The following is a 125,811-nucleotide window of genomic DNA, read 5'->3' as shown; positions in this document are numbered from 1 at the left end:
TGTTTTCATGAGATTGACTAGATATCATATGAAACGATAACGTTTCCAGTTCTGTTGTCAAAGCAAACGGGATCGACATAGCTAGCTAGCTAGCTGAGTAACGTTACAGCTTAACGCTAGCTGGTTGCTAGCTAGCGTTAAGCTGTAACGTTACTATCATGATATCTATCTATCATGATATCTATCATGATTCTACTCAGCTGCAGTTAGCTATCTTTCAGAAATACAATAAAACTTAACCTGACGAAGTGCACAAACATTCATCGGGAACTATAGATGTAGCTACATGACAACAAAGGTTATTTGAAAGGAAAATGAAACGTTAGCCCCTTTGCCAACACACATTCTACCTATGTTAGCTACAGGATACGTTAGCATTGCTAATGTTACTGTTAGTGACAAAATCCTACTTAGCTTGTGGTTGGGATGACCATACAGTCGGAACTGCCCCTTTTTTCAGCAACAGCAGCTTAGCAAATCCTGCTTTAAATTGTCCAAAGTTTTGAAAACTGTCTTTGGTGAAATGGTTCGAGCAAATTAATAATTGAGTGTCAAACTTCACAGGGATCTCCTTTTAGAGAAACATCAGCCATGCCCGTCGAGTGTTTGCTTCCTTGGGAAGACTATGAGAAGTGTCTCCATTCCCTGTACAGCCTGGAACACTGCATTTACGACCCTGGTTCATTGTCAATATCCTGGAAAATATTCCAAACTTTCTTCTTTGTAAATCCCATCAAAGTACACAATCAGCGTTCTCAGTTTTACATACACTTAACCTAGCTACATTCTGAGCTGGTCTCAGGTCAGTGGCCTGTATGTAAAAGTTGGGGCGTGACCATCCTCCTAATACATCATGGGCGTGACAAAGCCACAGGTTTTGAGACATTGACGTCATCTTTCAGCTTTGTTGGGATTCACCAATTTTCAGCGTTAGTTTCAGAATGTGAGATTTGCAGATGAAAGGCATGTCAACGGGATTTTGAGCTTTTATGTATGTCCTATTTACCCACTGAAATGACAAAGTAAAGCCGGTTTTGCATTCTATCACCCCTTTAAGCATCAAACGTCCCTGGGTGGACTTGAACCACCATCCTTTCAGTTAACAGCCGAGTGCGCTGACCTATTGCGCCACAGAGACTGTTCCTGTCTGTGATTTTATGAGCGGGAGCTCGATCTTTAAGCCACAAGCATTTGCTTTATGGCTTTTTGAGGTTGAGCTGCACATGTATGCTTATCAGGCTATTTTCCTGTTACTCAGAAATTGGGGAAGCTGACTCATGCGGAATTGTGGAAGCTTGAGGTGCATTGTATTGTTCTTACATGTCAATTGGATTCTGACTTTGAATTCAAATATTTGGCATCCAGGAAAACTTCAGAACTGATGATGTATCAGTCATTTTGCTATGATCATTGACATACTGTTGCACGCCACGTATCAAAAAACTGTTGGGTGGGGCCTTATGTATGTATTACATCAAGTGACCTGCATACCAACGACCGTCAGAGATGGCAAAAGTATTCACTGCCCGTACTCAAGTAGAAGTACAGATAATTGTGTTAAAAAATACTCTGGTTAAAGTAGAAGTGCTGATTTAACTTCTTTACTCAAGTAAAAGCAACAAAGTACAGGCTTAGCCATTTATTTCAAGCATAAAAGTAAAAGTAGCCTTATGAATGACAAAGCTACCTGGACCAGACAGAGCACGCTGAGAAACTACAGTGGACATGGAGAAAATACTCTTTATTCTTTATTCTTTATAAGCCATTGACTACATTTTAAATGTCTGTCTGCTAATAGGCCTAAAACATATAGCCTATTTATATTGACAGAGACTGGGACTCCGGGTTAATAAGATTCTGACCGAGTAGCAAGATATGAATTCAAGTGGGATTTTGTGAGAATTCTGTGAATATTCCCATCCAATTAGATTCAATTTGGTATTGATGATGCAAAAGTAATAACTAACACCAGTGAAATTATTTAAAATTTAGTGAGGACTAGATTAGGACTGGACTTAAAGCTGATTCAGGTCCCAGGTGTGTCTGTTAAAACACAGACGGAGACAACTTCTCTCTGTTGATGCTTTATTACAATCAAGCATCAGTATGAACATGGAGGGGGGGGGGCAGCTCTGCTATGGCTGTGTGTGTGGTAATAAAAGAAATAAATAACATTGTAAAGGCTACCATACACAATGCATAGGAATCATATATGCTAGTAAATAATAATAATAAACCAACTACTAATTACATTATCTTAATGAGCAAGGACGTTCAACAATCACCATTATATTGAATCAACAGCCAGTTGTAACCTAGCCAACAGTAGAAGAACGTAAACAAGCTAACTTTTAAATGTACCAGAACTACAGACCAATACAACAACAGGCTTACATGAACTGACAACATCAGTTATATGACTTACAGTTCTCAAAGACGCACACACGATCTCAACTGGTTATCCTTCAGACAGCTAGTCTCTTTTTCTTTTCTCTCACTTTTGTCTCCGTGTGGCGTGCGCGCCTGCTCGTGGTGTGAGGCGCGTGTCCGCGCTATTCTCCGACATGGACTCCAAATCACACCTGATAGACGACCTTTAGCACAAAACTAAAGTAACAACAACAACAAGTAGCCAATTTTGTAAAATGAAGGGAGTAGTAGTATCGATATTGTGGTAAAATGTAAGGAGTAAAAGTAAAAAGTCGCCAAAAAAATAAAGAGTAAAGTAAAAATATCCGAAAAATCTACTTGAGTAGAGTAATTAAGGGTTTATACTTCGTTATTTTGTTAACGAAGTATTTGTACTTCGTTACTTCCCATCTCTGATGACTGTAAAGATTAGGACATAAGGCCACTTGGGTTATCTTTGGGTTGCTCTATGGTCTTTTGCAGAAGGCTAAATCCCAGAGTTGGCTCACTCCAGGTTTTTTAAACAACAATCGTCCCTGGGTGTACTTGAACCACCATCCTTTCGGTTAACAGCCGAATGCGCTGACCTATTGCACCACAGAGACTGCATATGTCTAATGTTTTATGAGCGGGAGCTCGATCTTTAAGCCCCAAGCTTTTGCTTTATGGCTTTTAGAGGCTTTTCTGACCCTAACCCTAACCCTTTTTGACATACAGTTGCACGCCACTTATCACAAAACTGTTGGGTGGGGCCTTATGTATTTGCTTGTATTACATCAAGTGACCTGCATACCAATATTTGAAAGGCAGTTTGTTCCTTGTGAAGACAAGAGATTTTCTTCATGAAAATTGTGCCAAAGGCAGAGAATTGTGTGGAGTGTTTTGAAAAAAGTGTGTTTTAGAACTGCAGTCTGAGTGTAGAGCAGGAATTGTGCTTGTAGTTTGGCAGAATTGGTTCAGGGGGTTGGTGACTGAGTTACATGTTGTGGTCATTGTGTCTCAAGTACCAAAATTTGTGTGTAAACAATTGAGAAAAACTGTAAGATATTTACCTGAACACGTGCGGGTTCACCTGGAGATCTGTCTCCAAAAAAACTCACCTAGAAGCTCCGCAGCTAATAAAAGGCTCGTTCGAGATGAGCCAGTCCGACTTGATCCCGATTTGCTCTGACGTCATGCACATGGGGCAACAATAATCTCACGAGAGCAAGGCGGTCGCAGTTATGAGACGCAGGCGGCGCAGTTGCTTTTTACCGACTGCGAGAGCCAGGCGGACCCAGGTGGACCCAGGCGGACCCAGAGCATGCTGGGAAACGCCGGCCTCTACACTAAATCAAAAGAGCTGATTGGCTCTTATTTGACTAGGGTTTTAACAACAAACCACTCGTTGTAAAATTCTCTTTTTCTGTGTAATATATTAAACATTTTTTATTTTGTAGGCTATAAGTCTCATGTTGTGCATTAAGCGGTTATGTGGTTGAGCACTGATCTGTATGTATATAAATATGTATGTATAGACATATATATATATATATATAGGTATGTCTATACATACATATTTATATACATACAGATATACACATTAATGCAGTATATACACACATATATATATACATATGTATATATACATATACATACTGTATATACATATAAACTGTACATATATACAAATACTGTATATATACATGCATATGCATATATATACATACTGTACATTTATATACATATACACACACACACACACACACACACACACACACACACACACACACACATGTACAGTCAATTGTAAAGTTAAATATCGGATTATGTTGACCACTGTAAAAAGTAATTTAATGGCATTAAACCTAACCAGAATAATCAATTAACTCATACAAAGTTTGTTTTTCTGTTTCGGTTTGTGAGAATAACATACAAATGCAGGGGAGAGAAGGATGTTAAGCTGACATCCATCATGGACAACACCTCCCCCCCCTACAAGACACTGTGGGGTCCCTGAGGTGCTTCTTCAGCAGCAGACTGATCCCCCCCCCCCCCCTACATCATGACACTGTGGGGTCCCTGAGGTGCTCCTTCAGCAGCAGACTGATACACCCCCAGTGTAAGAAGGAGAGGTACCGCAGGTCATTCATCCCGGCCGCTGTCAGACTCTACGACACCTGCACTACCTGATAATGTTGTAGTTTCTGTTCCTGTGTTTCATTTAATCCACACACTCTGTATATCTTTATTTGTATTTATATTTTTCCATCACAAGTACTTACTTTTTCAATGTTATTCATGGTCACAGGTGAATATAATTTATATTATGGTTACCTACTTTTGCTTTATTACTTTAATTACATATTCAATCTAATTTTAATGTCACATAGTTACACTGCAATATATATCTTTTTTAATGTACTACGGCAACCGCACTTTCCAAACCTTTATTTGACGCCACTTTACTTCAGTCTACCTTCTGCTCATTGTTTACTGTTTGCCTGTTTTTCTTGTGTGTTTACTTGTTTTTTTGCTCTTATTGTTTAGAATGCTGCTGTAACAAAGGAATTTCCCCGCTGTGTGATGAAGTATTATCTAATCTAATCAAACGCAAACCACATCTTGTGTGTGTATTACAGTTTTTCTCAATTGTTTACACACAAATACTGGTACTTGAGACACAATGACCACAACATGTAACTCAGTCACCAACCCCCTGAACCAATTCTGCCAAACTACAAGCACAATTCCTGCTCTACACTCAGACTGCAGTTCTAAAACACACTTTTTTCAAAACACTCCACACAATTCTCTGCCTTTGGCACAATTTTCATGAAGAAAATCTCTTGTCTTCACAAGGAACACACTGCCTTTCAAATATGCACACTGACCCATCACAAGGGCAAACACCCGTCACACAGCTTTACAGTTAGCAATCAGAGCTTTAGCATAAAACGGCAAAAGGTGAGCTCTTCTGTTGTGGAGGATTGGAACATTGGAAACAGAGTCAGAACCAGAGGAGTGAGAGTAGTAGGAGGAGGTGGACGAGGAAGAGGAAGAGGAAGGCCAAGGACTGTAATCTCTGATGGGCAAAGAGTACAGCCGAAATGTGAGCAGGTACACTGTAGCATCCATCATCCCAAATTTCCGAAATGAGAATAGGTAAGAAATCTACTCTCACTAGAATATTGCAGTACTGCACAGTATTCCTACTTTGTATTCCTTCACAGTATTTACAGTATTTTACTATTTGTTTGGCAGAACAACACAAGGTGGTCGGGACCGTCTTCTGTCTCTTTGACAGGAAACTGAACTCATGAATATGGTCCTAGAAAATAATGCCACACACAACACTACGGTAAATACAAAGAAAAACAATGACATATTTCAACATATTGATAGGGTAAGCTTATCAACACTGGACCGTGTCTTGTGCAGAAATCATCTCAGGATGAAGCCGGTCTACAGGGGGCCATTAGAACGCAATTCAGAAAGAGTCAAAGAATTGCAATATTACTAACAAACAAATTTTATTTGGGACAACGGAAGTTTCCACCGGGCTGCTCTGGTTCATCACTGGTTCACTGCCCCCCCCCAGGCTTTTAGTTGTTTATCTCCCTCGATATTCTCCATTCCTCAATCCTATTGAGGATTTTTTTCTGCCTGGAGATAGAAAGTGTTTGACCGAAATCCACAAATGTGTATACCTCTTCTCCAAGCTATGGAGGACGCATGTGGACATAAAGCAGCTGATGCTCTTCATGGCTGGAATCGCCATGGTGATATTTCCCCCGCTGCTTGGCCCGGGAAAACACTGCTTGTGATGTGGATGAGGTGCTGAGGCCAGACCGCATCAGAAGACTGCAGCATAGTAGTTTTTTTTTGTTTTTTTGTACTGTAACTGTGTACAGTAAATTCTTCTGGTGTTTTGTATGTAGTGTATGTGCAACTTTGTATTGGTTGGGAATGGGATGTTCACTGTGTACATGGTTTTTGTGGGACAAATAAATTATATTTGTTACTGTGTATGTGTTTTCTGAGTATAAAAACAAATATTTTACAACACACTTATGTACTGTCTGTAGTGTAACACTGAACAAAAAAGGCCTAAGTCATTATAATGAATGGAGAAGAAGTGTTTTCCATTCATCAGAGTGTTTTACATTGAGCACATCAGTGTTCAACTGGTTCTTATGAATGTCTATTCATATGATGGTTTGTGTGTGTCATTTGAAAACAAAATACCAATTTGAGAAGAAATAACGTTGTTTTGAATGTAAAGTTTAGTTTTGCAGGAGAAATGAGGGGTTTTGAGCATTGTGTGTGTGTTTTTTGATTTGTGTGTGTTCTGAGAATATGAGGCATTCTTTCAGAAAATGTGTGTAAACAATTGAGAAAAACTGTAATGAATCAGTTAGAGGTGGACTAGGACTGAGGACATTTACTCAAGTACTGGACTTAACTCCAGGTACTTGTACTTCACTTGACTATTAAATAACAATCAGCATTTTAATAACTTAATTTTAAGAAATTTAAACTCTTAATTCTCTCTTAATTTACCCATTTACATGTGGAGATATGCTTCTCTATACACGCTAAAAGTAGTGATTATTTACATGGAGTCTGGTGGAGATATGCTGCTCTATACACGCTAAAAGTAGTGATTATTTACATGGAGTCTGGTGGAGATATGCTGCTCTATACACACTAAGACTTTCTATCTTGAAATATTAGGACTTTTTATCTTGAAATATTAAGACTACAAGGACTTTCTATTTTGAATTATTAAGAATATTAGGACTTTCTATTTTGAAATATTAAGACTCTCTATCTTGAAATATTAGGACTTTTTATCTTGAAGTATAAGGATGGATTTTTTATCTTGAAATATTAGGACTTTCTATCTTGAGGTGTAGTGGAGTGGAGTAGGAAGTAGCAGCAGGGGTGGGTCTAGGATCAGACCGGGGGGGGGGCTCAGCCCCTAATAAGAACAGCTCTAGGTCTAGTGTCCCCGTTTTAAGTTTTACAAAAATAAAAACATTACTTGTTTTGGAGGTAAATACGCTTCTGAGCTGAAAATGTCCCCGGATTTTGTCTGAGAAATCTGGTCACCTTAGGTTAAAGCCAAAAACCAGGGGGCCAATTAAAGTTCTCCTATCCCCAGACTGTGATAGGTTAATATTGACCTCCTCCCTCCCCCCCTCCCAGGGAAAGTTAGTCTCCATTTCAAATCATTACATCTGGTTGTTATGGAGATAGCAGCCACCTTGGGGGGAGGGAGAATTTGTTTTTTTAATCTTTTTGAAAATTCAGAGGCCAATTGACATGGAAGAACAATACAATGCACGTCCAGCTTCTATATTTCCGCATGAGTCAGCTTCCCCAATTTCTGAGTAACAGGAAAATAGCCTGATAAGCAGACATGTGCAGCTCAACCTCAAAAAGCCAATTATGTAAATGCTTGTGGCTTAAAGATCGAGCTCCCGCTCATAAATCAGCAGATAGATGCAGTCTCTGTGGCGCAATAGGTCAGCGCAGTCGGCTGTTAACCGAAAGGATGGTGGTTCAAGTCCACCCAGGGACGTTTGCCGCTTAAATAATCTGGTGTTAGCCTACTCTGATGTTTATCCTTCAGCAGAAGTATATAGAACAGCCCAAAGACAACCAAAGTGGCCTTATGTCTATCAGAAGGTACAGTTCTGCAAACCATGTACATTGGTATGCAGGTCACTTGATGTAATACAAGCAAATACATAAGGTCCCACCCAACAGCTTTGTGATATGTGAGAATATAGAGCAGCCCAAAGATAACACAAGGATGTTACCTCTATCAGAAGGTACAGTACTGAAAACTATGTACCTATCGCTCATTACGATTATGATCATTGTAATGCGGTTAATTGATAACATACAAGCAAATAGATAAGGACCCACCCAACAGGTTTGTAAAAAGTGGCGGACAACTGTATGTCAATGAACAAGCTAGTTTCTGTGATTGAGAAACCGCCAGTTAAATGGCTGATACATCCTAAATTGCGGAATTATCTTTAATACCAAATATTTGAATTCAAAGTCAGATTGAAGTGTAAGAAAAATATCTTCTGTGGCTTCAAGTGAGCTTATTGTTCATGCTTCTCTGTTTTACTGCTGGAGGGGCGCACGGAATTTGTGGGCTTTTATTAAGCTTTGAGGTTGGCGGTTCAAACATGTTGGGAGCATTAAAGAGTAATGTGATTGGATGGTTAGCTCTCAGTTGTTAATATTAATAACTACGAACATGTTTTTGTTTAGACATTAGAGCTAACTTCAAGTTAAATCGTCTACAAGTTATTTTATCAAAATGCATCCTAACTTGTAATATTTAATAATGCAATAACTAGTATGATTCATTATGTTATGTTTTATGTTGTGTTTAATTACAGGAGATTGGATAACTGGAGACGGGATGAGGGGGCCTGGCTAATTACTCAAACCAAAATCGGTCTAGGTGAAGAAAGAAATGTCATCCTAAAATGCTTGAGATACGAACAATAAAGGTTACACATATGCTGCTTGTGAACAAGCTCAATCTGGTCTGTGCATACTGTATATTATACAAATACTTTAAAGTAAAGGTTAGAAGATACAGTGGGGCTCGAAATTTTGGGCACCCCAGGTAAAAATTTGTATTAATGTGCATAAAGAAGCCAACAAAAGATGGAAAAAACTCCAAAAGGCATCAAATGACAGAGTAGACATTCGTATAATATGTCACAAAAAGTTAGATTTTATTTCCATCATTTACACTTTAAAAATAACAGAAAACAAAAATATGGCGTCTGCTAAACACCCTGCAGAGCTAATACCTCGTACTGCCCTGTTTGGCTAGTATTACAGCTTGGAAACGCTTCTTGTAGCCAGCCAAGAGTCTTTCAATTCTTGTTTGAGGTATCTTCGCCCATTCTTCCTTCCAAAAGTCTTCCAGTTCTTTGAGATTTCTGCTCTTTTAAGGTCTATCCATAGATTTTACATTATGTTAAGGTCAGGAGATTGTGAAGGCCATGGCAAAACCTTCAGTTTACACCTTGTGATGTAATCCACAGTGGAGTTTGAGGTGTGTTTAGGATCATTATCCATTTGTAGAAGCCATCCTCTCTTTAACTTCAGCTTTTTCACAGATGGCATCAAGTTAGCGTCCAAAATTTGCTGAAATTTTATTGAATTAATTTTTCCTTCTACTCATGAAATGTTCCCTGTGCCACTGGTTGCAATACAACCCCAAAGCATGATTGATCCCCCCCATGCTTAACCGTTGGAAAGAGGAACTTTTCAGTAAATTCTGTGCCCTTTCTTCTCCAAACGTACCTTTGCTCCTTGCGGCCAAAAAATTCTATTTTAACCTCATTGGTCCACAGAACTTGTTCCCACAATGCATCAGGCTTGTCTATATGTTCATTTGCAAACTTCAAACGCTGATTTTTGTGGTGAGGACGTAGAAGAGGTTTTCATCTGATGACTCTTCCATGAAGACCATATTTGTAGAAGTATCTCTTTATAGTGGAATGGTGTAGCACAACTCCAGCGTCTCCAGGTCTTTCTGGATGGATCGTGCAGTCTAACGTGGGTTTGGACTTGCTTTTCTCACAATCCTGCGAGCTGTTCTGTCTGATGTTTTTCTTGGTCTTCCAGATCTTGCTTTAACTTCCACTGTTCCTGATGACTGCCATTTCTTAATTGCATTCCCAACAGAGGATATTGGCATTTGAAAACTCTTCTTATAGCCTTCTCCTGGTTTGTGAGCATCAACTATTTTAAGTTTCAGTTTTCTAGACAACTGCTTAGAAGAACCCATGGTTTTTTGTTTTTTGAAAGTGTAAATGATGGAAATAAAATCTAACGTTTTGTGACATATTATACGAATGTCTACTCTGTCATTTGATGCCTTTTGGAGATTTTTCCATCTTTTCTTGGCTTCTTTATCCAAATTAATACAAATTTTTACCTGGGGTGCCCAAACATTTGAGCCCCACTGTACCTACAGACTCAGTCTTTGGATGGTATGGGTAGTTATTTGCTACCACGACGGCCGACATGCGCCCCGTCACGGTTACCAACAATTTTGGCAATGAATGAGTAATTCACATTGAACAATTGTGATTGGTTGGTCATTTAAAAACATTGCATTGCAAGTAGAGCTGTCAAAATCGCAGAGTAGTGATATATACACAGCTGTCAGCCTAATGACATTTGCAAGTTCAACATGCTACAACACCATGTTATCACATTGGTTGTTTTTGACTATGTAACATTTGCAAATGGCAGTGGTGGGATTTGAACCCACGCCTCCAGAGAGACTGGAGCCTAAATCCAGCGCCTTAGACCACTCGGCCACACTACCTGAACGTATTGATCCTCCACATCATGACACACACAGTGACCGTGACTAACGGTATGCTCGTTAATGTCAGTGGAACAATACTTTTGCAAGTCAAAAGCCAATACTTAATTGAAAAATGCCAGTACTTTATTAAAAATGTTATCACTCTATGAACAGCAGAGGAGAGTGGCGTAGCAGAAGCGTGCAGGGCCCAAAACCTAGAGGTCAATAGATCAAAACCATCCTCTGCAAATTCCTATGCTCTGTATCAGCATTTCCAGTCTGTTGATGTTTAACAAAGCATCTGTTGCTTGTCCAAAGTGAAATGTCTCCACCTGCTGAAGAGTAAACTCAACAGCATGTCAAATTTATTTCATCCATAAAAATGGAAACTACAGTGCTCATACCTGCCATAACACCCATAAAAACTGGAGCATAATACAATAAATATACTACACTATAGTACAAGTACATAAATACAGTAAAATAGAAACTGTAAAACATGTACATTTAAAGTGCTTGTTGTGCTGTCTGATAGTCTGAGGTATAAAAGAGAGAGCATACCGCTTAGTTTGTGTCCCAGGAGGTCTTAGTCTACCACTACGTTCTATAACCCTACCAGTCAGATTACCACAGGAGGTCTTAGTCTACCACTACGTTCTATAACCCTACCAGTCAGATTACCACAGGAGGTCTTAGTCTACCACTACGTTCTATAACCCTACCAGTCAGATTACCACAGGAGGTAATATCTTCTGCAGCTCTTTTAAAGACTCTACCATAATACCTGCTGGAGATGCCAGGTCCTCATACATATAAAGCATGCTTTTGGGATGACTCCCGCAAGGAAATTGAAATATCACTGAATAAAAGAAGAAATTTGGGTTAAACATGTAATGGTATAATATTGTATATGGCTTCAAAACCTGTAAATGCAACTGTGGTGGCTGGAAATCAAACCTGGGCAAAACGATTGAACTGCTATGGTATAAATCATAGTCGAAAAGTAACACACCTGTTGCGTTTCTGCTGGACAATACAACGCTCACTGCAAATCTTGTAACACAGACTGAAAGTAAATGCTGAGAGATACATTGATAGAGACGGGTGGCTTCCAGTACCTATGAGATAACACAATATTGTTAATGAAGGCATATCTGCGTTTTTTGTGTATGAGTCATTGAGTCATTGATGAGTCAATGAGCGTATTAGTTCGTTACCACCCTTCCAGCTTTGTGACATTTGCAAATGGCAGTGATGGGATGAAATTTTGTTTTAAAAACAAAAAAAACACAACTGATGCTGAAAATGCATTAACAGGTGGTTGAACACTGGCACAAGTACATGAATGGAAGTTGTGATTCTATGATTATTACTGACATTGAGACAACGAAAGTCATTCTTTAAGGCTTGGTGTTGTATCATATGTGCTGAACTTTTATGACATTGCTTGGTGAAGTAACCAAAATCATAAGAGTCAACTTGGTAGACTCCTTGCTGAGATTGTTACGCTTAAACTTGAGCTTCAATGATCAGCTAAACCCTCCTTTCTACCACCTTGGAGTAGACTGTGGAGTTCTTTAACTACCTCAGCGACTTCCACCAGCGAAATTGACGACAATCTCGCATCATCCTCAAGCTCTGCCTCTACCTTAGTGGATGTGTCAGCTGGATTTAGAAGTTCCTCAAAGGGCTCCTTCCACTGCCCTATTATCTCCTCAGTTGAGGTCAACAGCGTCCCAGCCTTACTGTACACAAGGCGATGGACAAGAAATCCATTGGGGTCTCCCCGCGCAGGTTTGAATCCTGCTAACAACAAAAGGTGTTGTTTAACAGACAACCAACATTTTTTATGATTTTATGACATTTTGTGAATATTTTGTTATACTAAACAATGATTTTTCTGAATTTTTTTAAATACTATTGTAACCAAGGTCAAAAATCCTCAAAAGAGGAGTTGGAGACGTGCTCTCAGCCAATCAGGAAGAAGCCCGGACTGTTGACCTGCACGGAGCAGAGTTCACTTCCTTTTTGAGCTGCTGGGAGAACGTAGCAAAACCCTCGTGTTAAACGATACCTACCTTGTGAATATATATTGACAAAAGTTGCTAAAAGTGATTAAAAACCGCTTGAGACAATCCAGTGGGGAGCCCTGGACCTGTGAGCGTGCAGTCGGAGAGACCTGACGCCTCCCTGATGAAGAAACGCATTGGTGAGCGATTGTTCTACCATGTTAAGCGTTAGCCGCTAATGCTAGCGCGCATGAAGCGCTAGCTGAGATGCTAACTAGCACAATGTCAGACACCATTCACAAGCGCTAGAACTATTAGCTTGATGTTTTAAATCTGCGAACTTGGTTCAGCGCTGTGCATTGTGTTGCATAGTTGTTATACATTTGACTGTGTTGATTTAGCACTTAAAGCATCTGTGAAATCTGTGCACTTTGAGCATATTAAGATATGTTTGAACTATCTTTGAGTGTTATATTTTATTTTTGATGTGTCTAAGCATGCCCTCATATGTCAGAGGGTACACAGACTGTGTCAGCATACTAGTATGTTTTGTGTTCTAATTATTTTGTGTAAGTGATACTTTGATATGATATGGAAAAGGTTTTTCAATAATTACCTCTGGAATATTTTGAGGATGGTTGTTACCAATATGGTAATTTTATGTCACAATGATTGTTCAGTTAACATGAATTATATTCTACAGTTCATGATTGAAAGCTAAACAAATGTTCTGACCTCACTCACTGTAGGTCAGGTTTTTTTGTTGGACCCTGTTGAACCTTTGATCTACCTGGAAGTTGGAGCCTGGATTGAGACTTTGATGGCGAGCCCCAGCCCAGTGGAGAACTAGAGATACGGCGCCTGCAGGATTTAGCACCTCATTTCACACACACACACACACACGCATACCAACTGCGCGGTAGGACACACCTTTCACATTCACAGTGGATTGAACTGAACCTGATTTGAAGTGATTGAAAACAGAAACTCTGAACTTTAAATCACAGCTGTGGGGATTTGGTTATATTTTATTTTTTTACTTACCCGGGTAAAATTTTGTGTAATCTGATAGTGTGTAATTGTTATGTTTTTTTTTTGGCTTATCCTTCTCGTCTATAAATTAAAAGAGAAGCGTCTTTGTTTTTTCAAAGCAAGTAAACTGTTGTTGAGTCATTCCTGGTGTATTGTTTGGTTAATTCCTGGGCTCCATAGACGAACATAGAACTTCTGATCTTACTGGCCATAGATATTTATCATATAGAGTAATCCCTTTCTGTTCACCCCCTCTAAAGGGTTACACTACCCCCCCATGCTTCACAGTAGGGATTGTGTTCTTGGGGATGGTCCTCATCATTCTTCTTCCTCCAAACACAAGTTAGTGGAATTATGACCAAAAAGTTGTATGTTGGTCTCATCTGACCACATGACTTTCTCCCATGACTCCTCTGGATCATCCACATGGTTGTTGGCAGACTTAAGACGGGCCTTGACATGTGCTGGTTTAAGCAGGGGAACCTTCCGTGCCATGCATGATTTCAAACCATGACGTCTTAGTGTGTTACCAACAGTAACCCTGGAAATGGTGGTCCCAGCTCTTTTCAGGTCCTGGACCAGCTCCCCCCGTGTAGTTCTGGGCGGATTTCTCACCTTTCTTGGGATCATTGAGACCCCACGAGGTGAGATCTTACATGGAGCCCCAGTCCGAGGGAGATGGACAGTCATGTTTAGCTTCTTCCATTTTCTAATGATTGCTCCAACAGTGGACCTTTTTTCACCAAGCTGCTTGGACATGTCCCCGTAGTCCTTTCCAGCCTTGTGGAGGTGTACAATTTTGTCTCTAGTGTCTTTGGACAGCTCTTTGGTCTTGGCCATGTTAGTAGTTGGATTCTTACTGATTGTATGGGGTGGACAGGTGTCTTTATGCAGCTAACAACCTCAAACAGGTGCATCTAATTTAGGATAATAAATGAAGTGGAGGTGGACATTTTGAAGGCAGACTAACAGGTCTTTGAGGGTCAGAATTGTAGCTGATAGACAGGTAATCAAATACTTATTTACAGCTGTATCATTCAAATGAATAGTTAAAAAATCAAATATTGTGATTTCTGTATTTTTTTTAGATAATGTCTCTCACAGTGGACATGCACCTACGATGACAATTTCAGACCCTCCATGATTTCTAAGTGGGATAACTTGCAAAAAAGTAGAGTGTTCAAATACTTATTTTCCTCACTGTATCTCCCGGGTCTTTCCATAGAGAGCAGGTCAAGGCCAGCAACAAAAAGGCCACACAGATATTCAATCCAAACTTTATTAACACACATACACAAAGCGTAACAATGGTAATGCAGCAGTCAAACTTGGACACAGACATCCTGTGAACGATGCTTCTGGTTTTACTTAGCTCGCTCCACCATGGCGCCTTACTAACTCCAAGTATTCTAATGTATTGAAACTGATCCATGATCCCTGGTATGTGATAAACAAGCCCAACACCACAGTATGAGAAACATCCCATAACCACCATGCTTTACTGTCTTCACAGTGGACTGGGGCTTGATTTCAGTGCAGGGGGGTCGGAGGACAAACTGTCTGCGGCTCCTAGACCCAAAAAGAACAGTTTACCTCTCATCAGTCCCTAGAATGTTGCTCCATTTCTCCTTTGGCCAGTCAATGTGTCCTTTGGTTGTTTTCCATGTCAGTCAGGCTTTGGATGTAATTTCAAGGCATTTGAAATCATTTTGGCAGAGCAGCTTATAATCTTCTGTACGCCTTTATGTGTTTTCCCCTCTCATATCAACTTTTTAATCAAAGTCCTCTGTTCCTCAGAGCAATGTCTGGAACGAGCCATTTTTTTTTCAGTGTGAAATGCACTATAACTTCTCCATGTTCAACATGTGCTTCCTTCCTTCCTTAAATATGTATGTATACAGTAGGGCTGGCCAAAATAAAAATCCAGATTATTTTGATCAAAATTTTGATCGCGATTATTCTCACGATTGTTTGTTGATTTTAACCAAAACAAATTTTATCGTCATGTAGGCTATTTATAACTGGGAGAGGGAGTGTGATGGACGCTACTCACAGAGAGACGGCTGACTCATTATGAACGGGTCGGGTTGAATGGCGGATACACGTCGTTTGTATGAAACGTCTGTATCTTCACTGCGCTGCATTTTTATGAACTATGATATTCTCGCAATGGGTAACATCTTTGGCCCAGGTCCAGGTACAGCAGCTTCGTCTCACACGCTGTTACTCTACCAACTGCAGTTAGTTGCTTTCAATAATTTCTTCTGTGTTCTTCGCCGTGGCGGCCGCGATAGCAGAGTTAAGCGCAAGAAACACTGGTACAAATACAGGTTGCCTCTCATACTTAACAATATACAGCTGTGTTAATAAAAAATTTAAACTGTAGACAAATGTCAGAAGTGTGGACCGGCGCTGTGTGGCCAGATGCGGACAGTAAGAGGAGAGCGAGTAGAGGAGAGATTCAACACAGACGAAATGGGTCATGTAACGCAATATTAAACCATATCCATATAAACAGCATTGCAGCGGATGCGAGGACATTAGCACCGGTGCGTCCTAGAGGAGCTAACTGCTAACAGACGCTACTAGCACCGACTAGCACTGGTCACCGCTGTTGTCTGAAAAACAGACAACAGACGGGACAAAATGTTGCGTTTACTGGTAAACTGGTAAACCTTGAGACCGACGTATAACCGACTAACCAACTGCTATCTGTTGAATTTTCCTCCCGTTACTCTGTCCTCTGTGACTGTCTCCATCTAGATACTAAGCTGCGCGGTGCAGGAACAACTGATTGACTCATGACCAGACGGTAGTAGCGGTAGATGGGCTATGCAAAAAACCTGGAGCGTTCTATGAAGTTCAAGTTTAAGTTCAAAAAACTTTTATTTGTCCCCAAGGGACGATTCATTTTGCTGCAGTAGCAAAAAAATGACACACAGTACATGACTACAAAGACGACAACATCAATTAAAATACAGTATCAAACCAAATGGCAAAAATAAATGCCACAACATTTAAAGCTTAAACCCCAGTGTACCTTATGTGCTGACGTTACCTAGTCTTTCCAGAGTTAAGCAGAGAGATAGCAGAGGGGACAAAGGAGAATTTTTACCTATTATTATTACCGTTGCTAATTTGTTTTTCATTTTTAAACTCAAAGAAGCATACCAGCAAATACATGAAAAGGTAAAGATAGACTGGATAAAAGATTTGTAAAACAATGTCATCAGGGATCTGTCCACTTTAAACTTAGCTAGCTTTCTCAGACAGAAGAGACGCTGCTGACTTTTCTTACTCATCATGTGTGTGTTTAGTTCAAAGGTCAACTTGTTATTAATGATGGCTCCCAAGTACTTGTATGATTCAACAATTTCAACCTCTATTCCATCTATAATTGTCTTTCCAGGAGTTGGAAGGTGACGTCTAAAATCAATGCACATGTCCTTAGTCTTTGTAACATTTAAGTCTAAAAAGGCTTCTTTGCACCAGTTTAAAAAATAGGGTAGTGCAGGGCCGTGAGATGTTTCAGTGGTGTCCATTAAACTTACTATGACTGTGTCATCAGCAAACTTTACAATGTAGTTATTGGTCAGTTCACTGCGGCAGTCATTAGTGTACATAATATATAAAAGAGGAGAGAGAACACAGCCTTGAGGGGAGCCGGTTGATGTCACAGATATTCCAGAAAGATGTCCATTAAAAAAAAAAAACGCTCAATCACGCAAATTTGATCGTGGGAAGTCAAAATCGTGATCACGATTAAAATTCAATTAATTGTGCAGCCCTAAGATACAGTATATAGATTAATTATGGGCCATAACTGACACCTGTTTCTTCATGGAATCAATCAGCTCACTAATTTTACACAACACTGCTATTATTTTGAACATGCTCCTTTCAAGTTTGATTTAGCAAAAACAACAACCTAAAACTAAAGGTCAAAGGCCAACTGGTGCTCCTCATTGCTAATGCCTATTAGGGACAATGTTTCCAATTTACTTTACTGGAGAAGAGCTGTTCCAGCAATGTGAACAAAACACGGTAACCCCTACATATACCAGTGAAATCTATATGTTATATTTACAACTCTCCCGGCACTAAAAATCCCAGATAATCCCCCATTTGTTACCGGCTGGCTAAAGGCTGGCAACAAAATGGAGGCCACACATAAATTGATCAAAAGTAGTTTATTTATCACAAACTAACCAACACTGAATGTTACATTTCCCATAATGCAACTCCATAATATTGAGGTTGGCAGATAATAAAGAAAAGTGATGCTTCAGTCAAACAATGTTCCATAGACATGCTCTAAATGTTGTTTCTAGTTTAAGATAGAGCTCTACAGCATGGCACCTCACTAACTCACTCTCTTGGTTTTTCTCTGTTGATAGAAACGGAGAGGAAGAGGAGTCAAACTTCACCACTGTCAACTGTGTGACAGATCCTTCACATCAGGATATTTAAAGATTCATAAGAGAGTTCACACTGGGGAAAAACCTTACAGCTGTGATCAATGTGGGGCAGCTTTCACAGTACAGAGTCACCTAAAAAAACATCAACGCATTCACACTGGAGAGAAGCCGTACTGGTGTGAACAATGTGGGAAAACGTTTTCTTATAGTAGTCACCTTAATAGACACCAGCGCATTCACACTGCCTCGTTGTGAACATGTTTCAGAGCCAAGCTGTTTCCTCCTCCTCATGCCCTGATAGCTGTGTTGTTATATTCTGATCTTCTCTCCACGTTGAAGGCTGACCAGCAGTAACTTTATCTTCTGAACAACATGTATGTTATTGTGGATCAGCTGGACTGTTATCTGCCTGTCCTCAGAACCCTTTGTCATTTAAGCTCTAAAATTGGTGCCTGAACCCATCCTTTTAAAATTAATTTTTTTAAATGTATATATTTAAATAAAAAAAGAAGCACAAAAAGACAGTCAGCAAAATTTAAGAACAGCTTGTTTATTACTATATGGTCCAAATTAAATGTAAAAAAAAATTTAATATTTCTCCTGTAAATTGCTGCTAAATGACAAAAACAACCACTAGATGGAAAAAGGCAGCCCTGGTATTTCAGTAGCACCGAAATGAGGCCCCGAAATCCCCGTTACTATTCGGTCCGATAGATACCGGGTGTTAAGGCACCGGTGCCGTACTAGCACCGGGTTCGTTACCCAACCCTAACCACAATGTACCCACCGTGGGAAGGAGAAGGCCCAAAGGAGAAACATTAAGACGTTTAAAGATGTTTTGGTTGGAAAACGTAGAGATGTTTGAAACTTTTTTTATTTAGTAAAAACTTTCTTCTCATCTCTAGAAACATACAACTTTTTTGGGGCTGACAGGAAGTCATTGTAATCATTTTAGGACTACATTTTTGTCACACTTATATATTTCTAAACTCCCAAAAGTTGGTAAAAACTCTAACCTTTGAGCATTGTGAGTTTAATAAGAGCAATTTCAATATTTGTGTAAATTGGTCCAAACAGTCCTCTCATCATTACCAACATACTAGAAGTCGGCCATTTTTAATTATACGCTCTCAAGTTATTGTTTTATAGTTTAAAATGTTTACCTACTTTGTGGAATTTCATTTAATAATCTTTGTCATTTCATTTTTTCTGTGACTGAATGTGGTTTTAAATCTGTTGAGCTCTGTTCAGACCAACTGCCATGCTTTGCTTGTTTGCAAGACATGATGTCTCTCTCTTTCTCATGCACGCAACAAACTCTCTGGGCAGGCAAAACAGAGAAAGGAGAGGTAACCTTGCTCCTCATGACATCATAAGGGGAGGATTCCAGATTGGTCCATCTGAGCTTTCATTTTCTCAAAGGCAGAGCAGGATACCCAGGGCTTGTTTTACATGTAACACCATTTCTAACCACTGGGGGACCAAAGGCAGGCTGGGGGAACTCATGTAAAAGACCTTTTGAAGTGACATTTTCATGCCATGGGACCTTTAACGTCTCCTTGAGAGAGAGTCTGCGTGTAGGTTTATGTTTGTATTGTACTGCTAAAATTGCCTAAATGTTTAATAAGGGCAATAAAGTGCAATTTGTTTACCTTGTTATGAGTGCAAGGCTTTTTTCTCAGCTAAAAGAAAACAAGGTGCTCTTCTGAAAATGCAAAATCTAAATCAGTTCAGCCATGACTCTAAGTGGTTGTGTATGCCAGATTTAAAGTGATTCCTTCTAGGAGTTCAGAGATATGGCATTCACAAGAATCGGATGGACAGACATGAGGATACAGTCACCTTAAACCTTTGACCTCCAAAATATCAATTGATAAATTTGAAGAAATTCCCTCCAGAAATTCCTTCCTCGCTCCTGTGTTATCACGTTCACAAGAATGGGAAGTGTGTACGTATGTGGAAATGGACGGACGACCCTAAAGCATAATACTTCTGGCCACGGCTGGCGGCAAGACAAAACTAACTAGAGACAAAAAAAGAGGTGGGGTTCAGCCCTGACAGAATTGAGAATGTTGTCAAAGTTTCTGTACAGCAGGAGAGGAGTTGTTTTGGAGAGTGAGACTTTGTTGAAACAAAATAAAGACAGCTGTGCAACTGAGTCAAGGTTTAGAACATGGTGAGATTTAATTATTCCCTGTAGACAATAACCAAGTGGGAAGACAGTTTTCACAGAGTTAACGCAGTAACAGTGTGACAACCTCTTGCAAAATTAAAACAGTAGCATCCCCGTCTTATATCCTGTTTCCCCTAGAGAAGAAAATGTTTGTAAAACACGTCATTTTCTACACTATTTGCCGCATCATGGACTCTAGACGTCACGGGCGGGGCTTCCAGTACCTCGTGGACTGGGAGGCTGACGGTCCTGAGGAGAGGTGCTGGATACCTCGGCGTCAAATCCTGGGCGCGGACCTACTCCGGGACTTCTATAGGCTCCATCCTGGTGCTCCTGGCAGTCCGCCCGGTTGCATTCGTCGGAGGGGAGGTACTATCATGACTCCAGCATCATGACTTGGTGTTGCCGTTGTTCTGGGTATCACAGCTGATTATCCACTACACACACCTGCTGTCACCTGCAGTCTGCACACCTGGTCCTGATCACCACCTCTGCTCCATTTAAACCATGACCTGACAACCATTCCCTGCCAGATCGTTAGCGTAATCATTTCATCCGTCAACTTCAACTACATTCCTGGACCTTCACTGTCCTCCTACCACCCATTCTATCCACTGCCCACCTTCCGGACTGACCCGTTGCTACACTGCTTTTTTTCAATAAATACTCACCTTATTATTCATAAACACCTTGTCCTGATCTGCTTCTGGGTTCCTGTTTTGACTTATCGTGAAAGCATCAATGATCTCTTTCCATTCCACATTCTTCCAACGGCCTAATGCAGGTTTTTAGGCTGCCAAATAGGACACAAGTTACTGCAAATTTGTTTGTAGTAGTAGTTTATTTGAACATGTAAAATATTAAAATAAAAAAATATATTTACATACATTCATGCATACATATATATAATTAAAATGACAGATAAATAAAGCCATGTACTTCTCAGCACAATCTTCCAAAATTAAAAGTCATTCAAACAAAACAACTCCCATGTTCAAAAAGAAGTAGGAAGAAGTTCATAAACAACTTATCAGGTCCGACCCCCTTTCTCTACTTTTATCCTTTAGTAAATACAAAATCTTATGCTTTACTTATTGACACATCATAGACACAGATGCATACATACATACCTTCACACATTTACACGGTTTGTGTTTCTTTTCTTCCCTTCGTCCTTCTTTCTATACCCTCTATCTATAGCAGATTAAATAATAACAATTTCAATCTCCACCTCTGAAAGGTGCAGCTTCTTAGCCTTATTACGTCTGGCCATGTCATTAATTGTAAGGGCTAGGCCTCAAAACCGAGAATATATTGGGGCGTGATATTTAAATTGCATTTATCAATGTACGATCATTCTTACGCTCTGATTGGTGTGATATAAAAGTTTCATGACTCTCACGTGAAGCCTGTTGTAAGAGGATTTCTGCGCTCATATCTGCGCTGGTTTCTACGTTAGGTTGATAAATGAGGGCCATTAGCTCTAAGGATGTGCTTCAATACATAACTGAAGTGAGCACAATAATGAGTAGCACAATGGTGCAATTAGTTTACCTTGTCATAAGCTAAAGCCTTTTCCAAGACAGAAGAAAACAAGGCGCTCTTCTACAAATGCTCTGCTGGGAGTGCTTGAGAGCACTTTTGAGGTGCAGCGTGATTTTTGGCTGAGATGCTTCGGGTGGTCAGAACACGTGCTGCAGCAATCTGGATCAGCTGAAGAGTCTTCATGGATTTTTTCGAGCAGCCTGACACTAAAGAATTGCAGTAATCCATCTTAAAGTAACAAATGCATGGACTAGTTTTTCTGCATCAATTTTAGACAGGATATTCCTGATCCGCTCATCGAGAGACGGCAGCGTCTAACTCGCACGTAGGCGCCCGTCGCGCTTGTCAAAGCCGTTGTCACAGCGAGGAGGTCCAGTCACAAGGGGCCTAGAGGAGGATGGGGATTCGGAACCGGACACACCAAGGGTGCAAAGCAAAAGTTACCGGTGTCAGCTCTGTCCAGAGAGAAAGGACCGCAAATCACACATTGTGTGCGGTGGCTGCAAGAGATACATCTGCAGGAGCTGCACGCGGGCCTACTACTGTGCCGACTGTGTTTGCCCGTAGCCTCTTGGCCCACGTGGACGAGGCCCCGAACAAACCTTGAATCAGTTTTGGATAAACACACACACACACACACACACACACACACACACACACACACACACACACACACACCTGGGTCCCAGGAACCCGAATGGCAAGGCTGAGGCATCAAGGGTAGGAGAAAGATGACATTGAAGGATGAGGGTGCCACGGCAGTGGTGGGACGTACATATAATGGCATGAAAAATAAAACAGGGGGTCTCTGAGACCCGAAGGTGCCACGATGGCATTTGACATGGAATGAAAGCGGTGTCTGGGGACCCAGAAGCAGAACGGCAGGCTATTACAAAAGGTCACATAAGCTAAACATGTCCCTTTGACTCAAAGGACAATACAAGGGTTAAATGATACATTAATGTCTGAAAGTGTTCAGGCTTGCCAAAGTGTACAACTCATCATGACAGCAAGCAGAATGTGTAACTCTACACCTGAACAGGGACTTGAACCCTGGACCCTCAGATTAAAAGTCTGATGCTCTACCAACTGAGCTACACAGGCTTCTAAAACAAAGGGCTGTGGAAAAAAATAATCTCCTGAACTACAAATTGAAGTTTAAGTAAATGAAGACCATTAAGCTGTTGCCATGATCACGTTCTTCTGGACAGCAGGAGGGTACACCACGATTTGCACAGTGCCTGAGAACACCAGATGTTATTGCACAAACTGGTTGAAAATTGGCTAAATTGGCCAAAACGGTTAAAAAGCTCAAAGTCAAAAAAAAGAAAAAAAACAATCTTCTGAACTACAAATTGAGGTTCAAGTAAATGAAAAAGATTAAGCTGTTGCCATGGAAGGAAAAATCCACCAGATGACTTGGTATCCAAGCATGGAGATCAGCACTTCATACATATCCCACAATAAAGCTGTCGCCCTACCAAGGACTTGAGCTGTGGTAATCTTTTTCGCTCAAAACATTGATAACCTAATTCAAACAACACGGCTCCAGACGAGTAAACTTTACTGCTGGTGGGTACAAAAAAAGAACTCTCCCTCTTGTTCCGCTTCTATACTCTTAGCCCTTGTGACAGGAAAAATGCACCAGATGACCTTCTATCCAAGCAGGGAGATGAGTACAGAGATTTGAGTGCTAGCAAGATGGATGTAGGTTGCCCATTGTTCATTTAGACTTACCACCAACATTGTTTTGATACAAACCTGCTTGAAAAACAGCCACAATTCTTTTTAAAGACTTATGCATGGAACACAAATGATATGACAGTGTCCGAAGTGTTCAGGCATGTCAAATCTATCAAATTTGATAGAAACTCATCTAGCAGAATGTGAAACTCTACGCCTGAACAGGGACTTGAACCCTGGACCTAAGAGTTCACAGTGACATAGCTTTGTCTGTAGATGCTGGGGATCCTACTGTGCTAGTGATGTTGGACTTGACCGCAGCTTTTGATACGGTGGACCATGTAGTCCTTCTTGCACGCCTTGAGCATTTTGTAGGCATTCAAGGAACTGCACTTAAATGGTTTAGCTCTTATTTGACAAGTAGGACTTTCTCTGTCACAATGGGTGATTTCTCCTCCTCATCTGCTCCTCTCTATTGTGGGGTGCCCCAGGGTTCAATTCTTGGCCCTATCTTGTTCTCTTTATATATGTTGCCATTAGGAGCTATAATCGAAAAGCACAACCTGTCATTTCATTGTTATGCAGATGACCTGCAAATTTATCTGCCTATACAACCCAATGACAGTGTTGCACTAAACTGCCTCCTAAATGGCATTAATGATATCAAGTTGTGGCTATCTCGCAATTTCCTGACCCTGAATGAGGACAAGACCGAATGTATTATCTTCAGTACTAAATACATGTCAAACAATCAAACTTTAAGTCTGGGAGCTCTGACTTCATGCGCCAAGCAAACTGTAAAAAATCTGGGTGTGACATTTGATTGTAGCATGAAATTTGACAAACAGATAAGCAATGTTGTCAAAACAAGCTTTTTCCAACTTCGTCTCCTGGCTAAAGTAAAGCCTTTTCTTAACAGGCACGATTTGGAAAAGGCTATTCATGCCTTTATTAGTTCACGTCTCGATTATTGCAACGCTCTTTATGGTGGCCTCAATCAAAAATCCATCGCACGTCTGCAGCTTGTGCAAAATGCCGCTGCTCGCTTTCTCACAAATACTTCTCGGAGTGCACACATCACTCCCGTTCTTTTTACTCTACACTGGCTTCCGGTGCGTTTTAGAATTGATTTTAAAATTGCATTGTTTGTTTTTAAAGCCCTAAATGGCCTTGCCCCAAAGTATTTGTCCGAGCTTTTAACTTTGGGTGGGCAAAATCGGTTGTTGCGGTCTTCCAATCTGCGGACTCTAGAAGTCCCGAGGTCGAGGTACAAGCAGTGGGGCGATCGGGCTTTCGCTGTTGCTGGCCCAAAACTCTGGAACAAGCTCCCGCCAGACATTCGCATTATAACGGATGTTGTTCATTTTAAATCAAAACTTAAAACTTATTTATTTAGAATGGCTTTTAATACACAGTAGTGGTGTAACAATTCTTCTTCTGATGATTATAGGTTACTTAATCTGTCTGTTTTTTATGCTTTGTCTGTTTGTTTGTTTGTTTGTTTTGTTTGTTTGTGTTTCACGTGGATGTTGTGTTTGTTTTCTTGATGATGTAAAGCACTTTGGACACCTGCTGGTGCTGTAAAGTGCTATATAAATAAATGTTGATTGATTGATTGATTGATTGATTGGACCCTCAGATTAAAAGTCTGATGCTCTACCGACTGAGCTACACAGGCTTCTAAAACTGAGGGCTGTGGAAAAAACAATCTCCTGAACTACAGATTGAAGCGCAATTAAATGAAAACCAAAAAGCTGTTGCCATGATCTCAGTCTTCTAGACCAGGGGTTCCCAAAACTTTCAGCCCGCGACCCCCAAAGTAACGGTGCAAGTGACTCGCGACCCCCCCCCCCCCCTATAAACATTGCGCGCAACCGCGCACGCATTACAGGCGTATCCAAACATGAGCATATTGACAACACAAAATAACACAACAGCCATGACATTATTCTACAGTAATTTACTCATTACTTTAATTTGAACTTAATCTCACCTAATGAGGTGGATGTGCAGTATGTTAGGAGCACAGCAAGTTAAAAACCTCTATATTTTAATTTAAAATAGTTTTTATATACATTACACTAGGCCAAAAAAAAGAAAAATCCCTTTTACCTATTTCGGCCATACAGTATTCGGTATTTCGTGGTGTTGGTTTTAATCGGTCTGGAGTAACAACTGTGGGCATCAGCGATGGGGCGAAGGTAAAGCCCGGGTTGGTAACGCTGCTACCACCATGAGTACGGCGTGGATGGACTCCGTTCTGGACCAGAAGGCAGCGCCGGGCGCTCGCTCTGTGGAAGGAGCGGTACACGGAGCTAGATGGCCGGTGGCTGCCTGCGTGTTTATACAACTTTATACATCCTCAAACTGGCTGGAATCATCACATCCTCTCCAAGGAGGGCACCAGCAGGGACATTGTCTGGAGGAAGTTCAGGCAGCAACTGGCAGAGGAGCTGAGACACGAGTTTAGAAGAGGAAAGGGAGCGGGTGCGCGGTCCGAACCCCGGGGTGGGGGGGACGCGGTCCGAGGAGCAATGCGCACCACAGCAGACACCAACACGGAGGCAGTGACAGGTTAGGTTAGGTTATAAATGTTCAAAGAAAATACTTTTAGGTGTTTGCATGTTTACATACCATATTTTTCAGATGTGAATGGAATAATTACGTTTTACTACTACGCCATGATATGAGTTATTGAAGCACCTGGGCAACTCAAGTGTATAATTAAACACGTTAAATTGTACATTTTGGTGTTATTTCGTTTTTCTAAAGATATCATAACACAATACCTGCATTAAAATTGCAATTAGGTATTTATCATGACAGATAATAGAGTTTAGAATCTCGCGGTTCCAGTACTTTTGGAATCCCGGCAGTTGTAGTGTTAATGTTGGAGACCGCTACTCGGAAAGAAAGAAAATCAAAACAGCTGTTCCCTTTTTATTTAGTTGCTTGGTTTTATTTTAAATTTAGCCACTAGTTTTATCTTGTGTTAAAATCATGGCTAACATGCTATTTCTAATCGTTTTTAAATTTTTATTTTATTTCTGGAAATCAACTCGCGACCCCCCCTCTCTGGCTCGCGACCCCCCTGGGGGTCCCGACCCCCACTTTGGGAATCACTGGCCTATAGTTACTCCACATTTTTACAAAGTTGTAGGCTACACTGTGTTTTAATTGCTTTAAATATGCTAGTTTCATGTTTCTGTTTTTATGTGATTAATGTTCTGGTTTTACTGTAAAGTGTCTTTGAGTAACCTACCATGTAAAGCAAAAATAAAATTGATTATTATTTAGCCTTTGCCTTAAAAGTGAGCAGAGGGAATTAATGTAGCTCGGGAAATGTACCCTAATGACTCTAGGCTTAATTTCAAACCCTTATTCACAACATGAGAACATGTTTTACAATCATATGCACAAATCTCTATAAGCTATGTCCAATACTAAATATCTTTGTTCAATTAATGTTCATACAGAACTATCAGAAAGGGACAACAACTAGAAAAGGAAGTAAGTGACTTCAATACATGCTGTGAGCATATATGTGAAACAATATGTATGTTTTTTTTTATTCTTCTGACAAGTCACAGCATTAAAATAAAAAGATTAAGAAGCATTGTGGTGTTCCCGGTGTCATTAATGTAAACTACACTATATACAGTATGTATACAGGCCACGTTATTGGTCCAGGGATGTGAGACTAATTGAGAAGGTTATGAAACCATAAGAAAGCTATAATAAAAAAAACATTAAGCCTACAAACTCTGGAGTAACACAAACTGTCTTTTATTAGAGAAGGACAAGCAACAAGAAAATGAAATCATGAATGTATTGGTCTCTGACCAGTCTGCCATTAATATCATCTGAGAATATCACTACATTAATATCGTCACACTTAATCTCCGGAGCGCGTCCTGTAGAAACCTGAAGCTGAGACCACGGACGCTGCGCTGCTCATCTCTACTTTTACAGAGAGAGTGGACACTGACGCGACTCGCAGGTCTGCCGGCAGGCACCGGCCACCGGGCAGCCTTGAAACTGCCGTCCCACCGGCAAAAGTCCCACTCCCCGTCAGGGTGCCAGTGCAACCATTTCTAACATTTAAACAGCTGTAGTAGGGTTTAAATCAAACTCGCGACAACAATAGTGATAAGTAGACTAATACATGTTAATAAAAATAAAGCAGAACACATGCAGAAGACAACGGAATAACTGCTAAACACGTTTATTTCGGATCAGACGGCAGCTGATTTGACACACGAGACTCCAGGATTAATCTTAGCCTGGCTGTTAGCCTGCTCTGGACCAGGCTAGCCACAAAGAATAAATCTCCATGGTTACTTGGCTGGGCTTAATTCAATCTAGTTTCGTGCAACCGAGTCCAAGCCAAATTCATTCAGGATAACTTGAATATCCCGGCTTAATCCCTTATCCTAGTTTTGTGCAACAGGCCCCAGTTGTTTCTGGCCACAACAGTGTTTGATGGTTAGTGTTCGGGTGTAGTTGTGGTGTGCATGTTGTCTCATTTATAACTGGTCTTATGGTTGATTGTAGTATTTGTTAAACTTAAGTAAAAGTTACCATCTTACACTTAAAGTAATGTTACCAGCAGTAGTTCAGTAAGTTGAACATGAATATTTATTGTTCTGACATTCATTATAAAATGTAAGTGTCCTTCTGTGTAACAGTCTGTTTACAATGTTGCATATGTAGATTGTGATTTTGGACAGTAAAAACTAAAACAGGGACGCTACATAAAGGTAGTTATTACTTGCATTTAATCTTCAAATATGCGTCACATCGCCTGAAATCTTTGACCCTCAGGATTCAGATAAGACCACATTCAAAAAATACTATGATATAAGCAGGTAAATAACTGCAATCAAGTAATAATACTGAAAAGGAAAGCAGCAATCAAAGTGTGCTAACTTCCCTGCACATTCTTACATTTACCCGGTTCGGCGACATTGTGCCATTGAGTTTTTTTTTTTTTTTTTTTTTTTTAATTCTGAAAGAAATTAAGTCTCTGGAAATATTATGACCTAAGCAATTAGACAAAATAGTGCAACGTAATTTTGAACCGTTCCTAGAAAGAAACCATAGGTAGCCATTGAATTTGAAACTTCTGAAGTTATTGTTGATCTCAGAAAGAATGATGAACGACACCATCCTATCACAACGCCCATGTTTGTGCCTTTGTTATGCAAATACTCTGGAAGTCTACTTATTAAGAGTATGCATTCCCATTTTTCCCAATTGATTGTAAAAAGCCTTCCTGAGATTGTTGATCTCAGAAATAACCATACAATCACAACTTCCATGTATGTGCTGTGTACCAGTGTTCAATCACCTGCCACTGTATTTTCAGCATCAGATGTGTTTTTTTATTTTAAAACACCTGCCCCGTGTGAGGGTCGAACTCACGACCTTTAGATTATGAGCCTGACGCGCTGCCTACTGCGCCAACGAGGCTACGAAAACAGTTGCAATGGTTGGGAAAGTTTCGTAAATACTAAGAATTTGGTCGTCAATCTTAATAAAAACAATGTATGTGGAGACCTACGTATTCACACAAAGGCTAAGATCATCCCTAGATGCTTTGTCATGACCCAGAACATATTTGTCCACTTTCTCATCTTCTTTTCTCACCAATCAAACTGGTTGATATGTATGTGTAAGCACAGTGTGAGCAATGCTCCAAAGACAAATTCCTCGTATGTGTCCTCATACCTGGCGAATAAAGCTGATTCTGATTCTGATAAAGCTGATTCTGATTCAAAGCTCCCTTCCATTTTTTGCCAATTCTGAGAGACTTCATATCCATTTCTTGACAATCAAAAAGGCGCCTCCTCTTGGCAACGCCCATCTCCATTTCCTACCAATCCAAACGCATTTTCTGCTTAAGAGAGACTTTGCATTTATAATTTGGAACTAACGAAGGCAAGGAGGTCTTCTCTGATATTATCTCTGGAAACAATAATAATTCATGTGCTTTGTTTGCCACTGTCGATAGGTTAACAAACCCTCCAGTACCAGTAGCATCTGAACTTTTATCTACCAAGGCCTGCAATGACTTTGCCTCCTTCTTCATAGACAAAATCCAGAAGATTAGACAAACAATCAGTGCCTCCATATCCAGTACAGGATATGTGTTGTCACAGTGTTCAAGCAAAACTAGTTCCAATATGAAAGAATTTCATACAAATACCATAAAAACCTGTGAAGCATGCACGCTACCACTGAGCTACATCCCCTAAAGATTGTCAGATCCAGGGGGGCCCCGTGTTATCACATTCACATTCACAGAATGAGAAGTGCGTATGGCTATGGTAGCTCCCTTTGATAGCTCAGTTGGTAGAGCGGAGGACTGTAGAGATATAGAACTGAAATCCTTAGGTTGGGGGTTCAAATCCGGCTTGAAGGAGCACTTTTTTTCCAGAGGCTACCTTCAAGGATCAATAAAGTGTTTTTGATTCTGATGTACAGATGGATGGTTGACCTAAAAGCACAATACTTCTTCCCGAGACATAACAAGAAACTAAAAAGAAATAGGTGTGGGAGACAGAGTTAAGCCCTGACAGAATAGAGAACTACAGACAAACCATGTGAAATAGTGCCAAGTGTGACCAGAAGAACTGAAAAAAAACTAGAACTATAAAGTACAAACCTTTCTTTAAGAAATCTTTATTGTGCTCACAAGGGCCCTTATTTATGAAATGTGCATACGACCTAAAACAGGCGTAGGACGGGGGTACGCCGATTCCTACGCAGAGTACGGCATTTATCAATTTGAACGTGAGCGTGGGCTGCGAAAAAAATCTCACGTCTGGTCCCACCTTCATGAGCTGTCTCTCTGCCTGCATATTTGAGTGGGATGCAGGAGACCTCTCTCTGTTACGAGCAACTGGGAGGGGCAAACGGAAGGGACCTCATGGTGGTGCCACTGCTGGACCAGGTGCGCATGGAGCACATCAAGAAGGGCACTATCAAGAAGGGGGGTGTTGTCCTGACCAAGTATGGCTGTGCCAGAGGGTCCACGTCTCTGGAATTCTTTCATTGCTACCTGACCAGGTTCATTCTGTCTAAGTAGTATGTGTTTCATGATTGTACTTTTGTTTTTGAATGGCAGATGAACAACTGTGCTGGAATTTGTAATCAAAAACATGACCTTTCCCATTTTGACAAACTGTTTCGAACACTTGAGGTATTTCATTGAAGTCTTTGGTCTTGGACAGTTACCTGTCAATCTAAAACTGTATATCCTATTGTCTCTGGAACAATAGTTGGCAGTTGGAGGAGTAATGGCTCTTTACAGTGAATATGTAAAAGAAGATGTTCATAAGTTCAGCCCAGGTAAATGCTCAGCCCATATTCACACAGACCTAAACCTACTCACTTAATGCTGGTTACAATATTCTAAACTCAACAATGCCAGAGAAAAATGACAAAGAGTGACAACATTTTCCAATAAAGTATTGGCTTTTTCCTTGCGAAAGTTTTATTCCAATGACATTGACGAATATACCGTTAGTTACGGTCCCTGTGTGTCTCACGATGAGGAGAACTTATACAAGCAGGTAGTGTGGCCGAGTGGTCTAAGGCGCTGGATTAAGGCTCCAGTCTCTCTGGAGTCGTGGGTTCAAATCCCACCACTGCCATTTGCTGATGTTACATAGGTGGAAGACAAACCATATGTTGACTTGAATTTGGATCAGTTACATTATACTCCTATGACACAGCTTGGTGAAGTGACTAAAGTCATTAGTGGCAACGTATTAGACTCCTTGCTGAATCTGTTGTTTTTATCTTTACTGGCAATTCCCTGTTTTTAAATGAACACCCAATCTTAAGTGTTCAATGTGAAATACTCATTCATCAACAAAATTGTCGGTAACTATGACGGGGCGCATACGCTACCAATACCATCCAAAGACTGAGAATGCAGGTATATGTTATATGCCCGTATATGTTTAACGTGTTCATATGTTCTGTTAATTTTCACAATGTTTAAAATCTTCAGTTAACCTAGTCATTCTCCATTTCCCCACAGTAATCCCTCAGCTTTCTTGTGCGCACATTTTAACATCTAAAACTACGGTGCCATTCCTCGCCTAAAACAATATGAGGCATTCCAGTAAGTGAAAAGGAAACTCACATCTACAAAGATAAATTTGACATATGTGACACCCTGATAGTCTAGTGGCTAGGATTCGGTGCTCTCACCGCCGCGGCCCGGGTTCAATTCCCGGTCAGGGAATGGTCAGGACTTGGCAGATACTGATGTAACATTTGAAAGAGAAACTTTTTGGTTAACTTAGATTTGTCAAATTCTTCCTCATTAGTTTAACGCTAGAACCCCAACACTTTTAAAGAGTACCATTTCCTTTAAATCAGACCCCCGACAACTGATGTATCCTTTTGTCGTCTTTGATGGCTCATAAATACTTCATCTGCAATTATATCATAATTCATCTAACAATTATTTTCCTTTTTCAAACAGTAACTAAACCCCTGACCAACATTTTTTGCCTGATAACCAATGTATATGAGTGTCAAGTAAAGTTATTGTTGGATTCAGGTCCAAATGTGGACATTTTAGTGCAATGCAAAGGTGCATAACAGATTGCTTTCTACTTACCTGGAGCGATGCAAAGCAGGGGGGGGGGGGCAACTAGTCAAGGAACAGCAAGAGACTTGGTATTTAAGACTTCAAACTGACTATGTGACAGATGTGTAATCTGTCATGTCCTGCCTTCTGAAGCTCTAGCCAGGCACCATTCCTCTTCACCATCTACACCACAGACTTCAACTACCACACAGAGTCTTGCCATCTTCAGAAGTTTTCTGATGACTCTGCTGTGGTTGGATGTATCAGCGCCCTCGCTGGACGAGGCTGAGTACAGAGCTGTGGGGGGGGGGGGACTTTGTCACATGGAGTGAGCAGAACCATCTACAGCTCAACGTGGCAAAGACCAGGGAGCTGGTGGTGGATCTAAGGAGAGCCAAGGCAGCAGTGAGCCCTGTTTCCATCCAGGGGGTCAGTGTGGACATTGTGGAGGACTACAAATACCTGGAAGTACACTTAGACAATAAACTGGACTGGGCCAAGAACACTCAAGCCCTCTACAGGAAGGGCCAAAGCCGTCTCTACTTTCTGAGGAGGCTGAGGTCCTTCAACATCTGCAGGACGATGCTGAGGATGTTTTATGAGTCTGTGGTGGCCAGTGCTATCCTCTTTGCTGTTGCATGCTGGGGCAGCAGGCTGAGGGTAGCGGACGCCAACAGACTCAACAAACTGATCCGCAAGGCCAGTGACGTCGTGGGGGTGGATCTGGACTCTCTGTTGGTGGTGTCTGAGAGGAGGACGCTGTCCAAACTACATGCCATCTTGGACAATGTCTCGCACCCACTCCATGGCTTGTTGATAAATCACAGGAGCACTTTCAGTAATAGACTCATTCTCCCAAAATGCACCACAGAGCGCCACAGGAAGTTGTTCCTGCCTGTGGCCATCAAACTTTATAACTCCTCGCTCTGAGTGTCTGACAGACAGACACTTAGAGAGGTTGAAACTGGACAATATTATCTGTTTTGTGCAATAACACTGGCTTGTAATATGTGCAATACTCAACTGCTACTATTGTTATTATTATTATTATTACTTTTCACCATTGCAACACCTTAGTTATGTTAATTATGTAAATACTGTATCATAATATTCCTTTAACTATGTAAATATCCACACTCCTTGTATTTCTTTATTTCTTTATTTGTATTTCTACTATTTGTGCAACTGTAACACAAAGTTTCCCTTCGGGGATCAATAAAGTATTTCTGATTATAATCAGTGAGAGAAAGGTTAAACATTAACACTCTTCATCACAGGCAGACGTGATGAACACATGAAGATGGTTGACAGAGACGTAGTATTCATCTTCAGCCCTTTAAGACAGAGACGTAGTATTCATCTTCAGCCCTTTAAGACAGAGACGTAGTATTCATCCTCAGCCCTTTAAGACAGAGACGTAGTATTCATCCTCAGCCCTTTAAGAGACGTAGTATTCATCCTCAGCCCTTTAAGAAAGAGACGTAGTATTCATCCTCAGCCCTTTAAGACAGAGACGTAGTATTCATCCTCAGCCCTTTACGACAGAAACGTAGTATTCATCCTCAGCCCTTTAAGAGACGTAGTATTCATCCTCAGCCCTTTAAGACAGAGACGTAGTATTCATTCTCAGCCCTTTAAGAGACGTAGTATTCATCCTCAGCCCTTTAAGACAGAGACGTAGTATTCATCCTCAGCCCTTTAAGACAGAGACCAACCCTGGTAGCAAGAACTCATAAATTTCAAATATTTTTTTTTAATTAAAGACAAATCTATACAAATACATACACATGTAATAATGTGGGATACATTATTCTCATTAACAACAGATGTCACACATGACCTTTAAGACTCTTAGAAAGGTTTAATGTGCAATTTTAGTTCAGACCGTCCCATAAAACGTCTTCAAACAGGAGTTTGAAAGTGAAAGTACCAAACATGGTTAGTTCTGAGGGCCGTCCTTCTTTTCTTCATAAACATAAACAGTTATAATGCAAATCACCCAGACTAGCAGCTAGCTTCTACACACCTAATGTACACAGCCCAGACTAGCAGCTAGCTTCTACACACCTAAGTAGCCCGTATGAGCAGATATATGAGAATTAATTTAGCCTGTCTCCTACATACATTGTCCTAGGGAATGGGGGGGGCAATTAATTTACCCAAGGGGCCACATGAGAAACAGGGGCTGTTGTGGAGGAAGTATCAAGTATTAAAAGCTAAATGAACAACGTATACGTTGATGTATATGTCACACGGAGGCCCCTTGGAGAGATACCTACTGCTGTACAAGTTGCTGATCTTTAGCTCATTAGATGGTCAGTTAGCTCCATCTAGTGGACAGATAGTAGAACTCCATCATCTGATGGGGGACTTCTCTCACACTGACAGGGTCCAAGAGTGTATGCTGCAGCCTGGAGCGTCCCATGTCATGCTGTCCCGCCTGGTGCCATCCCAGAGCTTCTACTTTTCAAAACAAAAGCTTGCATCTGGAATAAAATAAGCTTGCGTCGACTGTCATGGTATGAATAAAATACTTACAAAATATATTTCTGTCTATAAAATAAAAGCAGATTATAGGCAAACTAAAAAAATTCCTTCTGCCATCCCACCTGGTGCGTTCCCCGAGATCTAAATTTCTAAATAAAAGCTTGCATCTGGAATCAAATATTTAACAATTAGGCTCTCTTACTTTTCAAAGTAAAAGCTCACGTCAACTATCATGCTAATGAATAAAATACTTGAAATTTTTTTTTATTATTTAAAAATATATATCAGTCTCTAAAATAAATAGGCAAACTAAAGATTTCTGATGGGGGACTTCTCTCACACTGACTGGCTTTGGGAACAGGCTGGACTGGTTCTGACGTCTCTCTGACTCTGAAGTTATGAAGATGTTACAACGTCATTGGATCAAATACACATTGTATGCAGCTTCTTCTTCTCTGGTTGCAAGGCGCAATTAAAAAGAAGTAGAAGAAGTGTAACGTGTGGGAGCGGTCGGACCCATGGATGTGTTAAGAGAACGGTCTGACCCCTGTGGTGGCGAGCTGAGAACTGAATGGTGGACATTAACATGGACGGGAATCAGCTGTTATCCCTCAAAAACATCCCTTCCCTTCTTGTCCAATGAAAACCACGTATCTCCAGATGTGTGTTGATGTTGAATGCTTGTGATAAACTTAAGTATGATGTCATAAGAGTGTCATAAAAAAGAATAAATCTGTAAAATAAGAAGAAACTAAATGTCAAAGTTCAACTCAGTTCAGTTTATTTAAGAAGAATCAGACAGATAAAATTAATAAAACAAATTATTTTACATGGGTTAAAAATCCCAGAATTAGCCAAAAGCTTGCAAACTTCCCCCTGAGTAAATCAGCTGTTTTCATGGCACAGGGAACATTTCACGAGTAGAAGGAAAAATAGATTCAATACAATTTAAGCAGATTTTAGACACTAACTTGATGCCATCTGTGAAAAAGCTGAAGTTAAAGAGAGGATGGCTTCTACAAATGGATAATGATCCTAAACACACCTCAAACTCCACAGTGGATTACATCAAGAAGATTAAACTTAACGTTTTGCCATGGCCTTCACAATCTCCTGACCTTAACGTAATGTAAATCTATGGATAGACCTTAAAAGGAGCAGTGCATGACAGACAGAAATCTCAAAGAACTGGAAGACTTTTGGAAGGAAGAATGGGCGAAGATACCTCAAACAATTAAAGACTCTTGGCTGGCTACAAGAAGCGTTTCCAAGCTGTGATACTCGCCAAAGGGGGGGGAAGAGTTCACGGTATAAACTCTGCAGGGTGCCCAAACTTTTGCAGACGTCACTTTTTTGTTTTCAGTTATTTTGAAAGTGTAAATAATGGAAATAAAATCTTTAAAAAAAATTTTGACATATTATACGAATATCTAATCTGTCCGTCTCTGTTGTTTTTCAGACAACAGCAGTGACCAGTCTGTTAGCTCACAGGGCTCTAGGGTGCTAGTTGGTGTCTGTTAGCTCACAGGGCTCTAGGGTGCAGATGACATTTTCCCAGGTCGCACCGGTGCACCTAATTCAATTCAATTTTATTTATAGTATCAATTCCTAACAAAAGTTATCTCGAGACACTTTAGAGATAGAGTGGGTCTAGACCACACTCCCGAATTTACAAGGACCCAACAGTTCTAGTAGTTTCCTCCAGAGCAGCAACAGTGACGAGGAAAAACTTCCTTTTAGGCAGAAACCTGGGAAAGACCCAGGCTCTTGTAAGGCGGTGTCTGACGGGCCGGTTGGGGTTAGAATGAAGAGTGGCAATAATAGTCATAAAAAAATAGTAGTTTGTAGTAGTTCTTTGTAGTAGTTCATGGCATAGCAGGGCACTGTGGGCATTTCAAGGCACAGCAGGACGTGGCAGGACACAGCAGAGCGTAGTGTCGTAATGTCCTCGCATCCACTGCTTCTCCACAAACTAAGCAAATTGATATGGTTTAATTTTGCCTTACATGACCCATTTCATCTGTAAAGCCGTGCCTGTTTGGATCTCTCCACTTACTCTCCGCGCAGCCCCCCCCCCATTATTTTGGCTTCTCTCGAGTGTGAATGCGTTGATGTTTTTTAAGGTAACTACTCCGAGCAAACATTTTCCCACATTGTTCACACCAGTGCGGCTTCTCTCCGGTGTGAACACGCTGGTGATCTTTAAAGGCACTATTGTGAGTAAAGATTTTCCCACATTGATCACACCGGTACGGTTTCTCTCCAGTGTGAACACGCTGGTGAGATTTAAGGGCACTACTCACAGAAAACGTTTTCCCACATTGTTCACACAAGTACGGCTTCTCTTTGGTGTGAATACGTTGGTGACATTTAAGACTACTGCTTTCAGAAAATGTTTTACCACATAGATCGCAGCCGTAAGGCTTCTCTCCAGTGTGAATGCGTCGGTGAGATTTAAGGCTACTACTCACAGAAAACGTTTTCCCACAGTGTTCACACGAGTATGGCTTCTCTCCGTTGTGAACACGTTGGTGATATTTAATGCTCCAACTATTAGTATAGGTTTTCCCACATTGATCACACCGGTATGGTTTCTCTTCGGTGTGATTGCGTTGATGTATTATTAGGTTACTCTTCAGTGTGAAAGCTGCTCCACATTGATCACAGCTGTGTAGATTCTCTCCAGTGTGAACTCTCTGATGAATCTTTAAAGTATCAGATGTTGTGAAGGATTGTTTTCTATAGCAACAGACAAACAGAGAGAGAGAGAGAGAGAGAGAGAGAGAGAGAGAGAGAGAGAGAGAGAGAGAGAGAGAGAGAGAGAGAGAGAGAGAGATTCTTTGCACACTCTCTTCAGGTTAACCTTCAGTTAGAAAAGTTACTGGTGGGGGTGTGTGGGGGGGCGGTGCGTGATGGCTAGGTTTAGTAATAATGGGTACAGTTATAAACTAGTCGGACCAAGGTGAAAACAACGGCTCCACAACATTATCAGATCATTTACAATACGCTCTGAAGAGATATCGTCATCATCACAAAGGTCATTTGCAGTAATATGGCCCAAATATGTAATCTCACTGCACACCATAAGTGCAGTGCCAGACAGATAGATAGAAGTCAGGGAAGGTTGCTTGTCTGTCTTCTCTACTTCTGATAATCATGATTTTACTCTTTTTAGCATTGTATTTTATATCAAAATCAACACCATATTGTGTGGATACTCTCAGAAGCTGTTGGAGACCAGCACTATATGGGCTGAAGATGACCAAATCATCTGCATACATTAGGAGATTAATCAGTAAATCACCAACCCTACAGCCTGTACCACATGCATTTAAAATCAAAGACAACTCATTCATATACATATTAAAAAGAAAAGGAGACAGAATTCCTCCCTGGCGAACACCATTGGTCACTTGGAAGGGAACAGACATTACATCCCCCCATCTTACTCTCATCGTCTGATGCTGCTATAGGCCTAAACTGCTGGGGGACTTCCCATGATGCACCCATGATAGAGGTTAGAGCGCCAACACAGAGACAGACGACAGGGACGGAGGTTACAGTGCCAACACAGAGACAGGGGACAGGAACGGAAGTTAGAGCGCAGACACAGAGACAGAGGACGGAGGTTAGAGCGCCGATACAGAGACAGAGGACGGAGGTTGGAGCGCCAACACAGAGACAGAGGACGGAGGTTAGAGCGCCGACACAGAGACAGAGGACGGGGACGGAGGTTAGAGCGCCAACACAAAGACAGGGGACGGGGAAAGAGGATAGCGAGCCAACACAGAGACAGAGGACCGGGACGGAGGTTAGAGCGCCAACACAGAGACAGAGGACGGGGCAAGGGTCAGAGCGCCGACACAGAGACAGAGGACGGAGGTTAGAACACCAACACAGAGACAGAGAATGGGGGCGGAGGTTAGAGCGCCGACACAGAGACAGAGGACGGGGACGGAGGTTAGAGCGCCGACACAGAGACAGAGGACGGGGCAAGGGTTAGAGCGCCAAAACAGAGACGGAGGATGGAGGTTAGAAAACCAACACAGAGACAGAGGACGGGGACGGAGGTTAGAGCGCTATCACAGAGACAGAGGACGGGGACGGAGGTTAGAGCGACGACACATAGACAGAGGACGGGGACGGAGGTTAGAGCGCCATCACAGAGACAGAGGACGGGGACGGAGGTTAGAGAACCAACACAGAGACAGGGGACAGGGACGGAGGTTAGAGCGCCGACACAGACTATGTGTGTTGTATTAGACGGTTCGTCATATACCATTAAAACTGAAATCGGCACATAAACGCCCAAAAAAATTAAATCCATGTCTGTGTCCTCTAATTAACAGGAAATCATGTTTAAATGCACTGGTTAACCCTCTGAGCCCGAGACACTCGCCCACGAGTAAAAACGTACCTCTGATTCATAGTTTAATAACTTTTGAACCATACAAGCGATTTACTCACTTTCGGATTCGTTTAAATCCTGACGTTTTCGGCTTTACGGAGGTCTTTTCCGGGTCTTTCTAGCCTCTACAGGGGGTTTTCTATCCAGCCTGGAACTTCAGCCTCTTTGGGCTTTAAATCCATACTGTTATATCCAAGATTGATCCACTTTATGTCCATAATTCATCGCGTTTTGGCTCATTTTCTGCCGCTGGATCGCTACTCAGCGTCTGCCCTGTCTGTCCCGTCTATTGTTTCAGGAAGTACATGCCCATATATGGGAGATAAAAGCACCCCTCTTGTATGGAAGGCCAGAGGGGACAAAAATGCCTATAGACTCTATTGAAGGCCAAATAATGCAATATTTAGACACATATTTGCTTGTATAACATTGCTGTTATGTTATGTTATAGGACATTATTATGTTATTATTGGCTACTACTAAATGTCATGAGAGCAAAACGTCTTGACTTTTTGGGAAAAAATGCATGTATTTTGTCAACTTTATAAGTTATAATGATTATTTCTTCACAGTGTGACTCCCAAGACATATGAGATTCTCACTGGCGCTGCTCTGCTGGCGACAGGGGTGTGTAGTGCTGCTGCTGCTGCTTTGTGACTGTTCGTTTTTATTGTTTTGAAAGTATAGACGTTGACATTGCTTTTTGTACACAAGTATTTTTTGACGCTTCTCCTAAGGAGTGTTGCTGTTGGGCTTAACAGCTAAGTACTCTGAATTAGGAGCTGTGTCAATTAAGTTAAGTATTCAGTGATTAGCATTTATGCTAGTTAGCAACTAGCATAACACAGCGCTGGAAACTGGACCCGTGCTAGCCGCATAATGAAGCTACTTATATCACTGCTACTGCTTATGTTGGTGGTTGGCGAACTCCTTTGCAATTATCATTTATGCAATGAAACACATAACTAAACACATACTATATGAACCCTAAAAAAAAACAAATTGTCACTTTGAATGACAGCGTCAGAGCTGATGAATTAAATGCCTTCTTTTTAACCCTTGGGGCCCTAAGGCCATTTTTACAGTTTATTTTCCGTCTGGATTTATTTTATAAAAAAGCTTGTAAAACATCAACCCTGTTGTCTACAGTCAAGATATGAACATCATTTTTTTTTAGGACAAACTGGGTTATTAGAATATTTGGGTTGCAGTGAGGTCACTTGCATGTTAAAAATGGTTGTAGGGCCTTAAAGATAAATACATAAATAAATAAATAAATGAATCTTCCAGATATGTGTCTCGGGCTCAGAGGGTTAAGATATGATGCACAGAATGACTGTTCTCTTGGGAAGGGGGAGCTTTTAGACTCCTTTAATGCCACTTCATCTCAAATGATAATTGACACTTTGCAGGTACAGTTAATATTTAGCAAAGTTGGCAATAAGAAATCTATAGGTTCAGATGGGTTGCCGGCCTTCTTGCTCAAAAAGTGTTCAACAGAACTATCTGAAGCATGGTGCCCTATCTTTCAGCTGTCATTTGACAGTCATACTGTTCCAGATCTCTGGAAGAAGTCTTTAATAATCCCTGTACCAAAAATTTCCTGTCCTAAAGCGAATAAGGATTTTAGACCTGTTGCACTTACATGCGAGGTAATGAAGTGTTTTGAGAGAGTAATGTTGAACTTACTTAGACAGGAAGTAACTCTTTGTGTCGATCCCTTCCAGTACGCTTATAGTAAAGGGTGTAGTACTGTGGATGCCGTCATTACAGTGTCTCATTTAATAAGAAAGCACTTAGAAGATTCCGACGCCTATGCACGTGTTTTATTTGGTGATTTTAGTTCTGCTTTTGATACGGTCCGCCCTCATTTGCTAGTTCAGAGGCTTGTGGACATGAAAGTTAATCCTTTTATTATCAAATGGTTTTATTCTCTTTTAACAAATAGGTCACAACAAGTGAGGGTAAATGCTACACTCTCTAAGATAAAACGTAGTACAGGGGTACCTCAAGGAGCTGTTAGCTCACCCTTCTTGTTCACACTTTATACCAACGAGTGCAGACGTAGTGAGTCCAACAACTATGTCATAAAATGTTCTGATGACACAATTATTTTAAGTTTATTGCATGCTGGTGACTGCCCTTCTACTTATTACAGGGAGATTGACCTCTTTAAGAACTGGTGTGCGAGGAATCATCTCATCCTTAATAATACAAAAACAAAAGAGATGATATTTGATCCCAGAGCAGTGCGTGTCCATGACAATGTAATCATCGGGGATAGAGAAATCGAGCAAGTAACTTCTTATAAGTACTTGGGTATACAATTAGATAACCTACTAAAAGGAAATATTCATGTTGACTATCTGTGTGCCAAATTGGCGCAAAGACTGCATTTTCTCCGAAGACTGAGACTGGTAGGGGTGAGTACCAAGATCATGACTTTATTTTATAATTCTGTACTGGAAAGTCTGATCAGATATGGTATGGCATCCTGGTTTGGCACCCTTACCATCCAGTGCAAATCAAAAATAGAGAAACTAATAAAAATAGCAATGAAGGTTATGGGAAAGAAAGAGTATACTTCACTTCAGTCCATCTTTGAAAAAACAGTTGTCACCCAGGCTCAGAAAATCCTTAAGGACCCCTCACATATTTTGCACTCAGAATATAATGTTTTACCTTCTGGGAAACGTCTTAGAGCTAGCAGATGGAAAAGTAATCGCTATGGGCTGTCTTTCGTTCCAACTTCCATAGCGCTCCTAAATAAACAATCTGCACGGAACAAAATAGCTTGAAGCACTTACGGCACTTTATTTAGTTATTTTTAATCATGGTCTAACTAGCTTAGTTCAATTTTTACTATTTGATCTTATGTGATTCTGTTATATAGTATTGTGGCGGTTGTATTTTGTTTGTCATATTGTTTTTATTAGATGTGCTCTAGTGTAATTTATACAGAATTATCTGTTTTATCATTCTGGTTTTATTGACTTGGTAATCAATTGACAGGGGAAGGTCATGATTCTTATGCATTGTCTGCGATGTAGGGTGGATTGTATGTTGTATGTGTGTGTAAAGTTTCTGTGTTTAATTATGTTTACAGCAGCATAATGTAGTACTGATGCCCAAGACAAATTTCCCTCAGGGGACAATAAAGTTATCTTGATCTTGAGAAGCGTTTTAGAATGGAAAATGGCTTAGGTTTTACTTATATGTATGTGATATCAATACATATCTGGAAGATTCATTTATTTATTTATTTATCTTTAAGGCCCTACAACCATTTTTAACATGCAAGTGACCTCACTGCAACCCAAATCTTCCAATAACCCAGTTTGTCCTAAAAAAAATGATGTTCATATCTTGACTGTAGACAACAGGGTTGATGTTTTACAAGCTTTTATATAAAATAAATCCCGACGGAAAATAAACTGTAAAAATGGCCTCAGGGCCCAGAGCGTTAATTCATTTGTGAGACACACACACACACACACACACACACACACACACACACACACACACACACACACACACACACACACACACACACACACACACACACACACACACACACACACACACACACACACACACACACACACACACACACACACACACACACACCTGCAAATTCCAGGACAGTTTTTATGGGAAGTGTTGCTCCTTAAAGGAGAATTCCGGTCAATTTCAACACGTAGCTGTGTTTTATTTTTTATTTTTAAAGGTGTAGTTCTGTCGGTAGCGAGACAAATGAAACCACCGAGTTATCCTCTTGCTATCCTCCTCAAAGAAACCACAGACTATGGAGACCTTTAAAAAAGGACTAAAACATTTATTTTTAGCAGAACTTATGAGTTTTAACCTTGCATAATAATATTGTTGCACTATCCACATATATTTAGCAATAATCTCTCTTTCTCTCTCTCTTTGTGAAAGCGTCTGTGTGCATTCATTAATATTGAGATTAGATTCCTGGTCTCTTCAGTCTAGATTAACTTCTTTCCTTCACTCACCTCCTCCTCCTTTCTTTTGCTCCCTTGCTCCTCTGAGTCTCCCAATGCCTCCCTGACACCTTTCCTCTTGCCCTCCTTCTTCTTCTCCTCCGTCTCCTCGTGTCTCTGCAGGTACTCGGTGATAAGGTCCAGGTCCAGGTTGTCTTGCAGCTCCCATGTGTTATCCTCACTGGAAAGGTGAGTGCAGACAGAAGAACATCTCCTCACACTTGGTTTTTTGGGAAATACATTCTCACTCTAGCTGCTAATTTGGATTATTCCTTTTATCTGTTGCCATGGTGTAAGGTTATTTATATACGTATGAGTGTGTGTGTATATATATACACACACACAATAATTATTAATATTCTAGACACATACTTACTCTGAGAACCCCTTCCATTTCAGCAGAAACTCTACTCTTCCCTCCACCACTCTGCGGTCCAAAACCTTCTCCACCACATGCTCCTCCTCTTCCTCCTTCACTGCTACAGGCTCCTCCTCCTCTTCCTCCTTCAATGCCCAAGGCTCCTCCTCCTCTTCCTCCTTCACTGCTGCAGGCTCCTCCTCCTCATCTTCCTCCTTCACTGCTACAGACTCCTCCTCCTCTTCCTCCTTCACTGCTGCAGGCTCCTCCTCCTCCTCCTCTTCCTCCTTCACTGCTGCAGGCTCCTCCTCCTCTTCATCCTCCTTTCCTGCTCCGGTCGCCAGCTTGACGTCTGCCCCAAGGGGGGGTTTCAAATTGAGTAACCGTGGTAACCAATGATTTTTCTTGATTGGGGTTCACTATTTAACTCTCATAGGAGAAACCCTGGAAAGCAGAATCACGGAGTCAGTGAGTGAGAGAACGAACCGCCGTCCTCGTCTCCAAATCTCTGTTTATTACAAATTCTCCCAAAACACAAAAGCATAAAACAGTCCTCAACAACAACATTCCCCTCGTGGAAACATGTTTCACTTCAATTTAAGAACCGGAACACCCTTTTCTTTACTTTCAATTTTATATATCTCTTCTTTCTACCTCCGAAACTCCTCCATTATACTAATGTCATCATGGAAATCATAAACCCTCTTTGGCTGGAAATAAATATTCAAACGACTTCAGAGTCAAAACATGAACCATCATACACCTGGGGACAATAGTTCAACTCATAATACATTCCTTCTCTAATACTCTGTACATCTTTTGGGAGGAACTCCCCTTTAAGAGTTAAACAACATTTTAACATTAACAATCCTGTCAGGATACGTTAAAAACCACAAAATAACTCATTACCAGGGAATGGAAGCAGCAGCACCCAGAATCACACACAACCCTATGTTAACTAGCATGTTAGTTAGCAGTAATTAGCCTGTGCCTATGTTTATGTTACCTAGCATGTAAGTTAGCAGTAATTAGCCTGTGCCTATGTTCATGTTAACTAGCATGTTAGTTAGCAGTAATTAGCCTGTACCTATGTTATCTCCTAACATATACCTACCTCTCCGTCTCTGCTGATTGGGAATGATTGAGATTTCTCTTGCACAGCTACCAGAAGACTTACAGCTTTCAGACAGGTTGCTCACGTCACATCTACGTCATCAAGCTCAGTTGGAGTCTGCGCAGTAACGCTCAGCATCACCGGGAAAGATCTTCTAATAGACTTCACTGGTCCCCGTCCGGAGCAACGTGACCTGTTGGTCCATTTCTTTAACTGTCTATGATCCCACCCCGATACACACCTGTTAACTAGCCGCGAGCTCTATTGTTTACGAAACCCGTTTCCCGCGGTTACAAACGCGGCTCTTTAGCTCGCCTTTACACATCATAAACTCCATAACTAACCCACCACAGCTTCAGTACACCATACACACGGCAGAAGGAAACCGTCTGTTGTCATTTTTACCGAGTACCAACCTGGAAAGCAGAATTACGGCATCAGAGAGTGAGAAAACAAACCGCCATCCTCGTTTCCAAAGAGGAGGAAAGTGTCCCGTCACTTTGGCACCGTGGTGTACCGATATCCGCACATTGGTTCCGCTGTCTTTGTTTCCCCCCTACGTTAATTTTGCTTACCAATAAAATTTGAAATTCGTACTAAACGCTACGCTGGTTATTATGTTATCCCTTAAGGGTGTATCACACATTCAAGCTGAAATAAATGTGGCGATATGCTGCTCTATACACACTAAAAGTAGTGATTATTTACATGGAGTCTGGTGGAGATATGCTGCTCTATTCACGCTAAAATAGTGATTATTTACATGAAGTCTGGTGGAGACATGCTGCTCTATTCACGCTAAAATAGTGAATATTTACATGGAGTCTGGTGGAGATATGCTACTCTATACAAGCTAAAAGTAGTGATTATTTACATGTAGTCTGGTGGAGATATGCTACTCTATACAAGCTAAAAGTAGTGATTATTTACATGTAGTCTGGTGGAGATATGCTTCTGTATACACGCTAAAAGTAGTGATTATTTACATGGAATCTGTTGGAGATATGCTGCTCTAAACACGCTAAAAGTAGTGATTATTTACATGGAGTCTGGTGGAGATATGCTGCTCTATACGCGCTAAAAGTAGTGATTATTTACATGTAGTCTGGTGAAGATATGCTGCTCTATACACGCTAAAAGTAGTCACTATTTACATGGAGTCTGGTGGAGATATGCTGCTCTATACACACTAAAATTAGTGATTATTTACATGGAGTCTGGTGGAGATATGATGCTCTATACATGCTAAAAGTAGTGATTATTTACATGGAGTCTGGTGGTTTTGGTGACGGTGATTTCGGGGCTGTTTCATGTTAAACTAAAAGGATCTTACTCTTTAACTAAAGGTCTATCTCTGTAGGGATCCATCCCATAATGTTGTCAGACTCTTAGAATAATAATCTGAGTCTGTCAGAGACAACAACACAACCTTTAGTGGACGGAAACTTTACCTTTTTTTAGGAGTTGAAACACAGACACAACAGGAAGAATACATCCATCAAATAATCAGCATGTGGCCTTGTTTTATTGAACTCATTTTGCATTAAGTTGTTCCACATTCCCCGACATTTAAAACAAGTCAATCATTGACGTTATTCTACAAGTCAGATGAATAAATCAGCCGACCCAACTCCCTACGGACTGAGCTACTGCCCCCCCCTAGTAGTTATACCTTTTACTTTATGACTTTAATTATGACTTTTTGAGGCAAAATAACATAAGGAGACAGCTTTGATCAGATCTGCTTCACAGTGCAGAGTGTGTGTGATGGTGAACACACTGAACTTTGATTTCAGCAGCTGGTCTTCAGTCAGTGTTTCTGTCCACAGGAGAGACTCTCAGTCCTGCAGAGGTCACAGAGACACTGAGGCACCAGACCAGAACCCAAACCCAGGATAGAGAGGCTGAGTGAATGTGGTGTTGAAGGTGTGGAGGTGGATCAGTGAGTCAGAGGAGACTGTGTAGAAGGACAGAGAGCCAGCAGGAACGTCCACATACACTGCTACTCTGTTAGAGACAGAGCAGGAAGTGAGGACTGTTCTTCTGTTATTGTGCAAGACAGAGTAACCATCTTCATCAGAGCAGAACAGACTCCAGGAATAATCATTATATCCAAACAAACAGTCTCTACTGTATCCTTTCCTTCTCATTCCTCTGTAACTCACTGATATATCAACCTCTCCTCTCCTCTCAACCTCCCAGTAACAGCGACCAGTCAGACCATCTCTACACAGCAGCTGAGGCCAGATGTCAAATCTGTCTGGATGATCAGGATATGACTGATCCTCGTTCACATTTGTCACCTTCCTGTTGTTGTCAGACAGTTTGAGGTCTCTGTGTACTGAGTTTCATCAGATGATGGAGTTCTACTATCTGTCCACTAGATGGAGCTAACTGACCATCTAATGAGCTGAAGATCAGCAACTTGTACAGCAGCAGGTATCTCTCCAAGGGGCCTCCGTGTCACATATTACTTTGATAAGAATATCTCCAAATTAAAACAATAAAAGCATCTTTCTCCTGACTGCAGCAGAAATTAATTTAATATCTACTCACATTTGTCGACGGGTCTCTGGAGCACAGGCGGCGTCCCACCTGTGTGACCTCATGTTGCAGTGGATTGTGGGATACGCTTGATGCTGGAAGCTGCACTTTATATTCTAGCTGAAATAAATAAAGGGGATGCATGGGATTACCCATAGACTGTATAGATATTGATTATATTATTAATATTATCGGTCTATGGGATTACCCCCTTTCTGGTCTACATGTCCCTGACTCTGCTGAATTATTTTAGGCCCGGTGGGGACAAAATGTCCCCCCCCCCCCCCCCTCAAAGTGATCAATGAAGCTTCACCAATAGACCATATATTATAATCCTCCAATAGAAGTAACTCTGCTGGCCGGCTCCATTGCACGCGTAACGTAAGAGGAGCTGATGTTCGTAATGAGACGTAGTATTCATCCTCAGCCCTTTGAGACAGAGACGTAGTATTCTTCCTCAGCCCTTTAAGACAGAGAAGTAGTATTCATCCTCAGCCCTTTGAGACAGAGACCAACCCTGGCAGCAAGAACTCAGGGTCCACCTGCCCTGCAGTTCAGCTCCAGATCAGACTCGGACTCGGACTCACTCCTCTTATTTATAACAGCCCGACATTAAAGAGTTCTTCAGGTTCTGCAGAATGACAAACTATGTTTCTGGAAAAAAAGACACAAAAGAAAAACTACTACTTAAGTATTGTACTCAAGTAAAAGTACCAATACTTTGATAAAATAATGATTAAGTACAAGTAAAAATACTTATTTGAAAAGTTACTTAAGTAATAAGCAGTTCATTTAAAATGTACTTTAAGTAAAAGTTACTAACCTACATTAAAAAAACTGTAAAGGGGGGGAGGGGTCTCTCCCATGTAGTGAAAATAGGACAAGGGATCATACATTTCAACTGTTTCGTTTTCAATTAAAGAAAAATCTATAGAAATGCATACACATGTAATAATGTGGGATAAATTATTATCATTAACAACAGATGTCACACATGACCTTTAAGACTTTAAGAAAGGTTTAATGTGCAATTTTAGTTCAGACCATCCCATAAAACGTCTTCTGTCGTTTGAAAGGGAAAGTACCAAACATAGTTAGTTCTGAGGGCCATCCTTCTTTTCTTCACAAACATAAACAGTTATAATGCAAATCACCCAGACTAGCAGCTAGCTTCTACACACCTAAGTAGCCCGTTTGAGCAGATGTATGAGAATTAATTTAGCCTGTCTCCTACATACATTGTCCTAGGGAAAGGGGGGGGCAATTCATTTACCCAAGGGGCCACATGAGAAACAGGGGCTGTTGTGGAGGAAGTATCAAGGTAGTATTAAAAGCTAAATGTATAAATGTATATGTCGATGTATATGTCACACGGAGGCCCCTTGGAGAGATACCTGCTGCTGTACAAGTTGCTGATCTTTAGCTCATTAGATGGTCAGTTAGCTCCATCTAGTGGACAGATAGTAGAACTCCGTCATCTGATGGGGGACTTCTCTCACACTGACTGGCTCTGGGACCAGGTTGGACTGGTTCTGACAACTCTATGACTCTGAAGTTATGAAGATGTCACGGCGTCATCGGATCAAATGCACATTGACACCAGAAATTCATACGTTGTAGAATTATTCTATTAATGTCAACAAGTAACACAGTTGTAGAAGAAAGACATCCCTTTATACGTATATTTGGTGAGGGGAAATTCACATTGTTCACTCAGTTTGGTTCATCTAATACATACTGGACAGTGAGGTATTGGCAGAGGTGGAAAATAATGAAATACATTACTTACGTTACTGTATTGAGCAGTTTTGTTGTGTATTTTGTATTTTTGAAGTTAAAATGTACTTGACTTTAAGGTAAAGGATTGTATTTTGCTACATTACAAATCCTATTGTTACTGAGTAAAAAGAAGTTTGACTAATGAAAACTGAAAGGTAGAAAAATAAATAAATCCCACCGGCTATAACCACTACACCATACCTGGGCTTTCTTTATTGTGCCAACGTATGCAGCTTCTTCTTCTCTGGTTGCAAGGCGCAATTAAAAAGAAGTAGAATTGTAAGGTGTGGGAGCGGTCGGACCCATGGATGTGTTAAGAGAACGGTCTGACCCCTGTGGGGGCGAGCTGAGACCTGAATGGGAGACATTAACATGGACGGGAATCAGCTGTTATCCCTCAAAAACATCAGCTCATGGGAAAGCAAGAGAGGTCGATACAGAGCGCCGAGGTTTTAACCAAACATGGACGCACAACATCAACACAACACTACGCCATCTTCTGAAGGGGAGTTTCTAGTTACTTTTCAGGTTTTTTACCTTCTTGTCCAATGAAAACCACGTATCTCCAGATGTGTGTTGATGTTGAATGTTTGTGATAAACTGAAGTATGATGTCATAAAAAAGAATAAATCTGTAAAATAAGAAGAAACTAAATGTCAAAGTTCAACTTAGTATTTAAGAAGACAGATCAAATGAATTAAACAAATGATTACACATGGGTTAGAAATCCCATAATTAGCCAAAAGCTCGCAAACCTCCCCCTGAGTAAATCAGCTGTTTTCATGGCACAGGGAACATTTCACGAGTAGAAGGAAAAATGGATTCAATACAATTTAGCAAATTTTGGAAGCTAACTTGATGCTATTTGTGAAAAAGTTGAAGTTAAAGAGAGGATGGCTTCTACAAATGTATAATGATCATAAACACAACTCAAAATCACGGTATTAACTCTGCAGGGAGCCCAAAAAGCCCAAACTTTAGCAGACATCATTCTTTTATTTTCTGTTATTTTGTAAGTGTAAATGATAGAAATAAAATCTAACTTTTTGTGACATTTTATAGAAATGTCTAATCTGTCATTTGATGCCTTTTAGAGATTTTTCCATCTTTTCTTGGCTTCTTTATACAAATTAATATAAATTTTTACCTGGGCTGCCCAAACTTTCAAACCCCACTGTAGTTATTGTTTTTCTTGAAGCTGCACATTCATGTGTCTCTTTGTAGTTTTGCTTATTTAAAGCTAATGCACTTGTTCAGACCACGTCGGCTTCTCTCCAGTGTGAGTGCGCTGGTGTCGTTTAAGGTGACTTCTCTGAGAAAATGTTTTCCCACACTCCTCACACGAGTACGGCTTTTCTCTGCTGTGAACACGTTGGTGAGATTTTAAGCTACCGCTGACAGAAAATGCTCTACCACATATATCACAGCTGTATGGCTTCTCTCCAGTGTGTCTGCGCTGGTGTAGTTTAAGGTTAAAACTCTGAGAAAACATTTTCCCACATTGGTCACACGAGTATGGCTTCTCTCCAGTGTGATTGCGTTGATGATTTTTAAGGCTACCACTCTGAAAAAACGTTTTCCCACAAAGTTCACACAAGTACGGCTTTTCTCCAGTGTGAACACGTTGATGATATTTAAAGCTACCGCTGTCAGAAAATGCTCTACCACATATATCACAGCTGTATGGCTTCTCTCCAGTGTATCCGCGGAGGTGTCGTTTAAGGTTACAACTCTGAGAAAAAAATTTCCCACAATGTTCACATGAGAACAGCTTTTCTCTGCTGTGAACACGTTGGTGAGATTTAAGGTGAGTACTCCGAGAAAACCTTTCCCCACATTGTTCACACGAGTACGGCTTCTCTCCAGTGTGAATACGCTGGTGAGATTTAAGGCTACCAATCACAGAAAACATTTTACCACATTGTTCACACGTGTACGGCTTCTCTCCAGTGTGAACACGTCGGTGTATTTTAAGACTACCGCTCTCAGAAAATGTTTTACCACATAGATCACAGCTGTACGGCTTCTCTCCAGTGTGAACGCGATGATGTGATTTAAGGGCACTACTTGTAGAACACATTGTCCCACAGTGTTCACACCAGTGCGGCTTCTCTCCAGTGTGAATGAGATTATGTTTTTTAAGGGCTTTACTCGTAGAAAACTTTTTCCCACAGTGTTCACACCAGTACGGCTTCTCTCCGGTGTGAACAGGCTGGTGAGATTTAAGGCCACTAAGCTGAGAAAATGTTTTCCCACAGCGTTCACAGCTGTACGGCTTCTCTCCAGTGTGTCTGCGCTGGTGAATTTTAAAGGTACTACCATTAGTAAAGGTTTTTCCACATTGTTCACACCGGTACGGTTTCTCTCCGGTATGAACACGCTGATGAGCTTTAAGGTGACTAATCTGAGAAAATGTTTTACCACATAGATCACAGCTGTATGGCTTCTCTCCAGTGTGAACTCTCTGATGAAGCTTTAAAGTTCCAGATGTTGTGAAAGATTTGTCACAGTGTTGACAGTGATGACGTTTGGGTACCTCTCCTCTTCTCTGTGTCTACAGCAACAGACAAACACACAGAGAGAGAGAGAGAAAGAGAGAGAGTTAATGAACAACCTTCTTAAACCCTGGACTTGCTCTCACTCTTCATATAATAATTCATGACAAAATGAAGGAAAATATGTGCCGGTTGCAGACATGTTTTTATGGAAGCAAACGTACCTTTTATGAGTTAAGAAATATTCAAAAAAATGTATTTCACTAAATCCTTTGCACACTCTCTTCAGTTTAACCTTCAATTAGAAATGTTACTGATGGGGGTGTGTTGGGGGGCGGTGCGTGATGGCTAGGTTTAGTAATAATGGGTCCAGTTATAAACTAGTTGAACCAAGGTAAAACAACGGCTCCACAACATTATCAGATCATTTAGAAAAGAAAAAACTATTTACATATTAAACAAGTTAGACTAAAAGATGACATAAATACTGATGAAAATATTGTGACACTATGCTATGACACTATGATAATATCAATGAGCAACACAGAAGAGTGGACTGGGCAAAACTCACAGAACATGAACTATGGAAGTATAATGCACTGAGTGATGATAGTCTCAGTAGTATTGATATACCTCTTGAAGCTATTCTGTGTGGCAACTTAAATTGTATGAATCAAAAACATCACAGTGATATGGGTATTATGTATGACAACATTGTGAGCAGTTTAATTAATGCTAGTAAATTTTTAATCCATGACGAAAGAAAGTATAACATTAGACCAGGATGGAACGAATATGTGTCTGAACTCCATGTGGAGGCTAAGGAAGCTTTTTTAAACTGGGTATCATCTGGTAAAGTTAGGTATGGACCAGAATTTGAGCATAAGAAAAAGGCAAATGCAAGGTTTAAATATGCTGTACGTTTTATCAAAAGTAATGAACAGATGGTGAGGGCAAATTCTATGGCCAGAAAGTTGCAACAGAATGATTTGTATGAGTTCTGGAAGGAAGTGAAGGTTATCAATAACAGGAAGATGCCCTTGCCATCCAGCATTGATGGAATCGCAGGGGATGAAAATATTGCTGAGCTGTGGGGGAAACATTTTAGAAAGATTTTTAACTGTGTTGAGAGTGCTCATTATCATGTTGGTGATATCATTACTGATGAGGGTGTGGTTATTAGACCTGTTGAAGTGACCAATGCCATTGGGGGTTTAGCTGTGGGAAAAGCGTGTGGTCTAGACCTAGTAGCAGCTGAACACCTCAAGTATGCAAGCCATAGAGTCTCAGTGTTACTTGCGATGTGCTTTTCTGGATTAATAGCACATGGTATATTGCCTGACTCTATGTTATCTGTACTCTTGGTTCCAGTTGTTAAGGACAAAACCTGTAAGGTATCTAGCATAGAAAACTACAGGCCAATTGCTCTAGCGAATATACTTTCTAAAGTGTTAGAGAAAATTCTATTTGATAGGTTACAAGAATATATAATAACCACGGATAATCAATTTGGTTTTAAGAAGAAACATGGCACGGATATGTGTATATATGTATTGAAAGAACTTGTTACCAAGTATAAAAGACAGGGTTCAACAATGTTTTTATGTTTTCTTGATGCCTCCAATGCGTTTGACCGTGTTAATCATGGTAAATTATTTAGTAAATTACAAGAGCGGGGGGTACCCCGATACCTGATACGTATCCTGCATTATTGGTATTCCCACCAAACTATGCAAGCTAGATGGGGGAGAACAACGTCGGCTTCTTTCCCAGTGACCAATGGGGTTAGACAAGGGGGAATATTGTCACCTGTTCTTTTTAATTTATATATGGATGACCTCTCTAGGACATTGGAAGTGTGTAAAACTGGATGTATGGTGGGGGATAGCTGTATTAATCATCTGATGTATGCAGATGATGTAATTGTTATGTCTCCATATTGTGCTGGCCTACAGCAACTGCTTAGAGTCTGCTCAGAATATGGGCTACAGCATGACATCAAATTTAATGCTAAAAAGAGTGTTGTAATGTTTGTCAAAACTATGGAGGACAGGAAGCTATGTTTTCCTTCTTTCTATTTGTCAGGGCAAGACCTTAATGTGGTTACTAAAGTGAAATACTTGGGCCACATTATCAGGGACGATCTTTGTGATGATGATGACATACAGCGGCAGTGCCGTAAACTATATGGACAAGCTAATGTTCTGGCACGCAAATTTCATATGTGTTCTGAAGAAGTCAAAATATCTCTTTTCAGAGCATACTGTACTCCACTGTATACAGCTCATCTATGGTGCAGCTACAGTAAAGCAAAGATAAACAAGATAAAGGTGGCTGTCAGGTTCATAACACTTTAACTTACTAAATAAACACGATCAAGCAAGAAACGAGACGCAGACGGCAAAGTGTAGTTAAAAGACAATTGCAAGAGGGGAGAAACAGAATAGCCACCTATCTGCAGCATGACCTTTCGAGAACTCCGGGGATTTCTCTGCAGTTTTCTTGCTTTATTGAAAGTCAGACACATAGAGATAACAAAGAGAGGACATCTGTTATTTTGGTTTATGGCTACCTAAAAGAACCAGGGCAAAGTGCAGGCCTGCACTCTTTCTCCTCTTACTGACCTCGAATCTAAGACACTGGTTATCTCTGAAACATACCACAGCGAGACATTTACTGCCTCTTGGTCATGCAGCAGCGACTTAAAGAAAACACAGACACAGTTTGAAAGAAAAGCAATATTGTTAAATGTGCATTTAAGATTATAAAATATAGTAAAATCAAGGTATGAATATAATAATCATGAAAGCTATAAATGAAAGTCATAATATTTTAAAACACTACTACAAGAAATATGAAATAAAAGACTTATAAAAATGAATTTCTCTGTCATTTCCCTCCTGTTGTACATTTAACAAACATCAGCAATTATCTCTCCAGTTTATGGTTTTCAATGATCACATCATCACATGTACTTACAGGAAGGTTGTACTCTCATCAAGGAGAAGGCGAAAACCTTTCTTTTGAAAGGAAAAATTCCTCCTCGACCCTCCCTTAGGAGCGGCCGCCCTTTTGGCCAAGACAAGTTCAAAAGTATTGTTTACAGGGGGTTTAATACATCACCATTTTGCTTTGAGCCACAGTTATACTGGTCAGGATTGGCATAGAGTTGTTGGTATTGAACATGTGCATAGTTGGTCAATGCTTGAGACATAACATGTTGTATCAGAGTATGAACACAGGGCATTACACATCCTAGCACTATGAAGATTATTACCAGTACGGTTACAAGAGGAGTAACAATTTTAAGCAATAATCCATACCATGGTCCTGAAGTCAACCAGGAGAGGAAATCTCCTTTATTCACATTATCTGCCTCAGCAGCATCTCTAAGGGCAGTCAAATTGAGGATGGCTTGATGAATGATTCCTGCATCTTTATCATTCTCTGGGATAAAAGTGCAGCACGTAGTACCAATAATTGCACACACACCGCCTTGTGAGGCCGTCAGCTGGTCCAACACTAGCCTATTTTGTAGGGTCATTAATCGTATAGCCGTGAGCTCTTCGCGTATTTTTGACAGGGCTGTTACGGTGGAATTCATGAACAGGCCTACTCGGTAACTGATTGTTTCCATTCTCAGCTCAACTTTACCCACCCCTACCCACGGGAAAAGCGCATGCACAACCTTTTGGCCATCAGACCACAGTTTATGGTCATCGGGGACATCCGATCCCCATACACTATCATGTGGTGGAAGGACACTGCGTTTGGCGCGTGGAAGGTGGTGGAGCGTTACCATGTACGAGTGTTCTGCCGGTTCTACTAGAGCGCAACGACCTTCCCATCCCATCGGTAAATCTAGAAACATATAGGAGCCACACAGCCAATTGAGACCTAGCTGTCCGTATACCCCCATTGCATCAGGAGCCTGAAAATAGGGTACACAAGTCGTACCAGGCGTCGCCTGGGTTGTGTTCAATGTGCCATTGGGCAGTGGTGTACACGGCGTGTGGACCACAGCGCAATGCACTCGGGAGACCTCTCCCACTTGTACCGGTTCCAGAGTTTTTATGTAAACATGATTCTCATAGCATGTATATCTAGCATCTGGGGGTATATGGACAGGGCCATACAGAGGACAATCTGATGTCTCGTTGAGCGGGTTTGCTACAAACTTGGAGAAGTCCAATTTGGATATGTCTAATGGTGGGGGCAATTTCCAATTCATGGTCAAGTTCATCAGGTAAGGGGATAAGGCGGAGGGTAGCGCGTGAGGGAAGATAGTGCTGGCGTTGACGGGTTTCAGAACTACGTAAGGGTTATTGGCGGCTATTGGCATACGTGTGCAAACATAACAATTTGTGTTGTTCTCTGATCTAGCTACATACTTAGCATAACGATACCATAGGTTCAAATCAAAAGAGGAATTGTAAGTCACTTTGTAGTCTCTCATAGCCTCGTTGACGAGCATACTATGAGATAGTTGATACTGGTTTCCGTCCCTTTGTTGTGGCCTCCGGGTCGCAGTCAGCGACACGCAGAGGGCCAGTAGGACAGAACAAACCCATCCCTTGGAAACACCCATAGCTGGAGTATAGAGTCACAGTCACAGTTGGTTTCTTCAGCGGACAAAGGTTTTGATACCGTCCGACCTCCAGCCTATTCGGGGTGTGGGAATGGAATGATCTTTTTACAGTGACTTTGGTGTATCCACGTGGATCGTTCAGCAATTTTTACTGCTGTGGGCGTGGTGATGAGCACAGTGTACGGCCCCTCCCACTTTGGCGATGACCAGCACTTCCTCTTTATCACTTTTATCAGCACTTGGTCACCTGGCTGGAGTCTCCGCACCTGGGGAGACAGAGGGGGAGAGATAGGCAGATTACATGCACTTTGAACACTCCTATCTCTGAACACTTTGCACATCCACTCCGCTAGGAGGGCCCCTGGGTCATCACTTTTCTCTGCCCAGGGGACCCCTTCCCACAAAGGTAAAATAAATGGTCTCCCATGTACCATTTCAAAAGGCGTCAGCCCTGTAGAGTTTGGCGTTATTCTCATGTACAACTCAACCAGGGGAAGACACTCTGGCCATGGTTTTCCTGTCTGCTCCATGGCCTTCTTTAGCCTGTTTTTTACTGTGCCGTTAGTCCTCTCGACCAACCCGGCACTTTGGGGATGGTATGAACAATGTCGTCTCAGTTCTATGCCTAGGTGTTGTCCTAGCAATGTCACTGTCTCATTTACAAAATGTGGGCCATTATCACTCCAAATGACCCTTGGGATGCCATACTGTGGTATTACTGTTTTAGCGAGTGTTTTGGCTACAGTGATGGCATCTGCTTTTCGTGAGGGTGCTACTATTACCCATTTAGAGAAGGAATCTACCAGGACTAAACAGTACTTGTAAGTACCACTTCGGTTTAGCTCTATGAAATCCATGTGCAGGATTTCGAACGGATGTGACCCCTGTGGGCATTTCCCTCTCTTTGGTCTTACATTTCCCTGCGGATTATGTCTGCAACAGATAATGCACCCTCTACAAAAAATTTTTAAGTAAGAATTTAATCCTTTGAAGGTGTGAAACACCTTCTGTACCATGGACATCATTCCCACTGTAGAGACATGGCCACGGCCATGGCTCAAACTAGCTACCATATGATACAAATTTTTAGGTAAGCAGGGCTTGTTATCTTTCAGATATAGGCCGTCAACACATGTTGCACCGTCCGACAGCCATACATCTTTCTCGGTCTTGGGGGAGTTGTCTTGCATGTTTTTCAGTACTTCTGTAGGGATCGGATTCTGTGGTTCCTCTTGAACCGCTAAGTGCTCTGATCTTACAGCTGCCCTCTTAGCTTCCTCATCTGCTTTTGCATTTCCTGAGCTGACTGGATCTTTTTGCTTAGTATGCGCTGCACATTTGCAAATGGCTAGTTTGTGTGGTAACTGGATAGCCTGAAGTAGCTTCACTAGCAAGTCTGCATGTTCTACTGTCTTTCCTGTAGAAGTCATCATTCCTCGCCTACTCCACTGCGCTGCAAAACAATGCACTGTTGAAAAAGCATATTGGCTATCTGTGTAGATAGTGACTGATTTGTCCTTTGCCCATTTGCAGGCTTCTGTGAGGGCAATTATCTCTGCTGCTTGGGCGGAGTATTTTGAAGGCAACGGTCCGCTGAGCAGTGTTTCTTCTTGTGTCACCACTGCATATCCCACTTGGTTTCCTCCTGTTGATGATCTTGAGGCGGATCCGTCAACAAACACATGAATGCTGTCTGGAATCGGATCATCTTTCAAGTCTTTTCGTGGTTTACAGTTTTCATTTGTTCGGTCTACACATGTATGGGGGTCTCCATCATCTTCTGTGGGGACTAGTGTGGCAGGGTTTAGTGTGTTACATCTCTTTATCTCTACATGCGGTTGGGAGAGTAGAGTGGTCATGATTGACAAGTGTCTCGCTGGTGACAGAAAAGTCATTCGGGTTTCGGTTATTAGCATGTCCACAGCATGCGGGACCAGCAATGTGGTTGGATGGAACAACACTACTTCTGCTGAGCTCTGCACTGCGAGAGCTGCTGCACACACTGCACGCACACAAGGGGGAAGGGCACAGGCCACCGGGTCCAGCCTTTTGGAATAGAACGCCACTGGCTGGAGCTTTGAGCCGTGCTTCTGAGATAGCACTGAGGTCATGAACTTAGTTTTGCAGTCCACTGTTTGGACGAAAGGCTTGGTGTAGTCTGGAAGACATAACACTCCTGAATTGGCGATTTGGTCTTTGAGAGCATCGAATGCGTCATCTCCTTCCGGAGTCCATGTGAGGTCATCCTTCAGGGCTAGGTTTAGCTGGTACATCATGTCCAGGAGAGGTTGAGTCATTTGAGCATAATGGGGAATCCAACTACGGCAGTAGTTGCAGAGTCCAAGAAATGCCATCATTTGTCTCTTTGTGCGGGGCTTTGGGCTTTGTAACACAGCTTGTTTTCTGTCTGTCGTGAGGGCTTTTCCTGTTTGGGAGATTTTGTGGCCCAGGAAGACCACTTCTTCCTGACAGAATTGGAGTTTGTGTTTTGAAGCTTTGTTCCCACTGTCGGCCAGGTGTTGGAATATGCTTATGGCATCCTTTTCGTTGGCTTCCTTTGTTCTGGAGGCAATCAGGATGTCATCCACATAGACTAGGACTTGTGTGTCCTCACTGTACTTGGCTCCTTCCATGCACGTCATTATCTCCTGAGAGAAGATGGTGGGACTGCATGCGAACCCTTGTGGCAGTCTGGTGTAAGTGTACCTTTTTCCCTCAAAGGTGAAACCGAACCAGTGCCGTGAGTTCTTGTGTAGTGGTATGGAGAAGAAGGCGTTGCTCAGATCCACTACAGTGAACCATTTGTGTTCAGCTTTCAGATTGTTCAGTAAGGTGTGGGGGTCGGGTACACATGGGGCTCTAGTCTGGACTGCCTTATTTATCTGTCTAAGGTCATGTACTAAACGCCATGACTCGTCTGGTTTCTTAACTGGAAAAATGGGCGTGTTACATTCACAAGCGGGGTCCTCAACTAGAATGCCTGCTGCCTTCATGTTCTGCACGACAGGGGCAATTCCTTTAATTGCATCGGGCTTTAGGGGGTACTGTCTTACTCTTGGCCTGTAGGATGTCTTAGCATGTACTTCTACTGGTTTAGCAGTCTTTAGTAAACCTACATCTGTTTTGCCTGTAGACCAAAATGTTTGGGGGACTGCTGAAAGTAGGTCAACATTCGTTTCAGCAGTGAAAAGCTGTTGTGGTCATGCGTTGAGGTGAATGGTTGGTTTAGCAACTGTCACCCAGTGAACTCCTGTCCGTGTCACTTTCCCTACGCCCTCTAGTGTGCACTCGTCTCCATGGGGTCCGGGACTCCACTTTTCTCCTCTGAGTCCTGCCAGTCTGGTCACTAGGCATCCAAGCTGATGCCATCCTTTGGTATCTGATGACCTGGCCAGTGAGACGTGTGGTTTTCCATATGCTTTGTGGAGGGTTTTGATTGGCTCTGGTAACATCACTGTGGCTACTACATCTCCTTTTTGGGTAACATAGACATAATCTACTGTGACTGTCTGTGGGCCTAGCTTCTTGAACTGTTCTTCATAGCTAACCACACTATTGATCTTATTCTCAAAGGAGTTATCAAAGAAAGGGTCTACATACCTAGGGAGGCGTGACTGTTCAGGCCTCTCATAGTTCATGGTCACATGCAATGGCCATTCCTTTTGAGGAATGATGCCTGTTTTCTCTGGAATATACTTCAATAGGTGATCTACAACGGACCTAGGGCCCGTGGTGGCAAGGTCCAGGGCGAAGAATCGCTTTGGCGTTCCTCGTCCTTCATGGACATAGGCTGAAGTCATTTTTTCTGGCCTCATTCCTCTTTTAGTGGGAACTAATGCTATTTTCAGTTGTTTCATTAGGTCCCTCCCTAGCAGATTTACTGGGCAATCTGGACTGATAACAAATTCTGCTGTATGGGCTTCGCCATCTTCATCTAGTACAGAGACTGGTTTAGAGATTTTTAACAATTGTGATTTACCATTAGCTGATACTACGGCTATCCATTTGTGGCCTGGCCTTACTGCGGGGTTTCTATCTTTTAGCACTGTCCTATCTGCCCCTGAATCACATAAAAACTTTACTCTTTCTCCTCCGATGGTGAGAGTGTAATAAGGTTTTTCGTCTTCTTTCAGGGATAGGGAAAATATTTGAGTCAAGTCCAATATTTCTACGGGTTTTCCTTGGTTTGGGTCGTCGTCTTCTGTAGAAGATTGGCTTGAATTTTCAGCTTGGCGTCAATCCTCATATTCATCCCTATCTTGGTGGTAATCTGGATTATGAGGTGGGGGTCGAGAGAAGCGTCGCTTCTCTCTTCTGTCCTTTGCGGACTCTGGGCATTCTCGAGCTATATGGCCTGGTTTGTCGCAGTTGTAGCAGCGGTTGTGTTTTGGCTTTTGACCTTTCCCTTGGCCTTTTCTTTTTGGCCCTTGGTAATAAGCCATGCTGCTAACCCTAGCTTGGGCCACTGCATGCAGTTGGGTGTCAGAGTCTTTAATCTTTTTATTATGCAGGACCTCCTGAGCGTGTGCTGCCCATTCCATTAGCTGGGTGAGGGTGGCTGTCCTCCAACCAACCTGGTGTTTTCTGACAAAGTCGGCTATGGCAGGTCTCATGTTGTTCAAGAGTTGTTGTTTTAGCTGACTTTGGTATGTTCCTTCCGCACTCCCGTCATCTACCAGCCCGCTGTTTGCTTTGAAAACGTCTTCCAGTCTTCCTCGGAACTGATAGATGTCTTCCCCGTCAGTTTGTCTTGTGGCTTCGATTTTTGAGTGGTCAGGTCGTCTCTTCCACACTGTAGTAACTTTTTCACCTACTTCGGCAACCTGTACGTTCAGGCGGTCACTTCCTGCTGGCAGCCATGCCTCATCTGCATCCTTTCCGGTGTAATTCCCTCTCACTCTGGCCCAGTTATGTCCAAAGCAGATTTGCAGAGCTTTGGTTGTTTCGTAACCGTTCAATTGGTACGAGGCCATTAACTGTTTGAAGTTGGTCACCCATTCTTTGGCATCTTTTGTAGGGTCTCCTAACCCTTTACATGCTTCAGTCATTTCTGTGTTGGTCCATGGGCGATACACTCTAATAGTGCGGGCTTCATCTCCGTCTTCTCCGTAGTGGGGGTTCGCCACTTCCATCATGGGGAAAGTATGACTAGGTTTTTCTTCTAGATACTCTTCCATATGTGGTGGTGGATTTTTAGCCGCTGGGGGGCGTTGGAGGGGGGTGAGATCAGGGTAGTGTCTCTTCTTCTTTTGTTGATACAGACAGACCTGTGAAGTCTCAGCTGGCTTGGGTACTTTTTTCTTTTCCTTTTTTTCTTTCTCACCCTGCCTCGTTCTTTGCTTCAGAGGTGTTACAGGCTTCTTCTGCCCTCCCACAGCACTGCCCACTAGTTCCTCCTCCTCATCATGCCCTCCCACAGCACCGCCTTCTTGTTCCTCCTCCTCATCATCGCTCTCCTCCCATTCTTCATCCGAGGGGAGGGGGACTAAGTGTGCTTGGGCCAGCACCTCAGGCTGGGGTGGAGGAGGGAGGGGCTGTTGCGGGGGCTTTTTTCGTCTTTTCAATCCAGTCTCATCATCTGGATGAATTTTTAAAGCCGCTATAGTACATTCTGTATCTGGACCCTTTTTTAACTCTTTTTTTTCGTTGTAGTACTTTCTGTAGCTAGACTTTTGTCTTTTGTAGTACATTCTGCAACAGGTCCCTTTTTTAATTCTCCCTCCTTTTTACTTTCAATCTCCATCTCCCTTTTGCCTGCCTGGTCTCTCCACATTCTTACAGCCCACAACTCTCGCTGTATCTTCCGTCGCTTTTTCTCCTTAACTGCAACCCTCTCTTCCACACACAATCGCTCTAATAAGCTATTTACAGCTGTCAACCTAAGTTTTCCATCAAAACCATATTTATCTGTCCATTCCTTTACAAATTCTACGCTTCCCGGGAAGGATTTTTTCATGTATATCACATCTGAAGGAACGGCGACACTCTGTTTCTGACCCATATTTCTTCCCTAATTTTACTTCACAACTCACAAATCCCACAATTAAAAAAGCTGCGCTGCACCAACCTGTTGCCTTGGTCTAGGCAAAGTCCCACAACGAACCACAAGTTTATTACAATAAACCGCTGTGCAGCACCAACCTTATAATTATTTCTTTCAAACAACACAAACAACACAACAACTCGCTATGAATCAACACACATAGCGTATAACAGCAAAAACACAAAGCAGTAAAAACACAAAACAAATTCACAGAACAACAAACTCACAAGATAGCGCTATCAATAAAGCATGTGATCACCCTGCCGAACTTCTGAAATTAATCAGAATGGCCTCTTGACATTCCCGTTTCCCCGCCCGGGGAAAAATGTCGCATTGAAAATATCAACTGATATTTCCCTGTTATCGCCTCAGCTGTGTCCCAGACCGAAAATAAACACCAACTTTACACTTACTTCAAGCTTTATATCTGGCCCCAGGCAACAGAATATATTACTCAATATGGTCCCAGACCGTAAGAATAAACATCAATGATACTTTCACTTAGCTTTGCAATAACGGGACCCCAGGCCCCCTGTGCACCTTTCCTGCAGTAGAACGTGTGTCCACTCAGAAGCATAAAAACTGCATCACTCACCCGTGTCTGTTCGCTGCTTGACCGTGGAAGTCGTCACCGAGATGAGCAGGGCAGCACCGGACCAACCTAAGGCCCCGTCCTGCGAAGGGTGGACGGCTGTCGACAGATTTTTCCGGCCTTGATCGAGCGCGGTCCTGGTCTTCTCAGCTGTTGACTTCCCGGGTTTCGGCACCAGAAAATGTCAGGTTCATAACACTTTAACTTACTAAATAAACACGATCAAGCAAGAAACGAGACGCAGACGGCAAAGTGTAGTTAAAAGACAATTGCAAGAGGGGAGAAACAGAATAGCCACCTATCTGCAGCATGACCTTTCGAGAACTCCGGGGATTTCTCTGCAGTTTTCTTGCTTTATTGAAAGTCAGACACATAGAGATAACAAAGAGAGGACATCTGTTATTTTGGTTTATGGCTACCTAAAAGAACCAGGGCAAAGTGCAGGCCTGCACTCTTTCTCCTCTTACTGACCTCGAATCTAAGACACTGGTTATCTCTGAAACATACCACAGCGAGACATTTACTGCCTCTTGGTCATGCAGCAGCGACTTAAAGAAAACACAGACACAGTTTGAAAGAAAAGCAATATTGTTAAATGTGCATTTAAGATTATAAAATATAGTAAAATCAAGGTATGAATATAATAATCATGAAAGCTATAAATGAAAGTCATAATATTTTAAAACACTACTACAAGAAATATGAAATAAAAGACTTATAAAAATGAATTTCTCTGTCAGTGGCATACAATGATGCATTTAGAATTGTGATGAAGCGTCCAAGATGGACCAGTGCTAGCCATCTGTGTGTGACCTTTAATGTTCCCACCTTCCATGCTGTGCCGAGGAAGTTTATGTACAGATTTATATGTCGATTAACTGAGTCAAATAATATGACTTTAAATGCTATAATTAATCCTGCACTTAGTGATACCAGATATTTGTCAAAACTATGGAATCATTGGAACATACACTTGTATTCGTTTTAATTATTGAGCATTGCAATTGGTAAATTTGCATGTATGTGTGTTTATCTTGTGATGTTGTTGGGGATCAGTTTGTCTATATATATTTATGTCTGTGTCTGGTCTGAACCCCTTTTGTATTGTATTGTTTTTAAGTCATCTGGACCTTGAGTCTGTAAATAAAGAAATATATATATATATATATATATATGCAGCATCTGAATATTTCAGGGTAGTTATTAATGCTGCACGATATCAGGAAAATATGAGATATGCCTTAACGTTAAATATCACGATAACGTTATTTAGGGGTGCACAGTTAATCGAATTTTAATCGCGATCACGATTTTGACTTCCCACGATCAAATTTGCGTGATCGAGCGATTATTTTTTGAATGTGTCATTTCATTGAACGCTCCGGGTTTTTTGCAAAGCTAATCTTCCGCTACTACCGTCTGATCATGTGCCAGCCAGAGTAGTTCACTGCACCCTGTGCAGGTTAGTTTCTAGATGTAGACAGTCACAGAGGACAGAGTAACGTGGGGAAAACTCAACAGATAGCAGTTGGTTATACGTCGGTCTTAAGGTTTACCAGTTTACCAGTAAACGCAACATGTAGTCACGTGTGTTGTTTTTCAGACAACAGCGGTGAGCAGTGCTAGTTAGCGTCTGTAAACTGTTAGCTAGTAGTGTCTGTTAACTGTTTGCTCCTCTAGGACGCACCGGTGCTAATGTCTTCGCATCCGCTGCAATGCTGTTTATATGGATATGGTTTAATTTTGCGTTACATGACCCATTTTGTCTGTAAAGCCGTGCCTGTGTTGAATCTCTCCTCTGCTCTCTCTCTCACACAGCAGCGGCGGTCCACACTTCTGACATTTGTCCACAGTTTTATTTATTTTTTATCAACACAGCTGTATATTGTTAAGTATGAGGGGCAAACCTGCATTTGTACCAGTGTTTCCGCGGGTAACTCTGCTATCGCGGCCGCCACGGTGAAGAACACAGAAGAAGTTATTGAATGCAACTAACTTTAGTTGGTAGAGTAACAGCGTGTGAGACGGAGCTGCTGGATCTGGACCAGGACCTGGACCTGGACCAGAGATGTGACCCATGGCCAGAATATCATAGTTCATAAAAATGCAGCGCAGTGAAGATACAGACGTTTCATACACACGACGTGTGTCTGCCGTTCGACCCGTGCTGGACCCGTTCATAATGATCAGCCGTCTCTCTGTGAGTAGCGTACATCAAACTTCCTCTCGCAGTTATAAATAGCCTATGTGACAATAAAATTTGTTTTGGTTAAAATCAACAAATAATCGTGAGAATAATCGCGATCAAAATATTGACCAAAATAATCGTGATTATCATTTTGGCCATAATCGTGCAGCCCTAACGTTATTACTTGTAATAAATACACATATTGAAATGTAGCCTTCTGCTGCTTTCAGTCGTTTTCTAAAAAATCTGTTGCACTCATTGAGTTCTCATCTGAGCAGATTTCTGTCATTCAAACTCTGAGATGTAGTTAAAACCAGTTTGTATTAATTAGTTAGGTCTGGCTCAGAAGAGTCCTGAACCATCCCTTAGTTATGCTGCTATAGGCCTAGACTGCTGGGGGACTTCCCATGATGCACCGAGCACCTCCCTCCTCCTCTCCATCTGTATGCAACCTCATCCCATTAATACATGTTACTAACTCAACTTCTTCCCCTTCCCGGAGTCTTGTCTCTCTTCCCCTCTCCTCCTGTCGCTTCCTGCAGGTGGTTCTGATGCTGTGGAGTCTGGATCTGTGATTGAAGTCTGCCTCCGTGTTCCTGCTCAACACCCTCTGCTACAATTCTCTCTCTTTGTCTCTCTCTCTCTCAAATGGTGGATGCAGTTGCCCCCCCACCCTGAGCCATGTTTCTGCCTCTTAAAAGGAGGTTTTTCCTTGCCTCCGTCTCCTAGTGCTTGCTCTTGGTGAATTGTTGCAGCGCAGTGAGATAACTGTTGTTATTGAAATAAAATTGAATTGAATAAACATCCGACTTACTATGAACATTATTTACCAAAACTAAATGTTATCGCCACCGGCGTAGAACAAGGAACAACACTAAGAATTATATCCATTTCTCTGTAATAATGAACATGACAGTGTTTCCTTCAGGGTTTTTTAGCAGTGGGGGGGGGTCAAGAGTCCAGTCGTGAGATGATAACAGTTAGCTAGCTAGCGTCTTTATGTTTATGTATGGGTGAAGCAGCTTTCAGTTTCTATGCTCCTCATATCTGGAATAAACTCCCAGAAACCTGTAGATCCGCTGCTACTCTCAGTTCTTTTAAATCAAGGCTGAAGACCTTCCTTTTTGATGCTGCCTTTCTTTAAATGAATGCTCATTTCTTTAAATTTCTTATGCTGCACTGTAACTTTTATTCTTGTGTTTTATGTGTCCTAATGTTTCTATTTTGTTTTTAACTGTCTATTCATGTGTTTTATTGGTTTTTAATGCTTATGACTTTTAACTGTTTGTACTTGTGTTTTATCTGTTTAACTGATTTTGTGTAAAGCACTTTGAATTGCCCTGTTGCTGAAATGTGCTATACAAATAACGCTGCCTTGCCTTGCCTTGCCTTATGTAACGTTAGCTTTAGCTGTACATTTCTTAGCATGAATTTGGTATCTGTGTTTCAAAGCCGTCTCCCACGGTGACGGTGTTGATGGAGCTGTTCCTTTCATCATCCACCAACACAACAGCATGATGAGTTCAACTGGACGGCCTCTCAATCACTGGTGTACCACTGAAGACTTGTTGGTAAATTGTAACGTGAGCGGCAGCCAACGTGCATCGGCCCTATTTCTGATAGTGTGGCAGAAAAACTGTTACCATGACGATGCACCACAATAAAACCAACAGAGGAAACACTGGAAGATGTTGCTCAGTAACACAAACTGAGAATAAGCCTCATCTATTACAACACACACGTATAAACGGAGCAAACAGTGTAATACACCTTTAACAGTAAAGCATGGGGCTCCACAGGCTGGACTGTTTACTGGTGATTACACGTTGCTAGGCAACAACCTGAACATCAACAACCTGAATATGGAGGCTGCACAAGTCATATTAAACAATCTGCAAATCTATCAGCTACGCAATAAAAAACACAGCAACAGTAATATTATCAAGACAATCTCTCTCTCTCTCTCTCTCTCTCTCTCTTTATGTGTGTGTGTGTGTGTGTGTGTGTGTGTCTCTGTCTCTCTCTCTCTATGTGTGTAAAGTGTGTTTCTCTCTCTTGGTCAAAGCGTTTGTGTGCATTCATTAATATTGAGATTAGATTCCTGGGTCTCTTCAGTCTGGAGTAACCTCTTTCCTTCACTCACCCCCTCCTTCTTCCTCTTGCTGCCTCGCTCCTCTGCGTCTCCCGAGGCCTCCCTGACACCTTTCCTCTTGCCCTCCTTCTTCTCCTCCTCCTCCTCCTTGTGTTTCTGCATGTACTCTGTGATAAGGTCCAGGTCCAGGTTGTCTTGCGGCTCCCATGTGTTCTCCTCACTGGAAAGGTGAGTGCAGACAGAAGAACATCTCCTCACACTTTGTTTTTTAGGAAATACATTCTCACTCTAGCTGCTAATTTGGATTATTCCTTTTATCTGTTGCCATGTTGTAAGGTTATTTGTGGGTCTGCACATTAGTGTCAAAATACCAAACCTTCAACTTTGAGAATGCTGAAATTTATGCTGCTGGACCCATTATGAATGGGTCCAGCAGCTCCGTCTCACACGCTGTTACTCTACCAACTGAAGTTAGTTGCATTCAATAACTTGTTCTGTGTTTGTTGTTATCGTGGCAACTGCGATAGCAGAGTTACCACGGAAACACTGGTACAAATACAGGTTTGCCTCTCATGCTTATCAATATACAACTGCTTTAACCCATTTGTGCCGGATGCTTCACGCCCACACATCTAGCGCCGGTTACTACGTTGCACAACTCTGAACCTCCTGCCGGCTGCGTGGCCGTTGGAGAGTAAGAGGAGAGATCAATATCTATCTAGATAGATATGTGTGCATATGTTAATTTAATCAAGTATTCTATTATCCTGCATAGAGAGTAAGAGGAGAGATCCAAACACAGGCACGGCTTTAAAAAAATGGGTCATGTAACACAAGATTAAACCATATTGATTTGATTTTGCTGGGAAAATGTTAGCCGCACCCTAGAGCCCTGTGAGTTAACAGACACTAACTAGCACCCTAGAGCCCTGTGAGTTAACAGACACTAACTAGCACCCTAGAGCCCTGTGAGTTAACAGACACTATCTAGCACCCTAGAGCCCTGTGAGTTAACAGACACTAAGTAGCACCCTAGAGCCCTGTGAGTTAACAGACACTAACTAGTACCCTAGAGCCCTGTGAGTTAACAGACACTAACTAGCACCCTAGAGCCCTGTGAGTTAACAGACACTAACTAGCACCCTAGAGCCCTGTGAGTTAACAGACACTATCTAGCACCCTAGAGCCCTGTGAGTTAACAGACACTAACTAGCACCCTAGAGCCCTGTGAGCGAACAGACACTAACTAGCACCAATTAGCACTGGTCACTGCTGTTGTCTGAAAAACAACAGACGGGACAAAATGTTGCGTTTACTGGTAAACTGGTAAACCTTGAGACCGATGTATAACCGACTGCTATCTGTGGAGTCTTCCTACCGTTACTCTGTCCTCTGGGACTGTCTCCATCTAGAAACTAAGCTGCACGGTGCAGGGAACGACTGACTGGCTCACGATCAGACAGTGGTTTACGGAGCGGTAGGTTAGCTTTGCAAAAAAACGCAGAGTTCTATGATATGCAAATAATAGCTTGATCACGCAAATTTGATCGTGATAGTGATTGAAATTTGATTAATTGTGCAGCCCTAATATATATTCTAGACTCATACTTACTCTGAGAACCCCTTCCATTTCAGCAGAAACTCTATTCTCCCCTTCACCACTCTGCGGTCCAAAACCTTCTCCACCACATACTCCTCATCTTCCTCTTTTACTGCTGTAGGCTGCTCCTCCTCTTTCACTGCTGCAGGCTCCTCTTCCTCCTTCACTGCTGCTGGCTGCTCCCCCTCTTCCTCCTTCACTGCTGCAGGCTGCTCCTCCTCCTCTTCCTCCTCCTTTCCTGCTCCGGTCGCCAGCTTGACGTCTGCCCCAAGGGGGTGGTTTCAAATTGAGTAACCGGGGTAACAAATGATTTTTCTTGATTGGGGTTCACTACTTAACTCTCAGAGGAGAAACCCTGGAAAGCAGAATCACGGAGTCAGTGAGTGAGAGAACCAACCACCGTCCTCGTCTCCAAACCTCTGTTTATTACAAATTCTCCCAAACACAAAAGCATAAAACAGTCCTCAACAACAACATTCCCCTCGTGGAAACATGTTTCACTTCAATTTAAGAACCGGAACACCATTTTCTTTACTCCCCATTTTTCAGTGGGCAAAATCTTCCACACTCAAATTCCCAGAAATAGTCTCGTCCTTACCAAAATAAATTTGAACCTTAATGTACTGTTCCAATAATAATATATAGATATAGTATATAGTTTTGGAGGTAGACAGAAGAGATCTTCTTTCTACCTCCAAAACTCCTCCATTATACTAATGTCATCATGGAAATCATAAACCCTCTTTGGCTGGAAATAAATATTCAAATGACTTCAGAGTCAAAACATGAACCATCATACACCTGGGGACAATAGTTCAACTTATAATATATTCCTTTTCTAATACTATGTAACTATTTAAGAGTTAAACAACATTTTAACATTAATAATCCTGTCAGGATACGTTAAAAACCACAAAATAACTCATTACCAGGGAATGGAAGCACCAGCACCCAGAATCACACACACAACCCTATGTTAACCAGCATGTTAGTTAGCAGTAATTAGCCTGTGCCTATGTTAATGTTAATTAGCAGTAATTAGCCTGTGTCTATGTTAATGTTAACTAGCCTGTTAGTTAGCAGTAATTAGCCTGTGTCTATGTTAATGTTAACTAGCCTGTTAGTTAGCAGTAATTAGCCTGTGTCTATGTTAATGTTAACTAGCATGTTAGTTAGCAGTAATTAGCCTGTGTCTGTGTTACTGTTAACTAGCATGTTAGTTAGCAGTAATTAGCCTGAGCCTATGTTAATGTTAACTAGCCTGTTAGTTAGCAGTAATTAGCCTGTGTCTATGTTTATGTTACCTAGCATGTTAGTTAGCAGTAATTAGCCTGTGCCTATGTTAATGTTAACTAGCATGTTGGTTAGCAGTAATTAGCCTGTGTCTATGTTATCTCCTAACATAGACCTACCTCTCCGTCTCTGCTGATTGGGAATGATTGAGATTTCTCTTGCACAGCTACCAGAAGACTTACAGCTTTCAGACAGGTTGCTCACATCACATCTACGTCTTCAAGCTCAGTTGGAGGCTGCGCAGTAACGCTCAGCATCACCGGGAAAGAGCTTCTAATAGGGCGTTTCTCAATCTGTGTTCTTCTATGGACTTGTGTTCTTGTGAAACGTCATGTTTGGTGGCCAAAGTACTGACCCAATACACAAGTTAGCATTTTGCCAAGAACAGTTAAAATCCCCGGATCTCGACACGCCCATTTTACCGAGGATACATCGGATGGTAACTTGTGTTAACTTGGCCGGGCAGGTATCCCAGCATTCAATTCGGGTGTAAAGCGCGTCTGGCTTCCGGTACACATATTTTCACAATTTACGTCTATTATTAAATGAATAAATTCATTTTTAAGATGTTTTAAGGCGAGAAATCAGCTGTGTAGATTTTGAATATAGGCAGTTCAACGAAAATTGATGGTGAATTAAAAAAATCTTCGGAGTTTGAAAGCTCCGCAAACGCCGGCGGGCGAGCTTGCTACGCCAGCCGGGGATGACTCTCGCGAGCCGGTCAGTCAGTCAGCTCACAGACCCCTCTGGCCCCACATTTAGACAGACCCTCTGGCCCCACATTTAGACAGACCCTCTGGCCCCACATTTAGACAGACCCCTCTGGCCCCACATTTAGACAGACCCTCTGGCCCCACATTTAGACAGACCCTCTGACCCCACATTTAGACAGACCCTCTGGCCCCACATTTAGACAGACCCTCTGGCCCCACATTTAGACAGACCCTCTGGCCCCACATTTAGACAGACCCTCTGGCCCCACATTTAGACAGACCCTCTGGCCCCACATTTAGACAGACCCTCTGGCCCCACATTTAGACAGACCACTCTGGCCCCACATTTAGACAGACCACTCTGGCCCCACATTTAGACAGACCCTCTGGCCCCACATTTAGACAGACCCTCTGGCCCCACGTCTAGACAGACCCTCTGGCCCCACGTCTAGACAGACCCTCTGGCCCCACATTTAGACAGACCCTCTGGGTGGCGCTGTAATGGCGACAGGTAGCAGCTGAGTGCAAGAGTGCAGAGTGAGAGTGTTGTTTTTTAACCTGGTTTTAGCGTCGTTCTTGGGTAGATCTGTGTGTGACGGTGACGACAATGGCTCACCTCAGTTTGACGGGTCGTTTTATCCTTTTTACGCTGTTATACAAACTCTTGGGGGTAATCTGTGTACACCAGGAGTCCCTCCATTACACCCGTGAGTTTCTCCTGTTCCTGCGTGATTCTGATGCGGGCATTGTGGAATCCCCGGCGGCTCTTCCACCAGAGATCATCCGGTCGGTAGCCACCCCTCCCGCAGAGAATCAGAGTTGGACATTCAGGACAGGAGTGAGGAAAAGGGGGAGACGCGGCGGCGTACGGCAAAGACTGAAGCGACAAGGCCATCGTAGGATACCTCTTCCTTCAATCATCCTCGCCAACGTCCAGTCCCTTCGGAACAAAGTGGACGAGCTCCAGGCGAAAGTAAAGTTCCTTTCGGAGTATAAAAATGCCTGTCTCCTCGCCTTGACAGAGACATGGCTCAAAGAACAGGATCCACTCTCTGATCTGGAGTTGGACGGGTTTGGAGAACCTGTCCGTCTTGACAGAGACTCCACAGTGACGGGAAAATCACTCGGTGGAGGCTTGTGTCTTTATATAAATAAGAAATGGTGCAATACGGTGATCGTCAGAGAAACACTGTGTACTTCTGATATCGAACTTCTGTCTGTGTCCTTACGCCCTTTTTATCTGCCCAGGGAATTCCCACAGATATTCGTCACACTTGTTTACATTCACCCGAAGGCTAATGCAGATTTAGCAACTCGGGCTATGGTGAAGTGTGTGCAGCGGCTCCAGGGGATTTCACCTGAAGCGCCAAACTTCATTATGGGCGATTTTAATCACTGTAAACCAGGAAAGTCCCTGTGTAACTTTTACCAATATGTCACCTGCCCAACACGACGGTCCAACAGCCTGGACCTCTGTTATGGATCCGTCAAAGGTGCTTATAAGTCTTACAGCAGAGCTCCACTCGGCATGTCTGACCACAACTCTGTTTATTTGGTTCCGTCTTACAAACCGGCACTGAAGAGAAACAAGCCGAAACGAAAGTTAGTTCCGGTTTGGTCAGAGGACTCGATCCAGTGTCTACAGGAATGCTACTGCTGCACTGACTGGGATCTATTCAAAAACGAATGTAAAGACATTGATGAGCTCACAGAGACTGTTTCTGCATACATCGCCTTCTGTGAGGACTTAGTCATCCCACGTAAATCCATTTCCATATATCCAAATAATAAACCATGGGTCTCTAAATCTGTCAAAAGCATAATTAATCAACGAAATATTAGTTTCAACCAAGGTGACATGACTCAATATAGAGTGCTTCAAAAACAAGCTAAAAAGGAACTTAAGCTTGCAAAACTTCAGTATAAGGACAAAGTTGAGAACATGCTGAGCACAGGCAACTCACATCCTGCATGGGAGGGTGTGAAAGCAATGATGGGGATGCAAACTAAGAAGTGTTTGATCTCCCTCAATGGCATGTCAGACCTGGTCCTCTCAAATGAGCTGAACACTTTTTACAATCGTTTTAATATTCATGATTTTAGTGAGGAGTTGTCAGTTTTTAATAACGTTGCCCCTGGGCAGGGTATAGTCCAGGTTGACAGAAACAAGGTCCTGTCACTCTTCAGAGGCATAAACGAAAGGAAAAGTCCTGGTCCCGATGGCATTGGAGGCCGCATATTAAAGAACTGTGCTGAACAGCTGGCAGACATTTTTTGTTTTATTTATAAAATGTCTTTACATCTCCAAACTGTTCCTCGCATTTGGAAAGACTCAATTATTGTTCCAGTGCCTAAAAAAAAGGCTCCAGAGTCTCTCAATGACTTTAGGCCTGTGGCACTCACGTCCCTCGCTATGAAGACGCTAGAGAAGATCGTGAAGGATGAACTTTTGAGCTCTGTCCAGGATCTACTGGATCCGTTTCAATTTGCTTACAGACCAAACCGGGGTGTGGAAGATGCAGCATGTACTCTTTTTAACTTGATCCATACCCATCTGGAGAGTGCTAAGAGCTTTGTGCGGCTGCTTTTTATTGATTTTTCTTCAGCTTTTAATTGCATCCAACCACATATTTTAGCGGGGATTCTAAAGAGTACTTTTAATATTGACCCTTGTCTTATCTCTTGGTTGATGAACTTTTTAACTAACAGGTCTCAACGCGTGAGAGTGAATAGCATTGTATCTGATGTCCTCTTTTCCTCCACTGGTTCCCCCCAGGGCTGCGTCCTCTCTGCGATTTTATTTATTTTATATACTAATGCATGCCAAAGCCAGCACACCAGGCGTCATATCATTAAGTTTGCTGACGACTCGGTAATAGTGTCGCTGCTGACACACAACGCCCCAGAGCATGGCGCTATTTTAAATGATTTTACAGAGTGGTGCAAGTCGACTTTTATTAACATTAATGTGGCAAAAACTAAAGAAATGCTAATCGATTTTAGAAAGAACCCCCCCACCCTCTCTCCTACTCTCATTAACGATCAAGCCATCGAAGTGGTGAAGCAATACAAATACCTCGGTATTATAATCGATGACAAACTCACCTTCGAGCCACAGGTTGACGCTGTCTGTAAGAAGTCACATCAACGCATGTTTTTTTATCGCAAGCTTCGCAATTTTAATGTTGATAAGACTTTTATGAGGATGTTTTATTGTTGTTTTATTGAATCTATTCTTTCTTTTGCTATTGTGAGTTGGTTTGGGTCCCTCACACTTAAAAACAAGAACAGGCTTCAATATATAGTTAAAGTGTGTGGCAAGATTTCCCTCAACCCTCTGACTGATTTAAACTCTGTCTATGAGACCAGGTCCCTCAAGAAGGCCCAGTCAGTCCTAGCCGACCCGAGTCACCCCCTGAACAGCTGTTTCATCTTGTTGCCGTCTGGCCGGAGATTCAGTCTGCCTAAATGTAGGACAAACAGACATAAAAACTCTTTTGTCCCAGCTGCTATAGGCTTTTTCAACAAGTCAATGTGAGGTGTGGTCTTTGTTTTTGTTGTCTTTGTATTTTATTTTTAGATGTATGGCTGTTGTTTTGTATAACCTGTGTGTTACATGCTGCTGCACAACAAATTGCCCCTTGGGGATAATAAAGACTCTTGAACCTTGAACCTTGAACCTTGAACCACGTCTAGACAGACCCTCTGGCCCCACATTTAGACAGACCCTCTGGCCCCACATTTAGACAGACCACTGCAGCAACAACAATGGAAGAGGAAAGCCAGGTCCACAATTGTAAGATATTTAAAACATTTTTTTACCGCTGTTGTTATAGAGGATGTAGCATATATATATATATATATATATATATATATATATATATATATATATCTCCTGTCCTCCTCATCCTGGCTCTCCTCACTCGCTGGCTCCACATCTGCCTCTCGGTAAAGTATACCGACGGCAGTGGCTAAATTTACCCAGTCCATCTATAATTTTAATACCTATTTAACGTTTTATTTGTGCTTTCAATTAAAAGTGAATCCCGAACAATATTACGAGTTTTTTCCCCCGCCGTTGTGTTGTTATTTATAAAGTTATTGGCCCGTGACACTTAATGGCACAATACAGCTGTTGTGTTGCCCATGTTAAATATTAGGTATTTGTAAGTGTAAATGAATCGATATGAGCCTATGACCGATGGTAGTACTTGTTGTGACACAAGTTAATCGGAGCGCACTTTTGCTTATTTCAGCGGTCTTTATTTGTGTTCCATCTGCAGAGTCAGCAAACACTTCAGAAGGTTTAAATAAACGTCATTACCAACACTTTAAACACAATTATGACACAAATAATTACAGCATGAACATTTTGACGATTTATTGACGTTTGCAGTATTTCAAACAGGCATCACTGCAGCTACCTACGTTGTGGTCTTTGTTCTTGCAACGGCATCACAAGTTAATTCAATAACAGTAGGCCTACTACAACATGGATTACGTGTATTGATATCTGTTACATTTCAATACAGTCTGTAAGTAAAACATAAGCTACATATGAGGTTTTACACCCAGCTGAATGCAGATGTGGCAACACGTGCATCCGCTCAGATTAAGTTGTGATACATAGGCATTTAATATATAGGCTAGATGTAATTACATTTATGTAGGCTACGATGGGTTATGTTACGTTGCAACCTTACAATCACGTTCCTTAATGTGCAATATACCTACTCATGCATCCAGATACAAATGATACCTCTCGCTTATTGAAACGCATATTGCATATAGCACAGTGGGTCAGAGAGAAACGTATTTTTTATTGCTCTGGGTGTCTGGCACATATTGTAGAATTGACTTGAAGTGCCGGAGTTCGAGCAAGTGTTGGTTGTAGAAAGTCAATCTTATGAATGTCTGAATAGCTGCAACATTATAGTTAGGAAACAATGCAATTTCAGATATGTACAATCCAATTGTTAATAGTTATTTTAAGTTTAGATATCCATAATTACAAAAAACATTCCAGATAGTGTAATTTAAAATATCCAAAACTTCACTATGCCTTAAATGTTACATACATCATGCTATGAATGATATCTGAAGTTGAGTTTACTGAGTCAGTATTTGAAAAAATCCCATTTCGAAACATAGAAGTGATATGGTCAAATAAATAACAGATAACATGAAACGTCCCCCGCTAACATACATTGACACATTTATTATTCCAACAGTAGGCCTATATAATACACCAGTTTGCTTACATTTCAGATACAGTGCTTTAACGGTGAAGTGTTACAGTCACAAGTCGATCTGGGTGTTTCCGTGGCGTGCAGTAAGAGACACAGTCGCCAGACAACGGATGATATTTCGTAACGACAACGGCAAGTGTTTGCATAAATGTCTGTCGGGGCGGGAATTAATGCTCAGCAACTCGTTTTTATCGTAAAGTTTTACAAGACACCGACAAATAAATGTGAAATAGAAGGAAAGCGATAATAATGTTTATTTCCTGGTTAGTCGGGAATGGGTCCTGAGAGACCACGCCTACACCACATCTGCCTCTATCACCAGTTAACTTAAAAACCAGTTAAACCGAAACACCGGCCATGTTTTATTATGAATGCACACATTAAAGCTAACTATAAAGTGGCAAGCGCCCTCTGTGCTGGGGGTGTTGCGCAATAAGAACGCCTCGTCCCAAAACTGTCAACAGCGTTTTGTTTGCTTCTGAACTTGTGAGTTCAGTCTTCCAGGTACAGCTAGCAAGTACGGTCTCCCCAAGAACACAAGTCTGTTCTTTGCTTACTTGGTATTGAGAAACGGCCTAGGAAACAACGGGACCTGTTGGTCCATTCCTTTAACTGTCTATGGTCCCACCCCGATACACACCTGTTAGCTAGCCGCGAGCTCTATTGTTTACGAAACCCGTTTCCCGCGGTTACTAACGCGGCTCTTTAGCTCACCTTTACACATCATAAACTCCATAACTAACCCACCACAGCTTCAGTCCACCAGACACACGGCAGAAGGAAACCGTCTGTTGTCATTTTTACCGAGTACCAACCTGGAAAGCAGAATTACGGCATCAGAGAGTGAGAAAACAAACCGCCATCCTCGTCTCCTAAGAGGAGGAAAGTGTCCGTCACCTGGGCCCCGTGGTGTACCGATACCCGCACATTGGTTCCGCTTTCTTTGTTTCCCCGCTACGTTAATATTGCTCACCAACAAAATTTGAAATTCGTACTAAACGCTACGCTGGTTATTATGTTATCCCTAAAGGGTGTATCACACATTAAAACTGAAATAAATGTGGTGATATGCTGCTCTGTACACACTAAAAGTAGTGATTAGTTACATGGAGTCTGGTGAAGATAAGCTGCTCTATACACGCTAAAAGTAGTGATTATTTACATGGAGTCTGGTGGAGATATGCTGCTCTATACAGGCTAAAAGTAGTGATTATTTACATGGAGTCTGGTGGAGATATGCTGCTCTATACACACTAAAAGTAGTGATTATTTACATGGAGTCTGGTGAAGATAAGCTGCTCTATACACGCTAAAAGTAGTGATTATTTACATGGAGTCTGGTGGAGATATGCTGCTCTATACACACTAAAAGTAGTGATTATTTACATGGAGTCTGGTGGAGATATGCTGCTCTATACACGCTAAAAGTAGTGATTATTTACATGGAGTCTGGTGGAGAAATGCTGCTCTAAACACGCTAAAAGTAGTGATTATTTACATGGAGTCTGGTGGGTTTGGTGATTGTGATTTCGGGACTGTTTCATGTTAAACTAAAAGGATCTTACTCTTTAACTAAAGGTCTATCTCTGTAGGGATCCATCCCATAATATTATTAGAATAATAATCTGAGTCTGTCAGAGACAACAACTGAACCTTTAGTGGACGAAAACTTTACCTTTTAATTAGGAGTTGAAACACAGACACAACCTTGGGTTCAACATGTGTGTGTGTGTGTGTGTGTGTGTGTGGGGGGGGGGGGGGACACTTCCTTTTTTGCAACAATTTGTGTCTTTTCTGCAGTAATTTATGGTGCAAATGTCTCCATGAATGCAAAGGAAATATAATAGGTATTTGGAGTAGGCTGCACTGAGGTACATAGTTTTTTATTATGGGGGGTGTATCAATCTCAGTAAAGAGACACAACTGATGAATGAAATCATGATATGATCAAATGAAAAAATGATGAAACGTATAGATTTTATTAAAAGCATTTAGAAACATTAGACTATATGATGATTGTTTATAGAAACATTTGTTTTCCACATTTTAAATATATATCAATATGATTGAAAGTATAAAGGACATAATAGTGACCAATACCAGTTGATTATTTTTTAGATGTGACATGTCATGAAGTGTTTTAGTCAAACAGTTCAAACGTTGATAACCAGAGATGAAACCAGATGAATGTTTTTGTGTTTGAGTCTCGGATCTGCTTCACAGTGCAGAGTGTGTGTGATGGTGAACAGACTGAACTTTGATTTCAGCAGCTGGTCTTCAGTCAGTGTTTCTGTCCACAGGAGACTCTCAGTCCTGCAGAGGACACAGAGATACTGAAGAACCAGACCAGAACCCAGACAGAGTAACCACCATCAGAGCAGTTCAGACTCCAGGAATGATCATTATATCCAAACACACAGTCTCTACTGTCTCCTTTCCTTCTGATTCCTCTGTAACTCACTGATATCTCAACCTCTCCTCTCCTCTCGACCTCCCAGTAACAGCGACCAGTCAGACCATCTCTACACAGCAGCTGAGGCCAGATGTCAAATCTGTCTGGATGATCAGGATATGACTGATCCTCCTTCACATTTGTCACCTTCCTGTTGTTGTCAGACAGTTTGAGGTCTCTGTGTACTGAGTTTCAACAGATGATGGAGTTCTACTATCTGTCCACTAGATGGAGCTAACTGACCATCTAATGAGCTGAAGATCAGCAGCTTGTACAGCAGCAGGTATCTCTCCAAGGGGCCTCCGTGTCACATATTACTTTGATACTTTAAGTACATTTAGCTGTTAATATTTACTACCTTAGTACTTTTCTTTTCCACTGCTTGACATTTACCTTTACATAAACCGCTCCCTCCCTCTTGGGTGAGAAGAATATCTCCAAATTAAAACAATAAAAGCATATTTCTCCTGACTGCAGCAGAAATTAATTTAATATCTACTCACATTTGTCGACGGGTCTCTGGAGCACAGGCGGCGTCCCACCTGTGTGACCTCATGTTGCAGTGGATTGTGGGATACGCTTCATGCTGGAAGCTTTATATTCTAGCTGAAAGAAATAAAGGGGATGCGTGGGATTACCCATAGACTGTATAGATATTGATTATATTATTAATATTAACGGTCTATGGGATTACCCCCTTTCTGGTTTACATGTCCCTGACTCTGCTGAATTATTTTAGGCCCGGTGGGGACAAAATGTCCCCCCCCCCCCCCCTTAAAGTGATTAATGAAGCTTCACCAATAGACCATATATTATAATCCTCCAATAGAAGTGTTTTAACTCTGCTGGCCGGCTCCATTGCACGCGTAACGTAAGAGGAGCTGATGTTCAACACTACGCTTCACCAGAATCACCAAACTGGCGACAGCGGCCAGAGAGCAGCGGGGGGGGGGTGCATATTAGAGGGTTGTCGCTCCTATCCCATCCCGGGCTTCGGTGCTGCAGGGCAGACCTGACCGGACTCCAGACCAACCAAAGATAGAGATCTACTGCTGCGTTTGCAGCTGAGTTAACCACACAGGCCTATTACAGCCGGAACTTAACTATCTGCTCTACAAGCGGACAAACACGATAGTCTGTGTTTTTCACAAGGTGTGTGCGGCCCTTTCACACAGAAATGGATCCTAAAGTGTCTGTATTTCTTTTACATTAAATGACCGATATACAGAAAACAACTTCATGACTGTCAGTGATGACTGGTTCACTTATTTTGGTCTTGCCAGTACACCAAGAAACTTTGGAGCAGGTTATCACATTTTATTGCTGATCGTATTTACCCTTATTTTACATCACACTGGGAAAATGTATTGTTTGGATTCACTCAACATAATGGAAAGCTTTATTCTGAGTATTACACAATAAATCTAATTATTATTTTAACCAAATTGTATCTGCATAAATCGAAGGTTTTGAAAAAGAAGCCAAGCTTTTTTGAGCTGGCTCTTAATCTTAAACAATACATTGCCTCCATTTCCACCTGTACGAACAAGAAAGCTGTCAGATCATATGACCTCTGTAAGCTTTACACAATATTTGTATGAAGTGTTTTCTTTTTTTTTTTTTTAGTAACCCCCTGGCTCTTTTAGAACATAGACTTCTGAGATGTACAGGAGATGGTTCTTTCTACTGTATGTCCATATTGTTCAATAAAATTTGAAAAAAAAAAAAAAAGAGGGTTTTATACACTATCAGGTTTCATGTAGTCCCACCATGTTTTGATCAGAACATGCAGGTCCTCACAAAGCAGTTCAGTCTTGTAAGTTTGAATTGATATGTACTATAGGGACTCATTTTGACATAAGATACAGTTTTAACAATAAAACAACACGTAGCCTATAAAAAAACAAAAAAACACTGCTGAACAGATTTGTTTTCATAAATCACATGTGTGAGCCTGCTGGCTCTGGGAGGCGGGGCTTAGCTCTGTTATTCATGAGGACTGGCTCCCATTGGATGTTCCTATCACGCTTTGAAAAGGGAACGTGATTGGCTACAACTGGCATGATTGGCGTGTTGATAGCCAATGAGAGCTGTTTCTAAGATGGCCGCTCAGAGAGATGACGCAGCGTATTGGCGCTCCACGGTGGGAGCGCTTGCTGGACGTCGGGGGCTGTCCCGGGGTGAAAACTAAACAGAAAAAGGCGGGGATAGTTTGATTGTGTAGGCAGCAACATGAGGAATACAAACATACCCAGCAACACGGTGCAGGGCGAGGAGACGGAACGAGGTCGGCACGTGAAGTTAGCAGCTAGTTAGCACGGACTCTACAGGACAATACTCCCAACCTGGATGAATTCTTTACACCTGGGGACACTTCCGGACTACAGGATTATTAACAAGCCAGGAAAGGACGGGCGGTGAAGCTTTAGGAGCGCCTACAGGTAGGGAAGCGGAATCATTTTCTCCTTCTTTTCTTCAGTATTATGAGCACTAAGATAATGAATAATGTTCCAGTAAAATGAATGGTTGAACTGCAGAGAATGGACCAATCAGACTGGAGAGGCTGTTCCGTTTCATAATGATAGACACTGGCCCAGCAGCACGAGGCTTTGAACGCACCTTTGTTCCTTTGATGTTGATCCGGTGTTATGTGCCTTCTGTTTTTTCCCCCTCCAGGGGCCTGTTGCACGAAACCAGGATAAGGGATTAATCCGGGATATTCAAGATATCCTGGATGAATTGAGCTTTGACTTGGTTGCACAAAACCAAGTCAAATTAAACCCAGCCAAGTAACCATGGAGATTAATTCTTTGCGGCTAGCCTGGTCCAGAGCGAGGCTAGACGCTAGCTTCTCCTCCTCGTTACTTTCCGTATTATATGTAGGGCTGCACGATTATGGCCAAAATGATTATCATGATTATTTTGATCAATATTTTGATCACGATTATTATCCGGATTATTTGTTGATTTTAACTTAAACAAAGTTAATTGTTATATAGGCTATTTATAACTGCTTTCACATCCATATTATGCCACATTCTTCTTATGTTTAAGTTATATGTTGTACATGTACATACATATGTACATATACAGCTGCAACACATGTTAATGAAAATTATCTGAAATAGCCTAGGATATATTCGTACTCACAGAGAGACGGCTGACTCATCATGAACGGGTCCACCAGGTTTTGTCTCAGACGCGGTTCCTCTACAAAGACAGGTTTGCCTCTCATGCTTAACAACATACAGCTGTGTTCATATCTCTGTTGCTGGGGAGCCTGTGTTAGTGAATGGGGGGGTGTGTGAGCCATGTAAGCTAACAGACGCTAACTAGCACCCTAGAGCCCTGTGAGCTAACACACACTAACTGTCACCCTAGAGCCCTGTGAGCTAACAGACAATAACTAGCACCGACTAGCACCGACTAGCACTGGTCACTACTGTTCTCTGAATAACACAGACGGGACTAAACGTTGTGATAACAGTTAAACCTTGAGACCGAAAGTATAATCGACTGCTATATGTGGAGTTTTCCTCCTGTTCCTCTGTCCTCTGTGACTGTCTCCATCTAGAAACTAAGCTGTGCCGTGCTGGGAACAACTTTGACTGGCTCATGATCAGACAGTGGTTTACGGAGGGGTAGATGGGCTTTTGCCAAAAAAACCTGGAGCGTTTTATGTAAATGCCTTGTTGCACCATCAAAACGTCTTTCTGAACTTTCCATTTTCACACAGGAACATCTGGAGATGTTCTGCTAAATGAAGTGTGGTTGGTCCAGGCTACTGTGCATGTAGCTTGTAGCTCCAGTTAATGACTTTTGGGCCTTACATTTTAGTAGTTCTTTCAGTCTGAATGCAGGAGATACTTGACACTTTGGAGTCTTACGGATTGGTTTCCTCATCAGCCCTTGTATTTTCTCCATTCAAACAGAAGATTTTAATCTAGTAAAACACGGTCAACTAGAATTCACTTACACCTTCCATTAGTTCTTCTAACCCTTGTATCATTATCTCTGCATGTCATCGTCCTCCAACCTCCACCTCCATAGGTCTACTAAGGGCACCTTCAGCAGACGGCAAGCTGGCGACCAGAGCAGGAAAGAAGGGCAAGAAGGAGGAGGAGGTGGAAGAGGAAGAAGAGGAGTATGTGGTGGAAAAGGTTTTGGACCGCAGAGTGGTGAAGGGAAGAGTAGAGTTTCTGCTGAAATGGAAGGGGTTCTCAGAGTAAGTATGAGTCTAGAATATTAATGCTTGGTGTTCTTGATCCTGAGATTGTGACAGGGCGCGTGGCGACCGTCACCGTAGCGCGGCGCTACTTAAACCTTCGGACTGGAACATTGACTTTTTAAGACTCTTATTGTGATATGCTAGTGTATGTGACGTGTTTTTGTTACCTTTTGTCGTAGTTAAATGCACCCATTAATCCATCCATTTCCATCGCCTTACAATAGTCACGTAGTTTACAAGTGCGCACATTTTAACATCTGAAAGCTACGATGATATACATGTTTAGGCCAAATACATTACTCTGTCTTTCTGTGTAAAACCTTATATTTCATTAACATTCCTTAGTTACAATAACCACACAACAATCCGTTCTTTGTCAATTTAACATCTGTTTATTTAACTTAAAGGTAATTACAGTCATGAACTAGCGTTCTGTGTCTTCTTACCGGCGTCTTCGGATGCGAGTGTTAAAGGGTGTTTGTTGTGTACACTGGGGATTTTAAAGGCGGGCGGACTTCCGGGGTTAACGGAAGCGACCCAGAATTAATTAATATATTATAAATGTTGTAAACCGTGGTAAAACTGTAGTGAGGTTAAGCGGGTTTTGTGACATTTATATTTCTGTATGTTCAATTACGTAGACTAAGGTCTTGGCTGATTTTAAAAGCCTTTTGGATGATTCCCGCCGGAGCCCCCCTGTAGAATGTGAGTAAATGGTTTGATCCAGTTCAGGGGTAACGCTATTTAAGGGGGTAATTCCAGTTGCTCGAGAGACCGGCATGATGTCAGACGTAAGTCTGTAGGGATCCTTTGACGTTGTCAATAACAGTCAATTTATATACAGCTGTACCTTTTCTGTTTGAAAGTTTTTGATTTTCATTAGTTTTTTTTCTTGATATTTTTGTATTTTGTATTTTGCCGTGCGGCCTTATTTTGGGATAAATAAAAATTATCCCATCTTCACCTTAACTGCATTCCTGACTCCTCATTTCCTGGTACTCATCCTTGCTGCAACCAACTGGCAACATCTACCCACAACATTTGGTGGCAGTGGTGGGATCTCCAGTGTCCGGGCAGCATGGTGTGAGACCAGATGGATGATCAGGATGGAGCTGCAGCAACCAGTGAAGGTTCGGTTTCGGGTGCCAGGCCAAAGTCGACAACGGCATCCCGTCTACCCACCCCTGGCGAGGATGAGAGGACCGACCGACTGGAGAAAGTGGTGCGAACAATGGTGGAGTCACAGCGCCGTCAGCAGGACCGGATGGAAGCGGAGGCACTTCGTCAGGAGCAGAGATGGAAAGGAGTGGGGCACCAGTTTAAGCAACTACAGCAGCTGGTGAGAAACGAGTCGACCGCAACGTCAGTTATGGGCTTGCCGCAGAGGGACTCGCTCGATTACCACCCTTCAGCAGCCTCCGATCCACTCCACAACCTGCCCTTTTTAGATGTGCCTACTCCTCAGCCACAGCCGGGACCACACTCAGCTCCCGGCCTGCAGAACTCACTCAACTCCACAACTCTAGGAATGTCTGTTCCTCAACATCTCCAGCAGGGTTGGAAACCCCCAAGGATGTCCCCCTATGAAGAGGATGAAGATATAGAGAACTATTTGACCACTTTTGAAAGACTCGCAGCAGCAAGTCAGTGTCCCCCTGAGACGTGGGCACTGTACCTCGTGCCTTTGTTACGAGGTAAAGCCAGAACTGCCTACGTAGCCAGGAGTTTTACAGACAGTCAAGATTACATGAAAGTGAAGCAAGCCATTCTTGACAAGTTCAACATCAGTACAGAGACCTACCGCCAACGTTTCCGGTCCAAGACCATCATGGAGGGAGAGACGGCAAAAGAATTACAAGCCCGGTTGAAGGACTTGATGGGGAGGTGGCTAGATCCAGAGTTGCTGACCAAGGAGGAGGTGTGTGACCGCATCGTGTTGGAACAGTTCCTGGGCATGCTGCACCCCGAACTTCAGGTGTGGGTGAAAGAGCGCACCCCTGCCACGTCGGCGCAAGCTGCAAACCTGGTGGAGACCTTCATGGCCGCCAGGCAAACCGGCAGAGGCTATCGTCTTGGCCTTCAACAGCAGGACGTGAGAAAGACTGACTCAGCAATCCAGCGATATCCGGAGAAGACATCCACTGGTAAGTCTGCGGGTGGTAGTGGTCGCGTGTTTAAGCCCTCCTATGTCCCCAGAACACCCAGTGTTCACCCTTCCTCAGAATTAGTACCCAGGGTAATAATATGTCATGGTTGCGGCCAGCCAGGTCACATTAGGCCCAATTGCCCAGTGAAGCAAATGTCAAATGCTAGAATATGTTATATTCCTGGCCATAGTAAGTACCTATCAGTAACCTCTGATGTTACCGTCCCTGTAAAGATACAAGGAAAGACAGTACAGGCTTTAGTAGACTCAGGCAGTAGTCAGTCTTTTGTTCGTAAGTCTTGTTTGAAGTCTTATCAGCCTGTGGGGAAAGTGATAGTCCGCTGTATACATGGTGATGAGTCTGAACACCAGACCAGCGAGGTTCTAGTGGAGATTAAGGGCCAGAAGTACTTGTTAACTGTAGGGATTTTAGATAAATGCCCGTATCCGGTTATTTTAGGCCAAGATGTCCCCATACTTGCAGAGCTTTTACAAAGTGTTAACACAGTTGACGCTTTTGTAACTACTAGAGCACAGGCTAAAAATGCTGCAGACTCTGATATTTGGCCTGAGTTGCCGTTTGAGAGTTGCCCTGGCGGTAAACCCAGAAAAACTAGAGCGGAAAAGCGTAGAGCTAAGGTGACGGGTACTGTGATAGAGGAAGATCTATCCTCCCCACATTTGGAGGACACTGAAATTCTTTGTGTTGACTTCCTGAAACTTCAGCAGACAGACCCCACTCTTGGCACTTGCTTTTCCTCTGCCAAGACTCCTGATGAGGCTAGTGAAGTCCTGAGGGAGGGAGATACATGTTTTATTGTCAACAATGAGAAACTGTACAGAGTGAGCACAGATACCGAGCAGTTAGTTGTTCCTGAGGCTCTCAGGGCCAAGGTGTTGCACTTAGGTCATAGTATTCCATGGTCAGGTCACCTAGGAAGGGAGAAGACAGAGCAGAGAATCCTGCGAAGATTCTATTGGCCAGGTTTCAGCAAAGACATAGCAGAGTACTGTAGGTCTTGCCCAGAGTGTCAATTATCTGCTCGCTCCAAGAGAGGCTTGAAAGCTCCCCTCATTAGTCTCCCTATTATGGATACACCTTTTAGTCGCATCGCGATGGATGTAGTTGGGCCCTTAGAGAGGAGCAGGACCGGGCACCGCTACATTTTAGTAATTTGTGATTATGCAACACGTTACCCAGAGGTTTTCCCCCTCAGAAACACTAAGGCTAGACAGGTAGCTAATAGCTTGCTACAGCTGTTTTCTCGTGTAGGGGTCCCCAAAGAAGTTTTAACCGATCAGGGAACTAACTTCATCGGTAAAACGATGAAGCAGGTGTACTCCTTGTTAGGGATTCGGGGCATTAAAACCACACCCTACCATCCGCAGACCGACGGCATGGTTGAAAGATTCAATCAGACCCTGAAGTCAATGCTGTGGAAATTTGTGTCAGAGTCAGGTGCTGACTGGGACCAGTGGCTTCCTTACCTGATGTTTGCATATCGAGAAGTCCCGCAGGCATCCACCGGGTTCTCTCCTTTCGAACTCTTGTTTGGACGAGAGGTGAGAGGCCCGCTTGACATCCTTCGCGAGAGTTGGGAGGGGGACGCTCCTCATCAACCAACTAACATTGTGAGTTATGTCCTGAAGATGCGAGAGAAGCTGGACCAGTTGAGCTCCAAGGCTCGCCAACACCTGACCCAGTCACAGGAGAGACAAAAGACGTGGTATGATCGGACAGCACGCAGGCGTACCCTTGTGTCCGGACAGGACGTGCTGCTGTTGTTGCCGTCATCTGAGAGCAGTCTGCTGGCGAAGTGGCAAGGCCCCTTTAAGGTTCTTCGCAAGGTCGGAGAGGTCACCTATGAGATTGCAACGCCGGGTCGACGCCGCTCCAAGCAGATCTTCCATGTGAACCTCCTAAAACAATGGCATGAAAGACATTCTTCTATCAAAGACCAGATGTGGGCACAGATTGTGGAGGAGGAAGAGGAACCGTCGGAGCAGTACTTCCCTACTGCGGGCGGCAAATCAACCTACCCCTCTGTTGACCACTTGACGAGTGAACAGCAGAAGGATCTGCTGTGTATCATCCCCAGAGGCCTGTTCAGGGATCAGCCAGGGCGTACGGACATCATCACCCACGACATTCGGCTGACTTCTCCAGGTCCTGTCCGGCAGACCTCCACCAGAGTACCGGCGCGACTGATCCCCGCGCTGAAACAAGAGGTGGCGGCGATGCTGAAGATGGGGGTGATTGTGAGTTCGCGCAGCGAGTGGTGCAGTCCAGTGGTCTTGGTGCCGAAGAAGGACGGTGGGCTCCGCTTCTGTGTTGACTTCTCAAAGCTGAATTCCATATCGGCTTTTGATCCTTATCCCATGCCACGAGTGGATGAACTGGTGGAGCGCCTAGGGAAGGCAAAGTTCCTCAGCACCTTGGATTTGTGTAAGGGGTACTGGCAGGTACCGCTTTCGCCCCAAGCCCAGGAGCTGACTGCCTTCAAAGCACCCTCCGGTTTGTACCAGTTCAGGGTTATGCCCTTCGGTCTGCATGGTGCAGCAGCAACTTTCCAGCGTCTCATGGACGAAGTGTTGAGAGGCGCTGAGGACTACGCCGCGGCATATATTGATGATGTCATCATCTACAGTTCATCGTGGGACGAACATCTTCGTCACCTGAGTGATATCTTCCGCCGGATTCATCGGGCCGGGTTGGTGGTGAACTCCAGCAAATGCCAGCTTGCCCGGTCTGAAGTGTGCTACCTGGGATATGTCCTAGGAGGTGGCACCATTCGTCCTCAGGTCGGCAAGGTGGACGCCATCCGCTGTTCCCAGCCTCCCTCAACCAAGAAGGGGGTGAGATCATTCCTGGGGTTGGTCGGCTGGTATCGACGCTTTATCCCAGACTTTTCCAGCCGTGCAGTTCCCCTGTCCAACCTCACCCGCAAAACCAGTCCCAACAAGGTGGTCTGGACTGCAGCCTGTGAGGAAGCCTTTCATGACCTCAAGGAGAGCTTGTGTCATGATCCTGTGTTGCAGAGCCCTGAATTCGCCTTGCCTTTCGTTGTGCAAACTGACGCTTCCGGCATTGGCCTGGGAGCAGTGTTGTTGCAGGGAGAGGGTGAGGACAGAAAGCCCATACAGTTTGTGAGTCGCAAACTGTTTCCCCGCGAGACGCGGTACTCCACCATTGAGAAGGAGTGCCTTGCCATCAAGTGGGCGTTGGACACTCTGAAGTATTACCTTATCGGCAAAGAGTTTGTCTTGGAGACAGACCACAGGCCATTGCAGTGGCTACATCGGATGCGTGATACCAATTCCAGAATCACGCGCTGGCACCTCTCCTTACAGCCGTATCGTTTTACGGTGAGGTACAGGGCTGGCAAGGACAATGTTGTTGCTGACTTTCTCTCGCGTCCTGTGATGGACCGGGACGCTCTCTCTTAAGGAGGGGGGTGTGTGACAGGGCGCGTGGCGACCGTCACCGTAGCGCGGCGCTACTTAAACCTTCGGACTGGAACATTGACTTTTTAAGACTCTTATTGTGATATGCTAGTGTATGTGACGTGTTTTTGTTACCTTTTGTCGTAGTTAAATGCACCCATTAATCCATCCATTTCCATCGCCTTACAATAGTCACGTAGTTTACAAGTGCGCACATTTTAACATCTGAAAGCTACGATGATATACATGTTTAGGCCAAATACATTACTCTGTCTTTCTGTGTAAAACCTTATATTTCATTAACATTCCTTAGTTACAATAACCACACAACAATCCGTTCTTTGTCAATTTAACATCTGTTTATTTAACTTAAAGGTAATTACAGTCATGAACTAGCGTTCTGTGTCTTCTTACCGGCGTCTTCGGATGCGAGTGTTAAAGGGTGTTTGTTGTGTACACCGGGGATTTTAAAGGCGGGCGGACTTCCGGGGTTAACGGAAGCGACCCAGAATTAATTAATATATTATAAATGTTGTAAACCGTGGTAAAACTGTAGTGAGGTTAAGCGGGTTTTGTGACATTTATATTTCTGTATGTTCAATTACGTAGACTAAGGTCTTGGCTGATTTAAAAGCCTTTTGGATGATTCCCGCCGGAGCCCCCCTGTAGAATGTGAGTAAATGGTTTAATCCAGTTCAGGGGTAACGCTATTTAAGGGGGTAATTCCAGTTGCTCGAGAGACCGGCATGATGTCAGACGTAAGTCTGTAGGGATCCTTTGACGTTGTCAATAACAGTCAATTTATATACAGCTGTATTTTTGTATTCAGTTTGTTATTTTACCTTTTTGACTCTTAAGTCTATTTCTTTTCTGTTTGAAAGTTTTTGATTTTCATTAGTTTTTTTTTCTTGATATTTTTGTATTTTGTATTTTGCCGTGCGGCCTTATTTTGGGATAAATAAAAATTATCCCATCTTCACCTTAACTGCATCCCTGACTCCTCATTTCCTGGTACTCATCCTTGCTGCAACCAACTGGCAACATCTACCCACAACAGAGATATATAATATATTTACATATTGCAAATAAGTGTCAGCATGGTATCATGCCCTCAAAGTTGAAGGTTTGGTATTTTGAAACTACGTTGCAGACCCACAAATTAAGGTTATTTCAAGATGGCAATAGAAAAAAGGAATAATAGGAATGATAATTAGCGTGAGAATGGATTGTCTAAAAACAAAGTGTGAGGAGATGTTCTTCTGTCTGCACTCACCTTTCCAGTGAGGAGAACACATGGGAGCCACAAGACAACCTGGACCTGGACCTTATCACCGAGTACTTGCAGAAAACCAAGGAGACAGAGGAGAAGAAGAAGAAGGATGGCAAGAGGAAAGGTGTCAGGGATGAGGAGGTGAGTGAAGGAAAGAGGGTACTCCAGACTGAAGAGTACCAGAAATCTAATCTCAATGTTAATGAATGCACACAGAGGGCTTCACAAATGTCTTTTAGGATTTATGTATTATACCATAATTCCTCAAAGAAAAAACGGTAGTCAATTAAACTGCGGCCCTCTGATAGTGGTCGGGGGGGGGGCACGGATAAATAAAGGCCGGGGGAAATCAGATTGGATAATCTCCTCGGTGCCTTTCACATAATGAGCAGTCAAGTTTATCGTAATGTACATTTCTACCAATTTAATTTAACAGATTCAATATATTGATGCTTTTCTTCTCATTGTATTTTTCTGGATCATGGTCTTCATGTAAAGTATTATTTTTTGTGATCACATTTTTTTTTTTATAATTAAGAAACAGAGTGAGAACCAATCCCCTGAGATGGAGAGGCTGATAACCCTTCAGATACTAGATCCAGCACTACCAAGTAGTATGTATAGTGCAGTATAAGAAATTACACATTAAAGAAATGAACAACCATTTAAAGAAAGGCAACATCAAAAAGAAAGGTCTTCAGCACTGATTTAAAAGAACTGAGAGTAGCAGCAGATCTGCAGGTTTCTGGGAGTTTGTCCAGTTATGAGGAGCATAGAAACTGAACGCAGACCTGTCCCAGATGACCTGAGAGGTCTGGGGGGTCATAGTGTAGTGGCAGATCAGAAATGTATTTTGGTCCTAAAACCGTTTAGTGATTTATAAACTAGAAAAAGTACTTTTAAATCAATTCTTTGAGACACAGGAAGCCAGTGTAAAGACTTCAGAACTGGAGACCTGTAAAGACCCCGTTACAGTGGTCAAGTCTACTGAAGAGGAAAGCATGGACCAGTTTTTCCAAATCCTGTTGACACATAAGTCCTTTAACCTTTGATATATTCTTGAGGTGATAGTAGGCTGACTTTGTAATTGTCTTAGTGTGGCTGTTAAAATTCAGGTCAGAGTCATGACTAAACCAAGATTTCTGGCTTTGTCTGTTGTTTTTAACATTGTTGTTTGAAGCTGAGCGCAGACATTTAATCGTTCATCTTTTGCTCCAAAAACAACCACCTCAGGTTTTCCTTCATTTAATTTCAGAAAGTTCAGGCACATCCATCCGTTAATTTGTTCAATGCACTTAGTCAGTTTTTGTATTGGACTATAGTCCCCTGGCGATAAGGTTATGTAAATTTGTGTGTCGTACGCATAACTATGGTAACTTATTTTGTTGTTTTCCATAATCTGAGCCAGTGGAAGCATGTAGATGTTAAACAGAAGAGGCCCCAGAACGGAGCCTTGGGGGTACTCCTCACGTCATATTTTTATAATCAGATGTACACTCACCGGCCACTTTATTAGGTACCCCATGCTAGTAACGGGTTGGACCCCCTTTTGCCTTCAGAACTGCCTCAATTCTTCGTGGCATAGATTCAACAAGGTGCTGGAAGCATTCCTCAGGGAGTTTGGTCCATATTGACATGATGGCATCACACAGTTGCCGCAGATTTGTCGGCTGCACATCCATGATGCGAATCTCCCGTTCCACCACATCCCAAAGATGCTCTATTGGATTGAGATCTGGTGACTGTGGAGGCCATTTGAGTACAGCGAACTCATTGTCATGTTCAAGAAACCAGTCTGTGATGATTCCAGCTTTATGACATGGCGCATCATCCTGCTGAAAGTAGCCATCAGAAGTTGGGTACATTATGGTCATAAAGGGATGGACATGGTCAGCAACAATACTCAGGTAGGCTGTGGCGTTGCAAAGATGCTCAATTGGTACCAAGGGGCCCAAAGAGTGCCAAGAAAATATTCCCCACACCATGACACCACCACCACCAGCCTGAACCGTTGATACAAGGCAGGATGGATCCATGCTTTCATGTTGTAGACGCCAAATTCTGACCCTACCATCCGACTGTCGCAGCAGAAATCGAGACTCATCAGACCAGGCAACGTTTTTCCAATCTTCTATTGTCCAATTTCGATGAGCTTGTGCAAATTGTAGTCTCAGTTTCCTGTTCTTAGCTGAAAGGAGTGGCACCCGATGTGGTCTTCTGCTGCTGTAGCCCATCTGCCTCAAAGTTCGACGTACTGTGCGTTCAGAGATGCTCTTCTGCCCACCTTGGTTGTAACGAGTGGTTATTTGAGTCACTGTTGCCCTTCTATCAGCTCGAACCAGTCTGGCCATTCTCCTCTGACCTCTGGCATCAACAAGGCATTTCCGCCCACAGAACTGCCGCTCACTGGGTGTTTTTTCTTTTTCGGACCATTCTCTGTAAACCCTAGAGATGGTTGTGCGTGAAAATCCCAGTAGATTAGCAGTTTCTGAAATACTCAGACCAGCCCTTCTGGCACCAACAATCATTCCACGTTCAATGTCACTCAAATCACCTTTCTTCCCCATACTGATGCTCGGTTTGAACTGCAGGAGATTCTCTTGACCATGTCTACATGCCTAAATGCACTGAGTTGCCGCCATGTGATTGGCTGCTTAGAAATTAAGTGTTAACGAGCAGTTGGACAGGTGTACCTAATAAAGTGGCCGGTGAGTGTATAATTACCTATTGACACAAAGTAATCCCTATTCTGTAAGTAGGATTCAAACCAGTTTAGTACTGAGCCAGAAAGTCCAACCCAGTTTTCCAATCAGTCTAGTAATATGTCATGGTCGACCGTGTCAAATGCAGAACTGAGATTAAGTAATACTGAGACTGAAATTTAGATACTATCTGTGATAAGGTGGATGTCATTAAATACTTTGACAAGAGCCGTCTCAGTGCTGTGGTGTGGTCGGAAACCAGACTGAAAGGTATCAAAACTGTTGTTCAGTGACAAGAAATGGTTGACTTGTTGATAAACCACTTTTCAATGATTATGTATCAAGTAATGCATCAGCCCAACGTAAACACAGACATGCTGTGAATGATGTTTCTGGTTTTACTTTGCTCGCTTCACCATAGAGCCTTACTAACTCACTCACTCTGTCTGTCTGTTGCTAGAGAAACGGAGATCAATGGACACGTACAGTATGTATTTTTCAGATCACATGAGCCATTCATTAATTAAATATGTAGCGTCCCCTAATGGCCGATATTCAACAGATTTGTTTCAGGCAGATTGGTCACAAAACCCCGGACAAAAAAGTATGTTTTGCACATTTCACGATTTTTGTAAAAGAAATCCCAACCCCAAGTAGATCCAGACAAACCTTTTGCGTATCTCGTCAATATTAAATCCTATCAACAGAAACGAGTGACGCTACTGAGAAGTAGTTAAACTAGTATTGTTACTGCCCAATAATCTTCAGCATAAGGCAACGTGACCTCTTCGAGCATTCTGATGTATTGAAACTGATTTACGATCCCTGGTTTGTGATAAACAGGCCCAACACCACAGTATGAGAAACATCCCATAACCACCATGCTTTACTGTCTTCACAGTGGACTGGGGCTTGATTTCAGTGCAGGGGGGTCGGAGGACAAACTGTCTGCGTCTCCTAGACCCAAAAAGAACAGTTTCCCTCTCATCAGTCCCCAGAATGTAGCTCCATTTCTCTGTTGACCAGTCAATGTTTCCTTTGGTTGTTTCCCACGTCGTTCAGGCGTTGGATGCCATTTCAAGGCATTTGAAATAATTTTGGCAGAGCAGCTTATAATCTTCTGCACTTCTTTATATGTTTTCCCCCTCTCATATCAACTTTTTATCAAAGTCCTCTGTTCCTCAGAGCAATGTCTGGAACGAGCCATTTTGCTGAGTATTTCAGCGTGAAATGCACTATAACCAGCATGCACAACATGTTCTTCCTTCCTTCCTTAAATATGTATATATACAGTATATAGATTAAATATGGGCCATAACTGACACCTGTTTCTTCACAGAACAATTAGCTCACTAATTGAACACAACACTGCTATTATTATGAACATGCTCCTTTCAATTACAGATTAAATTCCACAGAATGAGCAGCATGCATGTCATGACTGTTGGTTTGGCTTGTGTTTGTCAGAGGCGTCAGTGATGCTCAGCAGTTTTATTCCAGAGCACAGCAGAAAGCTCTGCTGAGCTTCAGAAATGCTTGAGGAAATATAGCTTGTGTGGACAATACCACATTACACTACCATATTACTTACTTACAAAATAATGCTGGCTATACATGTTTGATTTAGCAAAAACAACAACCTAAAACAAAAGTTCAAAGGTAAACTGGTGCCCCTCATTGCTAATGCCTATCAGGAACAATGGTTCCAATTTACTTTACTGGAGTAGAGCTGTTCCAGCAACATGGAGACAACACGGTAACCCCTACAGATACCAGTGAGAGCTAAAAATCTGTGGGATAATGTTACAGCTAATGGCTGGCAACAAAATGGAGGCCCCACATACATTTATAAAAACTAGTTTATTTATCACAAACTAACCAACACTGGATGTTACATTTCCCATAATGCAACTCCATAATAGTGCTTCAATTTCAATTCAATTTTATTTATAGTATCAATTTAAAAAAAAAACTCATAAAAAACATAAGGACTCTGGGGAGTGACTAGTGATGTTGGCAGATAATTAAGAAAAGTAATGCGTCAGTCAAACAATGTTCCATAGACATGCTCTAAATGTTGTTTCTAGTTTAAGATAGAGCTCTACAGCATGGCACCTCACTAACTCACTCTCTTGGTTTTTCTCTGTTGATAGAAACGGAGAGGAAGAGGAGTCAAACGTCACCGCTGTCAGCAGTGTGACAAATCCTTCACATCATCAGGATATTTAAAGATTCATCAGAGAGTTCACACTGGAGAGAAGCCGTACAGCTGTGATCAATGTGGGGCATTTTTCACACAACAGAGTGCCCTGAAAAGACATCGACGCATTCACACTGGAGAAAAGCCGGACAGCTGTGATCAATGTGGGGAAACATTTTCTCAGAGTAGTAACCTTAAAACTCACCAGCGCATTCACACTGGAGAGAAGCCGTACAGCTGTGAACAATGTGGAAATACCTTTTCCCATAGTAGTCACCTTAAAACTCACCAGCGCATTCACACTGGAGAGAAGCCGTACTGGTGTGAACAATGTGGGGAAACGTTTTCTAATAGTGGTAACCTTAAAACTCACCAGCGTATTCACACTGGAGAGAAGCCGTACTGGTGTGAACAATGTGGGGAAACTTTTTCTCAGAGTAGTAGCCTTAAAACTCACCAGCGTATTCACACCGGAGAGAAGCCGTACTGGTGTGAACAATGTGGGGAAACGTTTTCTAATAGTGGTAACCTTAAAAAACACCAGCGCATTCACACTGGAGAGAAGCCGTACAGCTGTGAACAATGTGGGGAAACGTTTTCTCATAGTGGTAACCTTAAAACTCACCAGCGTATTCACACCGGAGAGAAGCCGTACTGGTGTGAACAATGTGGGGAAACGTTTTCTAATAGTGGTAACCTTAAAAAACACCAGCGCATTCACACTGGAGAGAAGCCGTACAGCTGTGAACGATGTGGGGAAACCTTTTCTAATAGTAGTTCCCTTAAAACTCACCAGCGCATTCACACTGGAGAGAAGCCGTACTGGTGTGAACAATGTGGGGAAACCTTTTCTCAGCATGGTAACCTTAAAAGACACCAGCGCATTCACACTGGAGAGAAGCCGTGCTGGTGTGAACAATGTGGGAAAACCTTTTCCAACAGTAGTCACCTTAAAACTCACCAGCGCATTCACACTGGAGAGAAGCCGTACTGGTGTGAACAATGTGGGAAAACCTTTTCTCAGAGTAGTAGCCTTAAAAGACACCAGCGCATTCACACTGCCTCGTTGTGAACATGTTTCAGAGCCAAGCTTTTTCCTCCTCCTCATGCCCTGATAGCTGTGTTGTTATATTCTGATCTTCTCTCCACATTGAAGGCTGACCAGCAGTAACTTTATCTTTTGATCAACGTGTATGTTATTGTGGATCAGCTGGACTGTTTTCTGCCTGTCCTCAGAACCCTTTACCATTTAGGGACCAGAATCGGTGCCTGAACCCATCCTTTTAAAAATATTTTTTAAATGTATATATCTTTTTTTTTAAACGAGCACAAAAAGACAGCAACATTTAAGAACGTCTTCTTTATTACTATATGGCCTAAATTAAATGAAAAAAAAGAGAATATTTCTCCAGTAAATTGCTGCTAAATGACAAAAACAACCACTAGATGGAAAAGGCAGCCCTGGTGTTTCAGTAGCACCAAAATGAGGCCCCGAAAACCCCGTTACTATTCGGTCTGATAGATACCGGGTGTTAAGGCACCGGTGCCGTACTAGAACCAAGTTTCGGTACCCAACCCTAACCACAATGTACCCCCAGTAGGAAGGAGAAGGCCCAAAGGAGAAACATTAAGACGTTTACAGATGTTTTGGTTGGAAAACATAGACATGTTTGAAACTTTTTTTTATTTAGTAAAAACTTTCTTCTCATCTCAAGAAACATACATTTTTTTTCGGGCTGACAGGAAGTCATTGTAATCATTTTAGGAATACATTTTTGTCACCCTTATATATTTCTAAACTCCAAAAAGTTGGTAAAAACTCTAACCTTTGAGCATTGTGAGTTTAATTAGAGCAAATTCAATATTTGTTTAAATTGGTCCTCTCATCATTACCAACATACTAGAAGTCGGCTATTTTTAATTGTACGCTCTCAAGTTATTGTTTTGTAGTTTAACATGTTTTCCTACTTTGTGGAATTTCATTTAATAATCTTTGTCTGACATTTCATATTTTCTGTGACTAAATGTGGTTTTAAATCTGCTGAGGTTTGTTCAGACTGAAAGTAAAGACACTGATGATGTCATACAAAATCAGAAAATAGAAAGCAAACAGCTGATTTATCCATCTGACTTGTAAAATAACGTCAATGAATAAGATGTTTTAAATGTTTAGCAATGTGGAACAATTAAATACAAAATAAAAGAAATTAAACGAGGCCTCATGCTGATTATTTGTGACTTGATTTGGTGGATTTATCCTTCCTGCCGTTTTTGTGTTTAAACTCCTTGATAAGAGAACGTTTCCATCCACTAAAAGTGTGTGAAAGACTCAGATTATTATTAAGTGTGTGACAACATTATGGGATGGATCCCTACAGAGAAAGACCTTTTAGATAGAAAAATGAAGGTGATTTTCTTACTAAACCAAGTGATATAGCAAATTGTGTCAATGATTATTTCATAAATAAAATAAATAATCTTAAAAATACTACACAGCTACACAACACGGATTTGTCAAAAACATTGATAAATAAGATCATGGAAAGTAAAACGTAGCTTCTGATGAATTGTAAAACATACCACCTGGTGTGGACTATCTTGAATATAAGTGTATTAAGCCAATAGTTTCAATCATTGTTCCTACTATTGCTCATATAATTAATATGTGTTTTATGGAAAATATATGTCTGCAAGCATGGAAGATATGTAAAGTTGTGCCAATACCAAAGAATAAGAAAATGCCTTTCTCTGGATCAAACAGTAGACCAATAAGCTTATTATCAATTCTCTGTAAAATAATGGAAAGAATTGTTTATGAACAGATTCATTTTTATTTTTTAAATAATTTAATTACAGTTTTTCAGCTTGCATACATACAGAGAAAAATAATAGGTGTTGTGATGCTTGATTTTACTGCAGCGTTTGATATAATTGACCACAACTTACTGTTAAAAAAACTAGAATATTATGGTTTTTCACAAACCGCATTATTATGGATGGAAAGTTATTTGACTGATAGGAGACAATTGGTTTACTTTAATGGAAGTTTTTCAGGCTTGTGGAACATGGAGTGCCTCAAGGAAGTTGTCTCGGGCCACTCCTCTACACAATCTTTACTAACGATTTACCATCTGTTTACTAAACTACAGAGAGAGTTACAGTTAGTGGTGGACTGGATCAGAAGTAACAAACTGATCTCAATGGATCTAAAACTACCATTTTAGTGGTTGGAACTCATGTTTTTAATGTTCCAAACCGAAACTTGAACTCAGTATAGAGAAAACTTCTGTAGAGCAAAAAGAAGAGGCTAAACTCCTGGGTGTGATAATTGAATATAGATTGTGTTGGGACAAACATGTTCAAAAACTGTTAACTAAAATGGGCAACACCTGTTCCGTTATTAAAAGGTGTGCAAACATCTTCACACCACAGATACGTTAAGAAGTTTTTCAGGTTTTGTTTTTTTCACATGTGGATTACTGTTCAGTGGTGTGGTCCAGCACTTCAGCAATTAATATGAAAAAATGACAAGTGATTCAGAATAAAGCTGCACATGTGGCTCTCTTGTGTGGGTTTAGATAAAATGTTGATAACATGCATGAACAACTCTCATGGCTTAAAGTTAAAAATAGATTTGTGTATTTGTTAATGTTTTTTTCATAATGTTATAACAAACAAAACACCTTTTATTTCAAACAGAAAACTATCCTTTAGTACTGCTACACATCATTATCCAACGAGGCGTGCAGTAGAAGGGAGTTTTATTTTACCTAAAGTGAAAACTAAATCAATTTAGCGTTCTGTCGGGTACAGAGCGATGTGTGAATGGAACTCTCTCCCAACGACTATCAAACACAACTCTCAGTATGGCTTTAAAAAATCACTTAAGACATATATATTTCAAAGGAATTAAATATGTAATTTAAAATTAGTTTGTTATAGGGCTTTTGTTATCTTATTTCTTAAATTGATTTATCTATTCGGAGTAGTGTCTTTTATTTTATTTCTTGTATAAATTGCGTTAACTTTAAGATTTAATCATGGTTAGTATTTTCTAATTTATGTCTGAGTGTGTGTGTAATGAAATGTCATAAAGAGTATTGTCAAAGAAAGGATTGTAGGACCCCAGGAAGAAAAGCTTTTAGTTCATGCTGAAGCTAATGGGGATCCAAATAAAACAAACAAGTTTACTTCAACATTTTTCCCGGGTAGGGGTTTCTGTAGAAATATTCAGGGGATGTAGCTCAGTGGTAGAGCGCATGCTTTGCATGTATGAGGCCCTGGTTCAATCCCCGGCATCTCCAACAAGAGTTCTGTTACAACAGTCTGTAAAAGAGCTGTAAAACCTCTTATTCTGAAAGACAAAAGTATTAAAAGGCAATCTCCTTGTGTTCATGGTAATTAATGCAAAAATCAGTCTCAATGACCAGATGTGTTGCAAGATTTGCAGTGAACAGTGCATTGTCCTAATGGGATCAAATAAAACAAACAAACAAAATGCATTAGCAATTTTGCATCAAGGAAATGTGATCAGTCAGTGACTAGAAGGGCAATGTTCAAGTAGTTTGTTTGGCATGTGGTGTTTTTATGGCAACACTGCCAGATTGAGCTGTCTGATTATATTGAACAACAGACTACTTTTGACGCAAAACATTTTACAAAAATTGGAAATTGAATTTTGGTAAAAAGGAAATGCAGCTTAGATTTGTCACTGACTTGAAAGGCTATGGTCAGGTAGATTGTCATGGGGTCTTTTCATGGCTCCACTGACCGATTCAGTTTTCCGATAGCGTTCTTCTCTTATTCAGTGATCTTAGAAAAAGTAAAAGAATTTTGGAAACATTCAGGGGATGTAGCTCAGTGGTAGAGCGCATGCTTTGCATGTATGAGGACCTGGGTTCAATCCCCAGCATCTCCAGCAGGTATTCCTTGTCCAGTCTGTCAAAGAGCTGCAGAAGCTCTTATTCTGAAAGAGAAAATGAAACAATGCAGCGAGTATTAAAAGGCCATAAAGTGGATGATTAACTTATCAAGTGTCTAAAAACTTGGTGCACTTTACCCATGTCCTGCTTTACTCAACTATTGAAAAGGATTAGTGCATATTTGAATAGCACAGTGTTGTGGGTTGTAGTGATCTCCTTGCATTTATGGTAATTAATGCAAAATCAGTCTCAATGCCCAGATGTGTATCAAGATTTGCAGTGAACATGGCATTGCCCATTGATGGTGGTGAGCATAGCTGCCTTCCAAGCGGTTGACCTGGGTTTGATTCCCAGCCATTGCATTAGTTTTCATTGTGTGGTTACTTGCTTTATTTGTGAAGATTAGCCAGAAAGGTTACTCGCCCAACCCAATTTGATAAAATATTAGATCTCTGTTATGGTACAAATAAGGGAGCATATCAATCAATCAAGCTGCCTCCACGAGGATCCACAGACACAGGAAGTGAACTACGATTTGCACTCTGACCATGTCTGGTAACTACTAATAACCAATCAAAAAGTTTATGTTGTTTATGTTAAGTTCCGTTGTGGCAGAGCGGTTAAGACAATGGACTAGAAATCCATTGAGGTCTCCCCGTGCAGGTTTGAATCCTGCCGACAACAAGAGGTGTTATTATATTTATTATATTATGCAATGAGCATTGCAGAGATTTCACTTCAGACACTTGCAGCAACAGATGCATTGTTAAACATCAACAAACAGTACATAGACTTAATTTGAAACAAAGCACAGTAACTAGCAGAGGATGGTTTCAATCCATCGACCTCTGGGTTATGGGCCCAGCACGCTTCCGCTGCGCCACTCTGCTCCATTTTTTCAGGCCTTCAGGTTTGGGAACCTGTGGCAACCAAGGTTCCAACAGCTTACGGGTAGTAAAGTTAAACATTTGGTAGACTTTACAACTATCTTTTTAGTGAGCTTCCTGATTACTCACACATTGATTATTCACATGTAACACTTGTGATTGGCTGGTATTTTAAAACAGGGCATTGTGAGTACAGCTATAAACATCAGTAAGGAGTCTACCAAGTTGCCTCTTATCATTTTAGTTTTGACACCCAGTGAGGCTTACCGCGATGGTTTGGACTGGGTCCACTAGGGTTTTCGGCTGCTCTTGTAATTGTCAGCCCAAATATATGGGCGTTCATGGAGACATGGAAGAAAGTCACTAGGGTGGCAATGTGCTTGACATAGGCCATACATTGCGCGGGATGTTAATGGCATCTTATTGACCTTGACCAATGTTTCTGTCCACAATGTCCATGAATCCAGAAATGTCCCTGCCATGAATCCAGAAATGCCCTGCCAGATGGGAAATAAAGATAACTGTCTTCATGGTCATTACTGTGTCCACATTGAGTCCATTGTCGGCATCCATATAGTCTTCAATTGAAAGCTGTAAAGGGGGGTTCTAATAGAATTGACAGCTGTGATACTACTGGATTCAGAATGCAGTATACTCACTGCAGAAACACAAGTTCAAATTTCAGTGATACCTAATTTTTATGGTGATTACGAGACTGAATGCAAAGTGACCTGTTTAATGGGTAGCAGGGGGATTGGGTGGACATGATGAGGGGATGCAAACAGAGGTAATCTCTGCAACAACAAGGTGCTGCTGGGATTTGAACCCAGGATCTCCTGTTTACTAGACAGGCACTTTAACCAACTAAGCCACAGCACCTCCATTATTGGGTGTAATGTTAAGACTTAATTTCTCTTTTACCTTGAATAAGCTAAACATACAGTATACTGACTGGCAGTATTGGGAGTAACGTGTTACAAAAGTAACGCAAATAAAGTAATGTATTCCTTTTTGCTTTAACAAAGTAATATAACTCATTACCAATTACATTTCAGTAATATTATACTTGTTAAAACAACAAGAAACACAAACATTAAAGTAGAGCCAGTGAAGCTCGGTCCACCAGGTGGACCAGTTACCATTTGAACCAGACTGGAGTGGACGCTTCAGGGCCCAGCACGAATCGTGGAGCAACAGCTACGGCCACAACAGTGCCTTCTGACGTCCACTGTTCCCTCCAACATGGAGCTCTTCCAAAACTTTGAGAAGCTCTAGCAGCTGGATGTGCTGCAATACAAAAATGAGCTGGTGACCAGGTCCAGATGCCTCCTGGGGGCCTCCCTAGGGAGGTGGTCCAGGCACGTCCAGCTGGGAGGAGGTCTCGGGGAAGACCCAGGACTAGTTGGAAGGATTATATCTCAAACCTGGCCTGGGAACGCCTCAGGATCCCCCTAGTTGCTCGGAAAAGGGAAGTTTGGGGTCCCCTGTTGGAGCTGGTGGACAAAGATGGATGGTTGGAACCCTGGTCACTAGCTGATAGTATTCTTGCATGACAGACAAACCTGTAGGAGGCGCTGTAGCTTAGTGGTTAAAGTGCCTGTCTTGTAAACAGGAGATCCTGGGTCCAAATCCCAGCAGTGTCTGCTTATCAGTTAATACTTATGGTACCTGCACTACAAAGAGTTTATATATTTGTTTTTGCTATAGTGATTAACAAGCATTATTTAATTTTGCCCAGTTGTGGCCTGTTGATGGGTAATAAATATCAAAAGGGAAATGGATTGGACCCATTTTTTAATGCTTTTAAACCTTGTTTTGTTGGGGCTGATTGTGGTCCAGGTGTACACCAGTACCCTGTGACACTGTCGGGTGGGGTTTCAGGTGCATGTGATGCTGACTGAGGTCAGAGGTGAAATAAACATGCATTTACCGGCCAAGGCACTTTGGGCGCTGACTGCCTGATTTTAACATCTTTGATGCTGCTGTATTAAAAATTAATAAATTGATTATTTGATATTAGTTGACTATATTGGGATATGCAACTGAAGGAAGAATCACCGGGTCGTCATGGATACAAGAATAGGGGACCCAACTCGTAAAGATCTGCACCGCCAATAAACTGTAATTTCTCAAAATATCGTCCTTCTCTATATGCCTTTGCATCTTGGATGCTTTTCTGTTGTTTAGACATGGCTTCATTCACATAAAGTATCCAAAGTGCATAATACTCCACGGTACTCTGTTCAGTTGTTTACACCGAGTTCCTCCAATTTGGCCGCGCATCAGGATTCCCACCCTGAGGTGCTGTGGCTTAGTTGGTTAAAGTGCCTGTCTAGTAAATAGGAGATCCTAGGTTCAAAACCCAGCAGCACCTTGTTAGTGCAGAGATTACCTGTGTTTACATTTCATCCCCAGACTTGTTTGTAAATTGCCTGCTAATCAGATTGTGTTATGGGTGGGGCATTAAGTGTGACTCAGTGGTGAGTGAAATGGAGCAGTTTGACAGACATAGACCTGTAGCGGAGAAAAAGTAGTGCATTAATTAATTATATTAGTTATCAGGGAAATAAAACACCTTGTGGGTATTTTATTGAAGTTTTTGTGTAAATGTAACCTGCCATTTTCATTTGCTACCAGTGTAGCTTAACATGGATTGGGTTGACATGATGATGACACGCAAACAGAGGTAATCTCTGCACCAAAAAGGTGCTGCTGGGATTTGAACCCAGGATCTCCTGTTTACTAGACAGGCACTTTAACCAACTAAACCACAGCACCTCCACAAGTAGCTACCCTGTTAAGTCTTAATTTGTCTTTTACCTTCTGTAGGGTAAACATACAGTACACTGACAGGTAGTATTGGGAGTAACGGCTTAGCTCGCCTAGGCTTGGCGGATCAATCCTATCCAGTCAGTCTGCAGAAGAGGTATACGTACCTGGCAGGTCTCTCCCTTCAGCAGTTTGAGAACGCCAGCCCACTCCTTCTCATTGGTGCTGATCATCCACATCTCACCCCCATATAGCCAGTGAAGCTCGGTCCACAAGGTGGACCACTCACCATTCGAACCAGACTGGGGGGGAAGTTTCAGGGCCCAGCACGGATTGTGGAGCAGCAGCTACGGCTGCAACAGTACCTTCTGACGTCCACTGTTCCTTCCAACATGGAGCACTTCCAGATTGTTGAGAATCTCTAGCAGCTGGATGTGCTGCCATACAAAAATGAGAAAGTGGTAACCAGGTCAAGACAAGACCAGGACGCAGTAAGTCTGCTTGAAGAGAAGACTACGCGTGTGGAGGTGGACAGAATACTCCGCTATGCTGTAACAGTTTCCCTAACTCACCCAGCAAGGGAAAAGTACAACGCATAATAATTAAGGTAATGGGTGGATCTCTGATATCTATCGGCTATAATCTAGTCCGGCCTACTTTATTTACACAACCCCAGAATACCCTCAACGCCACAAACACCCTAATTGCCTCTAATTTAGCTCAATACATATGCTAATAATAATTTAATAATAAAAAGAAGACCATGGAATATAAGTGTAACTGCTTAACTGTGTAACTAATTAAACAGGATGCACCATCTTCGTCCCCATCCCTTTCTGGCAGCCATATTTGATAAGAATGGCCAAGCAACCAAAGGAGCGTTTGTGAAGTAGGTAAGGGAATGTACTGTTGAAAGTCGGTGTGCGAATGTGTGCTGATGATTGTTTAACCCTTGCAAGTGACTTATCTTATCCCCCCCCCTAAGCTACACCACCACAACAAACAGCAAAAAAACAATATCCCCAATATCAAACCTACACCTCCAGTGGAGACTGCAACCTGAACGCAGCACCTTGGACTGCTCAGCCATCCTGACTGAATAATCCAACGTGTAGTAGGATCTCTCACAGACATAATAATATGGTAAGTCAACTATGTCATGATATAGTATTTTCTCAGTCATCCAGGTCATAGTTATCAAAGGAAGGTTTCCCTATTGTCAGCCCAAATATATGGGTTTATGGGGACATGGAAGAAAGTCACCAGTGTGGAAATGTGCTGACGATGGCAATACATTGCGCGGGATGTAAAGGCATCTTACCGAGTCTGTACCCCAATGTGCAATGCAGGCTAAATCCTGTGGTGGGAATCAAGATCCACCAATGTTTCTGTCCAAAATGTCCACCTGTGTCCAGACTTGTGCCTACTAGATGGGAAATAGACCGACATTTGGGTCAACATTGTGGAAATATCTTTAATATGTTCAACTAAGTCTAAATTTGGAGCTCTTTTAAGTTAACGTGAAGTACAGGTCACAGCTCAACATGCCACCACCAACATACTGTTTTCAGTCAAACAGCCAAGAATATTTTACCCGTTAGCCTAAATGTGTACAGGTTGATTTTTTATTCCACCAGTACTCTGGCTTAAAACCAGGTTCCACCGAGACTTGAACTCAGATCACTGGATTCAAAGTCCAGAGTGCTTACCATTACACCATGGAACCACTGTTCTGAAAGGCAACATTGGTTTGCCAGGCAGCTTCTTCCATAATATTAACACTTATGCTATTGAAGGCACACAACAATTACTGGCTAACTTAAGTCATTTAGTAAGTTAAGCGTTCACACAGGATGTGGAACAAGGCAAGTCAAGAATAGGTTTTAAAGCTCTTGCCACAAACAATGAATACAGCAGTAGATAGGTCTACTGTGTACACATGGTAACTTTACATGGGTTGATAATGCAGATGCTCACAAAAGGTGCGGCTGTACTTTCAATTCAGTATCTTGCACAAATTAATGTCCACTTTAATGTAGAGAATAGCTGAGTTCAAGCTTCCCAATACCATGTCTGTGAAATTAGTTCTAGAGGGAAACAATTCATGTAAGAAGTGGGATTTGAATCCAAGCCCCCAGTGGAGACTGCGACCTGAAAGCAGAGCCTGGGAACGCTCAGCCATCCTATCTTTATCATGTTTATCCTTATCTTCTTTAATAGTTTTTTAAATAAATTAAAACATAAAAAATATGACTAACATGGGATTATTTTTAATGTTATATTAATAAATAATGTTACAATTATATGGCTAAGTTAGCAATAAAATCTTTAAATGAGCCCTTCCTGGTTTTTTTTGTTATGTCTCGGCAAGAAGTATTATGCTTTTGGGTTGTCTGTCCATCAGAATCAGAAATACTTGATTGATCCGTGAAGGGAAACTCTGGAAGAGACTGCTTCTTTGCGCCAGTAACCTAAGGATTTTGGATTTGTGCCTCTACAGGCCTCCGCTCTACCAACTGAGCTATTGAAGGTCAACAATGGTTATGAACGCACTTCCCATTCTTGTGAATGTGATAACACAGGACCCCCTGGAGGGCATTTCTGAATCATCAGGGGCTGTAGCTCAGTGATAGAGCGCACTTCACAGTCTCAATGCCCAGATGTATTACAAGATTTGAAGTGAACATTGTATTGTCCAGTGATGGTGGTATAGTGGTGAGCATAGCTGCCTTCCAAGCAGTTGACCTGGGTTTGATTCCCTGCCATCGCAGTAGCTTTCTCTGAGTGATGTTACCTGCTTTATTTAACAAGAAGTCAGCAGAAAGGTTACTTGCCCAACCTGGTTTGATAAAACATTAGGTCTCTTTGGGCTGCATGATTATGGCCAAAATGATAATGACAATTACTTTGATCAATATGGAGATCACGATTTATTATCACAATGATTTGTTGATTTCCTACTCCAAAGTGATGGAAAGGAAGGTTTCACCAAATGTTGAACCTCTTGTTAACAAGGAACAATCTCAGCAAGGTGATTGATGGATGATTGTAGTTACTTCACCAAGTTCAGCCCAAATGACACAGCTGCAAGACATCACCTTGGTTGGCTTCCAGCTATGTAATAGAGGCCAAAGGCAGTGGTGGGATTTGAACCCATGTCTCCAGAGAGACGGTAGCCTTAATCCAGCACCTTAGACCGCTCGGCCACACTACCTGCAAGCAAATGGCAGCTTTGATGGCTGCAAAGGTGAGCCACTGATTTGCAAAGGCTATAGCTGTAAATCTGCTCCATCACCGCCATGTTTTGAAACCATAGGCAACATAAATATTATATATTTCACCCGTAAGCTGTTAGAACCTTTGTTTCCACCTCCCCTCAAAATGTGAATCACAGAATTTCCATCCCCTGAGCCCAAACAGCAGAGCAGAGTGGCGCAGCGGAAGCGTGCTGGGCCCATAACCCGGAGGTCGATGGATCACAACCATCCTCTGCTAAATCTCATCATTTGTATCAGCACTAAGTCTATTTCCAGTCTGTGGATGCTTAGCAAAGCAAGTGTCTGGGATGTAAGGTTTCCACCTGCTGAAAAGTAAACTTAATGGAATGTCAAGTTTAAAATGGAAACTACAGTGCTGATACCTGTCATAACACCGATACATCTGGAACATAATACATGTTAAATCTATACAAATGTTCATTTTTGCAATATCACGTAGGTGAAAAGATTCCTCACAGTGGTGCTGGAGGCCAGGTTGATGCCATCCAGAGTAACTATCTCTTTGGATAATGCGTCACGGAGGTGCTTGGGCCCCAGAACAATAACTTCAGTTTTATCTGAGTTTAACATTAGAAAATTACAGGTCATCCAGGTTTTAATATCTTGAAGGCACATTTGAAGTTTAGCTAACTGATTAGTTTCATCCGGCTTGATTGATAGATATAATTGAGTATCATCTGCATAACAATGAAAGTTTATGGAGTGCTTCCTGATAATATTGCCTAAAGGAAGCATATATAAAGTAAACAGGATTGGACCGAGCACAGATCTTTGTGGGACTCCATGACTAACTTTCATCGTTAACATGAACAAACTGAGATCGATCTGATAAATAAGACCTAGACCAGCTTAGAGCAGTCCCTTTAATGCCAATTAAATGTTCCAATCTCTGTAATAAGATTTGATGGTCTATGGTATCAAATGCAGCGCTAAGATCTAATAACACCAGTACAGAGATAAGTCCTTTGTCTGATGCGATTTGGAGGTCATTAGTAATTTTCACAAGTGCTGTCTCTGTGCTATGATGAACTCTAAATCCTGACTGAAAATCCTCAAACAAGCTGTTGCTATGCAGAAAGTCGCACAGCTGTTTGGCGACTGCTTTCTCAAGAATCTTTGAGAGAAATGGAAGGTTGGATATAGGTCTATAGTTGGCTAAAACATCTGGATCAAGGTTGGCCTTTTTCAGAAGAGGTTTAATTACAGCAACTTTAAAGTTCTGTGGTACATAGCCTGTTAATAAAGACAGATTGGTTATATCTAGTAGAGAAGTGTTGACTAATGGTAAAACTTCTTTAAGTAGCCTGGTCGGGAAGGGGTCTAAGAAGCAGGTTGATGGCTTAGATGAAGAAATAATTTAATTAAATTAATAAAGATCAAGTGAAGCAAAGCAGTCAAAACATATATCTGGTTTTACAGCTGTTTCTAAGGTTCCTGAGTTTAGAGATAAGCCAGTTAAAGGCAGGTCTTGGTGAATTTTGCTTCTAATAGTTATAATTTTATCATTGAAGAATCTCATAAAGTCGTTACTACTAAGAGCTATGGGAATACTTGGCTCAGTAGAGCTGTGACCTTCTGTTAGCCTGGCTACAGTGCTGAAAAGAAACCTGGGGTTGTTCCTATTTTCCTCTATCAATGACGAGTAGTACGCTGCTCTGGCATAACAGAGGGCCTTCCTATACGTTTTAAGACTATAATGCCAGATTAAACGTGAATTTTCCAGTTTGGTGGAACGCCAAATCTTCTCAAGTTTCCGCGATATTTGCTTTAATTTGCGAGTTTCAGTGTTATACCACGGAGCTAACCTTCTTTGTTTTATCATCTTCTTTTTTAGAGGGGCAACAGAGTCGAGAGTCATTCGCAGCGAGCCTGCTGCACTATCAACAAAATGATTGATTTAGAAGGGACTGAAATTAGCATAGGAGTCCTCCGTTACTTTGTGACTTGGTAATGAATTAAATGCTAACGGAATCGCATCCTTAAATTTAGCTACAGCACTATCAGATAGACATCTTGTAGAGAAGGTTTTGCCTACTGGCGTAGAGTTCAGCAGTATAAACTCAAAAGTTATCGAACAATGGTCAGATAGAAAGGGATTCTGTGGGAACACTATTAAATGTTCAATTTCAAAACCATACACCAGAACAAGATCGAGGGTGTGGTTAAAATGACTCATGTTTAACCTGTGTTACACTTTGAAACTAAATAAACAGACACATAGTTAACAGAGATTGTTGCGTTGTTATTGTAAATAGGTAATGTTTGCGACGTATGCTTGTATTACATCAAGTGACCTGCATACCAATGACCGTAAAGATTAATATGTACCTGGTTTGCAGAACTGTACCTTCTAATAGACATAAGGCCACTTGGCTTATCTTTGGGCTATCACTATCGGTTTCGGTTAACAGCCGACTGCGCTAAACTATTGCGCTACAGAGACTGCGCCTGTCTGATGTTTTGTGTGCGGGGGCTTGGTCTTTAAGCCACAAGCATTTGCTTTATGGGTTTTTGAGGTTGCGCTGCACATGTATGCTTATCAGGCTATTTTTCTGTTACTCAGAAATTGGGGAAGCTGACTCATTCAGAAATGTGGAAGCTGGACGTGCATTGTATTGTTCTAACATGTCAATTGGATTCTGACTTTGAATTCAAATATTTGGCATCCAAGAAAATTTCGGAACTGATAATGTACCAGTCATTTTGCTGGTGGTTTCTTGGTCACAGCAACAACTTTTATCATTGACATACAGTTGCACGCCACGTATCACAAAACTGTTGGGTGGGGCCTTATGTATTTGCTTGTATTACATCAAGTGACCTGCTTACCAATGAACTCAAAGATTAATATGTACATGGTTTGCAGAACTGTACCTTCTGATAGACATAAGGCCACATGGGTTATCTTTGGGCTGCTCTGTGGTCTTCTGCAGAAGGATAAATCCCAGAGTTGGCTCACTCCAGGTTATTTAAGCAATAAACGTCCCTGGGTGGCCTTGAACCACCATCCTTTCGGTTAACAGCCGACTGCGCTGACCTATTGCGCCACAGAGACTGTGCCTGGCTGATGTTTTATGAGCGGGACCTCAATCTTTAAGCTACAAGCATTTGCTTTATGGCTTTTTGAGGTTGCACTGCACATGTACACTCATCTAAAGGATTATTAGGAACACCATACTAATTCTGGGTTTGACCCCCTTTGGCCTTCAGAACTTCCTTAATTCTACGTGGCATTGATTCAACAAGGTGCTGAAAGCATTCTTTAGAAATGTTGTCCCATATTGATAGGATAGCATCTTGCAGTTGATGGAGATTTGTGGGATGCACATCCAGGGCACGAAGCTCCCGTTCCACCACATCCCAAAGATGCTCTATTCGGTTGAGATCTGGTGACTGTGGCGGCCATTTTAGTACAGAGAACTCATTGTCATGTTCAAGAAACCAATTTGAAATGATTCCAGCTTTGTGACATGGTGCATTATCCTGCTGGAAGTAGCCATCAGAGGACGGGTACATGGTGGCCATAAAGGGATGGACATGGTCAGAAACAATGCTCAGACAGGCCGTGGCATTTAAACCATGCCCAATTGGCACTAAGGGGCCTAAAGTGTGCCAAGAAAACATCCCCCACACCATTACACCACCACCACCAGCCTGCACAGTGGTAACAAGGCATGATGGATCCATGTTCTCATTCTGACTCTACCATCTGAATGTCTCAACAAAAACCAAGACTCATCAGACCAGCCAACATTTTTCCAGTCTTCAACTGTTTGGTGAGCTCTTGCAAATTGTCGCCTCTTTTTCCTATTTGTAGTGGAGATGAGTGTATCTATATATGTATATATATATATATATATATATATATATATATATATATATATATATATATATATATAAATATAGATACACTCAGCTAAAGGATTATTAGGCACACCATACTAATACAATACATATTGAGAGGATAGCATCTTGCAGTTGATGGAGATTTGTGGGATGCAGATCCAGTTCCATAAAGGGATGGACGTGGTCAGAAACAATGCTCAGGTAGGCCGTGGCATTTAAACGATGCCCAATTGGCACTAAGGGTCCTAAAGAATGCCAAGAAAACATCCCCCACAACATTACACCACCACCACCAGCCTGCACAGTGGTAACAAGGCATGATGGATCCATGTTCTCATTTGGTTTACGCCAAATTCTGACTCTACCATCTGAATGTCTCAACAGAAAGCGAGACTCATCAGACCAGGCAACATTTTTCCACTCTTCAACTGTCCAATTTTGGTGAGCTCTTGCAAATTGTATCCTCTGTGTTCTATTTGTAGTGGAGATGAGCGGTTCCCGGTAGGGTCTTCTGGTGTCGTAGCCCATCCGCCTCAAGGTTGTGCGTGTTGAGGCTTCACAAATGCTTTGCTGCATACCTCGGGTGTAACGAGTGGTTATTTCCGTCAAAGTTCCTCTTCTATCAGCTTGAATCAGTCGGCCCATTCTCCTCTGACCTCCAGCATCAACCAACTTGACCAGGACCACACCCCTAAATGCATTGAAGCAACTGCCCTGTGATTGGTTGATTAGAGAATTGCATTAATGAGAAATTGAAGAAGTGTTCCTAATAATCCTTAAGGTGAGTGTAAATCATAGTAGAAAATTAACACACCAGTTGCCTTTCTGCTGGACCATACAACGTTCACTGCAAATCTTGTAACATTGACTGAAAGTAAATGGTGGAGACTGGTGGTTTCCAGTATCTCTGAGATAACAAAATATTGTTCATGAAGGCACATCAATGCAATTTGGTGTACTGCGATGTGTCATTGGCTTTTCTACCACTCTTAAAGAATGCCTTTCGTTGTCGGCAGGATTCAAACCTGCGAGGGGAGACCCCAATGGATTTCTAGCCCATCGCCTTAACCACTCGGCCACGACAACCTGAAAACCAGGGCAACACCTGCATGCACAAAAGTTCATAAACTTTTCGATTGGTTTCTAGTAGTTACCAGACACGGGCAAAGTGCAAATTGCAGTACACTGCCTGTGTCTGTGGATCCTCGTGGAGGTAGCTTGATTGATTGATATGCTCCCTTATTTGTACCATAACAGAGATCTAATGTTTTATCAAATCGGGTTGGGCAAGTTACTTTCTGGTTACTTCTTGACAAATAAAGCAAGCAACCAGTGTGTATAGTAAGGACGGGACGCTGTTGACCTCAACTGAGGAGGTAATAGGGCAGTGGAAGGAGCCTTTTGAGGAACTCCTAAATCCAGCTGACACATCCTCTAAGGTAGAGGTGGAGCTTGAGGATGATGGGAGATTGCTAGAGAACACCACAGTCTACTCCGAGGTGGTGGAAAAGAGGGTTTAGCCGATCGTTGAACCTCAGGTTTAAGCATAACAACCTCAGCAAGGAGTTGACTATTATGATTTTAGATACTTCACCAAGCAATGTCATAAGAATTCAGCACAAGTGATACAACTGCAACCTTTGTGACATTTGCAAATGGCAGTGGTGGGATTTGAACCCATGCCTCAAGAGAGACTGGAGCCTTAATCCAGCCCCTTAGACCACTCAGCCACACTACCTGCACAAGCAAGAACCGTAACTAACGGTATGCTTTTTAACTTTATTGAAAAATGCCAATACTTTATTACAAAATGTTATCACTTTGTCATTTTTCTCTGGCATTGTTGATTTTAGAATATTGTAACCAGCATAAAGTGAGTAGGTTTAGGTTTTACCTAGAACATCTTCTTTTGCATATTCACGGTAAAGAGCCATTGCTCCTCCAACTGCCAACTGTTGTTCCAGAGACAATAGAATATACCGTTTTAGATTGCAAGGTAACTGTCCAAGACCAAAGACTTTACTGAAATACCTCAAGTGTTCAAAACACGCCTTCATACACCTTCTCCAGATCCACAAAACACATGGAGACTGGTTGGGCATACTCCCAGGCTCCCTCTAAGATCCTTGCAAGAGTGAAGATCTGATCCGTTGTTCCACAACCAGAATGGTCAAATTATCGTGTCCACCACGATAAGGTGATGGTTACCCGGAGAAGATCATTATAATATTATAATTTTAAAAAACTCAATCCCAACAAACTACAAAATAATATTAAAATGGACTGAACCGTGTAACAAACAAGGTCAAATATTGTGAGACCAAATTCCCATCAAACACACCTAAAATCCTATCAATTGTAGTTTAATCTAGGTCAGTGGTTCCCAAAGTGGGGTCTGGGAAACCAAAGGGGTCCTTGAGGGGGTCTATGGGGTCCCCAGCAAAAGGGAGAACGACTATTTTCACTATAATCCAATCCATTAGTTACACCAAGATCAAAATGTATGACTATATAATCATGGATTTAATTCACCCTCTTCTGTCGAATGGGGTCCCTTGGCCAAATGAGTGTCAGTTTGGGTGTCCTTTACTGGGTGTGAAAAAGTTTTGAAAACCACAGTTCTAGGTTATGATATCAATGGCCCAAGTTTAATTGGCGTCCAATCGGCCTAAAAAAGCGATGTTTAATATTCTAACACGTGCTTTAACATTTCCTGTGTGGGAAATAGATTCCTTTTATGAACAGTTGAGACTAATCCACACCCACAATGTGAGTTTAAAAAGCCCCCCCTTAAAAGGTATGTAACAGCATTTTGTTGTGAGGATAACTTGCAAAATTAATAAATTAAAACTCTGTTTTGATTTCAATAAGTTATTTTTAAACTTAAACTTAACTTTAAACACAACTAAATGTATTATATTTGGAAATAATACTAAAAATCCAGATGTTAAATTTGTAATTGATAATAAAACAATCAAAAGAGTCTAGGAAATTACATTTCTGGGGGTTGAACTTGAATCCAAACTGTTCTGGAAGCCCCTTATTAAATATCTGTGCATGAAGATGGCCAGGAGTATTATTATGTTGAATACAACTACAACTACATATTGATCCAAAATACATTACATACTCTGTACTGCACACTTTTTACCATATTTGTTATATTGTGTGGGAGTTTGGGGAAATACTGTACCTAGAAAAGTAACTTACAAAATATTTACACGTTGCAAAAAAGAGCAATCAGGATAATAAATCACTTACATGAGCTAATCATCTGTTTTTAATTCACATTTGTTGATATTTATGGACATTGTTACATTCAAAACTGCACAATTTATGTTTAAAGTTAAAGAAAATAATGGATCATGTAGCCGGGGGAAATCATCTAAGAGAACATTATGAACTACTGTTATAAGCATGTGTGTTTCAGTTTGTGGGGTGAGATTATGGGATGGACTGAACAATCACTTTAAAAAGAGCCATAATATTATTTAGTTCAAAAAGGGATTATAAAATTGAAATTACTGGACCAATACAGAAAAGAAACCCAAACATGGAATGGAAATATAATGCAAAGATATTGTTGTATAGTGTTGTAAGTTAGTGGGAGATCTGATACTCTATATTTGCATATTGTTTTACTTTGTAATAAGATGATTTTGTGAAATAGGGGTAATTTTTAATTGCTTCCACCTGTTCCTTCTCAAACTAATGCTTATATACTGTATATATATATATATATATATATATATATATATATATATATATATATATATATATTTACTTATTGTATTAGTTAAATTCTGATTGTTTGTGTATCATACAATGGTTTTAATTTTTTGTTTTCACTGTTGTTGTCTTGCAACGCTGTTGATTGTTTGAGATAAATAAATGAAATGAATCTTTTTAAATGGATAAATACATTTTCACATATTGTAGAAGCATATTTTGAAGCACTGCAATATATGGTTTGCTTAATGTGCATTTTAAAATTCAAATTTTTGCAGGAGGAATCTTCTTCAAGAATCTAATAATTACAACTTTGATTTGAGGGAGACTCAGGCCGTAAACTAGAGGGTTATTAATGGGGGGGACCATCAAATACTGTAAAGATAAAACAACTGTGATGATAGGATTCCTTTTATCAGTCTCAAATCAACTCAATGACAGCTCACAGAAGACAGAGAGAGAATAGGTGGTGAATGTGATGATGTGAGGCAGGCAGGTCTGGAACGCCTTTCCTCTGAAATCAGACGAGCTTCTCCTGCAGACAAGCAGAATACGGAGATAGGTGTACAGGACAAAGAAGAGAGGGATGAAGATGGTTGTTACCAAAAGATACAGACCTACTATGTTGTTCAGAGTTGTGTCCACACAGGAGAGCTGAACCACAGGCCAGTTGGAACAGAACAGCCTATTCAGTTTATTGCCACACAGTGGTAATCTGACAGTAAGATAGAAAGAGAAGCCCATAGCAAATACAGGGTAGAGCACGGCAAAACTCACAAGCTGTGTTACCATCTTAAATGTCATTTTACTGTAATAGTGTAAAGGCTGGCAAATAGCAACAAATCTATCATAGGCCATGATGCCGAGGAGAGTCAGCTCACATGATAAATAGGTGTAAATAACATACATCTGAATGAAACATAATGGACGTGAGATTAAATGAGTGTCAGACAGAATGTCCATCAGAAACCTGGGGAAGAAGCCGGCTGAGCCGTACAGAGAGTTAAAAGACAGACAGCTGATAAAAATATACATGGGCTGATGCAGAGACTTCTCCAGACGGACTGTCAGAATAATGACAACGTTAGCAGAGACAATAGTCATGTAGAGCAACAGACACAGACTGAAGAACAGATACCTGAGGGGCCCAAAGTCTGCAAACAGAGTGAACCGAAAATACAAAGGATTCAGGCTGTTGTTGCTCATCATGTCTGCACAACAGCAGAGCTGGAAGAAGAGAAGTGAGAACAGATGAAGATACAGTAAATGAGATTAGAATTTTAACAGCAAGAAGTCCTATTTCAACACTAGATTTAACACTATCTGCATTTATGTAAGTTGCATAAAGTGCACATTTCTAACAATTGTGATAGTTCAGAAAGACCAAACATGGACATGGGAGAAAAAGGTCAGTGTCACATGAACTAAATGCACAAGCAACCTCACATTTTTTGTTGAACAATATTAGAGTTGAATGACTGAAAAAGAGATGTCTCCAGGTTAACAAGGCTCACACATGACAGACGTTCAAAAGGTTCTTTTCCACAAGTGATATATTTGCAATTACATTCAACCTTTGGGAAAAGCTTTTAGCGTAGTGAAGTTCTCCACTTTTGTGTCTTATAACAGCTGATATGATCAGCTGAAACAATATACTGTATAGAGTGTTCATATGTGTCCTGTGGTCTGTCCAGCAGGTAAAAGACATTCAGAAAACAGTCTCTGCATCAGTGTATGTGAACATTTAGAATAATACACAGCACCCTCCCCTGACTACAGCAGACTGAGGCAGCAGCTCAACCTTTATCCTGTTTTGCTGTCACACTGAGAGCAGCAACCTGTACACACAGGGTCCAAAGGGAGGGACGGTGTGTCACACACTGATTACGCATTTTTTTGTCATGTTGCATCAGTATACCCAAGCCCAGGCTTCCAAGGCCAGAGCTATACTATGTGTCACTCCAACCCACGGTGCAATGAGGACAACAAGTATGACGTAAAAAATATTGAAGATAAACATATTGAAATTTGAAATACGAAAATAAGAGTTCCTCAATGTTCTGTTTGATGTTGTTGTTTTGTTGTTGAATGTTCTGAATGTTCAGATTCAAGAGTTCTTGGGGTCTTCACAGACACCTTCAACCAGGACAAACAAAAGCGGCAGAAGGAAGATGATCCAACCGCAGCTGCTGAGGATGCTTATCATTACCATGATGTAAAACATCAGACCAGAGGTTCGCACAGCGAGGCATCAGTGCTCAAGGAGTCATCTGATAGGGGCCCATGCAAAAACTTTACTGATATCTCATAGTAGAACATTACAATGGACATGTATTTACAGACACTTTGAAAAAATGGCTCACCAAGTCGCAGGTTCACACACATCACACATGTGTTAGTTAAATATTTAGTAAACATTAAGAATGTGCAGATGAACAATATGAATGTGCAGATGGATGAATTGATGTGGATGTCGTCTGATGGCTGGTCTGGGAGGATGTGTGGTAAGATTGGTATGCCTGGGATGACCAGCGGCCTGGGAACTGAATGGTTTGGTCGGAGATGCCTGATATGCCGGCTGTGGATGCTGCACCACTGCAAAAAGAGTGGCAGGAATAATGTTTGGGTGATATGGCTGAAATGCAGAGAATTCTGTTCAGATGTTTTTGTAACCAGAATCGAGTGGCCATTTTGGAATACTGAAAAGTGGGTGTTGTGGAGATGCCTTGGCAGCGTACCTGGAGCCGATGTATTTGATTAGTGGCCCGTAGGGGTTGATGTAGGAGCTGAGGTGCAAGGCATAAATTAGGAAGGAAACTTCTAAATGTGAATATGAGAGAGTTTGAGGTGTGGATGGTGATGTCTGATAAACTGGGGATGACGTCGGTGCAAATTCTGAACACCTCAAAAGCTGAAAAAGCGTTGGATGGAATGAGCATGGATGATGGTGGAGGGGGGGAAGGCAGTAAGGACAGACCAGCTGGAAAGAAGAGGAAGGCTGAGGACCTTCAATCACCATATTAGGTAGGTCCCTTTGAGCTGCTGGAAGTGGCACTGGAATTGCAGTGCGGCCAGCTTGCAAAGGGAGGGAGCAGAAGCCGATTGGCCAGGAACAGCTGAAGGAAAGGTAGAGGAAGGGATGAAGGTTGTATCTGCATAGGGTCTTGTGAAGCCTGCAAACACGAGGATGAAAATGCAGAGATCGCCTGAGACATGACAGACAGAGGGAGCAGGCACATGGGAAAACCCGTGGGGGAGGGAGGAATGAGGGTAAGGACAGACCAGTTGGAAGAAGAATGCTTATGAACGACGGGTATGATGTCTAAGTGTGTCGGAAGCCCTTTTTCGGTGAGTGCCGAGCGTCACTGCACAGCCTCCAACTAAGCTTGAAGACGTAGATCTGACGTGAGCAACCTGTCATTAAAGTTGTAAGTCTTCTGGTAGCTGTCCCTAGTGTTCCTAGTCAATTAAATTTAATTTACATATAGTATAAAGTCATAACAAGTTATCTTGACAGTGTAGTTCTAGACTACTCTAATTTACAAGGACTCAATAATTCTAGAGCAGGCAGCAAGACAGTTGCAAGGAAAGAACTCGGGCTGGATGGAAACTGTATACCTTTAGAGTCTCAGAGCTGTGTTGTGCCAAAAATAGGTTGATATGAAAAGGAAAGAATTGTGAAAATGTATCATAAATTGGGAGAAATACAGGAGAGGTTTCACCACAGGAGGAAACCAGCAGAGGGCAATGAAAAACAGCAGTCTCCCGGGGAAAATGGGGGGGTTGGTGGAGTGCAGAAGTAGATGAAGTAGTCTGTAAAAATATTAGAGTTTTGCTACTAGCTCTGGACCTCTCGATATCTCATCATACAAGTGTTTATTTGATGTGACAAGTGTGTTTTTCTTATTATTTTAAAATAAATATGAAATAAAATGACCATTTACTTAAATTGCCTGTTTAGTGAGCCTTGTCATCCACACAAGGTCCCGTGAGATTTCTGCCTCTCTATGAACGATGTTTTGCAGCCCATTAGTGGCTCCTAAAGGCAGTGTACTGATCCCCTCTGGACAGGAAGTTTGTTCACACCTGTACGAGGTAGTAAGATGATGACATCTCAACCAATGAGGTGTCACTGCAATCAAAGGTGTGAAGACAGCATGAAAAAAAAATCAACATCTGATGCAATCATTACTGAACAGTGATGTTTTTAGTGGATATTGTGTCTGCCATAAGTACAATAATTTAATCAATCGGAATGTTTTAGATCTTTAACAATAAAAGGGATCCAATTACCATGTTTGTTGTCAGATAGGTTGCTGTCAGTCCCAAATCCACAGAGAATTATCTCCCGACTCTGCAGATCCTCTCAGCTTCACAAAGGTTTTTTTAACTCACTGATTTTTGTTTTTTTTTAAGGCCCAACACATTACTATTTTCTTCATTCTCACAGTTTTCAGGAGCTACCTTTTTCAGAACTCTCTAGATACCCGCTGTACCAAAGTGTGGTGCTGATCAGCACAAAGACACAGTTAGAGACGAGCTGGTGAATGTTGTGGAGGATTTAGCAGGTAAATAAGGTTAGGGTTGTAGGGCAGCCGGAGCGTACCAGAATGTACGGAATAGTGGCCAAAGCTATGGTACTTTATCTCTTTGGCCCGGACGGCGTGATGTCCATGATTTCCAAAAATAATTTAAAATGTGGACTCGTCAGACCACAGCACACTTTCCACTTTGCGTCAGTCCATCTCAGATGAGCTCGGGCCCAGAGAAGCCAGTGGCATTACTGGGTGTTGTTGATAGATGTCTATCACTTTGCATGGTAGAGTTTTACCTTGCACTTGTAGATGTAGCGATGGACTGTGTTAACTGACAGTGGATTTCCAAAGTGTTCCTGAGCCACGTGGTAATAATGTCCTTTACGTAATGATGCTGGTTTTTAATGCAGTGCCGTCTGAGGGATGTCATGGGCATTCAATGTTGGTTTTCAGTCTTGCCAGCTTACGTGCAGAGATTTCTGAATTATGGACTGGGAACAAAAAAGTTTTTTTGAAAGTTCTTTCAAAAATGAAAGCCTTAACATGAATCCAGGGTATCTGGGTGTATCTGGTGTCATGTCTAGAAAGTTCCATAGATGTGCACAGGCCCGGGGGAAGTGAGGGGCTGATGGAACAGGATAAAAACTACTGAGGCAGCCGTCGAGACACTGAGATGGAACGGCAGGTTCAAACTACAGGGGGGCTCGAAAGTTTGGGCACCCGAGGGAAAAATTTGTATTAATGTGCATAAATAAGACAAGAAAAGATGGAAAAAAGTCCAAAAGGCATCAAATTTCAGACTAAACATTCGTATAATATGTCACAAAAAGTTAGATTTTATTTCCATTATTTATACTTTGCAAATAACAGAAAACAAAAAAATGGCGTCTGCCGCACCCTGCAGAGTTAATACCTTGTACTCTCCCCCCCTTGGTAAGTATCACAGCTTGGAAACTTCTTCTTCAGCTTCTTGTAGCCAGCCAAGAGTCTTTAATTCTTGTTTGAGGTATCTTCGCCCATTCGCCCATCATTTATGTTGAGGTCAAGAGATTGTGAAAAGGCCATGGCAAAACCTTCAGTTTACGCCTCTTGATGTAATCCACTGTGCCACAGCAAATTCCTGGTGTTGAATAATATGGAGTTAGACAAAAAAAGTGTTTAGTGTTAGATTTTTGAGTTTATTTCCTAAATTTGACTACAGGTTGTGTAAAGGGATACTCTTTGATGGTGTTATATTTCGGAGTTCATTCGTTGGGTGTTAAGGAACGTGATTCAACTACGGTACTGGTGTTGATTCATAACACTAACGTCACAGCTTTGAAGCTGCCGCGCCGGACTTCACTGTGAGGCAGGTAAGTTAAATGTACCATTTTACATCTCAAACTATTATGTTAGGCTGTAAATAACTCTCTTGTAAATGTACTGTCTTAATATACCGCCTTTCTTTAGTTTTAACGACTAACTTTTCAGTCAGTTTAACACATGAGCTTGTATATTAGAAAGTAAAAACTTGCTAGCTAACTAGCTGTGAGTGTCTCAAACTTGTCGAACGTGCTGAATATAACTTCATGGCTTGTCGCATTTTACTCGTAACTTAGCTAGCTACTGCATGAAATTAACGCCAACATTATTCTAATCATTACTACGGTTTCTGTGTGTTTCGCTAGCTAGTTCTATCAATTTACAGAACCTGCATTGTTTCTTTTAGACCACACACGGTAGACGACGCTACGCTAACGGACCTGTCCTACACTGAAGCAATGACTTGACTTAGCGTTAGCTGGCTACTCTGAAGGAATAGAACAGGTAAAGCCTCATAAATTGTCCTACTATTCTGGTTAAAACAACAGCCTCGTCAGCAACGTGTCTCCTGAGTTGGGGTGCCTATTTTTAAGTATACAGCTAAATAGCGGGGACATGGCCGTCTCAGTTGGTAAACTTACAGTTTAGCTAGGTAACCAAGATTTCATAGTAGGCTAACTAATACAATTGGGCTGAAACAATACTTAAAGGATAAATATGATGCTATACAACGTATACCGTAAAGGCCGTTACACACCGGGGGCGTGGCGAACAATAAAAGTTAATACAAGTATTGGATATTGGCGCAAGCTGCCACAACGGTGGCACGTTTCTAAAGAGAGAAAGAGAAAGCTGTGGGACAGTTAAAGAAATGAAGTAAAGCAACAAAGCCTTTGGGATTGTGTCACTCTTCCCATTTTTGAAAGACCCATACTCAAAAAAGAGATCTGTGAGTTTGCATAGTAGCCATACTGTAAACTAATGTTGGCAGTTACATTTTGGTTTCTTGATCTTTTGTGCATACAGCATATATACACTACATTCATCACAAACTTGTTATTGTCTGCTCTTCAACCAGAAATACTCTTTTATTTTCAGGAACATTTCTATGACATGCAGAGCAACAAAGGCTTTATTGAGTGGTGTATAAAAACTGTGCAGCGTCAATCTAAAACCCCATCTGCATCTCGTAGCAGAGTGGAGCTGAAAGGAGGTCCCACATCGGCAAGAACGTCTAGATCCACAGATGACCAGCAAACAGGAGATGAATGAATGGAGGCCATGTTTCTTCTTCACCACATCACTGACCATGACTTAGTCTTCCAGAAGATTTAAGTAAGTTTAGTAATGTTGTCAAAAACTTTGAACTGCTACAAAAAAGAGCATTACTGCATTACTTCTTTCTTTCTCTTAATACATTAGAATAACACATTAATATTGCTTTTGACTACGAAAGGAAAAACTAAATTTGATTTCAGCTGGACATACAGTTTGACAATCCTGTCTGACATTATCACCTACATCTTATACGCTGTGTCATGTTGTTGCAGCTCTTCATTGAAGCTCTGTGATAGTTTGAATCTGAAATATTCAAACTTTAGACCCGATTCAATAGCTGCACTATTCTTTTAAGTGGAAATATTCACCATAACTAGCACGAGGTAGAAGTGTGAAGAAATGCATTCTGAAGTAAATTGTGTTACCCTGTCAGCAGAGTGGGACAGCAACATGGCATCTCTTCTTGTATTGCACCATCTGCTAACTCCTCAACCAGAAGAAGCCCCAAAAGATCAGCATTGGAGAGGCTACTGATCATTTGGTTACATTTCACAAGGTTTGTCAAAACAATAGGATTCAATTTCAAATTTTGAGGTCAACACATTATTTTTTAAACTAATGGCTTATATGAAGATGTTTTTCTTTGTGTTTCAGTCTTGCCACAGCCTTGAAGAACACCTCATGACTATTAAAGGAAACCCCCAGTCGTATCTGCTGGCCACAGGGACTTTGGCACAGGTTTTCAGCTTTTACATAGTCTTGGATAGAAAACTTCTTCCATGTCAGTCTTCTACATCCCTGGGCGCATTTGATGAGCTCCCACTTTGTTTTCAGTGTGCAATATGATGATGCTCTGTTGAGCTTGTACAGATTCCTGCAGACTACTCTGTACGATATCAACATAGGGACAACAAAAGAAACTCTCAAGAGTCAAAGAGTTAAGTGCAAAGCTCTTAAACAAGCAGTATTTGCTAAAGCAGCAAACATGTTCAGATGTGTCCTTTGTGCTTCATCGTCTGATACAGCTTTACTTCTCCTCACCTCAAACTAATTCATGCAATGTATCAAATATGATGTTGTTTGCAATTTTTAAGTTATTCTGGATTTAGAGGACATCTTATCAAGATACATGATCCTACTGACAACACATATGTACCTCAACTGTGACACCCAGCTGTCCAATCATTCTCATTGCTTAAATGATGAAACACCCTCTACTTCATCGCAATGCCAAAATGTTGAAGCAGGAGGAGTGTCAACTCACAGCAAAGTGTTCCTCCATCATAGCCAAACTTTTGGGAAGCAGTAAACCCAATACTGTAGTTCTTTCAACCTCACACACTGGGTGAATTGTGGAGTTGAACATCATGTTGGCTTTTGGTTTGCACAAGCACTGATGAAAGCATGCAAGCTTTCAGTAAATTAACCTCTTCAATTATCACAATGGGAAAGTTGTTTTTGTTTTGGTTGAACATGAAACTTGTTTCCATGACCATTTTCATGCTTTCCAAATAAGTGAAAACATCCCTAGGAAGATTTTGGTTCTAGAAAGGGATCGAATAAAGCATTTCAAATAATTTGATGCCCAAATGTCCTATTGGCATGATTCACATTTGTATGTTGTTTTAGAAAGTTGTAGTTTTTAAGTGAATGTTTGCTGAAAAAATATTTACACTGTCAGTAAAAGCACTTTTAGTCAAAATATAAATTTTTACACAAGTATTCCTGTAGCATGGATTGTTAAACACTGTATGGATATGTCAATACAAATAAATATTTGTAGTAATGTAGTGTGGTGTATTGTTTTTTGTTTTATGTAGTTTTTTCACCTAAAACCTTTTTATTTTATATCAACTCTATAAGTGTTAAATAAAACATACTTTAAGTGTTGATTGTTAACACTATTAAGGAGTTCACATCAAAATTGACTCAAGGTTAGAGTTTTATTTTACTCCACCTGGGATTAGTGTTTAACTCCCACAATAGTTCAGTTTTAACTCCTGAAAAAGGTTAAAAGATCAACTCCTACAAAATAGTTACTTTAACTCTGCGCTAGAGTTTAATTGATGGTCTCACATGTACACTCAAATTGAGTTGATTTTAACTCCCAGGGAGTTTATTCCAAAGGCTCAAATTTGCTTTTGAGGTGTGTTTAGGATCATTATCCATTTGTAGAAGCCATCCTCTCTTTAACTTCAGCTTTTTCACTGATGGCATCAAGTTAGCGTCCAAAATTTGCTGAAATTTGATTGAATCCATTTTTTCTTCTACTCGTGAAATGTTCCCAATTGTAGAAAATTACAGACTTGGTTTAAATGTGAAAAGAACAACACTAAGTGTCAACAAACAGAGTCACTCAATTCTCATTGGCCGGGCATTGCCATTAGTCGCCTGGTACACGCCTGGCTGCGTCATATGAGGAGCCATCATTCATTTTCATTTAGGCCACAGACACACATGCTGCTGAGTCCTTTGTAGTAATTATTCTTCAGGACAAGTTAATAATATGGTCTAATGTGATCTTACAGTGCTTTGTGAAAATAAAAATAAAAAAGGTGGGGGCACATCATTGGGGTCAAAGAAAAGTAAAAAAGACGTTTTCCACACCAAACGGGACAGCTGGGGACAATGGCGAGGTTCGTGGCTGGTTTATGACAGCATACTCATAAATCCTTTGAGGAAAAACATTGGCTGGTAAAAAGCCTGTATGGCTGGTGGCCAAAAAGTTAACTTCAGGCCCTGCTGACAACCATATGGTACTAAAAAGAAAAACTGCATTGCACAATGTAGTCTTCAGCAAGTGTAAAGAGCCAAAATTCATGTGAATGCTACAGCATGGTGTCTTAATGAGCAGAGCTAAAACTGAAGATCCAAACTCATCTCCCTATAGATCAGGGATTAGTGGGCTAAATCACCATTTACTTTGTTGTGTATAGTGGGCATCATCAGACACAAACAGTCAGGTCCCGGGAGATCTGCCTCTCTGTTAACGTCTTACAGCCCATTAGTGGCTCCTAAAGGCGGTGTGCTGAACCCCTCTGGAAAGGAAGTTCTTTCACACCTGTATGGGTTAGTCAGATGATGCCATCTCGACCAATGAGGTGTCTGCCATAAGAGGTGTGAAGACAAATGAGAGTCAGCATGAACCCATCAACAAGTGATGCAATCATTACTGAACAGGACTGTTTTTTCAGTTGATATTGTGTCTAACATGAGTACAATCATGTATTTTGTCGAAATTGTCTAGATCTTTAATAACAAAAAGAGATTCAATTAGCGTGTGTAATGTGAGAGGGGTCGCTGCCAGTCCCAAATCCACAGAGAATTATCTCCCCACTCTGCAGCTCCTCTAATATCTAGAGAGGGTTTTTGACTCAGTTGTTTTTGGTTTTTAAGGCCCAAAACTTTATGTTTTGTTCACTCTCACAGTATCATCAGCGCCCTTTTTTAGTACTCTCTAAAAACTCAGCAGCAAATAGATGAAGTTAGAGACTAGCTGGTGAATATAGTAGAGGATTTAGCAGGTAAAGAGAGTTAGGGTTGTAGAGCTGCCGGAGCGCATCTGAAGGTACAGGAAGTAAGTTCACGAAGTATAAGAGAGCTGAATTCTTAAAAAGATGGCAGGTTGGGGTGTTGGAAGGGTCAAACTAACAACTGAATCAATCACAGGACTTTTCCCAAGGATCTGGGGATCATGTGTTGTTTGAAAGTTGATTAGTGGGACCCCTGGTTAGTTCAGTTGGTATGGCATGCGACCATAAAAGGGAGGCTTATTCCTCAATATAGAAGTCCGGGGTTTAACTCGACCTGTATCACGTATCCTGCATGTCTTCGCCCCCCCTCTCTCTCCTTGCTGTCCTGATGAATAAAGGCGGAGATGAACCTCTCTCCATGATGAAGCTCTCATTGTCCGTGGCGTTGTGGAGGAGAAGTAAAGGATATCGGGGATGTTTAGGTAAACTGACTGGATACTCTCTCTGTTTCTCTTCTCCCCGGCTGTACAAACGGCCTGTGGCTCGATGAAAAACGACCTGGGGCGTATTTTTATCGGAGCGTTGATTCACGGGGACGCCCTGTGACGCAGCTGGTGGACCACCAAACATCGACTTGAATGGCTGTGATTGCTTGTGTGGCTCGCGGCGCCTCCCAGACGCACCTGGTGAAAAATACCGGCAAATTTCACCTGAGTGGTCGGCAGTGGGCCGTCACCATATTTAAGTTACAAATGATTGTGTCATGAGTAAGCTTTGCATCAGATTACACAAATACAAATGGAAAAGGGTGTTTATCCTGTTGTTTCCTCACACATACGGGAATTGCAGTAGCATGTCGGTGGCCTAGGTCTGACTAGCTTTTGCACCTTATTCCATTGCTTACTGGTAAGGCGAGTTGGGACTATGTGAATATGGACTTAGATGATGCTCTTGATTATGACTGTATTAAAGATGCACTTCTAAAGAAATATAACATTAACACAGAGACCTACAGGCAGAGATTCCGTTCAACAGATATTGATCCTGGTGAAAGTCCCAAGGAGCTGTATGTTAGACTGAAGTAGCTGTATGGGAAGTGGATCCAACGGAAAGGTAAAACTGTTAAAGCTGTTTGTGAAATTGTAATCTTGGAGCAGTATTTGCGGATGCTATCTCCTGAGCTGCAGGTATGGATCAGGGAACACGAACGGCTGCAGAGGTTGTGTTACTGGCTGATGTGTTTGTGGCTGCAAGAAGGAAAGAAAACCAGTGGAATTACTCCACCTGGAAGGCTACAGGGAGATGTTGCCCAGTTTTTGTAGGACTTGCCCTCAGTACCAGAAGACACTGGTTCTGATTGGGATCAATAGCTACCCTACCTCCTTTTTGCATACCGGGAAGTACCCCAGGCCTCTACTGGGTTTTCTGCATTTGAGCTGTTGTATGGTCATGAGGTGAGGGGATCACTGAACTTGCTTAGGGAGGCCTTGGAAGGGGACCAGCAGAGGGAGGGGGTGTTAACGTCATCTGCTATGTTGTTCAGATGAGAGACAGGCTACAGAAGGTGGCAGAATTTGCCCAGCAG

The 125,811-nt window shown here is 41.7% G+C and overlaps 3 protein-coding genes, 1 long non-coding RNA gene and 10 other non-coding genes across 15 annotated transcripts; 6 read left to right on the top strand and 8 right to left on the bottom strand.

Annotated features, from left to right (window-relative positions):
* Positions 1-7,901: 7,901 nt before the first annotated feature.
* On the top strand, positions 7,902-7,975 carry trnan-guu (transfer RNA asparagine (anticodon GUU)). The gene has a single exon. It is a non-coding gene; the product is annotated as a tRNA-Asn (tRNA).
* Positions 7,976-10,686: 2,711 nt separating this feature from the next.
* trnal-uag (transfer RNA leucine (anticodon UAG)) lies at positions 10,687-10,768 on the bottom strand. Its single transcript has one exon. It is a non-coding gene; the product is annotated as a tRNA-Leu (tRNA).
* A 7,513-nt stretch (positions 10,769-18,281) lies between these two features.
* On the top strand, positions 18,282-95,264 carry LOC116681309 (zinc finger protein 271-like; the record flags this gene model as incomplete). Its single annotated transcript, XM_032509598.1, has 2 exons — positions 18,282-18,420; positions 94,228-95,264. Coding segments are annotated over 2 exons (1,176 nt in total), but the record flags the coding sequence as incomplete, so codon positions are not given.
* trnak-uuu (transfer RNA lysine (anticodon UUU)) lies at positions 22,959-23,031 on the bottom strand. The gene has a single exon. It is a non-coding gene; the product is annotated as a tRNA-Lys (tRNA).
* On the top strand, positions 31,187-31,268 carry trnal-aag (transfer RNA leucine (anticodon AAG)). The gene has a single exon. It is a non-coding gene; the product is annotated as a tRNA-Leu (tRNA).
* Positions 49,591-67,484, bottom strand: LOC116681304 (zinc finger protein 135-like). Its single transcript, XM_032509597.1, has 3 exons — positions 67,470-67,484; positions 66,962-67,057; positions 49,591-51,466 (listed from the first exon to the last, which is right to left on the bottom strand). The coding sequence occupies exons 1-3, from the start codon at positions 67,482-67,484 to the stop codon at positions 50,153-50,155; spliced, it is 1,425 nt and encodes a 474-aa protein (XP_032365488.1). The 3' UTR covers positions 49,591-50,152.
* LOC116681312 (uncharacterized) lies at positions 69,890-78,369 on the bottom strand. 2 transcript variants are annotated; one of them, XR_004329999.1, is made up of 3 exons: positions 78,119-78,369; positions 72,765-72,768; positions 69,890-69,904 (listed from the first exon to the last, which is right to left on the bottom strand). It is a non-coding gene; the product is annotated as an uncharacterized LOC116681312 (long non-coding RNA). The 2 variants fall into 2 exon arrangements; XR_004330000.1 differs by lacking the exon at positions 69,890-69,904 and adding an exon at positions 71,563-71,573 and having other exon boundaries at positions 78,119-78,278.
* A 3,176-nt stretch (positions 95,265-98,440) lies between the features above and the next one.
* trnaa-ugc (transfer RNA alanine (anticodon UGC)) lies at positions 98,441-98,511 on the top strand. Its single transcript has one exon. It is a non-coding gene; the product is annotated as a tRNA-Ala (tRNA).
* Positions 98,512-99,053: 542 nt separating this feature from the next.
* trnaa-ugc (transfer RNA alanine (anticodon UGC)) lies at positions 99,054-99,125 on the top strand. Its single transcript has one exon. It is a non-coding gene; the product is annotated as a tRNA-Ala (tRNA).
* A 1,696-nt stretch (positions 99,126-100,821) lies between these two features.
* trnat-agu (transfer RNA threonine (anticodon AGU)) lies at positions 100,822-100,895 on the bottom strand. Its single transcript has one exon. It is a non-coding gene; the product is annotated as a tRNA-Thr (tRNA).
* Positions 100,896-101,586: 691 nt separating this feature from the next.
* On the top strand, positions 101,587-101,659 carry trnat-ugu (transfer RNA threonine (anticodon UGU)). Its single transcript has one exon. It is a non-coding gene; the product is annotated as a tRNA-Thr (tRNA).
* A 1,061-nt stretch (positions 101,660-102,720) lies between these two features.
* On the bottom strand, positions 102,721-102,794 carry trnat-agu (transfer RNA threonine (anticodon AGU)). Its single transcript has one exon. It is a non-coding gene; the product is annotated as a tRNA-Thr (tRNA).
* Positions 102,795-104,439: 1,645 nt separating this feature from the next.
* trnaq-uug (transfer RNA glutamine (anticodon UUG)) lies at positions 104,440-104,511 on the bottom strand. The gene has a single exon. It is a non-coding gene; the product is annotated as a tRNA-Gln (tRNA).
* Positions 104,512-113,902: 9,391 nt separating this feature from the next.
* Positions 113,903-114,879, bottom strand: LOC116681315 (olfactory receptor 10R2-like). The gene is given in 1 exon segment (XM_032509601.1): positions 113,903-114,879. A coding segment is annotated over 1 exon segment (945 nt). The 5' UTR covers positions 114,848-114,879.
* Between the last annotated feature and the right edge of the window lie 10,932 nt (positions 114,880-125,811).

The sequence above is a fragment of the Etheostoma spectabile genome, unplaced genomic scaffold (genome assembly GCF_008692095.1).
Source record: "Etheostoma spectabile isolate EspeVRDwgs_2016 unplaced genomic scaffold, UIUC_Espe_1.0 scaffold00018611, whole genome shotgun sequence".
NCBI lineage: Eukaryota > Metazoa > Chordata > Actinopteri > Perciformes > Percidae > Etheostoma > Etheostoma spectabile.
Note: the sequence above shows the minus strand (reverse complement) of the source record. Positions and strands in the feature narration are given on the sequence as shown.

What these genes read in the sequence shown, in the direction of transcription:
- LOC116681304 (XM_032509597.1), bottom strand. An exon ending in GCAAGAGGAAGAAGGAGGGG is followed by an intron (nt 51,467 to 66,961) that starts GTGAGTGAAGGA and finishes CTGTTGCTGTAG; the next exon opens with ACACAGAGAAGAGGAGAGGT.